The sequence below is a fragment of the Arvicanthis niloticus genome, chromosome 22 (assembly GCF_011762505.2).
Source record: "Arvicanthis niloticus isolate mArvNil1 chromosome 22, mArvNil1.pat.X, whole genome shotgun sequence".
Classification (NCBI taxonomy): domain Eukaryota; kingdom Metazoa; phylum Chordata; class Mammalia; order Rodentia; family Muridae; genus Arvicanthis; species Arvicanthis niloticus.
The window spans coordinates 26,272,141-26,416,319 of NC_133429.1; the positions used below are offsets into that span (position 1 = coordinate 26,272,141).

Genomic DNA, 144,179 nt, shown 5'->3' on the forward strand with positions numbered 1-144,179 from the left:
ATCTATCTATCTATCTATCTATCTATCTATCTATCTATCTTTGACTGTGAGTTGGGGGCATGGAAGGAGTTGCAGGAAGAAAAGAATATAGTGAAAATTGCACAATGTTTATGTTTTGACTGTTTGCATTTTATCACGTGCTTGCCTGGTGCTTGAAGAAGTACTAAGTACATCAATCAGGTTTCCTGGAGCTCATATTAGGGATGGTTGTGAGCCCCCACATGAGTACTGGGAACTGAACCCAGAGAACTCTTCTGCAAAAACTGAGAGTGTTCTTCACTGCTGAACCATGTCTCTGTCCTGAAAATAATTGAAACTTAAAGTAAGGAATCAGAGGAAAGACTGTTTTGTTTTAGAAATGGCCTATGACAAGCACTTTTTCCCTTGCATCCACATAAATGAGGAGGGAGAGAAATGGCTCAATACAGTTGACCTCTGATTTCCACATGTACACCTTGGCATGCACACACTTTACTCACACATACATTCCATGCACACATATTATTATACATGATAATAATAGATTTTTAAAAAAAAATTTTAACAAGTAGAATAAAATAGTCATGAATTTATTTTAAACTAGCATTATTCACATGATAAATACATAAAAACCTTGTTGAATATTTTAAGATGAATATATATTTGAATATTTTTGATGAATTTTTAATATTTTCATTATAGTTATTTATCACTTTATGTATTTAGGTTGATTTAGGGTGGTGTGAGGTGTGTGTGTGTGTATGTGTGTGTGTGTGTGTGTGTGTGTGTGTGTGTGTGTTTAAGAGTCATGCTCCTTGCAGAGGTCAGAGGACAGCTTGTAGAAGCTGGTTTTCTCCTTCTGCAATATGGGTTATGGAGATCAAACTCAGCTTATTAGGTTTTGTGGCAAATGAGAACTACTTATTTTAATGATGTAGAACAAATTTTAATACTGTGCATAATTTGACATGTAAGTTCATAAATGTGCTTTTATATAAACAATGAATACTTTGGCATTTAAATTCACTATTAACTTCCCAGCTCAGTAAGACTTCATTTATATTGGCTTAACATATATTGCCCTAAAGAGCAAAGATTGTTTTCGTGAATGCCACCAGGTTATTTTAAAAGGATTAGAGTCATCATAAGGAAAAGTGCATTAACTTTTCATAACACTACTTATTATTAAATAATGCCTTATAATTCTATTATGATGGAATCACAGAATCATATAGTATAAACCATACATCATATAGTATAAATCATGTAAAGAATTTTCTTAACATCTACCATACATTAGACAACAACACATAGAAAAGTAGAGAACAAACCCAAAAGGCAACAGAATATGTAAATAACATGAGCCCAATGTGAGATAGATATGCATATGACTCACATGAATAGATGTTCTGTAGAATTATGTAAAAAACTGAATGAAAATTGAATTTGGTTTGGAACAGAGAATAAGAAAATCATTTCATTATATGTAAAGGAATGAGCAAAATCCTGGGAAAGGATGATAGCATCACAGAGCTGGTGTTAATGAAGGGCTCACAAGGGGATCGGTTTAGCTCAGAACAGAGAATACTGAACTCATATGCCCAGTATGCAGAAGGAGGAAGCCACAGAGAGCACAAAGAGTTCCAGTTTCTCAAAATTATTATACAATTCTCAAAAATTGTAAAGTGGTAAGATGACCAGGAGAATTAACTTCTAATGGTTTCTAAAACCTTCTCTGTCTTTGGATCCTTAGATGGTCCCTTGCAATGAATCTATAAATTAGAATTACTGATTCATTCAAAAACAGACAGACTGTAGAAGACCTGGATAATTATCCATTTTAAAATGATATAATAAAAGCGATATAACTTATATGTTGGTCATTCTGGCTACTTATAGTAAAGCAAGTGTCATGTACAAGGCAACCAGAAATACAGTGTCAAAAGAAGAGCTGTTAAGAAAGTGTACAAGGTCTTCTAGCCAGGCACTTGGCAGCAGAGACTCCTTGCAGCAGCTCTTGATGGATAGAGTAGAAGTAATCATATGATATACCTTAAGGTGCATATGTGCCCAGGTGAGCGATGCTGGATTTCTGACACAAAGATATAGGGTGAAACTGTTAAGAACTAATTGTAATTTACTATGCAACAGCAGATGCCTAATACCATGTGGAACAAAACACACACACACACACACACACACACACACACACACACACACACACACCAAGTAAGAGATGGGAGCAGTAGTGTTCCTAGAAGGCTGTAGCATCTACAGAATATTGTCTAATTTGAGTTTTCCAATGAACTTTCTAGGACAGCTATTTGAAATGATTGGTATGAAAGAATAAAAGATACCTGGCTTATAAAAAAGTCTCTTCCATGTTTTAGTTAGTAAGTGTATCACGAATAATCATCACAACATAGGAAAAACATGTAGTCACACCGCATACTTGGAAAATACCCTTTATGGGCAAGAATCATTAGGTGTTAAGTTGCTATACACAAATTGGAGAAATTAGTAAGCTAAAAGTGTAGGAAGCCGTGGTCAATGGTGATACGTCCGCCATTCCAAGATGGCGCGGACATCGTGTCTTCTCCACTAGTAAATAACTAACTGCGCAGGTGCAAAAAGGCAAAAGTGCACCAAAAGTCACTGCTCATCTCGGGGCGTATTATGGGTAATGAGTGAACAGCCAATCAGAAGTGAACACGTCACTCTAGGGTGTATTTAAGCTGTGCCTCTTCCTGTCTTTGGCCCTTCCGAGGTCTTTCACGTCTGCTGATACAAGATTAAACCCTCGCTGTGGTAACCACCCGAATTCTGTCTCACGTGTACCTCTTCCACGGGTGGAGGGGACACGGGAGGCGCGCAGAACATAAAAGGGATTTTAGTTTAATTCCTCAGGTACTGAAGGTTTGAACAAATAATTTGATCAATTAGTATACGATCCTGCTTCTAGACAGTGAATAACAATTAAGGGAATAATGTATATATGTGGGGCAAGTAACATAGTTAGAAAGCCTTCCAGTTTCCAGTAGTCTTCATTAGAAACAAGAAAAATGGAATTTTGAGAAGTCTCTGCAGAACTGGAAAATAAAGTGGATGTTGGAATACACAGAAGATCATGCGGGCAGGATATTAGTGAGCAGGACATTTTTTTCTAAGGTGCACAAAGGAAATGAAAAAGCAAGTAAAAATAATGTATTGCTATGTGTATTGACTAATGTTTCAACATTCAGTCTGTTTTTCCTTTATTCATACAAGAAAAATTGAATTTTTTATGGGTGAAAAAAATAACAGGTTTGAAAAAAGACTTTAAATATATATTCTGACTTGAACATTATATATAAGACCTCAAAGCCCCTTCTCCACAGTGACCCACTTCCCCTAACAAGGTCACACCTCCTAATCATGCCACTTCCCATGGGAAAAGCATATTCAAACCACCACATACATATATGGTGGAAAGGGAAGGGAGACGTGATTATATTATAATCTCAAAACTGAAGTGCACTAAAATAAAATCAAAGATCATGAACTCTAAAGATTATTATAGTCACTTAACTAGGAGAGAAAAAAAAGACAGAAGTAAAAGTTACATTGTTTCTCAATTTTTTTTTTCTACCTTTGTGTTGCCTAAATTTAGATATTTTGGATCATGAGGTCCTCTTTAGGCTTAAAGTCATGGGGTTAAGTTGACAGAGCATTAAAGATTAAAAAAAAAAAAAAGTTTAGCACATAATTGCCAGTAGGGTTCATCCTGGTATTCTCAGATTCTTAATATTTTGTTTGCTTGTGTTTAGTGTGTATGTGGTTTCCATATATATGTTTGTGTCTGGAAGGTCAGAAGTGTATGTAGGATCCATCAGAACAAGAGGAATGGGCAGCTATCAATTGCCCACTGTGAGTGTATAGCACCTGATTTCCAGCTCTTGGGACAAGGAATAAGTGCTTTTAAATATTGAGCTGTTTCTCTAACCTCTTCCTCAAAGAAAGAGAATAAGCATCTGTACTTTTAAAAGCAAATTTATTAGAATATACTTAAACCATAATAACACATTTTTGGATATATATTCCTCCAAGTGCCTGCAAGTGTTCTTATGCATGTGGTCACTAAGGTCATGACCTGCATCACCTTGACACCCTCTTTATTGATCTTCTAGGTGCTAAGCAGCTGGGTTTTGTTGTTGTTATTTTCTAGCCACCCTTGCTTCTGTAAGTAACCCCTCATCAAAATCCTGCTAGCAAACGCAATAAAAACTTATTGGTTCACTTAAGTTCAGCTCTGGTACAGTCATTACTTTCAAATGTCATGAGTTCTTTTTCTGAGTTGAGTAGATTTGTATGTCACATCTCCCCAGGAAAAGGCTGTCACACAACAATAAAAATAACAACCACAACCCAGCTGTTTCATCATAAGGAAACACTACCTCAGGTAATAACTCACAAAACCTGAAAACCTAGAGGCCTTTGCCAAACCTGAAGGCAGTTCAATGGATTCTTAGAAACTTCCTCTCCCAGGACTTCTGTGTCCTCAATTTAGAGGAACCTGTCACACAACAGCAGGTGTTTGCATAACAGTAGTAGCCAGCAATTTTGTAACCTCGGTTGCAAATAGCAAGTTGACAACTCTAGGTATAATGAGTATAGAATTCTTTGAAACTATTTTGTCACCTTTCACCTTAAGAAACCAGGAAAGAGAGAAAGAAATGTAATTCTATGTCATTGAAGTATATTTAAAAATTGAAATGATACAAAATAAAACAAACAAAAATTTAAAAAGACAAAAGAAAAATCCATAAAAATAAAATAAGTGGTACATGAAAACTTTCTCAGTGGTTATGAGTACTTGTTGCTCTTCAACGGGCCAGGAGTCCAGATCCCAGCATCAATGTTATTTGGCTCACAACCACCTACAACTATGAGTCTCAGATTCCAATACCATCTCAGAGCCTCCACAAGTACACACACACACACACACACACACACACACACACACACACACTAGAAAGCAATTCAATTAACAAAATTAAAAACTGGTCATATAGTAGATAAAAAAAAGTGATATTATTTAATCAAGCTTCCAAAAAGAAAAGCATAAAAAATTGAATTTAAAATCAAGAGTAGGACTAAAATGACCAAACTTTCAATAAAGAAAAAATTATATGGGCATGTTATTAACAACTATATTCCAAAAGTCAGATGATATCAATGAGAGTCTATAATGAACCAGTTTATCAAAATGTATTCAAGAAGAAACAGTAACTTGAAATTACTTTTTAGTGAGGAAAGGAATTGTTTTTGTAGTTTAAATACTAGCTTCAAGTGGCTTAAGAAATGGATTCTTTCAAACTTTTTCAAAAAGTTCTTGTTAATAATTTACAAAGTCTTCCAAAACTTAGAATTATATAGAGCATAGCATAGCTCACCTCATTCTGTAAGTCCAGAATTATCCTGATGACAGAGTCAGATGAAAACACCATATTATGATCAGCTACACTATTACTGGCAAACCTAATATAGAAATCCATAACAAGGTGTAGCCATTATTATCAATAGATTTTTTCCAGTAGTTTCTCTATTGAAGATTTTAGTTTTAGTTTGAGTTATGCTTATGTGTGGGGGTTTGTACGCTTTAGAGTAACATATTGGGAGCAGGAAGAGAGAGAGCATAGGATCCACTAGAGTGGCCCACGCATGGGTGAATTTTGGTTGTCTTAAAGAACAGAATGGACTCATAAAACCTGCATTCTCTCTCCATTCTCCACCTTTCAGATTTACACCAGGAACATAAGATTGTGTTCATGCTTAAAAATCAACCTATGTAGCACACTGTGCCAGCAACAACATGTATTGTAAAATCAATTGCCAGATATCGCAGATAGAAGGACAGGAGAAACTGAAAACAGGAATAGTCAGGGATGAATCTTAATCATCTCTCTTCTAGTCAGAGTACATATAGTAGTGCCCTGAGATAAAAGATAACAAGAGAATTCACTGTATTCTGACCTTGTCAGACTAGGATAATGGCAGGGTGCCAGCAGCAGATGACCAGCAGGAAGTTCGTGTGAGCCTAAAGCTAGAGAGGACTCATGCCGACCTCACAGTCAGGTACATGTTTTAAAATAAACTAGGTCAATGAGTCATCTGCTATGCTACATTATCCTAGAAAATTACAGATACTAAAGCACTACAAAAAAAATGCCCAAGGATTATGATGAATTTACATTATGATGCAAAGATTTAGAACCATTTTATAACACTGAATGTATTAAAGCACATTATATAAGACCTAGAGAGAAATTTTGGTATGTTTTGGGCGTTTTATTTCAACAAAGAAAGCCCTTTGTTGGAGAGCTGTATTGCTTCTGGTTTCTTGTTTTCAGAACATCAAGAGCTATGGAATGGATATTGCTTTATAGATAGACAATGTCAGTAATAGGGATAGAGAGAAAAGGCAATGATTAGGAAAAAAATCTTTGATGAACTTCTAATGACAGTGCTATAATTATGTGTAATTTCCGGATGCTCTTTGTATGTGACCTACTTATTTAAGAGCATTTGATGACTGTTTATTGTACCTATTTATATTTCACGACCTTGTGACTTTATCATTATTTAGTCTCAAATAGCTTGAAGGATAAATATAAAAATGCATTTCGATTTTCTTTATTTTTGAGAATTTCATACACTTACTCAATAAATGTGATTAAAGTCTAGTCCCCATGTCACTCTCCCACCACCTCCCATACTCACCCACCAGTATTGCTCCCTCCCAACGTTTTCTTGGATAACCTAATAAGTCTATTAATACTTCCTCTTTGTACTGTAAGACTCCGATGAGCCTTAGTTTCCAGGGACCCCCTGAGTGGACAACATGGAGCCAAGGATTGTTGCAAAAGCAAGAGGAACTTCCGTTGTTCCAGCATGCTGGGGTCATCCTGCATCCAAGAGAGGCGACCCCGAGCAGCTTGTTCAGTGGACATTTATACAGTCTCCAGGGGTAGCATAGAGAAACAGCAGCTAGGCACACTATGATTAGCAGAACAGTGTGACTTTTAAACTGATTGGTCTTTAGGGAATGAGGTGGCAGCGATGTCCCTTGTCTGTGGGTGGTCAACGGTCAGTCCTGTGGTATGTGTCCATGAGCTCTGGGCCTCCCCCACCTGCACAGGATTGGTCTTCTCCCCAGTTGTCTAAGGAATGTTGATTAGTCTCTCTTCTGGGGTCTTTCCTAAGCTGACCAGGAATGTTAATTAGCCTCTCTGTTCCTGAGCTGAACCCTTCAGTACAGAGGCCATCCACATTGAGACACTCATATTGGCCCCACCATCAATGAAGTATGATTCCCTCTTCCCCAGAAACTATTCATTGTCAATATCTCCTCAAAATAGGGAGGGGAGAAACTGACAGCTCAGCCATAAATGAAGTGTGTATATAAACTGAAATGTTCAAATTGCTCAAATTATGAGCAAATATAACCTAGCATAAAAAAGTAAGAGTTTTTATTAACAATTTTTAAAATAACCAATAGGATTCATTGTCAAGAACCAGCCTTGGCATGGAAAGGGGCTCTTTGAGAGATGGGGTGTCTGGGAACAGTGAAAGCAAATGACTCTTGAATTTGTGGGTTCAAGCTGGTGGCCTTTTTTTTTTTTTTTTTCTGGAGACCTCTAGACAGCTCATTCTCTAAGATCTGCTAGAGGCAGCTCTCTAAGCAGTTCTCTTTTATTATTCTAAAATCCTCTCTGACTAGCTCATCTGCTGCAGAGTATAAGCCCAGTCTTTTATTTTACATATCAATCCACTCATTTACTTCAGATTTCCTTTTTATTATTTTATGAATTAGCATCCAGGGACCCCAGCCCCTTAATTCTTAGAAAAGAGCAAGCACACTTTTTCTTTCAACATTGCAAATAAATTAAAAGATCTGCTTACCTTTGTTAAGTACAGATGGTAAACTAGGTGGGTGGGACCTAGTATCTATTTTTGAACTCGTGCTTTTTTTAGTTCTTTTCCACAGCTGTAAGGGCTGCCCTGAAGGTCCCAGCATTTACCATTTTGTTGAGACATTAGCCACACTGTCGCCTCTCAAACTCATGCTGTCTCAGATAATCATGGAGTCATTAACATTGACAGGGATGACATACCTTGGTGGAATGTGAAAATATGTACATCATTATACAAAAAAACCTTATACCCATGGCAGCTATCAACAACTGTGGAGCCCCCATGTCCGCTGGCTCTGTCCCAAGGGCAGGAACCATGTTATTCTATCACCACCAAGGCCATGCCATGTTATATATTAATGTGCACTCATATATCCTTATAGTAATCTATCATACATATATTCATATATATATATAACTTATATATAGCTTATATATAAGTTATATATATATAACTATATAACTACATATATATATATATATATATATATATATATATATATATATATATAAACTTCTATATATATAACTTCAGCCCCCCAACCCATTAACAAAGTTTTACTAATGTAATAGCTAAAAGTCAATGAATTGCTTATCTTGTGAGCATGTTACAATCTGAATTTTATCCTTTACAATCCACATTTTAAAAAATCAGAAATAGTTGTGAATACTTGTAATCCCAGTATTGGGGAGACAGACACAACTGCATCTCTGAGGCCAACCTAGCAAGCTACCCAAGTCTGAGCACAATAAGAAGCGTTGTGTCAGATGAACAAATGACAGCGAAGGAGGGTATCACCTCAAAGACAGCCAAAGTTGTTAACTTTGGACTTCCCAAGGCATGCCACCCTGTAGGTCGAATATCGTAATGCACATAGTGCTAAATTGATCTTAATAATCTGTTTTCTACATTTAAAATGAGTTTCCGATGTATTTCTTTAATGAATTTCGAGCCTTTTTACTATGTCTAAGGCACACAACATGATTGATATTCACTAAAAGATACCCATAGGCCTGCAGTCTCTTGTGTTAACAGAACAAATCAAAGGCCACACTTGAGCAGGGAGTACAAATCACTCTCAGGCTGCAACCAGTCTTACTTCCTGAACTTCCAATAAACTGTTGAATTTCTTACTATGATTGGCTTAGACCAATGATGCTGTTGTGGCTGCACATTATAGTATCCCAGAGAACAAAGGATGCCAAAAAGAGGCTATGAAATTGAGTTCTAACACTAAAATTAGTAGGTTTTAAAAGCCTTTCTGAGTCTGCTAATGTACTGTCAGCATCAAGATGAAGTGGTGTAAATTAGCAACAGCACTTGCCTGGGACTGAGATCAATCTCAAAATCCATTGGATGAACACACAACAAAGACAGTAAATATTGAGAGGCAATAGAATTTTCCAATATTGTACTATTTCTTTAAAAATCACTAATTCAAAGTCTGTTCCCAAATAAATATTTTAAAAGATTGCTCTAAGTAAAGAGTTGCTTTTTATTTTTTTATTGGCAACTCTTTTTGCCCTTTGATCTGTTATATTAGTCTCACCTTTATTATTCATTTATCGTATATTCATTGGGTAGCCTTACATACAGGCAGTGTTAATGAGGTATTTGTATATTCTAGGATAGGTGATGTATAGATGAGACAAACTGTCATGAAGTTGTTCTTGAAAGTCATTTACTGAGAAAGAATCTTCTTGTAAGACCAGTTTTGGAGAACATGGTTTTAATAATTTAGGAATGACTTGCATATGTATAATTATGTGTACTTCTTGCAACAATGGTTGCTTCTAATGCCATCAAATGTCTTTAATACATGTTTTCATAGAAAATATTCTCGATCAAATGTGATACAAGGCATTTTAAAATTGTCTCAGCAGAAATTGCACACTCCTTAAAGTAATATGGTCTTCAAATCTTGAATAGTCAAAACAGTCCTGAGCAGAACAAGCAGTGTTTGATGCCTTGTCATAGTCTTCAGATATCTGGAACTCCAGTAACAGGGAATCTCACATTATCCTAGTTTCCGGGCAACAAGCACATGCATACTGTACATAAATAATAAGGTAAACATGAAAATGAATAAACTGAATGCTAAAAAATTTCTTAAAACTTAAACTCCTCACCCCTTAAGAGAAATAACTGCTATTATAACAAGGAAATAATCCAACCTAGTTATAAATATTGTAATTTCATTGTTATTTCTGGTATGACTTGATAAATACAACAATATTTTTCTATAGACAGTTAAATTACATTATTTTCATAAAACAGCTCAAATATCAGCAAATAACAAATATGAGCTATTTTTCCCAACAGATTAATCCACATAAGCGTGGCTCAATAAGTTGACTGTGAGACAAGAGAAATGGAACAAATTGAAGGAGAAAGAGGTTCAACTTCTATTCTAACATGATGCAGTTTTTTTTCTATTTCCTGTCTCATCTGGAAAGTGTGTCATACAGGTAGTTTCCATTTTTTTGTGTGTGTGTGTACAGGAGGAAGATTTTCCACATCTATTACATAACAGATTTATTATCCACTTTCAGAAAGCCATTGTTTGAAATATGCATGTCTTTCATAAAGCGGTTAGGCCATACTTCATCTCCTCACAGAAAAACATGGTTTGCCAGTTGAGTTGTGGTTGAAAGTAAGGGGAATGTAATTATTTGAGAAAGTACTTAGGAGTAAATATGTAATAAAAGTAACTTATCTGTTTATGATGTACATTCTAGGTTACAAGCTTAGGAGATAAACTCAAAAAAAATGAGAGCACAATCTCTGAAGAAATAATTTTAACACAACTTTAATAGATCAGTGTAGTCTTCTGTTAACCTAAAATAAAATTATGTGTTGGTTTTGAGAAGGCGAGGGTGACTCCATGACAAGCTTCAAATTGACAGTTTAGGAGACTAGGCCTAAGTTAAGGCAAGTCCAGGCAAGTCAGTTACTAGGAACAACAAAAACAAAACAAAACAAAAAAAACAAAATAAAAAAACAGGTTTCAGGTTGCTAGTCAGAAACTGCCCTACTATCAAAGGCTGCCCTGCCACCTGGCCTGAGGCAAGGACAATGGGTCTGCAGCTCATTTCAGACTTCCCCAGCAACAGTTTCCACCCTCTTAATGGTTTTGGAATGCTTAGAGATAAAGTAAGATAAAGCTCACCTATCCCTAACATGTTTTAAATTGAAACAGCAAGCATAATTGGTTGTTTCTCTATCTTGGTAATGGGAGACCCCAGCATGCTGGACTTCTGCAGAATAAAACACTCTTTGCATTTACATACTATTTGAGTCCAGGGTATCAGTCTTAGGACAAATGATGGAGACTTACAGTTTAGGGTAGGTGGACCTGGGAAACAGCTACTTTATTGTAATATAGGTAGTAAGCGAGGATATTTAAAAATGATTCTACCAATAGAAATAGAAAGCAACAAAAAATATAAAGTGCCCCAAACTAATTCATTGTGTTTTACATTTATCTATTGTTTATATATACCAATACTATAAGAGATAATGGAAGATCCTCAGCAAGCTATAGAAGAAAAAACCATCAACTCTTCAAAATGTGACATACAAAAAGTAGAAACGTTAAGTACAATTCTGGGCATACTAAACAGCTGGTGGTTCTGTCCTCAGAAAGACTTCACAGACTATGGATATGAGAAAGTTTTAAAACTTCACCAGTGATTTCTTGGGCAGGGGTATTGCGATTGTACCACAGGAATAATAACAGTATTGAAGAATGAAAAATTATAAAAATCATTTTTATAGAATATATACATATATAGATGCCTTTTAAGTTCTTTTAGGGACATGGCAAATTTTCTCTGAAACAAGCCAGGCCAGTTCCAGGAACTGGCTGTAAGGAGTGAAAGTCATTCAGGTGGTAAAAACACAATGACAGGACTGTGGCTTTACAGCTGGAGCTAGTGAGAATAAATAGTTGATAAATGACAAGGTAGGGCAGTGACTTGGTGAAACCACATTTTTGAGAAAATGATTGTACTGGGTAATTTCCATGGCCATTAACCTTTTAGGGTGGGTTTCTTTGGAATGTATCACTATTCTCATGTTATGTATCCTTGGCAACCTCTTACCCCCTCCCCACTCCCCTGGTTTGTGGTTTTGCTCTTTAAAAGACCCCGGTACCCATCACTCAGGGCCAAAAACCCTGCTCTTGGAGCTAAAGAGCTTGTCGTTTTTGACCGCCGGCTCCTCCCCTAATAAACCTCTGCTGATTGCATCCAGGTATGGTTTCTTGTGATTTTTGGGTGGGCGCAATCCGGAGGCTTGAGGAAGGGTCTTCCGAGTATGGGGATCTTCAGTATAACCCAAAATTCATAAAAATACAAAAGTGTGGTTTGCTTCGATTAAAATTTGTGCAGTCTTTGGAAAGTATAGGTTTTTTTTTTTTTTTTTTAACTTTTAATTTCCTTTAAAACGTTTTTTTTAAAAGAAGGAAAAAGAAAGGAAGAAAAAAGGCCAAATACATGAAAATTGAGATCCAAATTATGGGAAACCATAGACTCTATCAAAAAGAGAGAATAAGATATCATCTCTGCATATGATTTTAATGTCCCTTAAAGATTCATATGTGGGCAGTTTGGTTTATGGGAGATAATATAAGAGATGGTGGTAATTTGAAAATGTGGGCCCTAATGGAAGGTAATGCAGGGACTGACCTGATTTTCATTTTAAAATCATGCCCACCTCTAAGATTCTGAATTTTTTTTAACTATATAAATGCTTCTCCTTAATTCTTATCTTAAAAAGGATAATAGAACTCAGCAGAGATTCACAAGCAATTAACTTTGTGTGACAAAGCAAACTAATGATTGTACACTCTGGAGAGAGAGAGTAAAGAAGAGTGATCCAAAGAGGTGGAGGGAATTTTCTTAGTTTATTTTCCTGTTGATGTGATAAAATATCCTGGCAAAACTACTCAGAAAAGAAGGTGTTTATTTAAGCTTACAATTGAAAGATCTAGGGCATAAACACAGAGAAGTTAGGGCATTAGGAGACTCAAGCAGTTGGCCATGCCATTCCATAATCGGGAAAGAGGAAACTGAACAAAGGATGCTTCAGTTAAACTCATACTGGGCTTTTCACACAGTTTAACACCTATGATGGTTTTTTTTTTTGTTTGTTTGTTTGTTTTGTTTTTATGCTCGGCCTAGGGAGTGGCACTATTAGAACTCATGGCCCTGTTGGAGTAAGTGTGTCAAGGTAGGATGTGAACTTTAAGACCCTTATCCTGGAAGCCAATATTTTGTTAGCTGTCTTCAGTTGAAGGTGTAGAACTCTTAGCACCTTCTGTACCATGCCTGCCTAGATGCTGTCATATTTCTGCCGTGATGATAATGTACTGAATCTCTGAACTTTTAAGCAGCCCCAAGTAAACGTTCATTTTAAAGGAGTTGCCTTGGTCATGGTGTCTATTCACAGCAGTAGAACTCTAAGACAACACCCAAACTTAGAAAACTGTCACCCACCTCAGTTAACCCAACCATCATCATCTCTCACAGTTATTCTCAGAGCCTAGATAATTTAATCCCTCCCTGGTGTGCCTCAAGCATAGTCTGCAAGGTGATTCTGTATCATATCAAGTTGACAAACACTAACATCATGGTGGGGTAACATGAGTCTTGATTTATGGATTTTGAAAAACCTTTGATTAATTATTTACTATGATAGATTATTAGAACATTCATGAGAATAATATCTGATTCTTTTTCAGTTTGAAATCATAGAGGGTCAGATTTCCCTCTTAGAGAATTTCATTTTATAGTTTTCTTGAAAGGCTCATCAGAGACTCAAAATCAAAATGTCAATAATGTTTAAAAAGCCAGGGTCTTTTGAGATGAGAATATTTCATCACTATACCAGTTCAACAATTGAGAACGTGTAAATGTTATTTTTAATGTAAATCTATTTAGTAAATTAATACAACCTATATATCTCTATTCTCACTAGTTCCCAATAAAGACACATAAAAACAAGATTTAATTTAATGCTTCACCTCAACAGTTTGACTACCTCACAAACAAGAATCACAATAATATTTGCAAGGAGCCTAAATAAAATTTCAAAGATGTCTCACTACAAAGCTACATTTTAATGCTCATGAAACATAGGTACCAATATATAATGCAGTTTTCCTTGTTTATTTCATATCTAGCAACTTTACTCTTTGTCTTAGGTTCTCGTTCTCTTCCTCCTTTCCTTTCTTTCTTTCCTTCCTTCCTTCCTTCCTTCCTTCCTTCCTTCTGAAGACCCCCAAACTCGGGAGACCCTTACTCAAGTCTTGGGAAATCACAGCCACCCAAAAATCACAAGAAACCATACCATGCAATCAGCAGAGGTTTATTGGGGAGAGTTGGCTAGCCAAGGTCAAAACTGCTCATCCACGAAGGAACAGAATTTTGATAAAAGGCCAGCACGCTGAGGTTTGTTTTTGTTTTTTTTTTTTATAGCAAGGGATGGGGAAAGAAGGAATTTTCACAAGGTTACACATGATTGGTTGCATTTTCATGCAGTTACACATGATTGGTTGTTTTACAAATTTTGAACATCAGCAGGCTGTAACACTGGGAAAACCTCAAAGGCGGGGGTGGGGGGGAACCAAGAACAGTGGAAAGTTAGCTAGTTCTTGGAACCACCCAGATGACTTGCATCTTTCTCTGTGGTCAGGAATGTGTCTTCTTGCTTTGGGCCTTCCTCACCCTGAGGCTTAAGGAATGTTAATGCAGCAAGTGTCCTCTGATTCAGGGATAATGCCCTCCACACGGAATGTGTCCCAGGGCAGTGAAGTCCTGAAATCTTACACTCAGTTCCACGTTCTGGAACCTGCATTCTCTTGCTCAGGTCTAGGGTAAAGAAAAAGCCTATATATATATTTCATAAAATGGTCTTTATATTTTTTTACTCTACATCCCCCATTTCCTCTAATGAAAGTTTTTAATCATAAAAAATTAGACCTCAGTATCATCATAATCTTCATTTTCTTAACCTAAAGCTTGATATTGATGGTGCAACACAAAAAAAAAGCTGAACATCACTTATCCTTTCTCTAACAAAAGTTACTAATCTATTTAAAATGCAAGGACCTATGGTTAAAAGCAAGAGTACAATCACAAGAGGTCCAGCAAGGGAGGATAATAGGGATCTAAGGAGACTTATTGAACCAACTCTCAAACCAACTTTGCTGTGCCTCTCTATCTTTCTGTCTCTGGTCTAACCTTTCTCTGAGTTTACGCTCTAATCACTCCTGAATGGTCTACATAGAAGTAACATTCTTCTCTTAGAGTAGCACACAAACCTCCTTCTTTAAGAAACAGAAAGTCTAGTCCTCTTAGCAGCACCTGTCTCCACACCTGTGGCCACTCCTAGTCTCAATGTAACAGCTAGAGTCAAGGAAAATAGGCTCTCTGCAGAAGCATCTAGGGTGTATCTCAAACTCAGTTCAAGAGTACCTGTAGGGTGGTAGTAAACCCGGGGAACTAGCTGGACAAGTATATAATAATCTTTGGCCTCATCTAAGACAGAAGTAGATATATAAAGGGTTAATCTTGAACTGCAAGCTCACCATTTATCAATCTTAGGCACTAAGTATCTGTTAGCAGGGGTCCTCAGGATCTATTCTATTGGCTAAGGGTCTCTTTTTGAACTCACTTTCAAAGTTGTCCTCTGACTTTTAACATATTTTGTGGCATATATATATATATATATATATATATATATATATATATATATAATCACATATATAATAAAGAGGAATTGCAAAAGGAACAAATCTATAAACTATAGATTCACATTTCGATTTCAATCTTGGAATCACAAGCTGTCATTTAACTTTGGGTGTACACACCCTAAGCCCACCCTCTAAGGCAGCATTAACCCTGTGCCTCTAGGGTGGGATGTCTTAGGAGTCAAGGCCTGCTGTTCTTTGGCTTTGTAGAATAGCAGAAGACCTTGAGCTAAACAGCAGGGGGTTGTTCTGGATGTTCTCCAGTTGGCATCAGGTACAGATGATGGTGAACTTCAAAGAGGTCGGATGGTCAACAGAACCAGGAACAGTCTCTTAGTAGCCTGAAAAATCATTTCTCACACAAAAAGGACATTCTGGATGTGGAACAAGGACAAGAGACACTCTAGCCAGCACCAGTTCCTGAGGGCAATTTAGTTTTAGGGTTCTGTATATTCTCTCTACCTGTCCTGAGCTTTGGAGACAGTATAAACAGTGGAGCCTCTAATATCATGACAATTTCTGACTGACCTTAAAAATAAAAGTAAAACTGCTATCTGATCTAATTACCTAGGACACTTGAAACCTCGGGAAAGTCCCTATTCTAGGCTGTTTTCTCCTATTTTCTTATTTATTCTAAGTCTCATAAGCCTTTGCTTGTTGGCATATCTTACACTGTCTTATTATTTCTCTGGCCCAAAACCTGAGGTCCATTATATGTTTTAAATCTCTTGGCTGCTTGGTTGCACTCATATCTTAAGAGTCCATCTGTGCATTTAGCCTGGTAAGTCTTTTGTTTTCTGGGGAGTATAGTTCTCCCTTCTTGTGTGCACCATTGCCTCTTTTCCTCTAGATAGTAGCTGGCAGGATGGCTAGCAATCTGAGTTCTTTCTGTTACTCTTACTCTGTGTTTAAAGTGAGGCCATCTCTTAGGCCAAAACTGGGATGGGCTCTTGTATCAAGCCACTTGATCTGTCTGGTTATTGCCTCAGGCCACTGAGTCTCCTCCCTTTTGGTGTCCTGGGCAATGAATATTTACAGCTGCCGGCTTCATCGCGGATTTCCTCTCTTGGTATATAGCCCTGGGACATGGGCTGTGGCAAAAGCATACCTGCTGTCCATGCAGATGTTGATTTTCTTGTCGGCCCCAAGTTTCAAGGTTGCTCTCTGCACCAACGATCCCAGGGGTGGGGAGTCAGCCCAAATGACATTTGTGTCCACCACAGTAGCTCTGGCTTGTCTCTGACCAGCATGGAGAAAACTGCTTTCATCGGTAAAGCAGGTTACCTCAGCTCCCTGTTGGAGTCAGTAGGAGAAGCCTTTCCTGTACCCATGAGTTCATGAGTTGTAGCCCATCGGGTAGGAAGTATATCTGGACCCCCATCCTGGGGAGTAAGTCTCAACCCGACAAAGGGTAAGGACAGTCTAGGATGACCATAAATGAATGGGATACTCAGCCCATCTCTTAGTCCACCATTTTCGGGTAGTCCATGAATACATTTTGGCCCATTGGCCTGGAGGAGAACCCTGTCTATCTTAATCGCTGTCTTCACACAGAGGTAATATCTTCACCATTTGGGGTATTTTTCAAGGCCTGGGATTTCCTGATCCTGGCTTCTATTTGTTGGGGCCCTCTTGGACCCCGAAGCTGGCTCCTTCATTTGCAATGTGCACACTGGCCTTTTTCAAGGAGTTTCTTATCTGCCTTTAATTGGAGTCCCTCTTCTCTGCTTTCTGTAAATTCTTTTCCTGTTACCTATCTTTTTCTTCACCTCTCTCTAGTCTCAGCAACTTACACTAGACTTTTTATCTTACACTAAACCTTTTATCTTCTCCACTCCTTTTCTCTAGACTTACACTAAACCTTCTTCTCCACTCCTTTCTTCTAGACTTTCTCAGTAACTTATACTAAATCTTTTAATGACTTATCTTGTAGTCTCTCTAGCCTCCCTGTGCCTTGGTCAAAATTAGTGAGGTCTCATGTTCTTACACAAGATCTATCAATGGGGTCTGGCGTGGGCCTTTGGGTGTCCCTTACCTTCTGTAACCCGCTGTTGACCACGGCCTGATCAATTGATGGGGTCCCCATGTCTGAGGGAACATTCTTTTTCTGGTGTCCTCTCTTGTTCTTCACTCCTGAAGACCAGAACCTACAAGGGTCTTGCGGAAGAAAGGCTTTTATAGGGGGGAAGGGTATTCTTCTACTAGATTTATCTAGGTGACTATATTGGGCACTAGATCTAGATGCCTGAGGGATCCTGTCCTATCTATTGCTTTGATTACTAACTTACTTTTTACTATAAATTTGTATCTGTACCAAAATGGAGGCCTATTCTTTTGGCTCTCTGACTCAGGACAGCCTGTAACTTCTTGTAGTAGGCAAAACAACCACTGCCCTAGGCTGCAATGGCCATTTCTGACCTTTTCTCTCTGCCCCATTGTTAACACAAAAAGAGACTAACAAAAGCCTGTCTCAATCGCCAGTGCCAGCCGAGTCTCCATCACCTAGATGAACCCCCAGACGTCTCTGGGGGTGCAGCAGCTAGTGACCTCACAGCATGTTTGCTAATCACTCATTTATCTCGAGACAGAAATGGTTTACTGCCCCTCACCAGAGAGAAACAGCTGTCAGTCCAAACCAAAAGTGCACTTTTCAGAAACCAAATGGTTCAGACAGATGGGCACAAACAACGTAGAAACCAAACAACTTAGACAAACCAGCACACGAGAAATCAGACGATTTAGACAACCCAGCACATGAGAAACCAGACAATTTCACACAACAACCAGACAGACAGACAGAAAACCATGGTGTTCCTTTACCTCCCAGTGGTTTCTTGGATTAGGGTGGTCCCAAAATCCCAGACGATTCAGGGATGATGCCCTCCACACGAAATGTGTCCCGGAGGCAGTGAAGGCCTGAAATCTTACACTCAGTTCCGCCTTCTGGAACCTGCATTCTCTTGCTCAGGTCTAGGGTAAAGAAAAAGCCTATATATATATTTCATAAAATGGTCTTTATAATTTTTCACTCTACACTTCTTTCCTTCCTTCCTTCCTTCATCCTTTCCTTCCTTCCTTCCCTCCTTCCTTTTTTTCATGTGTATAGGTGATTTCACTGAATGAAGGTCTGTGTACCATGTGCATGAAGAACACCAGAAGTGTGTCAGAACTGGAGCTATGGATGGTTGCGAGCCATGACCTGGGTAATAGAATTAAACTCTGGTCCTTGAGAAGAACAGTAAATACACTGGGAAGATATTTTCACTTCGTTTCTTCTATTGAAGTTTTGCTTGCATTTGACTGGCAAGACATAACACAAATATAATCTAATTATGCCTTTCTCTTTTCATCCCTCTCCTACTGATACATGGTTTCTTCATTTTTTTCCTAAATAAATACAATCAATAGCTATTAACAAATAAAAGATGCAATGATTTAATGTCAGATTCTAGGATCTAACAGTAATATATAATGCTTATCTGTGTATTGAATAATTGCTTATAAACTAACTAAAGAGTGATTTCTCCTGTATTATCAAAACTGTGTCCTTGCCATCTTGCTCACACCATTGCCTGATTTATTAGTCGGGAAGAGGAAAAACTTATTAATTTAAAATATTTTTAGGAAAATCTATTAGATTATTTACAAGACCTCACTTTATTTGCATTCTGATGTGCTTTTCTTCTGGTAGAAGTAAAAGACACACATCTACAGTTAACAGAGACATGAGTTTTACACAATTCTTATTTTTATTCCAAAGTTTGTATCTATGATGAATAATATGGCAGTCAAATAACTATGGCAACACCAAATGAACTGAAAATAGGACCAAAAATAGCTCGGCAGATATTTGTTCTCATCAATGGGGAAAAAGCTATCCACTCTGTTCCCACAAACCTACATAAAATACTCATCTCTACAAAGGGCTACAAGTGCAGCCTTTGGTCTGGATTTGGAGTCTGTTTTAGAATCAGAACATAAGTGTTTTTATAAGTCACAGAAAAATGATGGAACTTAAGTGGGAATTTGTATATATGATTAATGATATTGAAGCGAAGCCCATTAATGAATATTCTTTTTTTTTTTCATTGAATTTGTTGTTAACATCGTGTTTGAGTGTGGAAAAGTAATGATTAAAGTTATAAAAATAATGAAAATAAAGACACAAAATATGATGAAAAAACATCAGAAAGGTACTTTTTTAATGAAATGTCACACCTTAGATTGTGTGTGTAGTATGGCATATTTGTTCATGAAGTTGTTTATTCATTTACTGAATAATTATTTTTAGATATTATTTCTTTTGTTTTTGAGGTTGTGATATAATCACATAATTTCCCCTATTCTCATATATATATATATATATATATATATATATATATATATATATATAATTTTTGAGGTTGTGATATAATCACATAATTTCCCCTATTCTCATATATATATATATATAAAATTAATTTATATATATATATATATATATATATATTTTTTTTTTTTTTGGTTTTTCGAGACAGGGTTTCTCTGTGTAGTCCTGACTGTCCTGGAACTCACTCTTTAGGCCAGGCTGGCTGGCCTCGAACTCAGAAATCTGCCTGTCTCTGCCTCCTAAGTGCTGGGATTAAAGGCGTGCGCCACCACCGCCCGGCTAATTTATAATTCTTTTAATTGTATAAGGTAACTCCTCTCTCCTCCCAGTCCCACCCTCACAAACTCCTTCACCCCAAAGACTCCTGGGAGCTTCCTCCTTTCCATATCTTCAGTTAGTTTCAAAAATAACTTCCAATAATTTCTGTTCTCTTTCCTTCCACCATCTCTCTCCACATCTGATCTATGAGACTGTGAAGAATAGCTTGGTTCCTGGAACCCAGGCCTTGAACCCCGGACCCTAATGGGAGGATGGTAATTGTACAACCTCACACCCAGACTCCAGGCTTCTCACACCTGGCCAAAGACCTCCATTGATTAGTGCCTTTCAGTCATGTAGGGCAACGCCCCTACCAGCTGCTCCACAGGTAGAGGGCTGACTACAGTCCAGAACCTCAAGCTTTCCATATTAATGAGATACCTGAAGGCCAGAGGGCTTTGCCAATTAAGCATTCCTTTCCCAGACCCTCCTCCCTCCCTATGTAGCTCAGGTCCACCCTGAGGTTGAGGGTGTGCAGCCAGATTCATCCACTTTCTGCCATGACAATAAACCTTTTTTTTCTTTTTCTTTTTTTTATTAGATATTTTATTTACACTTCAGATGCCATCCCCTTTCCCCATTCCCCCCCCCTTAGAAAACCCCTATCCCATGCCCCCTTTTCCTTTTTGCATTTATACATTTTTTAAATAATGTTAATCATAAGCGTTATAAGTTTGGAATTGGTCAATCAGAGGTGTAACCCACTGACCGACCTAGATATAACAAACTATCTTTGACTGGTGGAGATACATGAATATCTGCCTCCCTGTTTCCCCCCTCTTTCTCTCTTTCATCACCTAGCTTCTCCTATCCTTCTTCTCCTCCTCTTCTTACTCCTTTTCTTCCTCTCAGTACTCCTCCTACCTTAGCTCCTCCTACACATCACCCTTCCTGTTAAAATGAAACTTTTCTCTCAAAATACAATTAGAGCATAATTATGCCAATTTGTACCAGTGAGGTACAAGATAGTCCTAATACCCAGTCCATCATTTTGTTGACTAACCAGCACCTCTGTCATCTATCCTAACTAAAACATTTACTTCTGAACCTGGCTTTAGGATGAATGTCAGCTGACAACCATCCACTCAAATCTTTTCTCTTATGGTAAATAGCTATAAGTTTTCAACCCCGTCAGAAATCCAGAATGACTGAGTTAACTATAATTGTGGGAAGCACAAAGCATAGCTTCTAAAACTTAGCCAATTTATAGGGACCTCTGAACACCTGAAAAGCCCCTATACTACTGAACGTTGGCGCATCAAATCTTCAGCCTTCTGGCCCAGAATCATCTGACAGACCTTGGTGATGCAGGATTATTAAGGACTGATTACTCTGTCTAGGAAGATATAATCAGTCGAATATTCTGCATGTGTGTCCTTTTCTGGACAGTAATTTGTCTGTAGATGGAGAGAGGCAATTCTTGCCTAGTGGCTGTTACTACACAACTGGAGTAACTCCAAGGATGCTCAATTTCTTCTTAGAATCCACGACAGGAAGCTGTCAGGAGCAGACAGGTCTCTAATCAATATGAACATTAATATATAAATATTTGTAGCATCAGTTCTATGGACTTCTGATGTTTTGAAAACCAACTATCCATGTAAGGTAACCTGGACTGTTTTCTGTTAACTCCTCTCAGCTATTTCTAAGTAAAATATGGAAAGCACCCTAACAATAAACTCAAAAATATGAATTTGCTATAGTCCCTTAACTCATAGGTTAACCGTCCCAAATCAGTTAAAAAAGTTAAAAAAGGGCTGGGTCTAGGCATTGTATTCCCAAATGTGTTATACAGGCACAATGCCCATGAGTGTATCAATATTCATCTCATTTTTATATTAATAAGAGGCTCGTACCAATGAAAACCTTAAATTTGAGATCAAAGTAAATTTTGTACCATTTAAGAATTTATAACTTCATCTTGATAATAATTATACAGATTTCTACCAGTAGGTTATGGCTATGCAGTAAGTCCTAGCTAATCCCCCCTGTTCCAACAAAACCACTACTTGTCCCTAGAAAGACAGACCATTATTAACCACATTAGTCCTCAAGCTCAGGGAATAGGGGCGCTGACTCTTCTTTAACTTCTTCAAGCTGATTAAGGGCGTTGAGATTTTAGAAGAGGGGTGGGCGGGTGGGAGAGTAAGTTGATAAGCCTCTGATGCTGTGTCTTCACTGAATCCAGATGGAATTCCAGGACATCAGAGGTTTGGGCAGGTCTGCTCAGTATGCTTGATGAGTAGATACACCAAGGCTATGTATTCTGCAATATACAATTCTCAGAACAAGTTTTAGTATCAAGAAAAAAAAAAAAATTCCCACCCCCAGGGGGCTGACATTTTTTTTTAAAGATGTTGGTTCTGAAGACTTCCCCCCCCTCTTAAAATTGGTTGTGGTATTTACGTTTCAGATTTTATCCCCTTAGCCTACTTCCTCCCACCACCCAGAAACCTATCCCATCCCCCTCCTCATGCTTCTATGAGGCAGTGACCACACCTACCCCCTCACTATCCCCTCCCCGCCCTCACATCTCCCCCCCCCCAGTGTGTGTTCATTCATTCATTTTTCATTCTTTTTTTTTTTTTATGGGACCAAGAAACTCCTCTCCCACCTATGTCTGACAGGGCCATCCTCCCCTACATATACCTCTGGAGTCTTGGGTCCCTCCCTATGTGTTCCCAGGCTGGTGGTTTAGACCCTGGGGGGCTCTGGTTGTTTGGTATTGTTGCTTTCCACCTGGGGTCAATAACCCTTTCTGCTCCTTCAGTCCTCTCACTAAGTTCTCCATTGGGAAACCCCTGATCATATCAGTGGTTAATTGTGAACATTGTCCTCTGAGTGTTTTAGTCTTTGGCTGACCTCTAAGGAGACAGCTATATCATGTTCCTCACATTATGCACTTCCAGCCATCCACAACAGTGTTGAGATTAGGTGGCTGTACATGGGGTGAATACCCAGGTGGAAAGGTCTCCTGATGGCCCCTCCTTCAGTTTCTGTTCCATGTTTTGTTTCCCTATTTGCTCCCTTGAGCATTTTTATTTCTCGTTCTAAGTAGAACTGAGGCATCCCCTCTTGGTCTTCCTTCTTCATGAGCTTCATGTGGTCTGTGGGTTGAGTCTTCGATAATCCAAGCTTTTGGGCTAACATCCGTGGAGATATGTTTGTGTAACTATCTTCTTTTGGGGTTTTTGGAAGATTACTTTCTTGCTTTTTCTAGGTTGTAGTTTCCCTCCTTGTGTTGGAGTTTTCCACCAGTTATTCTTTGAAGTGCTGGATTTGTGTTGAGATACTGTGTAAATTTGGATTTGTCATGGAATATTTTGGTTTCTCCATCAATAATGATTGACAGTTTTGCTGGGTATAGTAGTCTGGGCTGGCATTTGTGTTCTCTTAGGGTCTGCATGATATCGGTCCAGGATCTTCTGGCTTTTATGGTCTCTGGTGAGAAGTCTGGTGTAATTCTTATAGGTCTGCCTTTATATGTTACTTTGCCTTTTTCCCTTACTGCTTTTAGTATTTTTTCTTTGTTTTGTACATTTGATGTTTTGACTATTATATGGTGGGAAGTATTTCTTTTCTGGTCTAAACTATTTAGAGTTCTATAAGCTTCTTGTATATTTATGGACATCTCTTTCTTTAGGTTAGGGAAGTTTTCCTCTATAATTTTGTTGAGGATATTTACTGGTCCTTTTAGTTGGGAGTCTTCACCTTCATCTATACCTATTATTCTTAGGTTTGGCCTTCTCATTGTGTCTTGGATTTCTTGTATATTTTGGGTTAGTAGCTTTTTGTATTTTGCATTTTCTTTGACAGTTGTGTCAATGTTTTCCATGGTATCTTCTGCACATGAGATTCTCTCTTCCATCTCTTGTATTCTGTTGGTGATACTTGTGTCTATGACTCCTGATCTTTTTTTTAGGTTTTCTATCTCCAGGGTATTGTCCCTTTGTGATTTCTTTATTGTTTCTACTTCCATTTTTAGATCCTGCATGGTTCTGTTTAATTCCTTTTCCCGTTTGGTTGCATTTTCTTGAAATTCCTTAAGGGATTTTTGTGTTTCCTCTTTAAGGGTTTCTATCTGTCTACCAGTGCTCTCCTTAAGTTCTTTGAGAGTGTTATTTATGTCTTTTTTAAAGCCCTCTATCATCATCATGAGAAGTGATTTTAATTCTGATTCCTGCTTTTCTCCTGTGATGGGGTGTTCAGGGCTTGCTCTGATGGGGGAGCTGGGTTCTGATGATGCCATGTAACTTTGGTTTCTGTTGCTTACATTCTTGCTCTTGCCTTTTGCCATCTGGTTAACTCTAGTGCTGCCTGTACTTGCTGTCTCTGACTGAAGTCTGTCTTTCTAGTTATCTAGCTTGTGTCTGATCTCCTAGGGGTCCAGATGTCTCTGTGATCTTTTCCAGCTGCACTGATTACAGTGGTACCTCTAGGATGCCTCAGGATATGGTGCCTCCAAGGTAGTAGTCCAGCTAGGTGTCTGCTGTTCTGGGTGAAGTGTCTCCTCTAGAATATCTCAGGATATGTTGTCTGAAGTTCTGAGTTCATTTGTTCCTCTGTGGATCTGGATTGAGTGGACCTTCCAGTATGTCTCAGGTGGAATCCAGGGTCCACACAACAGCAGACCTGGCAGAGGTCTGATCTAGGCCTCAGATCTGAGAACTAGTTTCTAAGACACTGTCCAAGTTAGAGCGCCTGGGATCCCTGCTTCCTCTGGGTTCTTGGAGGTTGGGGACAGAGTTGCCACCCAAGATCTGCTCAGTGCTCTGGCCCAGACCGGAAGGAACCAGTGTTCCGGGCCAGGAGTAACTTCCTGGGTCCTTTTGGTTCCCAGTTACTCCCTGTTTAGGGCAGGCCCTGCTGTCTGTTTACCTAGGATACTGCCTGAGTTCGAGTGCCTGGGATCCCTGCTTCCTCTGGGTTCTTGGATGTTGGGGGCAGAGCTGCCACCCAAGATCTGCTCAGTGATCTGGCCCAGACCTGAAGGAACCAGTGTTCCGGGCCGGGAGTGACTACTTCCTGGGTCCTTTTGGTTCCCAGTTACTCCCTGTTTAGGGCGGGCCCTGCTGTCTGCTTACCTAAGATACTGCCTGAGTTCCAGCGCCTGGGATCCCTGCTTCCTCTGGGTTCTTGGATGTTGGGGGCAGAGCTGCCACCCAAGATCTGCTCAGTGCTCTGGCCCAGACAGGAAGGGACAATAAACCTTTTAAAACCATGAATTTCCTTGTGTCTTTGGCGCCTGCTGTGGAGAACTGTAGAGGGGGCCTTCAACTGGTGAGTCCCTGCTGCCTAATCTCATGCCTGGAGGACTTTTTCACGTTCCAGCCATGGAGGCTGCCTATGCAAGCAAGCTAGCCAACCCAACCAAGCGAGTACAGTAACCAAAAGTCTTTACCCATGGGGTGCTTTCAGGGCTTCCCTCTCCCTCATTCTTCTCGTCTGTCTGCCTGCCCACAGTCTCTGTTCTTCCACAGCTCTCAGCAGCATCTGGGAGCCCAAAGACTTAGACCACCAGTTTTCCAGTCAGCCACCTTGGCCAGGAGATACCCCTCTAGAGCCCTGCCCCCGTGGGACTTCAGACTGAGACCTCTCCACAACCGGGTGGAGCCCTGGTGACTTTCAGCCCAGCATCTGCCCGGCATCACGTGGAATGAACTCAGTCAAATTCCCGAGCTTCTGTTCTCCAGAGCTGTGTCCAGCTCCCTGGGATGGCAGACATGTGGGAATCACAACTTTGTCCAACAGGACCCACACCTGCCCACATTCCAGCTAACAGCCCCACACTGATCCCTATTTCCATTCCCCTCCTCATGTCCTATCCCACTTAGTACCCTCCCTCCCTCCACCTCTGATGTCTATTTTATTTCTCCTTCTGAGTGAGATACAATAATTCTTTCTTGGGCCTTCCTTGTTGTATAGTGTCTTTGGCTTGGTGGATTTTTGCATGGTTATCTTGTACTTTATGGCTAATATCCACTTATAAGTTAGTACATACCATGTTTGTATTTCTGGGTCTGGGTTACCTCCCTCAGGATGATCTTTTCTAGTTTCATCCATTTGCCTGTAAATTTTGTGATGTCATTGTTTTTAATAGCTGAGTAGGATTTTATTATGTAAATATATTACATTTTATTTATCCATTCTTTAGTTAAGGGACATCTAGGTTTGAAGACCCCCTCTCAGGGGTGACCTTCACTCAAGTCTCGGGTAGTCACAGCCACCCAAAAACTCGAAAGTCACCAAATCTGGATGAAAACAGCAGAGGCTTTATTCTGGAGAGTTAGCTGGCTAATGGTCAATTCGTTTGCCCACGCAGGAGCTGAATTGACAAAGACCGGCTGACTGAGGGGCTTTTTAAAAGGGGAAAACCACAAGCCAGGGGAGTGAGAAGGGAGTGAGGGGTTACTAAGGAAGCATAACATAAAAATAGCGGAAAAATTCCAGAGGGGCCCAACCTAAGTGAGTCAGGGTCATGTGGAAAATACTCTGTATACTTATTCTTCTCAAAAAATGTGGTCTTGCCATGTCATTGTGGCCTTGCCCTGTCACTTGCTCAACTATTTCTCAGTTGCTCTGGTTATGGCCCTGCCCTGTCATCATGGTCACTAGTTCCTCAGCACCACCTAGATGACTTGCATTCTTCTCTTCCCTTTTCGTTAGCCAGTTCCTGAAACCAACCAGTCTACATTTTTAGCTTGCTTCAGAGAAAAATTTTCATGCCTTTTAAAGTGATGCCTAAAGAAAAGCCTACATATATTTTATAAAATTATTTTTATAATTTTTCACTCTACAGGTTGTTTCCAATTTCTGGCTAATTCTAATGAGGTTGCTATGAACATAGCTGAGCAAGTGTCCTTGTGGTATAGTAGGGCATCGTTTGGTTATATGCCCAGGAATGGTATACCTGGGTGCGGGATTGTAGCTCATGCATGGGCCTGGGTCCTATTGGGCTGAGTTGAGTTTCCCACACATCTGTCCCCTGGGCATCTTGAACCACGGCTCAGAGGGCAGAAGCACAGAAATTTGACTGAGTTCACTCCACTCAGTACCAGGCAGACGTTGGGTTGTCAGAAGTCTCAGAACTCTGTTCTGGGAATAGGGAGATATGAGTCTGAGGTCCCGCAGGGGCAGAGTGCTTGGGTAGGTATTCCCAGGCAAGAACATGTGAGGAGATGGGCTGGTCTCACACCCCTGGACTCCCAGGCATCCCTGCGAGCCTCTGAAGAGTAGAAACTGGGGGTGTATGAGCTGGACCTGCCCACAGGCGAGAGGTATGAGGGAGAGAAGTTCTGGCAGCACCCCGCAGGGTAGTGAGACTCTTGGTCATGACAACTTTCCTGGCTGGGTCATGGCTGGCTCAGCTAGCTTGCTTGAGTTGGTGGCCTTTGTGGCTAGAACACAGAGAGGTCCTCCACAGGAGATTAGGAGGTGGGTTAGTATTTGAAGACCATCTCCATGGTCCCCTAAGGTGGGGGAGGCCCCAAGTACACGAGAAGTCCATGCTTTTAAAAGGTTTATTGTCAAGGTGGAAAGTGAATGAAGCTGTACCCTGTGTCCTCAGGGCAGGCCTGAGGTTAAGGGTCTGGGAAAAAATGCTTAATTGGCTACACCCTCTGGATACCTTTAGGTATCCCATTAATATGGAGATCTCTTGAGACTCTGTGGCCTGTAGTCACGCCCTCTACCTGTGCTATCTGTGCTATGTGACCTAAGGTCACAAAACTTTCTTCGGGATGGGCTGTGGATAAGTGAAAGGAACCAGGGCACAGAAGCAAGGCCAAAAAGTCCTACCTTCCCATTAGGGTCACCAGGGTTCAAAGCAGACTCAACTGGGTACCCCACTGCCTCTCACAGCCCACCACCCCACACCTGGCTTTTGAGGGTGAAAACCATGCCCAGTTTTTTGACAAACTTCCAAATTAATCTTCAAGGGTGTTGTACAAATTGGTTCTCCCACCAGCAATTGAGACATGTTCTCTTTGCTCATCCTCCTCCTCAGCATGTGCTGTCATTTGAGTTTTTGACCTTAGCCAGTCTGATATGTATAAGGCTGAATCTCAGAATTGTTTTAATTTGCATTTCTCTAATGACTCTGAACATTGAAGACTTTTTAAGTACTTCTTGTCCATTAGAGATTCCTCTGTTGAGAATTGTCTGTTTAGCTCTGTACCCCATTTTTCAACTAGGTTATTTAAATTGTTGGTATCTAATTTCTTGAGTTCTTTATATATTTTGGATGTTAGTCCTCTGTCAGATGTAGAGTTGATGAAGATCTTTCTCCAATCCTTATGTTTTGTCCTACTGACTGTAAAAAGCTTACAGAAGCTTTTCAGTTTCATAAGGTCTAATATGATATTTAAAAAAAAAAAACGATTCACACAGTGTACTTAAGTATAGTGACTAACAGAAAGACACAAAAATTATTATAATAAATATAATTACCAAGGTCTTACAGTTTTTAAATTTTATGCTATTCAGCATGAAAACAAGAGGAACAGTCAACAGACACTATAACTGTAAACTCTAGAGAAAGAAAAGTAATATAGGCTCTGAAACTCATTGAATATCTGCACACTGTTTTCTCCTTAAGAGCAGCAATGTGTATTTTGATCTTGATCTGGGAATATGTATTTTGTCTTCAAGTAAAAAGTATAGCATGCAATCTATGATATGAACTTATAAAACAAAAATTGATTTAATTACACCAACTTCATTTTGCTTTTCTTATTCTAATTTAAATACCCCAGTGTTTAAGTGGGAGATAATAATCCCAGAGATGCTGAGAGCCAAACCCAGGAAATTACCAGCTGTTCTGGGAAATCTAGTCTCAGGTCCCAGTAACTTAAAGAACAACTGGCATTTCCTTGGAGCCAGTTAAGACAGTGGGTTGGTCTAAGGCAATATGCATATGACAGTGGGATAATCTGGGGCAATAAGGATTCAATAGTGGGATAGCCCCAAGCAATGGCCCTTGCCCAAACTTCCTGGTTTGCTGTGTCTTTATTACCTGCCCCCAGAAATTAAAGTTTCAGAGCTTGATCAGAACCTCAGACTAGCTCTCATTCTTTGTGTCTCTTGTCCCTTCAATTTTTTGCCCCCTTTCTTAGGGTCAAATCCCTGTGGGCTGGGGCACAGAAATGGTAGAACATGTCCAATCAACGGAGAATCAAAAGATACTACTTGCATTACTGAGATGCCCTGTATAATTAGGACTTTACATTCCTTTAAAGTGATATTAAAAATTTAATGTACTTGAAAAAAAATGTTTTCTGGTTAAAGCTAGAAGCACACTAGTAAGAGGAATAATAAATTACAGATAGTCCAGGCACTGAACAAAACTATTAGTGGTAGATTTAATAGGACTTTGTGTAACAGAAGAGCTCAGCTTACAAAGAGCATTACAAGCATCTGCTCTTTAGAAATCTGAGTTCATAGGTTGATTTTGCAGCATTTTTCAAAGTCATTTTTAATTAATATTTTTTCATAAAATATATTTTGATCAAATTATTTTCCCTCCCCCAACCTCACAGATTCTCCCATCTCTGCCCCAACTTTGTGTTCTTGAAATCAACAACAACAAAAAATCAAAACAAATAAGGACAACAACAAAAAATAGTAAAGACAAAAAAAAAAAAACCCCACAAACAAACAAAAAACCCTAAAGCAAACAAAATAGGCACGAAGAAAGAGAAAATGCGTTTTGTGTAGAACAACTACTCTTGCTGCCTTGATGTATAATTAAAGTCCCCAAAGAAACTCTGATTGGAGAAAGTTGGTTTTCATTTTCTCAAGAGTTTCCCAATCACTTGCAAATAATTGCTTGGTTAGTGGTGAAAATTTATGGCTACTTCCTCTTCTAAGTGGTGGGGTTTAGTTTGGTGTGAGCCTTTGACTCTGTCAAGTTGGTAATGAACTTTATAAGAAAATTATTTTAGAAGCAATTATGGGATTATTTGGGCCTTAGAACAATTCAAAAACCAAAAGAAAAAGAAAGGAAGCAATCCATGGTGGTGGTGGCACATGCCTTTTGTCCCAGCACAGGAAGCAAAGGCAGAGTTTTCAGGACAGCCAGCAGAAACACTGTCGTGTGTGTGTGTGTGTGTGTGTGTGTGTGTGTGTGTGTGTGTGTGTGTGAAAAAGAGAGAATGAGAGAGAGAGACAGAGACATACAGACAGACAAGAGACAGAGAGATATATAGAGACAAAGACAGAGACAGACAGGATCTAAAACTATGTTATGTTACTACTATGTGGACAGTAACTGAAGAACGATAAAGAAATGTTTTTTAAAGTTCCATTGATCTCAGAAATAATGGACTCAGAGTACAGACTAACATGAGAGAGGCCCATGGATTCTACCTCATCATGAGAAATGCTTAATGCACATTAGTGCATTTGGGAGCTAGTCTGTTCACCCACACAGACCTAATCGTGTCACGTTGGCTGTACTAATCGCTTTGTACATTGCATGAGAGTGCACATTTTTTGAACCCTCTCTTCTGTCCAGTACCGTTACTTATACCTCACCACAAGAAGAAAAATTACTCATGAAAAAAAACATCAGAAATATAAAACATGGATCTGTATTTCTCTAGCTTCATAGACATCTTTCATGCTTGTAGATATTTTTACTCCTAAGACAGGCGGCAGCCCTGCTTGCCAAACCCAAACGTGTTCAACAAAATTTTCAGCAGCTGGTATGAAAATAAGCCAGTTTTATGCAAATTAGCAATTCTCCTAATCAATTTTAACTACAAAATTAAATTTGAAAAATTGAGTTCATTTTTAATGAGATAAAATACCAGATAGCCTTCTTTATCCATGTTGTATTAAGCCTCTGATTTTAGGAAATATTTCTCTATGGTCAATGTAGTTTCTTGACAGATTACAATTTTTAAACATGATGTACTGCTTATTTTCATGGAAAGATTGATTTTAATTTTCTTTTTGATAATATTGTTATAAAATTAGTTTTTAATAACACACATATATGACATTGCCATATTTCCAGAGTAAATATCAAAAAGCAAAATGTTGATATTAATAACTTATTTTGGATAATAAGATATCACAATATAAAAATACTATTTTTGATGTTGAAATAAATTAGCTCTCTGTTGTCTGTGCTGCTGTTTCTCAAAGTGAAAATTAAGAAAATATTAATGTAAAACATTTTTTCTAAAGAGATGAATGTTTTTCAAAGAAACATAATTTACTATTTTATTATTAATCAATCATTTTTTGTATATATATACACACATCGGTTTTTCAGTTTCATGTCCTGTGTCCTCAAAGATGAAGGCATTCAACCTAAATAATAATTATTTTTTGTATTTTTAGTCTTTGGTGCCAATTGTTGTGGAACTATGATTAATAATGTCTTTGAATTTTTATGTCCTATAATAATCAGGAAACATTTAAATATTGAACTCAGAGGTAAAGCAACATGGTCTAGAATTCAGTATTTTAGGATGGGTGCTGAGGATACTCTGAGAGGATACTGGGAAACATCTACATGTTAAGAAAAACATGGAGGACCATTTGACTCCCACTAACTTAAAAAGTGGTAGGAATTCCCAATATTGTGAGCTGAGATTTTTTAAACAAGATGGATTTTTTGGTATGTAGTTTTCCTAGCTTTCATGTTTTGAGATAGACATCAATGTGGTAGCAATGAATAGCTTTCTGTAGAGCAGTTTATATTGAAATGAAAATCAAAAGGACCATTTTTTTAGTTGAAACTATCAGTTGTGCGTCTTATCACATTCAGTCTTTTCTGTTCAAACATTTCCTTCCCAACTATGAAATTTTGCACTTTTGTAAATATTTAGCACTAGCTATAGAATACACACATATTCATTAAACAAATTAATGAAAATAAAGAAACAGCATTTCCCAGGTTACACCAGTGATAGATTGACTATTAAGAAATTATGATTATAGATTATATTCTTTCCAGCTACAATCCTATTGACTGATTATCTATTTTACACATATGACAGACTTCTTTCTTGTTGTTGATTTTTTTTTTACTAAAAAGTAACAAACTAACAAACTAAAAGTAACAAAGTATTCTTTGTTACTAAAACCAATCAGAACCCTTAACAGACACAGATGACCACAAGATTACTAATAGAGTTTCTCTCACTGTGTTAATTCTCTTCTCCATTTGTACTTGCTCCTTCTAGGAATGTCTTTTTCCATCCTTCATTCATTTTCTTCTCTGCATATTTTTTTCAGGTTAAGCCTGTGTGTGTCAATTGTATCTTTAGGTTCAGTCATCCTTAGTGCAAATCTTTAGCTATAGATCTGGATCGCATACTTGATTCAATATTCTGTGTACATGGAAACTTTTGTAAATGCCTCTTTTTTTCTCCCAGTAATTTGACTTTGAACTAGATACTTGACTGTTAGAAGCTTATCTGACTTCCCTGGACTGCAGAGTTCCCATGGAATAAAATGAAGAACATTTTTCTGTATATATGTGAAGCTTTCGCTAAGCTTCTCTGCCTTCTCCAGAGTATGACCTGTTGCTTTCTGCCATTTGTGACCATTTTTTAAAATAGCTTGTACCTGGAGTATTTAGAATATATGCCCCTCTTTTTTTTTACTCTGTTCTCTAATTCACACTACAAAAGCTATGTTCTAAAGAACAGATGACATTCCATCAGAGGAAGAAAAATAGAAAGCACAATACAAGAGCTTACGCAAAGTCAAAGAAAAAACATCAAAGTATAGGATAAATGCCTTTATATATACAGTCACTCCAATAGAAATCCTATACAATGAATTCAGACACACACACACAACAAATGTGTATATGTGTACATATATGCATATGATGAATTTATGTTTATGTATTCATATACATGAATTCATACATATATACACATATACATATGTATATAATGTTAGCATATGTATATGGATGCCAGGCACTATTATATACTTCTATGTAATTTCTTAATCTTTCCAAGTATCTATACTTTAGGTGACAGATTTTTTTATATTATACCAAGATAATCTGAATCACAAAGTATTGTTTTATTCTAAAGTACAAATAGAGTTGAACTTCAGACACCACCAGGAGGACCCTGAGTCATTGTGGGGGCTAGCAGAACACATTAAAATATCTCTCTATATTTCTGTATCACCAGTTTAATTGTGAGAGATTGTATAACAAAGCCTAGATTGATATTTTATTATATACAACTTTTGTAGAACAACAGTTAGAAATGGAAAAAAAAAATCACAAGAAACAATCTTAAGAGTGTTTTTTGAAACAATAGACTTAGCTCTTGTCCAACGCATTGGATAGGTATCAAGAAATGATTGCTCCTGGATCATCATTTTCTTCTACTTTGATTAATATCTTCCAGGACTTTTCTTAAATCATAATAAAGTAACTATCTAAAGGACTTATGATTCATGTGCTATAGAGACAGAAACTCTTTGTTTGGCAATAGATTAGTCACATGGATTGTTTTCCACTTAAAACCATCTTACCCTCTTTCAAAACGTGTTTAGAAAAAAAAAAAAAAAAGCCGAAGCGTAGCAAAATTATAGGTCTTATGCCAGGCACTATGCTTACTTTCTATAGCCTGAGCCTAATAAAAATGGAGTGACTAACAACTTGTTTTTCTTCATGTCTAATGACTCAGGTTCTGTGAACTTGTGCCTACACATGGAAGATCATGACATCAAGATCATGACATCAAGGTTGCATGGATGCAGGAGGGTGGGAATAAAGAGGGAGGCATAATCTCAGAGAAGAAGGGGAGGGGTGGGAGAGGGAACTATGTGAGGGGGGGAACAAGGAAGGAGGAGCAATCAGGATACAAAATGAATAAATAAATTAATAAAAAAAATCATGGTTTTATGGACAGATAGATTGAGCTTTCCAGGAATAGTGAAGGAATGAATTGTGTATGAGAGAAACTCAGAAGAAAGTCTAGACATGCCCTAATCATGTGTTTAGAATACTTAAGACCTCCTGTTCAGTTAGATTAACATTTGTAAATCCTCAGTCTTTTTCTTTTCTTTTAGGGCAGAATTATGACATAACTATTACCTGAAACATGTTTTGGGCATAGAATTTAGGAAGCTGCAAAAGCTTGCCAATGCTAATTCTGGTTTTTTTTTTTTTAAGTTTCAAGTTTTGTAAGGGTCCATGGTTTGCTGAATGATGACACCCCAGATTCAAATAGTATGAAGGTGCGAAGAGTATTTTATTCTGCAGAAATTCAGCATGCTGAGATCTCCCCATTATCAAAATAGAGAGACCCCAAAGTGAGCTCTCAGGCCCAATTTAAATAAAGCACGATGGAATCCCAGGGTAGATGAACTTTAACTTACTCTGCTCTAGGCATTCTGGAACCATTATTCGGACATGAAGGCTAGAGACTGGAGATTTTTTTTTTTTCTATTAGTTATTATTAGTCTCCTTAACTTCCAATTTGAATTCTGTCACGGAATCAGCCTAGCTTTCTCAGTTTATGTTGGACTTACGATGTGCCATAATATCCCCATGAGACATAGCTTGTTTGGACACCATCAACCTAAAGGGATGGAGAACCGCATGGACTTAACAGAGTAGATCAGTTGAAAACAGTAGTTTCTACCACCATTTATTGAAGACTGTGTCTTTTCTCCAGTGTATTTTTGGGATCATTTAACGTTTTCTGTTTGTATCTCCTTAATTCCCCTTGCTGTCTGTTGTAATACTTGTCACCTTGTCAATTAATATGCTGTTTGGATCGTTTCCTTGTTTCTTTTGGTGAATTGAGTCAAAGGCCTGTCAACTTGTTTATCTTCTCAAGGAACCTGCTCCCAGATTTACTGATTGTTTCTATTGTAGTATTTTTATCTCATTGATTTCTACTCTCCATTTTTTTTTTCACTTCGGTCTACTAGATGTGAGTTTAATTTTGCTTCCCTATGCCCCAAATTCTTGAGTTGCATCACCTATTTATGTTCTTTCCTATTTGTTAATTTGGGTACGCAGAGATGGAAAAGCTGGAAGCCCACATGCAGAAGAATGATGATATGCACACTATTAGGTATTTTTTTCTCTTGGTGATGACAATATAGGCCGGATCAGACCCAGTTTAAAGCACATCAGTGTAAATTTATTTGGGAATGCTCTCTGCTCCCAGGCCAATTCATATGTCCTGAAGAACGAGGAAGTGACACGCCCAGGCTAAGGCATGAAGGTTTTATAGACCTTAGGCAAGGGATGATGATGTGTCAGCCAGGAGCTGGGTCTGTGCCCAGGTATGATTAAAAGCTAAGCCCCTGGGCAGGCACTTTGGCCTGCTGGCCATGTCAGAAAGGTGGTTTCATTGGCTGCCAGAAATGTGGAAAATGGCTTTTGTTTCCATTTCCTTGTTCAGAATTTTGTCAGTGCAAGCAGGCGGGATTGGGAGAAGGATAATAGACAGAGTTCCTCAGCTTGCTCAGGGTCCAGCAGCGGATTCCTACCAAACAACCACAATGCAAAAAAATCAACTCAAAATGGATTAATGCTCTCAGTGTGAAGCCTAAGGAGCTAAAAGCGATAGAAGAAACTACTGTCATAGTATAGTCTGCTATAAAGACATAATGTGCGGGTTCCTGCAAGTGTCATGACTGGCAGGGAGATGATCTGCCAAGGTAAAAATAAAATTTATGACTTAATTTCTGTAGCATGACCAAGTGGTTTTCTTACACATTTAAATACAGGAAAAAACTTGGGAAACAATTTCAGTATAATTATTACAACAAAGCTTTAGGTGTGGTTACATCAAACTCTTTTGCAAAACACATACCTTTCCCTTTCCGCAAAGCACCAGTGACCTTTTACACAAGAATAAGGTCTATTGATTGAGAAATAGTTAAGAATCTGGGTCTAGGGAGGAAGGAGTTGAAATAAAAATAAAGATGTGTTCTATTGACTGAGAAAGAATACTAAGGTTAAGGGCCTAAGGAGTAAGGGTTTTGATAAGAGTTCTATGCCATGTTTAACTTTGAAGACAAAAAAACCCAAACAAACAAACAAACAAACAAACAAACAAAAAACCCGTGGTTTTCTAGTGCTTATCTGAGAGTACAAGGACCACATGCCCTAAAACAGAACTGTTGGAAAGGTCTTTCTAAGTTGGACTCAGTTCTTTCATAGACTAAGACAAAAAGTTGAGAAATAAGACCTCATAAAACCCCCAAACTTCTGTATAGCAAAGGAAACAATCCAGTGAGTAAAGAGGAAGCTCATTGAGTGGAAAAGAATCTTTGCTAGCTACATATCTGATAGAGGATTAATACTCAAATGATACAAAGAACTCAAAAATAAATAGAATGAACAAATGATCAAATTAAAAATGGACTATGGATGTAAACAGAAAGTCCTTAAAGAAGAAAATAGTGAACAATATCTTTAAAAGTGGTCAACATTAGCTCTTGGGAGAACACAAATAAAAATAAATTAAAATTTCATTTTAACACAGTCAAATTGACTATGTTTTAAAAAACAACTGATCAAATACAGGTGAAAATGTAGAGAAAGGGGAACTTTCATTGACTCTTGGTGGAATTTCAAACTGGTGTTATCACTATGAAAATCAGTGTTGAAAATTCTGAAAAAGCTAAAAATGAGAATACTGTATTATTCTGCTCTACCATTTCTTGGCATGTGTTCCTGCCTCAGTTACAGTTTCATTGCTGTGAAGTAACATTATGAACACAGTACCTGTTATAAAACAAAACAATAATGGGGCAGTGTTACAGTTTTAGAGGCTTAGTCCATTCTCATCATGGGAGGGAGCATGGCGGCATGCAAGTAAGACATGGTAGTGGAGAAATAGCTGAGGATTGTACATCTTGAAGCAGCAGAAGAAGTCTGTGTGCCACAGTGAGTATACACTGAGCATAGGAGATCTCAAACCCTGCCCCCACAGTGACACACTTTCTCCAACAAGGCCATTCCTATTCTAAGAAGGCTATCCCTCCTAATCGTGCCACTCCCTGTGGCCAAGCAATCAGACACATGAGTTTATGGGGGCTATACCTACTCAAACCACTAGAGTTCCCAAAACTAGATGTCCTACTTAACACATAATCCCTCAGCCATAGTCATTGCCATATTACACTCTATAGCAGGAAATAGGAACAGTATAAATGCCCTTTAACTGATGGGATGGTAATGAAAATGTGATGCTTGTTCACAAAGAAACTTTATTTAGCTGTAAAGCAAATGAAATTGTGATACTTTTAGGTAAAATTTAAAGCACTCGTATATTGTTTACAAAGAAAATACACTCATCTTGGTTATATTTCCTACAATAAACAAAATGATTCTAAGAAATCACTTGACAGATTCTTTTTTTGTTTGTTTTGGTTTTTTGCTTTGTTTATTATTATTATTATTATTATTATTATTATTATTATTATTATTATTTTTTGAGACAGAGTTTCTCTCTGTGTAGTCCTGGTTGTCCTGGAGCTCACTCTGTAGACCAGGCTGTCCTTGAACTCAGAAATTCACCTGCCTCTTCCTCCCAAGTGCTGGGATTAAACATGTGCACCACCACTGCCCAGCCACTTGACAGATTCTTATGCTTATAATTGTACTATGAAATCCTAACATAAAATTAAAATAGCATTTTCCTTATTATAGAGTAAGTATTTTCCTTTTAAAAAATCTAGAAGTTATAAATAACATGTTCCAAATAAGAACATTTTTTAAAAATCAGGTATTAGGGCAAAATTCTTAAGATTTCAAGAAGGTGTGCTATTAAGTATTTGATGCTTCCAGATTTTAGATCTGACATCATTATTTTTAAAATTCTTGTTTAGTGAAGGAAGTTATCAAAATTTTAATTACTCAGATTTTGGTTAATATTTAATAGTCTTCTAGAAAACTATATCTAATCAACTCCAAAATTCTTCTGTATTGGTTTTTTTTTTCAGGGTTTCTCAAGTTATACTTCTCTTTCATACATTGCATTGTCTCTGACCTTCCAGAGTTCTTCGCAGATCACTGAAAGGACCACTGAGGTATGCAGTTATGTTAGCACTCAGCACATGATACCTACTGGGAGGGAGTAAGATATAAATAGTTACTTATTCCTCTCATGCACCTGCAAGTGTCTAATTTTTATGTCAAAATTTTAACACTCTTATCAGACATTCTCTAGGAGATTTGGTTACATTTGCAACCCTGTCTCTTATCACAACCTTATCTTCCACTAATCAGTAATCTAAGCTCTCATAACTTTATCATCTTGCTCATATAATTGTTTTGATCTGAACTATCTTTCTTTAAAGATTCTATTCAGAAAAACCCTATCTTTTACTGCACAGCCCACCTCAGCTCAGTAAAATAGTTGAGAGCACAGACTTGGAAGTTGAACTGATGTGGAAAAAAAATCATGTCAGTTTGTTATAAACCAAATTTACATTTACTGTATGGCACTGAACTTCTATTAATAGAAATTTACCAAGCATAAATGAAAACATTTGTAGTCAATCAATTCTGAAAGGCCCAAACTAGTAAAAACTATTTGGAATGAAGGCAATCGTTGTTTATATGTGTTCAACTGAAAGACTCTTATTCAATAAAAACAAATGACCTTAAGCAATATAGATTTCCCTTATTAAGAAAACTTAATCAAATGCTAGTACAGGATGATTTACGTACTTGAAGTACTTTTAAAAATTATGTACATTGGGAAAATCAGCAAAGTGGTTGCCTATGTAGGTTGTTGTAGATATTGCCTAGAGAGGCAACATAGCAAACTTTTTGCAGTGCATCTTTTTTTTTTTTTTTTTTTTTTTTTTTTTTTTTTTTTTTTTTTTTTTTTTTTTTTTGCAGTGATTGAGTGCAGTGAGGAGACACCATGACCAAGGCAACTCTTTTAAAAAGAAAGCATTTAGTGTGGGCTTGCTTACATTTTCAGAGGTTTAGTTCATTGTCATGAAGGTAGGGAGAATGGTGGAATGCAGACTCACATGGTGCTGGAGAAGTAGCTTATATAAATATAAATTTCACTTTTATTTCCCCAGATGAAGTGATGAGATGAAAGCCATACCCAAGATGTACAAACATGGGGCTTGGGCTGATGTCTATCTAACTATCCCTAAGCCTCTCAACCTGGATGTTTCCACTGCCTTACAATCCATTTTTCTGCAAGTTCAGACCTTAAAGGCTTCAGTTTTCAGCCCCCATCTGCAAATCTAAGCCTAGAATGTTACAGCTTCTGAGAGTTACTGATGAATAAACTCACACTTTTTAGCTCTTTCTGAACTTTGGGTGGCTGGTTTAATTCGGCTGTGCTGGCTAAAACTGCTCTCCAAGGGGACTGATTCAAATTGGCTTGTCTTAGCTTCTGGCTGAATTGCTCTGCCTGGAAAGACTGCCTCTGAACTCAACTGAGCAGTGCCAAACTGAACTGAATTAAATTGAGCTCTCCTCCACTGCTCTTTATGTATCCTCTCTTTCCTGTCTATATGAGAGCTGGGTGCATCCTATCTCTGACTCATTCTGTCAAATCTTTCTCTGATTCATCACTTTGTCTTACCCTCAATTAGACATTTGAGATTAAAGGTGTATACTAAATGTCTATCTCTATTCCAGCCATAAGAGTCAAAGGTGTGTACTAAGGGCGTGTTGCATTCTAGTCAGATGGGATTAAAGGTATGTGGCATTTCTGCATTCCAGCTAGATTGTATTTTAGGATGTGATTCTTAGTCAGATCAGCCATGTTGCTGGATTAAAATTTCTCTACAAGTCTAAGAAATTTCCACATCTCAATCCACAGGCAACAAAGAATGAGAGACACTGGATCTGACTTGAGCTATACTTCCTCCATTAATGCCATACTTCCTAAGAATGCCACTCCCTAAAGGCCATGTATTTAAATATATGAGGTTATAAGGGAATTCCTATTTATACTACCACAGAATGATGGCATGGTTGTGGTTAGATATTTTCTGTCAAAATTCACAACTTTGTATCATAATTTCCAAGGGTGGGCCTTTAAGTTCCTACCCAACATGGTCACTAACTCAAGATTCCTGTAACCCTATCTTATGTTTCATTGTTTTAGAACTGAAGGAGACACTTTATACATTTAGCAACCTATTTTAAGGATAAATGGATAACCACATGATGGGGTTCAGAGGACAAAGCCCTACAGGTTCCTAAGCAGAGGAACTTCTGTTTCTATGGCTATCTCTTTAGATACATTGGTACTTTCATCTTGGAGGCCCATTACCTTACAGTTTTGACTTTTACAAGAATTTTAACACACAAGTATAGCTGTTTATGAACTGAACTGTCAGATGCTATTTTCAGGTCTAAAAGTAGAAAGTGTCACTTCTAATAACAGCTTAGTGTTCTATTGGTCAGTTCTTATCCCAAGCTATACAGTAACAGATTTAGAATCAAAACTGCTGTCATGACTAAGAAAATTACTAAGGATTGAGAGGTTCTGTGTTAGGACTTGAATTCATATACTTATATATTTCTGGCACTATAATGTGTCATAAACTTCATAGACTAAAATGTGAATGAAAGAATATAAGTGTTGTGTATATACACACAGATAAACCCATATGCACAGACATATACAACCTAAAAAATTCTCAAATTTATCTAATTTATTTTTATAATAATTTTTAGGATGACTTCAACCAGTGTTCTTACTAATCAGAACTTATTTTACTCAAATCAATTACTTCTTTTCTAGCAACAAAATGGTAGTTGTTTGTAAGCAATGTATTCCAATCCTGTCATTATTTTGCATTTTACTCTGTGACAGTATAATTTGTTCTCTCATAATTATTGATTTATAGTTGTGATCTCATATTTTATTTTACTTGTTGAATTGTATTGAATTATTCCTATTACTTCTTTCCAAGGCCAAAATTTCCAATATTTAAGAAATTTAAAATCTTTCAAACTACCCCTGTTTCCTTTGATATAAATCTATCTTTCTTATCAGTTGTAATAGGAGACATGCAGCAAGCCTAGGTATTGATTCCTTTCAGAAATTGATTATTTTGCTTGGAGAATAGTATTGAGAATTCCAGATGTAAAATACAGCTTTTTGATGAGGTTATCTTTCTTTTATTTTTTTAAAGATTTATTTTATTTATATGAGTACACTGTAGCTGTCTTCAGACACATCAGAAGAGGGTATCAGAACCCATTACAAAAGGTTGTGGGTCACCATGTGGTTGCTGGGAATTGAACTCAGGACCTTTGGAAGAGCAGTCAGTGCTCTTAACCTCTGAGCCATCTCTCCAGCCTGAGGTTATTTATTTATTTATTTATTTATTTATTTATTTTAGGTTTCTATATTCATATAAAGTTCACAAATGTCTACTAAATTAAACCAAATATATATTTAAATTATATATTTAAATAATGAGTTTATTTGAAAGCCTTCAAGTTTTACTCTAGCACCAAAAAATTCATCATTGCATTTCCCTTAGGTGACATGCATGATTGCATATTTTAAATACTTCTGCATCAGTCCAAAGGCTGTCTCTTTACATGAGTGATTTCTGAATTATTCAAATCATATAAGATACTCTATATGTATAATTCAGCTAATGCTGCCGGGTAAGATGATGATATAAGCACAGGCAATTACCTTCTTATTTGCATCCTACTGCAATGATCAAATGATATCCTAAAGGGGTTTCTGAATGCATACTGAAAAACTAAGGAATAATTTTTAGAAGAAATGATGGTGATGAATTCTAATTACATATAGAGAAAGAAAACACAGTATTATTTTTCTTCTTTGAATGCATTTTGTTACTTCATGATTTTTTATATCGTCATAAATGTACTTTGAGTTGCAGAACAAGTATTAAGTCTTCAGTAAAATATGAATAAGCATGATTTGAGTGTGAGAATTTGACTATATACATACAAGAATATAAAGACTTATTATGATGTCCAAGCCAGTACTGTTTTCTCAGGCTTAAGTGTCTCATTCTACCAAGTGTCAGGGAGTTCAGGCACACAGAGATTAGAAATACATGTATTTGAAATCAGCTCAACTTTAAGCCACAAGGTAAGGGCAACAAACAACCTTTAGAAAGCTGAAGTAGCATTTGAGAAAAAGTCATGACATTGAGCAATAGCACTAGGAAAGATAGTGACAGCAGTGTCACTATGATTGGTGAGCCACTCTCCTTATACAAAGAATGAAACATAGAAACATCAGCTCAACCTCAGTAAGAGCAAGGGATGTAAAATTCATAAAATGAATAAATACAAGAGGATACAAAAGACTTAAAGCTGACTAGCCAATTCAGAAATATGAAAACAAACAAAACCTAAACCAAAAATGAGAATATATCCTTCCCAAATTACAGCATTTCCCATTTTTAACAGACTTAAGAACAATTGCATGGTTGGCTTTTGTCCTTTACCCTGACTCTTTTCATTGATGAATAGGCATGTCCAATATAGCCTCTGGTCATTTATTCTGTGCTTCAAAGTCAGAAGCCATCTGAAGCCTGTCTGATATGTCACAAAGCTGGCTCAGTGTAAACTGATTGATCTAAGCAGTATTCTAACACAAAACAATGGCAACAACAAAAGCTATACTTGTGCCATTCATTTTGGATCAGGTAAAAAATATAATGTTAATACTTACCAAATATTCAGGAAAATAGCAATTAATATGAAACAATAGAGAATTACTTGGGAAATCTGATTGCTTCAAAAATCTACAAAATAGACATTGTATCTAAAGAACACATGGTTACAAAGAGAAGATTTTTGAAAGTGAATGAGAGTTTTGTTCCTTGTTTTCTTTTTCTTTTTTGGATGCATTTAATATGATATTTCAAAGTAATGGATGAGTATAAGATCTGTGAGTGGGAGGGATGGGGTGCACAGAAGGGAGAGGAAGCTATATTGGATGCAAAGTAAAAAAATAGCCTAACAAATAATGAGAAAAGATTGCCTTTATTTTTAATTACGAATGTATGTATGTGCATATGTGTCAGTTTGTACATGTGAATGCAGTCCCATGGATGTCAGAAGAGGATATTGGATTGTCTGATGCCCAGGAGGTGGAGTTCCAAGTAGTTATGAGCTCTTTAATATTGGTATTGAAAACGGAATCCAGTTTCTTTACAAAAACATGTATTCTTTTAACTGCTGAGATATCTCTGAGGGTCCAAGGCTGTATTCTTTCTAAAGAAGAAATAAAAAAACATAGCACAGAAATTTCAGGATTTGAAGAAATTTATATAGAATTCTCATTTCCAAATGAACAAAAGGAAAATGCCAAAATGTCTTGACTGTTCTGTTTACAAAGTAAGGGCATGACTGTCGCAAATTTTATTTCCCAGACTTTCTTTTCTTATATATTTAATATGGGCATATGCCTCCATATGGCTGTGTTCCACATGGACTCAGTACCATCAGTGGCCAGAACAAAGCGTCAGAATTCAAGTTTCACTCTGTTAGCCACAGTATAGATGCTGGGACCTGAGCCTGGCTCACCCGTAAGAGCAACAAATGCTTATTGCAAGATTCAGCTTGAGCTCTTCTTCTTCCTTTTTGTTAAGTCAAGAGATGTGCACTGTATCAAGTTTTCTCCTTTAGATACTGCCCATAGAGAGGAGGTACATGTCACTAAACAGAGCAGAGCAAAGTATAACATCAGACGTCTAGAGAAAGAATAAGTGTTCATTTGTGTGAGCCACTGAGGTTTTGATGTGGTGAATTGTGCAGGAAGACCAGCTAAATGTTAGGTTTGTTTGTGGTAATCCATAATTAGGCACCAGCATCATGGGGTTATAACCCTCATGAATGTGACTAGTGTTCTTTGTAGAATGAGAGTCAAGGGATTGCTCTGCTTCCTCCTTCTTTAAACCACGTGAGGATATTTCAAGAAGTTTGGCATCTGCATTCCTGGAAGAGTATCTCACCAACCTCCACATTTGGCAGCACCTTGCTGTAGATCTCAGCCTTTTGACTTGGGAGAAAGAAATGTTAATTGTTTCAGGCAACCAATTAATGATAGCTTCTTATAACAGTTTGAACTCACTAAAGTCCATGCTTAGTGAGAAAATTGATTTTAAATGATACTTATTTAGTAGTGTTATGAATATTTGAAATGTGTTTAACATTATGATTCATTTAAAAAATTCCAAAATAACTTCAAGGAAAGAGATGTCTAAATAGACAGATGATTCTTAAAGACTGAAAATATGACTTATCATTGAAAGGCTTCTATGCCCAGACAGTTTTGTAAACTAATCGATTCCAATCTCTCAAAGAAGATATTTTTCCTAAATTATACATGCACACTATTCAGCAATTTACTAGGATATAAAATCACCATAATTTGCTCTGTAAACTAAACACAGCCCAAATGGCATTTATCATAAAAACAAGCAGACAAACAAAGAAACAACAACAACAAAGCAACTAGTTTTTTTTTCCCCCAGAAATAACATAATCTCAGAGTTTACAGTGTGATGAAATGTCCTGGATCAAGCAATATCCTTCAGAATAGCCACAAATAATATATAGTATCTTTCTGGAACTCTAACTGAGCAATTGAAAGACCTATAGGACAAGAACTTCATGTATTTGAAGAAGAAAATTGAAGGGGATATTAGAAGATGGAAAGATCTCCTATGTTGATGGATTGGTAGGATTGACATTGTAAAAATGGCCACCCTCCCAAAAGCAATTGAGAGATTAAACACAATTTCCATCAAAATTCCAACACAATTCTTTAGAGATCTTGAAAGAACAATACTCAACTGCATAAAAAAAAAAAGCCAATCTCAGAATACTTAAGAAAATTTTATACTTCTGGAGGTATCACTATCCCTGATTTCAAGCTGGACTACAAAGCAATAATAACAAAAATAACCCATGGTATTGGCATAAAAAAACCAAATAGTTTGATAAATGGAATGGAATTGAAGAGTCAGCAAATACCTAGGAACACTTGTTTTTTGACAAAGAAGAAAAAAAGACATATAATGGGGCAGGGGAAGCATTTTCAATAACTGTTGCTGGAGAAGTTGGATGTCTGCATGTAGAAGAACACAAACAGATCCATATCTATCACTCTGCATAAAACTCAAGTCCAAGTGGATCAAAGACCTCAATATAAAATCAGGTACACTAAATCTCATAGAAAAGAAAGTAGGAAATAACCTTGAATACATTGGCACACAGGACAATTTCCTGAACAGAACACCAACAGCTCAGGCACTGAGATCAACAATTAATAAATAGGACCTCATGAAACTGAAAAGCTTCTGTAACATAAAGAACACTATCAAAAGGACAAAAAGATATTATGAATTTTGCAGGTAAATGGATGGAACAAGAAAATATCATACTGAGTGAAGTAACCCAGACCTGAAAGGATATGAGTTTACATACTGACTGATAACTGGATATTAGCCCAAAAGTTAGAATACTCATAATTCACCCCACAGACCCTCAGAAGTTTAACAAGAAGTAAGGCCTAAGTAAGGATGCTTAAATTTCACTTAGAAGGGCAACAAACTATTCCTGAGAGGCAGAGGGAAGGAGGGATTTGGGTAGAAGAAGGGAGGAGGAGGGGAAAATAGGCAGGATCTTCAGGTGTGGGTAGGAGTCAGGAGGGTGGCCTAGAGGGCCAGAAAAATGAATGGAAATATGCAGCTGGTGGGGCTTGGGGAGTGGGAAAAACTTTAGAAAATCCTAGTGATCTGAGATGGGGGAGGCTTCCATGACTCGATGTGGTTTGCCTTAGCCAAAATGCCCAACAGTGGGGATATGGAACCTGAAAAAAAAACCCACCTACAGTAGTCAGACAGGACTCCTAGTGGAAGTATTGTGACACCAACCCACCCACAGAACTTTCAACCCCAAACTGCTTCTGTCTAAAATAAATGCAGGGACAAAAATAGATCAGAGATTGAAAGAATAGGCGATCTGGGACTAGCCCAACTTGGGATCCCACCCATGAGTAGGCACCAACCCCTGACACTATTGCTGATGCTATGTTTTGCTTACAGACAGGAGCCTAGCATGCTTGTACTCTGAGAGGCTCTACCAGGAGCTGAATTACACAGATGCAGATACTTACAATCATTGGACTGATGTCAGGACTCCTATGGAAGAGTTAGAGGTACAATTGAAGAAGCTAAAGAGGAAGACAACCCCATAGGAAGAAGAACAGTGTCAAGTAACCTGGAACCCTGGGAACTTCCAGAGACTGAGCCACCAACCAGAGAGATACATGACTGGTCCAAGGCCCCTGACACATATGTAGCAGCGGGCTGCCTTGTGTGGCCTCAGTGGGGGATAATGTATCCTATAGAAACTTTTAGCCCCAAGATGGGGGATACCCTGGGGTGGGGTATCTTCTCAGACGTTAAAGGGATGAGACATGGGGGAAGAACTCTGCAAGTGAGGATCAGGAGTGTGGGCAACATTTGGGATGTAAATAATTAAAATAATTAACAACAATAAAACACAAAAGAGCAGCCTACAGATCAGGAAATGATCGTCACCCATCCTATGTCTGACAGATAGCTAATATTGAAAATATATAAAGAGTTCAAGAAATTAGATATAAACAAACAAACAAGAAAAAAACCAACTAAAAAATTGAGTACAGATCTATACAGAGGAATCACTGATGACCGAGAAGCCCTTGAAGAAATGTTCAACATCCTTAGCCTTTTGGTTGTGAAATTCATATATTACAGAATGTACAGTGCTGACAAGAGTCATTCACTGGGATGCTGAACTGTGTGTTTTAAGTGCGGGGGAAATAAAAAAAAAACAAAATTATATCTACCACAACATCTGCACATATAAGAGTTGTGCAGTTTGGTCTCCATGTTGAACTTCTAACAGCAGGAACAGGGGCTGAATTTGCCTCTGTTGCCTGATCAGACCATGTTTCTTTAACTTGGCAGCCTTGCCTAGCTATAATAGGAGAAAAATAGGAGTCTAGTCCTAATGCAATTTGATATGTCTAGGCAAGTTTATATCCATGAGAGGCTTCCCCTTTGCTGAGGCCAGAAGGAGGATGGGGAATGGGGGAAAACGGCTATGAGAGAAAGAGACTGGGAGGAGAGGAGGAAGGGGAAGATGTAATTAGGATGCAAAACAAATAAAAATTATTAATTAAAAATTTTTTTCCCTAGGTTCGAATGACTGTCATAAACATGAATGCTCTTTGAAAGATATTATAACAAGTGAATAGCCACTGCTTCAGAAAGGATCATTTTAACCACATAAACAGTGACTGAAATATATAAAATCTGGAACAAGGCATATGTTTGAATGTCTTCTTTAAACTAGTTGTGTTGTGTTTCTATTTGTGACTTAGAATAAATTGACTTTGTTAAAACTAATTGAAAATTATTTAAAAAACAAACAGTAAAGGAGAAGCCACCATTCTCAACAGAGTCACTCAGGTTACAGTGGTGTCTTTAATTTCCTTGACTGTTTACTTGCTATGTTGCTTGAATCTGAAAATGCTGGTGAGTATCTTTTATTCTACATAACATTCTTTTCCAGGTGCTATGCTGAAACACTTCAATAAAGTAATTTAAAAGAAGAGTTCCTTTTGGTTCATAGTTCAAGGGTACAGTCGGTCATGACAGGGAACTCAATGAGGCAGAAGTTTGCAGTATCTTTCCTCATCACATCCACAATCAGAGAGCAGAGAGCTGTAAACATGTACTGCTGCTCATACCCCTTTCTGCACCTATACAGTCCAGGATCCTAGTCAGAGACTAAAAGCTAATTGCTTAACTCAATTGACTTAAGTAAGAGAACCCCCAGTCATTACACTTAGATTCTCAAGTGATTCTTGAGTCTGTCATACTGACCACATTAACTATCATCATTTTAAACCTTTATTTTTTTTTTACCATGATTCTATTGAAATTAATTAAATTATTAATAAATTAAGGAATTATTAAACTACTGATATAGATATACATATATAGTCATGTTTTCTATACTAAGTATCTGTCCTTAAATGTTTATGAAGCTTCATTTTTCTGATTAAATCAAGGATAAATAAAAACATTCAAACTAGGATAATCTAAGGTGCACACTTCTGAATCTGTGTGCGATTTAAACTTTTTGTTGTTGTTGTTGGATTTTAGTTTTTGAGACATGGTTTCTTTGAGTATCCTCAGGGTGCCCTGGAACTCTCTCTGTAGACTAGGTTGGCCTTGAACTCAGATATCTGTCTGCCTCTGTCTCCACAGTGCTGGGATCGCAGACATGTGCCACCACTGCTGGGCTGTGATTTGAAATTTTAATGACTTTCCTACAGTGATAAATGAGATGACAATCTCCCCTTGTCTAGAAAAATAAATTAGGAAATAATTGTAAAACTGAGTCTGAGAAGTATTGATAAACTATGAGTTGCAAAGCAGAACTCAATCAAATATTACAACCTCGGGGACATTTTATAGGAATTTTGGTTGCTTATGTCTCTTCCTGTGTCGTGGCTCCTTCTCTACCAGCTCTCCCTTCTATGTCTTATTTATATATATTGGGTAATTTTGACTTTGTTTATATGTGGGATCTTCATGCAGCGTGGTTTATCATGAGTCATTTTATTTACAACTTAAATGTCATCGTGATTTTTGAATGAGTCTCTGAGTACAATTGCTATAATGCATCAATTCTTGATAAATGCAGAACTACCAAGGGATTTTTCTAAGGTGCTTAATATTCTAGATGTCATTTTTAATGTGCTTTCTAATGAAGCAATATTCGAATTAAGAAGAAAGAACTTCATGGTGGTTTATAAGGGTCTGTATAAGAGCACACAGAGATATTGGTGTGACAGTAAGTTCACTGTTTTTTTTTTTTTTTAACATACCTTGAATACCCACTGGCTTACTATTTGCATTTACTAAGCTTAAAGGAAAACAAAGAATAAGCAAATATCAGTTCTAGGTTTGGGAGAATCTTAAGCAAACGATTTTGTTGTAGCACATCAATTAAAAACAACAACAATAAAAATGTGGAATAGAAATACCTATAATCTGAAGTCCCTGTGATTTTTACTGATAGTTTGTATAGATTGATATCCAATAATCAATTGGTCTCTGGTGTATGAGACCTACATGTAGCTCCAAAATCACTGACAAAGAGATTCAGGTGGGAGATTGGGGCATAGAAGATGCTTGGAAGATGTAAGAAGTAATAGATCAGAGTTAAAAATTACTTTCTCACAAAAAGAGAAAGTATCTGCTGATGAATGTGGTCTGTTCTAAACAAAGGAAAATTACTTAGTCATTCTCTTTTATACTAACATTATGTTTTGGAATTGACAGGACTAGCAAGCTACAATCCATAAAAAATCAGTTACCTTCTGACTGCATGTACCCTACAGTGACAAAAGTTCCAATTTTCCTGGAATTATACACAATTTATGATCTAGTAACCCAGGGACCTGTAAGTCTACCCCTTTTATAATACTGTGAGGTGGAGACCATTGATAAGGAAAACTGTCAGAGATGATGATTTTTGTCTTCCTTTTTGCCTTTGGGTCCTGACAAAACTTGATCTGATCTTTGGCTAATTGACATTCCTATTACTTTTCAGAATCTCAAATGTTCTCTCTCCAATGCTCTGGTTTCTAAAATTCAAAGTAACTATAATGCTTATAGAGGTGTTTGCATGCCATTAATCCCTCTTTTGCTCTCTCTCTCTCTCTCTCTCTCTCTCTCTCTCTCTCTCTCTCTCTTTGTGTGTGTGTATGTGTTTGTGTGTGTGTATGTGTTTGTGTGTGTGTATGTGTTTGTGTGTGTATGTGTTTGTGTGTGTGTGTGTGTGTACTTTCTTATCAGCCTTACTACTTTGTATTTTGACTAAGATTTAATTTTCCCTTAGTCTCTTTTCTGTTAATAATGACTTTTGTTAGAAGACTTTCTTCTAGTCTATTTGATTACTGTTGATCTTCTTTGTTAGAAGCATACTAGCTCAGGTGGAAGAACACACAAGGTTAAATACAGCCAACCTTCCCTCTGTGTAGACGTCAAACCAAAACCAACTTTAGTGTAAATGAGCATCACAGTTTGCTTTTTAAACTCAGATTGGGAAAGGATTATGCAGTTATTTGGGACATTAGAAGTGGAGACTGCATAGTCAAAGGTTTAAAGGTTAAAAAAAATCTAATTATCTAATTATTAAAATATAGTTTTGTTTTATTTGTCTTTAAATATATATGTGTGCATATATATATATATATATATATATATATATATATATATATTCATATGTGTTCTTATAGAATGTGCACCTGTCCTCACAGAACCAAGATGTCAGATACCCTGTTCTATCACCCTCAACCTTACTTCCTTGAGATAGGGTTTCTCACTAGACCTGAAGTTAGGCTGGCAGCCGTTAAGTTTTAATAATCCTCCTATTTCAGCTTCCATGAGTGCTGGCTCTTTGTGTGTGTGTGTGTGTGTGTGTGTGTGTGTATGTGTGTGTGTGTGTGTGTGTGTGTATGCTGGGATCCAAACTCAGGTCTTCAGGTTTTATGCATCAAATGCACATATCCACTGAACCATTTCTTTCCAGTACAGTGTGTGTGTGTCACACACATGCACACATGTATATGTATACATATGAATGTATGTGTATATGTATTGAAGCCAGCATATTTTAATGAAAGAAAAAAGTATTAAGATACAAAATACAACTCAAAAACTCCAATAGAATTTAATTCATAAACACCTACAATATGGGAAAAACACCATTGTAAATAATAAGTAATAAAACTGAATTTACAAGCATGTTTATAAATCATTCCAGGGCTAGTGTAGGATTATTAAATAAGAGACACATACATATTTTCATGTGCTCTAGATACAGTTATTATAGATTTGATACTTTCCACTATTTTATATAAAATGTGGTCAGAGGGACCAACCTCCCTTTCCTTGGGTTGAGATAGTTTTTCCATTGCTTCTGTTCTTCTGTGTAGTACCTCCTCCCTGTTAACACCATCTCATCATTTTAAACAGAGTGATAGAGAAAGCACTCAGTAATTTCTAGCATAGCAGATATTAGCAAATTGAGTTTTAAATCTTGAAAGCATTGTGGTTAAATGGACATGTAAATACAATTTAAATTTTTTATTGGTTATTTTATTTATTTACATTTCAAATGTTATCCCTCTTCCCAATTTCCCCTCTACATTCCCCCATCCCCTCCTCCCTCCCCCTGCCTCTATGAGGGTGCTCCCCCACTCACCCCCACTCCTGCCTCAGTGGTCTAGCATTCCCCTATCCTGGGTCATTAAGGGGGCTCCCCTTTCAGTGATTCCAGATAAGGCCATCCTCTGCTTCATATGCAGCTGGAGATGTGGGTACCCCTTTTTACTCTTTGGTTGGTGATTTGTCCCTGGGAGCTTTGGGGAAGGGGTTTCTTGTTGGTTGATATCCTTGTTTTTCCTATGAGGTTGCAAATCCCGTCAGCTCCTACAATCCTTGGCCTAACTTCCCCATTGAGAAACGTGAATACTTTTTACTTGTGACTGTAGTTTTGTGTGTGTGTGTCTGTGTTTAGGAGGACAATCTTTCCACTCTCATTCCACTTCTTGTTTTTCAGGTGACTAACTCTTGTTAAAGAACCTTTTCCTTAGAGAGCCATCCTGAGATGATGGCCAAGAGATGCCTGAGAAATAGCTGGTGGTTAAGAACACTGGCTGCTCTTACAGAGGTTCTGAATTCAATTCCCAGCAACCACATGGTGGCTCTCAACCACCTGTAATGGGATCTGATGCCCTCTTCTGGTGTGTCTGAAGACAGCTAGAGTATACTCATATACATAAAATAAACAAATAATTCTTTAAAAAAACAAAACAAACAAAAACCCCTTTCCTTTCCCCTTATGAAAGAAATCTGTAAACTAACTAAAATCTTACAAAATATTTCAAAGCATGTGCTGAGGACAGATCTTCAGAAGACAGCAGATCTAAGTTTAATTTTTAATTAGCTATGTAACCTTTGAATTCTTTTTTTTCTGGATGTCATCTTTCTCAACTTCCTGAATTAATAAAATTCAGTATCCTAATTAGTTGAAGAAATTAAGGAAAATATGATACAACCCCCAGGTACTTAAGCTTAATATTTCACTTACTTTCTCAAGTTTTCTTTATGTACACCAAGGACAAGTCATTATTAGGAATACCATTGTATATTTTGTGATATGCGGCTTGATATACATGTATTTAGAGTAGAGTTCCATTACCAGTGGAATAGTCTAAGACATGTAAACTTTAAGTGTGTATAGTTTCCAAAGAACATCTGCTCAGAAGCAAGCATATCACTTTCCCTGCACAGGCAAATTTAATCTTGTTTTTAGAGTACAGTGCTTTCTACTTTCTGAAATTCTTTACCTGTAGTATGAATATTTCAGTTTCAACATATAAAGCAATGTATGTTTATGTCTAAATAAACATTCGCCTGCCACTAGTACCTGAGGGGGGTAAAAAACCCACATTATTACCCAAGATCTTCAGTAAAAGCTTCTTGTAGATGTTTTCATTTTATTTTTTAATGAAAAAGCATTAGCAGTGATAGAAAAGGGGCATTACAGGGATTATCTTTGACATTTCATTTTTTTTTTAAAGGTGAATTTGAAGACAGGCTGGTGGAAAAATCTCTCCGTTCTTTTAAAAGGATTAGTAGCAATGTTCTGATCTGAAATTTAGGTCTTGTGATTTCTTTTAAAGACACTTTTCACTTTGTGAAAACATTTCTAGTAGTGGCTTTACGAATAAAATTAATCTTAATTGGATACAAACCATTAAAACTTAAGAACATTTTCCTTGGAACCTATACCTACTAAAGTTCACACCCCTTAGATAATTCCACTGATAACTGAACTCTAAATACATGCAACAAGCTACACATCACAAAATATATAGTGATGTCCATAATAATTGCCTATTTTTAATGCCCATAAAGAAAACTTGAGAAAGTTCTTGGAAGGCCTACAAAGGATCACTTTTTACTGATATATTAATTATCTGAAAATGATGAAATGTACCTCGCTGAAGAATGAAACCCATCCTTTGTAGTATGTTCTAGGTTCATTTTGCATTCCCTTGAAACATTTAAAGTTTCAATGACCATACATTTAATGCCTAGTCCTGCTTAGAGAAGATTTCAGTCAGTTTTAAGGAGGCAAAGCTTAGTGTTCATCCATGTATATTTTAAGAATTCTCCACGTGGCTTAGTTGAAAGCACGCTCTGACTATTGGAAGAGGTGAGTCAGTCTTTAGCTGGTAGAGATCCTTTGAACAAGAATCTGAGACATAGGCACAGACCTAAAGTGAGGATTAACTTCTTAATACCACTTTACACAACCTGGCCAGAATCCTTGAGGCTGTCAGGACTCAGCTGAGAAGCAAAGCCCGGAAGCTCTTCTTTCACAAAATATGTAAATAGATGGCGTGGGGTGAGGGTGTTTGTGTGGCGGGGGTGGGGGGGTGGGGGGGGGTGGGGGGTGGGAGCCCAGAATCCTTTACCTCTGGCTAGACTTCTTATAGATTCCAGCAAAGTAGCAGAACAGGACCGTTGCAGTTGTTATCCTTGCCTTTTAGCTGAGTGGGTTAGGAGACAGATGTTAGAATGGCGGGGGTGGCGGGGAGGGAATGTCCAATTTGTCTTGTTGGCTCTACGTGGGGCTTCCCCAGATCCACCCAACATCCCGCTGCCGGCCTAGCTCTGAGCGCTAAGAGGACGCAGCGGGCAGCCGCAGTGGCCTCTGCGTCATGGGGTGGTGGGGCGAAGAGGCGGCTCCCAGCCTGCAGACCTGGCTCGATCCTTGGTGCCGGGTCCCCGCCTGCAGCCACCCCTTCTCCCCCACAGCCTGTCAGGGGACGCTGCACAAGCGGGCTGGGCACGTGGGAGCCTCCGTCACACCCTCACTCATACACACACACACACATACACACACACATACACACACACGCACGCACACACACATGCACATACACACACTCACATAACACGCACGCACACACACATACACACATACACAGCCCTCCCCCCCCCCCCCCCCCCCCCAGGAACCACACGCCAGCATCCCGTGCAATATCCCTGACAGACACAGGCGCTCGCGAGTTTCTCGGTGCCAGCTTGCAGGACAGCGACTCCCGAAACCAAGCCTACCCTTGGCAAGCTGTTTCTGTTCTCCAGATAAGCTCTTCTGCGGCCTCCCTCACCATCACCTGGATCCGACCCTTTCGCGACCTAGGAACCTGGAAGCTCTAAGAGGTGCTGGCTCAAGAAGCACCAGAGGTAAAGTCTCACTCTGGTGCTGGAGTACCGCCGGGGGTAGGGTGGGGCTCTCTATTAGCCATCCAGGAGTCCGGCGCCAAGAAAGACAGCAAGATGCATGGATGGAGCTCTAGAAAGACTCAGGCTGGATCCTGGAATGGGAGGAGGAAAGGCGATGGGAATCGTGGAAGGGTGACGCTGGTTTCTGAGGATATCCGCTGGCTCTGCGTCCTGCACCTGTGCAAACTGGGGTTCGGGTGGTGGGGGTCCGAGGCAACACTTGTGGGGAGAAGCACGCGGTTTGAAACGTGCCGCCATCCTTCCTAACCTAGGTGGAAACTGCCTAGTGCATGCGTGGAAACCGGCTCTTTTCCAAATCAAGTTGGGGGTTGAAGGGCGGGGTTCAACCGGGGCAAGTCCAAGAGGAAAGTTGATGTCAGGGCAGAGATGCGCTCCCGGGGAAAATTGGGATACAATATTCCTAGGAGTGGGCGGTGAGGCTGCAGAACAGCGAGCCTCTTTCTTGAGGGCTTGGGGATCATTTGCAACATCAACACAGACTACCGAGGCAGTGTGTTCACGTGACCCGGATTTGATTCTCTCCTACTTGAGACATCCTGTGATGGGCTGTCCGAAAACCAACCTTTAGGCGTATACTCGGCACGTGGCTGCTAGAGAAAGCGCAGCTTGGGGCTTCTCGGCGCATCCTGGAATCAGAATGAGTGGCAGAGATGGTGGCGGAAAGAATGGTGGCACAGGGATTTTAAGGAACGACTGGAGAGGGACTAGGCATCCTTATGCTGTCTACATAGTTGGTTCACTCGGCCGGTCTGTGTGCGGCAGCACACTGAAGCGAAAGCGATGCACTTTTAAGTTGCACACCAGCATGTAGCAGCGGAATGAATCGGAATCTCAGAGGGGTATTTAGGGGGCAAGGGAGACCCATCCGATTTCAAAGCCTCCATGCGTGGGAGCTCTTTTCCCGTGAGCTGAGACGTGTCATTGAATGTGCTCATTAGCATAACTAATCTGAGAATCATTTGCAGCACTCTGGCTTCCCTTTTTCTCTTTTCATCCTCCACCCTAGTGGAGAAAGGCTAGAGTAAGAGTGGGCGGGGCCTGGAGGCCAGCGTGGTGACGTAGTAAGTGTTTGGGTGCTTATGCAAATAAGACTGCAGCCATTGCCTCTGGTCCACCTTCCTAGTCTCCTCAGACCTTAAAGGTATACCCTTTTCTAGGTTTGTGTTCTTCCGTGCAAAGCTGAGAAAAATGAGAGAAATGAAGGCTTTCCTTTGGGTACCATGTGGGTTCCTTTTAGTCTTCTCTGCAAAAGGTATTATATGACTGCCTGTGCTCAGTAGCTTTCTGAAAAGCCAGGATCAGAGCAGTCCCAGCAAGCTTCAACACCCGAGTATCTCATTTTAAAAATACAGACATAATTACATCTTTTCCAGCTGGTACTACCCTGGAGTTTTTTAGGCACTTTATAAATACTTGACGGAATGAAGTTTCTTGTTTGTTCATTTAGAGTATGTGTATTTCTCTCCCACTCACTCAGATGATTTTATATTACCCTATCACATTTAAAATTAAACCAACTAACTAATTTTCTCCAAGTGAAACTTGAAGTACATTCCTTTTGTGTTGCTAGCAGGCATGAATGAACAAAATTTGAAAAAAAATAGTGTCTCTGTTGATTATTAACGGATATATTATTTCTCATTACCTAATGGGTTTAAGAATCATCCACTATAATTCTAATATGTACTAACCCAAGTTGGCATTTTAATGGAATTTAAAAGCTATTCATACATATTTCTGGAAGATGAATGTTTTGTCATCTAATTAACAATAAATAGTTTTAAAACTAAATTATTTAGCTCTTTGGAGATACTAAAATAAAGACAGGATGCCTTTCTATAAATTACTGAAACATCTAAAAATAAGTCAAATTAGATACTACAACTTGAGCTTTATTGTTATAACCATACACTTACCCACTCTTAACATGTACATTTTAAAAAAATGTTTCTCTGTCTCAAAAAAATGTGAAATAGGAGGTACATTGATGTTTCTCCAAACACTGAAATTATTATGCAGCCAGTTTAAAAACATCATTTCCTTAGGGTAACAAAGCTGAAAGAGACTTAAGTGGTTCTTAAAACCTCTTGGTTTTTCCTTTCACTTCTTCATTTATCACTCAGTTTTTAGTGATTATGTTAATTTTTTACCACTAAACATTCAGGATTGGATATAATGATATATTAATATGCAGACTTGGCTTTAAGTTATTTCTGAGCAGATGGAACTGTTCAAAAATTCCTTTGGCATAGTCTGATGCATGAAAGTTATGGGCATTTTCACCGCTAGAATTTTTTGATTTCATCTTAATTTATTAATAATATTACTGCTTTGATGGTATTTAGTAATTCCTGCTAAACATTTTATGCTAAAATGTGAGTTGTGATCAGTAGTTATCGTTTTCTCTGAAAATTAGCAATCCTTACAATAGGGTTGCAGGATAATTTTTAATAAACAGTATTACTTAATATAGGAGAGAACTAGCCTTAATAGCCAGGTTTTTAAAAATTTTATATTAATGCAAAAATCTGCCCTCTGAATATGACTGAATGTTATCTCTGGGTATAATGTTCACCCTGGAAGCTTTCTCATGCATCAGACTGGAAATGATCACAAAGCTGACTCAGAGAGCATAAGAAGATACAATAGTACAACAGTGTCTTGTGATTTGTGGAAACTGACAAAGTTTTATAAAGAACTACTTGGAAATGTTTATCAGAATTCTAAAAATTAGTTTTGATTCATCAGTTCCCCTTCCAGGAATTTATTCTATAGGTTCATAAATGCAAGATACGCAAAATGATTTATTGGGATCTTCTAGTGTAAATGAATCAGATACAACATTTGTCTATAGACACAAGGACTATTGTATAGTTATTAAAATAAGTCTACTATGTTAAGAACAAAAGTATTGACTTTTCACATCAAAGAAAAGGAAATGCAGATATAGAATTAAATAGATGCGTGAAAAGAAACAGGTCAGAGAAGAAATAATTGTAAAATGAAAGATGTTAAGAGAGGCTCCCAGGAGAATAGTACTCAAGCAACAGTCCAAGCAATCAACTTAATGAAGTACAAAGGTCAAAGAATATTTAGCCTTATTACTGGTGTTTCTAAATTTGCAAAGAATTTGCTCTTTCAATAATTTTTAATCATATTAAAATTACATCATTTCTCCTTTTTTTCTCTTCCAAACTCTCCCATACAGACCTTTTTGTTCTCTTTCAAATTTATGACTTTATTATTATTTTTAATTGATTGTTGTTATTTACATACATACTTATCAGCATGTACAATATTAGGTACAGGGTTCGTCATTTGGTATTGGATAACCAATTGGAGAGATCTTCCCTGGGTAAGACTCTTTCTTCTGCTCCACTCTCAGCCCAGTCCCAATGGCTACATCTATAAAACAATCCTGTACCTCAGGCTCAAATAACCTTGAGGAAGAAGGGATAGAAAAATATTAAGAGCCAGAGAATCGGAGATTTTGCTTTAAGACTGTTTCTGCTGGTAATGTCAGAAGCTACACCCACAAAGTCACCAACATGACTACCCAAACATGAGATAAACAAGGACACAAAAATAGACATGGTAAAGTAGTCGAGGGAAAAGCTCACAAGACCTATTTTTTTTTTAAAAGAATTTATTTATTTATTTTTGTGTAAGTACACTGTAGCTGTCTTCCGACACCCATATGAGGGCATCAGATCTCATTATGGATGGTTGTGAGCCACCATGTGGTTACTGGGATTTGAACTCATGACCTCTGGAAGAGCAGTCAGTGCTCTTAACCACCGAGCCATCTCACCAGCCCTATTTTTTTTTTTAATAATAAAATTTTGTAGGAAAAAGTTTAGATGTAATTTGTTAACTATCTCCCTCACAGTTTCATTTATAATAGATGTAGTTGAATTGTTGAATTTAGTTAGCTATATAGTGACATAAAAACAAACACACAAACAAACAGAAACATTCATGGATGCAAAATTTTAATTATGAGACACTTACTGAATCATTTGTAGTTGTTAGGGAATGACAGAATGTGTTTATGAGTTAAAACAAACAACAGGAACAACGAAACTTTCTTACCAGTTTTTACTTCTCTTAAAAAATTATACTATAAAATCATTCTCAAAATATTGACCTTGTGGGCTGGAGAAATGGCTCAGCGATTAAGAGAACTGACTGCTCTGCCAGAGGTCCTGAGTTCAATTCCCAGCAACCACATGGTGGTTCACAACCATCAGCATTGGAGTCTGATTCCCTCTTCCAGTACAGCTACAGTATACTCATACAAATAAAAAATAAATATATCTTTAAAAAAATATTGACCTTGCTCTAATCATGTTATAGAACCCTCCCATCACACAAAAAAATCCTGGGCCTCCTTTTCATGACAAAATCCACTTCATTCCATTTTAAGAATGTCTTGTAATAGAACCATGCAGTAAACATCATCTTTCCACACACACACAATTGTGTTCATTCTCACTCCATTTTTTTTTATGTGTACCTGTAGAGTGGTCCACTGCTTAGATGCACCAGAGTTTAAGCATTTACTCACAGGATGACATCTGGGTTATTTCCAATCTGGAGCTATTGTGAGCAATGTTGCTAGAGAGATTCCTGCACAGGTTTTTATGGGACATACCTTTTAATTTATCTGGGTCTGGTGCTTAAGAATGTAACTGCTAAGTTATAGAGTAATTGCCTACTCAGTTTTAAAAGTTTCCTTAAGAGAAGTTTCCCGACTAGTAGTGGCCGTCGTTTCCATTCTCACAAAGGATACGTGAATGATTCACTTTTGATTTTGAAAGAATTTCGCCTTTCTGACTGGTATGCAGTGGCATTTCTTTGTGGCTTTGTTTCCGTGATTGAGGCTAACATTGAGTCTTAGCGCACGTGTTTCCCCTCCACATAACATTCAGTGGAATGATCCAGTAGTTTCTTCGCCCACTTTGTACTTTGTATTTTTAATGAGTGAGTTGAAGGACCTTTTATATACCCGGAGTACTCGAGTTTTTCTCATTCAAACATTTTCTCTGGTGGGGACCAAATTCAGTTCTTTGTTCTTGTAAGGCAAGTGCTTTACCACTTATTTAAAAGGTCAGTACCCTTTCTCTTAATCTTCAGCTTGGTTATTATCTTTTCTTAATTAATTCATAAGTAATATAATTACATCACTTTCCCCTTCCCTGTCCTATTTCCTCTTGTCCAACCTTTCCTATATTCCCTCTTCATCTCCCTTATTGATGGGTTCTTTTTAACTATTATTGTTTTGTATGCATACACATAAAAATATAAATTCAATCCGCTGAGTTCATTTACTGCGGGCTGTGTGCATACCATTTGGGGATTTATCATGTTGTATTAGTTAACCAATGATGGGGCATATCCCTGGGATAGGCTAATTTTCTCTCTCTGGAAGTCATTAGTTACATGTAATTCTTTGATTAAAGGTGAGACAGACCCTCTTGAGATATCCCCCCTATGTACTCACATATAGTTGTTTTGGTGTGGTTTAGCATCTATATTGCTGAGATGTCATGGATGTAGTTTCTCTGTCACTACTAGGAAATGCAATTTAACAGCAGCACGTTTTCTCATATTCTGGCTCACATAACGTGTCTGTTCTCTCTCCTCCAATATCTCCTGAGCTTTAGATACTGGGATTCCGTTGTAGATGTGTCCTTTGGGGTGAGTTCCACACAGTCTATTGATCTCTGTATTTGTTGCTGTTGATGTTTTTATTGTTTATTTTTTTATCATCTTAACAGGTCTTTTCATAGTGGAAAATGATTTACGTTTTGAAACATAGCTTATTAATTTTTTGTTTCAATGTCTTGCTTTTGATGTCACATCTGAGATCTCTTCTCTTAGCTCTAGATCTCAAAGATTTTTTTTCCTCTTGTTTATGCATTTTATATTCAAGGCTATAAAACATTTTGAGTTAGCTTTTATGTATCATTTTTAGGCTTGCTTCATTAAGAGTTGTAGTTTTGACTAAGGATGTTGAGTTGTTTCCAGATTAATTTATTAAAATATTTTTAGTTTTTCCATTGGCATTATCATTTTATTTTATCAAAAATTCTCTGGGCATATTCTATCCATACACATGTTTTTCAGGACAGAGTGTTCTGTTCAACTGATTTATGAATCTGTTTTTGTATTAGCCTTCATTCAAACTTTTCATTTGTAATTATTTATATTTTTTGTGTGTTGTTTTCATTTTTAGTTCTACTTTATGTCTTACTAATTATGGCTTTACATTTCTTTCCACAGTCTTTCTGCTATGTTAATTCCCCTCTTTACCCAATCATTGCTTTCTGTGTATTCTTTATGTTTGGTTTGTTGGATATACATTATTTTTCAGGGTGCTTAGAATTTTTTTTCTGTGTCTTTTTTCAAAGCACGACATGTAGTTTTGCTGGGTATATTAGTCTAGGCTGACTGCCACCATCCTTTAGTATTTGAAAAGGATTACTCCAGGTTTGCCTGGCTTTCAAAGTTTCCATTGAAATATCAGCTGTTCTGATGTGTCTTCCTTTATATATGGCTTGAACTTTGAACCTCTTTTGGAGTTTTCAATACATCTTTTTTTTTTTTTTTCTATGTATACCTGTATACCAAATATTTTAACTGTAACATACCAGGTGCATTTTTCTTTCCTAGTCTTGTCTATTTGGTGAGCTGTGTGCTTCTTATATCCATTCGGGTATGACTTTTCTTAGTTTGTAGATGTCTTCTATGATCTTCAGGAATTGGTCTATGCCATTGGCTAGGAATGCTTTTTCCTCAGCTATGCTGGTAAGAGGATTTTTGTTGTTGTTGTTGTTTATTTGCTTTTTTCATGGTGTCTCACATTTCTTGGCTTCTTGGTCACCTGTTTCCAGAAGAGCCATCCTTTGCCTCTGACCCATACTTTTCTCACCTCTCTTCTGTAACGATCTGTGAGTCTTGGGAGGCTGCATACAGTGGATGTTCTCCCTTTATCCCTACCCCTCTCTCCTTCAAATAGAAGCTTCTCACATAAGGTCTGTGAGACATACCGATTGATCTATTAGCATAAATAATGAGTCACTAGGAGTCAGTCTAATATTATTTCCTGTTAGCAGAGTAATAGAAGTAGGTTCCTCTCTGGTGCCAATGTGCTGACTATCCACAGAGTTTTGGCTTTATAATGGTACTGGATATGGGTTTCTTCTTGAGAAGTAAAATATAAATACAACCAGAAAGTAGTTGTTTGGTGCCATAATATTCATGCCACTATTGCACCCTTGGACATTTCTTGGCAGGGTTGTTGTTACTGTAGTCAACAGGGTTCCTGGATGGGTGTGATTCATGATTACTTTCTTCTTTGATAGTGTGAATAGTGCTACTGCGCCATGGAAGCTAATAGCAGAGATAAAGCTTTAAGGTGTATACCAAGCTAATTTTGCTATGTTCTATGGTTCTAGTATTTGGTCCTTTCTATAGTAGGATTTAATTGGCAAGTTGTGGATGGTAATCGAGAGCAACAATAATAGCTTGTAGTGTTGGGGGGGCTGTCTATGGAAACTTACTTGCTAACAACTTCAAAGATGCAACCAATTTCTGGAACAATGCTTTTTTTTAAAAAAAATTTGATTATTTTATTTATTTACATTTCAAATGTTGTCCCCCTTCCCAGGCATCCCTCCGCAAACCCCTCATCCCATACCCCCTTCCTTCTATCTCTAAGAGGGTGCTCTTCACCCACCCACCCACTCACTCAGCCTCACCCCTCTAGCATCCCCCTTAGCTAGGGCATCAAGCCTCCAGAGGACCAAGTGCCCCCCTCCCACTGATACCAGATACTCTGCTACATATGCAGCTGGAGCCATGGGTCTCTCCACGTGTACTCTGGTTGGTGGTTTAGTCCCTGGGAGATCTGAGGAGTTCTGTTAGTTGATATTGTCCTTCCTGTGGGATTGCAATCCCCTTTAGCTCCTTCAGTTCTTTCCCTAAGTCTTCCATTGTGGCCCCCAGGGCTTAGTCAGATAATTGGCTGAGAGTACCTGTGTCTGTCTTAGTTACATTCTGGCAGAGCCTTTCAGAGGACAGCATACCAGGCTCCAGTATGCAAGCACTTCTTGACAATCAGCAGTAGTGTCTGGGCTTGGTGTCTGCAGATGGTATGGATCCCAAGGTGGGGCAGTCTCTGGATGGCCTTTCCTTCAATCTCTCCTCCATTTTCTTTCTTTCTTTCTTTCTTTTTTGGCCCTGCATTTTCCTTAGACAAGAATAGTTCTGGGTTAAAAATTTTGAGTTGGGTAAGTGGCCTCATCTCTCAACTGGGGTCCATGCCTATTTACTGGAGGTGCTCTCTTCTGGTTCTCTCTCTGCTCTGTTGGGTATTTCATCTAATGACATCTCCATTGGGTCCTGGGATCCTCTTGCATCACTGGTGTCTGGCATTTTCTAGTGTTTTTTTCAGCCCCCTCCCCCAATCCTGAACCAACTGCTATGTATTTCTATTTATTCTCCTGGCCCTCTGGACTTCTCTCCTGTCCCTTCCCATATCTGATCCTGTCCCTTCTTTTTCCCTTCCCCTCCACTCTCCCACCCAGGTCTCTCCCTCTACTTCCCATGATTATTTTATTTCCTCTTCTAAGTGGGAATGAAACATCCACACTTTGGCCTTCCTTCTTGTTAAGCTTTATATGGTCTGTGGATTGTATCATGAGTATTCTGAGCTTTTGGGCTAATATTCACTTGTGAGTGAGTACATACCTTGTATGTCCTTTTGGGTGTGGGTTACCTCACTCAGGATGACATTTTTTAGTTCCATCCATTTGCCTGCAAAACTTGTCACGTCATTGTTTTTAATAGCTGAATTGTATTCCATGGTGCAAATGTACCACATTTTCTGTTTGACAGCTTCTGGTGTCTAGTACTTCACTATAGCTCTGTGTGGAGTAACCCCTCTCTAATTATTTTTATTTATATGTGTGTAGTACATTTCTATATTTTCTTTTTTGAAGGGTCTTTCGTGTTATTTAGCCCTTTCTTGCCCCCTTTTATATCCTTATATCTTGTATCATTTTCCTTTCAGTTTAACACTTCTTACTCTATGACCCTTTATACAAGTGTTCCACACTCTCTCTAGTCTAAGTCTTGCCCAAGGCCTCTTACTGATATGTTGACCTCTATTAACTTTTTATTTTCTATACTCAGCATCATTTTCCTGATATCTATTCAAATTGTTTCTGGCAGGAATAGCACTTACTCTTGTAACACTGACAATTTCATGGTGTGTATTTAGTTGTTTAAGTATTCACTCATTTAGGCACACGTGTATGATTTCTGCTTTGGGGTCTTCTGTGGGTGAATAACTGCTATTAGCACTTTATCTAAATTTTGTAAGTTTTTATTTCTCTAGTATGTACAACTGAATGCAGACAGTGATCACTCTAAAAAGTTTATTATTAGGTTCAGAAATAATTGTGTAGTTTTATTCTCTTCAGATGTATCATTTATATTGTAATCTGTAAGATGTAATAATGGTCATTTCTTTACAATCTCACCAGTATTTAATGTTGGTGTTAATGCCTTTTATTATTGAGTTACTCTGATAGAGTATGTCAGAGCCTATACTTAATAAATATAGATTATGATTTTTGGATTGTCATTCTTAAACTGTATTCCAACATGCCATTTGGTTATCTTTTTTCTTAATGTAACAGATATTGATACAGTGGGGTATACTTTACAAAAGAATTTTTTAGATTGAATTCTATATAGATAAAATATTCTATTATTTGTCAACATCATTATCTCAAGATCTCATAAATTTTTCATCTGATTCCTTTAGCAATTATTTCACAACATTAGAGCAAACAACAAAGTCTGCCATTTTTATCCTAAGCACTATAATAAAGCTTAACATTTTTCCTTTACTCTGGTAGTTTATACTTTATATACTATGTGTTAAAATTAGAAAATATACTAAATTGAATCCAGAAGGGATTTCAAATTCAATACTCGGATTACTATGTAAAGAAAAATTTAGCCAGTAAAATTTTAATATGTTAAAATTTAAATTTTCTAATGAGATTCATGAGTGTTCTAGTGCATTATGAATGTAAAGCTTTTTCAAATGCCAAAGCTTAGCCAGTTCTAGCTGGCCTGTCAGAGCTATCCCTTGTTGCAGTGCAAGAATTATGAGTTTATAAATCAGTGCAGCTTATCAAATTGTATATTAGTTCAGTTCAGCCAAGCCTGTAGGAGCTATCCTTGATATAGCTATAAGATGCACATGTCTCTCTGTCTGCAATGTCTCTGCATATTTTTATTACATGTGTTAATTAAAACATATTTTCAGAGTTTGAGGAAAGCCTGGTCTAAAAAGTGAGCTACAACACATGCAGTGCTATACAGAAAAACCCTGTCTCCAATATCTATAAAAATTAATATATATAAATAAATAATATAAATATATTTATATTTATATAAATGTATAATTATACATTTATATAAATGTATATATGAATATGAGGAGATGAACAGGTCTGGGGTACATGATGTGAAACTCACAAAGAATCAATAGAAAGTTTTTTTTTTTTTTTTTTTTGTTTTTTTTTTTTTAAGAAGAGAAAAGAAAATATTTGTGTGGCCTGAAAAGGAGAAGGAGAAGGAAGAAGAGGAGGAGGAGGAGAGGGGAGAAAGAAAAGCATAGAGAAAACCTAATATCAAATTCATGAAAAGAAATGAAAGAAAAGGGCAATTGCTTTTAAAAAAGGCTACAGGATATCAGCAGTTACTCCATCCCAGTAAAGTTGGTGAAATGGACAAAATCCTTGCAAAAGATGGCTTCCTAAAGCCAAGGTAACAAAGAAGTAATTTAAGTAGCTGTGTATCAGAGAGATGAATTGAATTTCTAAATTAAACATATATTCTGAAAAGAAACTCAGTTGCAGATGGCTTTATTGGTGAATACTGCCAAACACTTAAAAAGAAACAAAACTGATTCTACATATTTTTCTCTCAGAAAATAAGGGAAAATCATGACAAAACTCCCTTTTATAAAGGCATTAAAACTAAAAAAGCAAAATATAAGACAAACATTACAGACTCACATTCTTAAAAATATCTGTAGTAAAACATTCACTTGTATGTGTTTGTCTGATTATGATCAGAATTTGCTATGAGGAGAAGCTTCTTGGATAAATGTCTCTCTGTTTCTGTGTCTCTGTCTCTCTCTGTGTATGTGTGTATACATATCACCGCTTACATGGGTAGGTGAGAGGACAGATAGCAAGAGTTGCTTCTCTTCTTCTACCATGTGGGTCTTTCATAACAAACCCAGCTAATCAGCTAGTGCAGCCTGGTGAAGAGAGCATGCACTAGCTGACCTCTCTCACAGGTTCTTTGTGTTATTTAGTAGACCCTGACAAGCTGATTTCAACACAAATGTGGGAAGACAAAGACCCAAACGAGGTAAAACATTCTGTAAAGAGAAGAAAATAGAAAGTAGTTGTGTTGGAACTATATATTAGATTTAAAGGTTTTAGGTCAAAGTTTAAGTGTTGCCAAGAAATTGTATTCAAACAAATTGTATGTGAGAGAAATTAATTCAGTTCAAAAATGTAATGATGGGGAAATTTAAAAATGAATTTAAACCATGATGCTCTCAACATGTTTTACAAGTGGGTATTCCTATACACAGAATAACAGAAAGATAAAATCATTTGATCTTTGAAAGGGCTGTGTCATTTAGAGTTCTTGTTCACAGGTTGTGGGAAGTGACGCTGGCAAAGAGGCAAATGAGTAACAACACAATGGCAGGCCTCAGAGACACAACAGGGTGCTTGGCAGTGAGGTGGGAAGGGCAAAGAACAAAAGAGCCTCTGAGAGTCAGAAAGCAGCATCCATGACTACAGGAGTACTTGTGTTCTGCCCATGACACCTTTGGTGGAACATAAGGAGACACCCACTTTTGATAATGTTGTGTCTCCTTATTCACACAACAAATAAGGAAGATAACCAAATAGGACAAACACTGAGCATCCTTTTCAAAGACAGTCATGGTAGTGTTTTCTTCAGTTATCACACACTCCTTTTTGTAAGAGTTAGTTGTCATTTCCTTTAAAAAATGGGATTTCTCTATTTTTTATTTTTATTTAAACATTGACTTATTCTGGAGTGCGGTGACATATGGGTTTAATCCAATCCCTTGGGACATAAAGGCAGGTCGATCTCTTTGAGTCTGAGGCCAGCCTGGTCTACATAATAGTTCCAGGATAGCTTGAGCTATATAGTGATACTCTTTCTCAACATCCAGTCCAAACAAACAAGCAAACGAGCAAGCAAGCAAACAAACACAACTCTTTTAAAGATTAGCTAAAGAAGTAAGTGGTTTCATTATGATGTTTTCATACACTCTTGGTATTAGTTTATTATTCTTTCCTGCTCCTGTCTTTGACCTCCCTTTGAGCCTCTAGTATCTGTCTATTCTCAGTGTGTCCCATTCTGTTTCCAAATAACATGTGTCTACCATCCTCCCTAACTCCCTTCCTTAAAACCTCTTCCTCAAGTGGATCCCTTTCTTGGTTCGTGGCTTCACATGCACTCATTTTCATATAAATATGCACATGTAATACTAGAAGCTAAGGTCTGCATGACAATGCACATGTGGCATTTGTCTAAGCCTCATATGGTTCATTTAATATAATTTCATTTTCACATATATCCATTTTTTTATAAATTGCATAAGTTGATTTTTCTTTATGGCTGAGTAAAATTCTACTCTCAATATGCACTATATATTTATTATCAATACATCAGTTGATAGACATCTTAGCTGATTCCATTTTTCAGCTAGGGTGAATAGAGTGGTGATAAATGTGGATGTACAAGTATTTATTTTAGCCAGATACAGTCATTTGGTTGTATGTCAAAGACTGGAATATCTGACCTTATACTTCTATGTTTAATATTATTGAGAAAAGCTTCAGACAGATTTCTATAATGCCTATATCAGCCTACAGTCATATCATGCATAAACAGGATTTCTTTTTGTTGATATACTTCCCACATTTTAAATATTTATTGACCACGTGTATTTTTCCTTTTGAAAACTTCCTGATTAGCTTGTTGGCCTATTTATTTTGGGATTTTTTAAATTTGTTTGCTTCATTTTTTGCTTGTTTTTGTTTTTAACTGTTGGAGTTCTTTACGCATTTTAGATGTTAGAGTCATATCTTCAGTATAATTGGCCAAGATTTTTCTCAGATTCTGTAACTGTTCACTGTGATGACTCTTTTCTTTCTGTGCATACGTTTAAAAATTTTATGTAACTTGAAAAACTTTTATGTAACTTTATTAATTAAATGTTGTTTCTTGTGCTATTAAGTTTGTATTAAGGAAGTTCTTGACTGTAACTTGAAGGCCATTCTGTTTTCTTCTAGAAGCTTCAGTGTTTCCGATTTTAAATAAAGGTCTTTCTTCCTTAAGATTAGTTTTATGGAATGTAAAACATATATATTTAAATTTATTCTTCCTGAAAGTAGATATCCAGTCTTGTTAGCACTATGTGTTGAATAGGCTTTTTTTTTCTGCTTTCATCAAAAATAATGTGGCCATGTCTTTGTGTATATATTTCTGGGTCCTCTATTCTGTTCCATAGGGTTAGATATCTATCTTATTCAAATCAGTGTGAATTTCATTGTGAACCTGTGAAATGACCAATGAGTCATATTTAAATATGGCTCAGAGGCTTACTGGTGCATTTCCTTGGTTTAATCTGTAGGCTAGAGTTGGTAGTCAGAATAGTTGTGTTGACAGAATAGGCAGTGGTAGCCCACATTTTGGAAAGGCTATATCTAGCACAAAAACAGTGACCTGAATGCTAGTTTGTCTCCTGACTGTTGGAAGTAGAGACTCTTGGGCCACTTTATTGAAAGTCACTGTAGTAATATGGTTGGTCATAACTTGTGCAACAACTGTCTATGAAAATCTAGCTCATATTAGTGGACCAACAAATCACACACAGTTAAAACTCTAGCTGCCTTTGAAATCAGTAGGTTTTAAAGTGACCCAGTATGTGGAAATAGAACATAGTGTTTATAAAAATATAAAGAGCTGAAATATGGAGCATTTATTCTGAACATGCAACAACTTAACTATAGGCAAATACATTTAAAAGAGTGAACACAGTCACACTGTGGACATTTATTATACCTTCTTATCATAGTGGTATTTCTATAAGAACATTATCATTCTCAGTTCACAATGAGTTAAATAACTTGGGCATAATCATAACATCCCTAAAATTTAGAGAGAAGATTCAATTTCTGTAGGCCCTTAAAATATTTTTTTAATCATTTTATTTATTTTCATTCTAGTTTTTTCTCTCCCACTTCCTGGCACCCCCTCCCACAGTTCCTCACCCCACTCCTCCTCTCCCTTCCCTCTGGGAAGGTGTCCTCCCCACCAACCAGGCCTTACCTGTCCCTAGGGCCTCAAGTCTCTCCAGGATTAAGCACATCTTTTCCCACTGAGGACAGACCAGACAATCCTAAATATGTGTAGGGGAGATGTGGGGAGGGCTCAGACCAGCCTATGTGCTGCCTGGTTGCTGGCTCAGTGTCTGGGAGCTCCTGGGGTTCAGGTTAGTTGAGACTTCTTTTCCTTTCTTTTCTTTTCTTTTCTTTTCTTTTCTTTTCTTCTCTTCTCTTTTCTTTTCTTTTTTTGAAGAAGTGATTCTTTTAAATTGGATATTATATTTGTATTTCAGATTTTATCCCCTACCCAATTCCCCCCACCACCGAGGAACCCCCTATTATTCCATCCCCCGTCCTCCTGCTTCTATGAGGATATGCCCCCACCTATCCCCCCACTCCCACCACCCCACCCTCGAATCCTCCCCCCACTTGGTGTTCAGCCTTCATGGGACCAAGGGTCTCCTCTCCCACCTATGCTCGACAAAGCCATCCTCCCCTACATATACTGATGGAGCCATGGGTCCCTCCCTATGTGCTCTCAGGCTGGTGGTTTAGACTCTGGGAGTTCTGGTTGGTTGGTACTGATGCTCTCCTCATGGGGTCACAAACACTTTCAGTTCCTTCAGTCTTCTCTCTATCTCCTCCATTGGGAACCCCTTGGTCAGATCAATTTTTAGCTGTGAGCATCTGCCTCTGAATATGCCAGACTCTGGCAGATCTCTAAGGAGACAGCTATATCAGGCTCTTGTCAGCATGCACTTTCTGACATCCACATCAGACAAGAACAGTGCTGGGTGAGAAATTTTGACTGTGGGTTAGTAACTTTGTGTCTCTACTTGATGCCCTGTCCATATACTGAAGGTAAATTCTTCAAGTTCCCTCTCCCCACTGTTGGATATTAGTTACTCCCATTAAGTCCTGAGAGTGTCTCACCTCCTGGGTCAATGGTACTTTCTAGAGAGTCACCTTCTCAAAGGCTGCTTATTTCCATTCATTCTCCTGACCCCCTTAGCTTCTCCCCTGTCCTGTCCACACTCTCCAAAACCTGATCTTGTTCCCCTTTTCCCTTCCCTCGCTCCTCTCTCCCACCCAGATCTCTCCCTTCATCTCCCATCATTATTTTCTTCTCCCCAAAGGCCTATCTTTATAAACTAGATTCAGTGTTTGGTACTAATATGTCTCTTCGCATGGACAAATCAGTCTTTATAAGATTCCTTTATAATAAAAAGACAGCTCATATGAGGCCATGAAGAGATAAAAGTTGAGAATAGAATCTTCTTTCAGATTAAGAGGGCCCTGTCAAGCCGGGCAGTGGTGGTGCATGCCTTTAATCCCAGCACTTGGGAGGCAGAGCCAGGCGGATTTCTGAGTTTGAGGCTAGCCTGGTCTACAGAGTGAGTTCCAGGATAGCCAGTAATACACAGAGAAACCCTGTCTCAAAAAAAAAAAAAAAAAAAAAAAAAAAAAAAAAAAAAAAAAAAGATGGTCCTGTCTAAACAGTCCTGCCTCTTGCATAAAGTAACAGCATTTTTTACAAGGTTATTTCTACCTTATTCTTCTCCTTTTATTTCCCAATTTCAATACCTTATTTTAAATTTTAACCTGAATGTAATTTTTACAAATTATAAACCTTATTTCCTATTAAAGTTCCAGCTTCTGTATGACTTTTATTATAGGGATCCTTGCTTTCTCCCTTGTTTGGCTGGATCTCATGATCCTGTGGACCAGTTTCCTCCTCTGTTGCTACACAGGAGTTCTCCCTTGTCTGACAAAAAGGAATATTTGCCAATAGCATTAATAACATTGAAGACAAAGTAATTCATGTTTGCTTAAATGTGATTTCTTTGTTATTTGGCACCCAACTATCTCATTCATACTTTCATTTTATATTTCTCTTTGTGTTTCTGCATCTTCTTCAAGCTCTATTCCATTGTCTTTTGTGTCTATAAAACACTATTTAATTCATCATAATGACATATCTGTGAAGAGAAGGGAGGAATTCCACATTGGTATATATTTTTAGTAAAGTAAATATTATTGAACAATAAAATATAAATGAAGTTGGCAGGTGACATTTACTTCTGAGACTAACGTTTATGTTTTAGAACAAAAATTGAAACACATTTTTGGGAAAAAGGGTCTTTGCAAAATTTAGGTTTTGTAAGCCATAATAGCAAGTCTTCTGTTAGCAAGTAAATGTTAGATAATACTTATAATTGAAATGATTAGGGACATTGGATGAAACGGATATTACAGTTGTGCTGAAATGGAATAAGATCATACCAAATGTAAGGAACAGTGTATAAACATAGGCAGAAGTTATGACATTCATGACAAGTCACCTAACCTTCATCATTTCATACACCAATCAGTTTTACAGTATTCTTGCTTAAATTTATATGAAACATCTTCTATCCCTTGTACATGAAAAATCAAAAGAAAAGTGTATATAGCATATCTACATGTAAACAGTGCTGACCTCTTTAAGGGTAACAATCTATGAGTGTCTTCCTTCAAAGATGAACAGGCAACATTCATACTTTTGTCATTTGCTGCTTCAAAAATGTAAATGATAAAATAACTTTAGATAGATTAGAAAAGAGCTATCCCATACCAGTCTGGAGCGTTAATGACCAAGACAGGTAATTGGTTTTAGTTCATTGTCTGTAGCAATTAGGCAAAATCATATTGAAATACTCTATTGTAGTTTATTTACTTAAGATACACTTTTCTCTTTATTTGATAGACGATCCTTATAAGTAGGCACTGCATGTTTCTTTATTATAATCTATAGAATAGCCTCACATTTAATAACTACCACAAGAATGTACACAGAGTAAGTAATAAATCAATGGAGGAGATGACTGAAGACAGATTTTCAAGGTGGGTTTGAAATATATATATGTATATATATACATATATATGTTATATTTCTCGTTATTAAATATCACATTTCAACTTTTTGTTTCATAGGTATATACAGAGTATTGGGAGCAGATCCAGGATCTATAAGAATTTCTCACCTTGAATCTAAGATTTATATGTTATTCTTCTCCGATTTACTTGATTTTAAATAACATTTAAAAAATATATTTGCCTCAAGGGTGTCTTTAAGAAGAGTAATTTCCAATGCCTAAGAATAGCAAAGTGGTAAAGAGAGATTTGGATGATGATGTCATTGAATCTGTCAAAGACCTTCTGTCCAATGAAGATTCAGTGGAAGATGTTTCTAAGAAGAGCGAACTAATCGTTGATGTTCAAGAAGAGAAAGATACAGATGCAGAAGATGGATCTGAAGTTGATGATGAAAGGCCAGCTTGGAACAGTAAGCTGCAATACATTCTGGCACAAGTTGGATTTTCTGTAGGTCTGGGGAATGTGTGGCGATTCCCATACCTCTGCCAAAAGAATGGTGGTGGTAAGTTGCATTCGTTTGCTCTAATGATGAATTGCTACACTAGTAAACTGCAATCCGTTATTTCAGCTACCCCCCCCCCATTGTTGCCGCAGTCTCATTAGTTCTGAAATTGTGAATTCCATTACAAAGCTAGGGAGACGCATTTGTGGGAAGTCAGCCCAGCACTGAGTTCAGACGAAGTTTCTATAGGAACAGATTGGCGTCCTACAAATACTCAGGGATTGCTTAAGGTAACACATTCTCAAACTTATTCCCTGGATACTGTAAACATTGCTGAAGTACTGATAGGAATTTTTTTTTTAAAATATGTGTTATGTTCTTTATGCATGCCAGACTTGCTTTCAATAAAAATTTAAAGCCAACAATGCTGATGGGACATGGGTGTTCTCTCCATGACTTATAACCTCTGAATTTTAATTTGTCTCCTTTTTTATCAGAAGCAAAACTAACATGTAATTTAGAATGATTAGGGTCTTTAAATTGGGCCTAGCACTTTTAGAACTCTTGAGGAGTTTAACCAGATAATTACCATAATGCCAGTCATTCTTTGTTCTTAGAGATTTTACACATTAATTCTGTTTCTGTAACCCAACTTCAACAGATACTTTAAAAAAGAGAACACTCTTAATTTTAAACAAAAACTAGTTCTAGCATTACAAACACTTTTATAATGCAAAGGTGGGCACATAATTATCAATACTTTTGAAAGAAAAACTGCTGTCCAAAGAATCCATTGGGGAAAAAATGTCAACACAAAGGAGAAAATCCTAATAACTCTTTAGTACAACCCCCTAAAGAATCCAAAAACCAAAATCAACCAGTCAACCAACTAATATCCTTGAAGAAACTTTAGATGTGTCTTGAGTGAAATGATTTTCTACCACACATGAAATCATAGATTGAATTCCCAGCCCAATGGGGGGAAAAGGAAGAAAGACAAATTGTTTTTAAAATATATGTATATAATATATTTATGAATTTATTATAATATGTATTATAACATATTATAATAATATGTTATAATTCATAATAAATTCATAATAAATTCATAAACATGAATATAATTCATATAATATTGTATATGTATAATATATGTATATGAAGTAAATATGGATAAGTATATATTCTAGTCTATGAAGATGGCTCAGTAGAAAAAGTACATGGTATGCAGGCTTGAGGACCTGAGTTTTGATTCCCAGCACCTACATGAAGGCCATGTTTAGTGACATGCATTTGTAATTCTAATGTTTATGCCAGGGAGTCCTGTGAATCTCTGGGGCTTGCTAGCTATCCAGTCAAACCAAAACAGTAAGTGCCAGTCTCAGTGAGAGATCTCCTCTCGCAGCCCCCCCCCCAAAAGCTGCAATGTTTACTTCTATCAAGGTGGATGTCATGCTAAAAAGAATGAAACCTGACTGTAAGCTGAAATTGCCTTCATTCTTAGCAGAATATCTAGTAAGGTGTAGAAAGTGAAATGCCTCAAAATCAGAATTCACTTCTGTCAGTTTTAGCAAATGAAATGAACATTGAGTAATTAAGAAAACAAACAGACAAAAAAAAACCCAAAAACCTAGGAAGTAAACAAACATTTTTAAAAAACAGTCACACACAGATGCTACTCTTTGACACCATAAATAATTCCCATGTGATATTATCAGTTTGCTAGGGAATTACTGTTTTCTGAGCAATGAGTGGTATGTGGAACACTTCATATAAAATTAAATTCTTAGCTCTCAGGCAGGTAAATAGATTGCTTTCCCAAACCTCTTTCTGTGTTCCGGATGGAAATGCCCAACCATTTTAAACACACTTTAATCACAACAACTATGAAGATAAGAACATGTGTAGTCCTATTCATTTGACATGATGTATGTGGATTATAGTTATAGTCAAATAAAACCATATATGGTTTTAGCCAACCAAGCTATCACAGACCCAATAAAATATCAACATAATCCTTCTAAGACTTGATGATGAAATGTGTACCTTAAAGGAATATGCAGGTTTGGGTTTGTTCATATGTGGGCATGGCCATAAGCATGGAGAGACCAGAGGTCAATTTCAAGTTTGTCAATTTCAGCTTACAGTCAGGTTTCATTCTTTTTAGCGTGACATCCACCTTGATAGAGAGCAATTACAGAGTCAACATATAGTTATTAGTTATTAGCAAGACAAATCCCTGTTTTCTGTCGGTAAAAATAAGAGTCAAGATATTTTCTCTATTATTGATTTCTTGCCTCCAAATGAAAATGGAGAACAATGTTGTATGTCTCATGAGACACAGGCTGGATTGGAAAAGGACAGAGGATGTGGAGCATAGTTTTCTAGAAAGTAGAGGAGTTTCTTTAAAAAGCACAAAACAACCATGAATCATTTGAAGCATTTTCTGAATAAGAGGGAAAAAAAAAAGAAAGAGGTCTAATATATATGTTGATTTATGTAGATGTTACATTTACTGTAAGGACTAAGCTTAATAAGTCAGGATACAGAGGATTCTTATTTTGCAGTCGTTCTGATACTGCTGGCTCTTTCCCATGTTTCAAGCCATGTGCACTTTCTGAATATTGCTCACTTCTTCAGGCTCAATTCCTATGCATGTAAAATGGGATTAGCAATTGTAACACAATATATTTGTGTGTGTACATGTATGTGCATGTGTGTGTCTGTGTGCATGTGTGCATCTGTGTGTATGTGCTCTTCAGTTTACAAGGCATTTGTGCAGGTGCATGTTCCTGTATACCTAGGGAAAGTGGAAGAGCACATTCATTTTATCTTACTCCTCTGTGACAAGGTGTATTTGTCTGTGAACTCAGAGGTAGGCTGCCAACTTAGAAATTTGAATATATGAAGTCCAGTGTGTAGGTCACATTAATTTGTAATGTACAAATATATGTACATAACTTTATCTTACCAATTAAATAAAAGAATGAATGACATCTATTCAATTGATTTGCAAATTAGTTATAATTTACATGTGATTTTGATTAAAAAATCATTATTTCTTTAACTGTGGGTGTTTTACTACAAATATAACAGCACACACACTTTTTTTAATTAATCATTTTATCCATTTACATTTCAAATGATATTTCCCTTCCCAGTTACCCGTCTACGAACCCCATACCTTATCCTTCCTCTTCCCCCTAAGCTTTCTCTCCAAGAGGGTGCTCCCTCACCCACCCACTTACTACTGCCCCTCCACCCTACCATTCCCCTATACTGGAGTATTGAGTTTCCACAGGACCAAGGGCCTCCCCTCCCACTGATGCCTGACAATGCCATCATCTGTGACATATGCAACTGGAGTCATGGGTCCCTCCATGTGTACTCTTTGGTTGGTGGTTTACTCTCTGGGTGATTCAGTTAGTTGATTTTGTTGTTCTTCTTATGGGGTTGCAAACCCCTTCAACTCCTTCAGTCTTTCCCCTAGCTCTTCCATTGGGGTTTCCAGGCTAAGTCCAATGGTTGACTGCGACATACACACTTTAATGACAGATATAAAGTATGTTAGTGCTACTTGCTAAATGCTCTATGGATACTTTCTCCCAGTTTTGAAAACAGAATATGATTTCTTGGGTGAACTTTTTGTGTGTGGTATATATGAAAACAAATCATTTTGCATTTGTTAGAAATTATTGGTTTTTTTTTTAAATTTTTCTGTCTTTCAGACTAGGTATTTGTTCTTCTTTGGTATTACTTTATTGAGAATACAAAAAAAAATTTAATTCTGTCAAATGCCATTGGTCCCAATCCATGCTTTTGGAATGCAGGACTAAAAGAGTTTAGATTAGTATTTAGTAAATAACTCTGTGAACACCATGTGAAGATGGATTTCAGGTAGTGAAGCCTATTGACAAGATAAGTTATTTCAAAGAACTTATCCTTCATTCCCAATAAAGCTTATTAACTTTTCAACAAAGTAAAAACTTGTGTTATTTATAAATGCCTTTTAAAGAGAATTATTCTACCAGAAACCACAATTTAAACATTTTAAACTTTGCTATTATTTTGTATGTGTGTGTTTGTGTGTGATGCATGTGTGTATTGTGAGAATATGCATAGAGTTCAGAGGAGATTTCAGGAATCAGATTTCTCTTTCCTTTGGGGGTTCAAGGACTCAAACTCAGATTATAAAACCATGGAGCATAGGGTTTACCCATTGGGCCACCTAACTGCCCTGAAGGACTTCCTAGAGCAGTTATATACAGGATTCAAAATTTTGAAAGTTTAAAAAAGGTCAGATATGTTTTCCTCAAAGACTTCTATTTATATCATAAAAAAATCCTTCAAATAGTGTCTTTTATGAAATGATTTTGGTCAATGTATACTTTACTATAACAATTGAAAATATGACCCATTCTGTTTGTTCTTGTCTCTTTAGGTGCATATCTTTTGCCATATTTAATACTACTTCTGGTGATAGGAATTCCACTGTTTTTCCTGGAACTTTCTGTGGGCCAAAGGATTCGGAGAGGCAGCATCGGGGTTTGGAATTATATAAGCCCTAAACTGGGTGGGATTGGATTTGCAAGCTGTGTGGTAAGTTTCTTTCTGTGATATTTGCTTTTCCCTGGGCTGGTTTCAAATGATGAAATATTCATCTCTGTAAACTCTGGGTTGTTGTCTGTGTGATCATGTTTTAGAAGCTACTGGGACACAGAGTACTTACTAAAAAAAAAAAAAAAAAAAACTATGACTCTGAATACCTAGATTTCATAACGTATTTTAAAAAGTTCAACTCAGGAATACTGTTTTAAAGAAAAAGATCATGTCTTTTGGAAACAACAACAAAAAAATAAGATGAAGACTTAAAAATTGTTAGTAGAGTGAATTCCACCTCACGGGTTTTAAGGGGAGTGACAAAGGATGCATGATGTAATCACATCCTTCTCTTTTGCAGGTGTGTTATTTTGTGGCTCTCTATTACAATGTCATCATTGGCTGGACATTGTTTTACTTTTCTCAGTCTTTTCAACAACCTCTTCCTTGGGATCAATGCCCCCTGGTGAAAAATGCATCTCATACGTGTAAGACATACGTTATATTGTCTCCTTATATTTAATGTTCTAAAGATCAGTAAAGTCAAAAACTTTTCTTTTCTGCTTTTTAAATTCCATGCTGGGGTGGAATCAAAACCTTTGAAAGGAACAGCATAATAAGCTTTCTTCTCCATTTGAAATCATCACTTCAGAGAGATAAAGTAGACATCATTTAATTTTACTGACTCTTTTCAGATTAATTTAATGCACCCATTAAATGCTTTAGGGCTTTAGGTTAAACGATTTTGCAAGCTTTCTGTTGTAAACCCTGAATACCCTGGGTAAGCCTCATAGTCATTCAAATCTACAAAAGGGAAACAAAACTGAGTTTCTTGTTTTTATGCAGTTAGCACTACTGTTTTGTAGTTTTCATTTTTTAAATCTTAAAAAGAACCATTTTCTACAGAATGCACATCACTCTGAAATTAAAATTTTTCTATGAGTTCTACTGAAGGAAGTAAAATGTAGCACGTGAAACATTTCATTTAATCCAGTATATAGAAAATATTAGCATTTGAACTCGCAAGTGTTTCTTTGTTAGCATAAGCGTTTACATTAGTTTTCATGCAGCAATTCTGACAAGGCTGTTTGAATTTTACACCACTGCACATGTCACTTCACTATAGACTTTCAACGAAATCCCTTTCACCAGCAGCTACTGCATTTGCCTGTGTAGTGACTGATAATGATGGTTCTGGTAGTGGAAACAGGAATTATTTGTTTCAATTATTTCTCTAAGAAGTTCACATATATTTTAGGAATTCTTAATATCAAGGAGGATACCTGTTTGCGGATTTGACAAAGTTTGCAAATTTTTGCTGCTTGCTCATTGCAAACAGGATTGCTGGTGTGAGGTAAATGTTTTTCTAGGAAATGGTAAGAACTGTTGAGATTTGATCTGCTGCTACGTATCTAAATGCTTAATTCTATATCTGAAGGCCTGGGGCTACAAATGACTTCTCACACTTAAGCTTTTGTTGTGTAGACCTTGTTCCTTGTTTTAAAAGTATTGGTTAACAAATATGTCAAGATTAAGCCAGTTAAGTCCACTTTGTATTTTAGAAATTAAGTTGGAGGAAATGCAGGAACTATCAAGACTATACTGTTCTGTTGAGAGAAGAGCAGTGTGTTCAGAAATGAAAGCTTTGGCTGGGGTGCTGTTCAGTGGGAGAGTGCTTGCCTAGAAAGCTCTGGGTTCAATCCATTGTATCCTCCAAACAGAAGTCGGTTATTATGTTCATGTACAGTATACAAGCACCATTTATAGCTGTGGTTTTGAGAACTTGAACCTGGTTTGTTTATAGGAATGTATAAAGAAACTGGAGTTTGGGGTTATGTTTTTTATATTTGTAAAGCAAAAGTTTGATCAAAAATGATCATTGTTTTTAAAAATTTTATTTCACTGTTATTTCAATAAAAACATTTTAAACTGAAAAAAAAAAAGTATTGGTTAAATAAAATTGGCTACAGCTAGTTACTGGAGGGATTTAGAGGTAGGTGGGTTTGTAATGGCCTCCTTGGGGTGGGGAGAGATGAAGGGAGAGAGGAGGAATCTGCCATGAGTGGAGATGGACCATGAGTGCATGGCCAGGAGAAACAATAAGTATCTAGAGTACTTGCTGGGAAGGTAGCAAGGCCAGCAGTTAGAACAGTAGATTAGGGATTACTCCAAGTAATTGCCAAAGCCAAATAAAATAACCATAGTCTGAGTCTTTTTAAGCTTAAATTAGTTGTAGTACAAATAACTGGCTAATGTGCTTGCTGAACACAACCCAGTATTATTACTCATTACTGTACTAAAGTTTGAATGATAGCATTTTGTCTTTTTTCCCCCACAGATATTGAGCCAGAATGTGAAAAAAGTTCTGCCACCACCTACTATTGGTACCGGGAAGCACTGGATATCACCAGTTCCATCTCTGAAAGTGGAGGCTTAAACTGGAAGATGACTGTCTGCCTGCTGGCTGCCTGGGTCATGGTTTGTCTGGCCATGATCAAAGGCATTCAGTCCTCTGGAAAAGTTAGTATGTTAGAATCTCTCTCATTCTGCTAAACACCATTTATCGGTACTGTCAATACCTTTCAGCTATATCAACAAATTCAACTGACAAATTGTTTGAATACTTTATCTAGGCATCTACAGATTGTCCAAAAGTGGTGCTTTAAAAAAATGTGTCTAAAAAAAGTATAAGTAACAATTAAAGTGTTTTATAGTGACATTTGATATTATTAATAGTACTTTTTTATTCCAGCATTTGAAAGTCTGTTTATTTTGCTACTTATTCATTAACTGCTGCTTTAATTCTCTGAGTATATGTCAGCCCAATCATGGAAACTGATGGAGTGAAGAAGTTACCTTTTAGAGTTTGTTCATTTTTATCATTTCCTTTTTTAGGGTATTGTTTTAACAAGTAATTTTTCAGTGAATACTCAATTTATGAATGGTCGTGGGTTTCTTAAAGTCCTTGTTATCTTCAAGTAGTTAGAATGATTAAGACTAGCAACACAGAATAAATAAGGGCATTCCTTCCAGTCCAAATCCAAATTAAAAACATTGTAGTTTAAAAGGACATCAGTGGAAGTGTGAAGTCTATATGGTTTACTGCTTTCATTTTAAAATGATGCACTGTGGACCTGATTGCTGTCCATTCTTTTGTTTCCAAAAGCATCAGAGTCTTATCCTTATCACTGCCTCTGTTTTAAAGCCCATTTCATGTCTCAGCTGCATCATAGTGAGAATTCATTGTTGGTTCTCCTCACTGGCCCCTGATGGTTTGTGTGTGTGTGTGTGTGTGTGTGTGTGTGTGTGTGTGTATACATATACATGTACATGTATATACATGTATATACATATATGTACATGTATATGTACACACACACACACATATATATATATGTGTACTAATATGCTTACTTAGTACATGTTTTTTTTTTTTTTTTTTGTTCTGGGAATGGTAGCGGTTTCTATTTTACATAATCTTAAAAGCTCTAAGATGCAGTTACTACTTCTAGAGCCACTTTACTGATTTTTAGAAAGAGGCTGGAGAAACTGGATGATATACTTAAAGTTCATGAGAAATCAGTATGAAGACTCGAATAGGCATGTACATATGGAAAGGAGAAGAGAAGGAAGAGAGGAGCGAGAGTGAGCAAGACAGACAGAGAGAGAGAGAGAGAGAGAGAGAGAGAGAGAGAGAGAGAGAGAGGAAATGAGAGAGAAATTACTTCTTCAGTATTATTCTCTTTCTTCCTTCCTTCCTTTCTTTCTTTCTTTCTTTTTTCTTTCTTTCTTTCTTCCTTTCTTCCTTCTTTCCTTCCTTCCTTCCTTCCTTTCTTCTTTTTTTGGACAGTTCTTTCTATTTAGCCAAGCTTTCCTTGAACTAAGATTTTCCACCAACAATGTGGTAGTAAAATAGCATCCTGTCTTGCTGTCTCCTGGCTTTAATTGAAGAGGCTGTGGGATGGGACAGTCTATGCTGGTTCTTAGTATAATATTATACCTATCAAATGGTAGCTTGGGAATGGGAATGAAAATGGTCAAATTCACCTTTGCCTTCTGTTAATTTAATTTTAGTAAGAAATGTTGATGCCATTTTAGCCTGTAAATCACAGTTGACATGTTCCTGGCTCTCTTTCTCTCTCTGACTCTCTCTCTCTCTCTCTCTCTCTCTCTCTCTCTCTCTCTCTCTCTCTCTCTCCCTGCTGTGGCTGCTATATTATTTTGTATGGCAGTGGGTGGGCATACCATATAACCCAACTAAGTGTTTTAAAATTTTTTTGTTAAGTGTTAACGACTTAGTAATTTTAGACAGTGCTTTGATTGAGTGTATCTATGTAGTAGTCACTGAAGTGAGATTATAAGTAAAGGAATAAGCTCTTATACCACATCTAGTCACATGCACATAATTTCTATGTAGGAGGAAAAGCTACCTCTGGACAGGCATAGACATCAAAAAGCTGTCATGATCAAGTTTGCTAACATTTTCTGAGTTTGAGTCCTATTGTAACTTAAAGAATACTTTCATTTTTCTAAAAAATATATTAGTCTCTGCTATGCTATATTTATCAGTTACGATTGTATACATGTACAAAATACAAAGCTGATACTGCAATTGTGGAGGAGAATGTATAATTCAACCTAATTGACATCTCTGTCATATCAAATATTTAAGTTTTTATAATGCGACTCTGAAATTTCCTCTCAGTGATATTGGTGGCACATTCCCATTTGGTCTTTGATATCATGTAATACAAATTTATCAGTAGAATGAGGTATAGCTTATTTAGGACATGTGATTTACTGTTTCAGTGACAGGCCCTTAGGGAGAGAGTGACATTGAGGCAGAATTTGAAACAAAGCCATGTTGTATTGTACGGGATGCTCTAATACAATTTAGGGTCTCTTCCACTGAACTGTTTATACTTATCCAGAAATGATTTCACAGTCCAGATGGACCAAACGCTAGTTGTAATGACTGTTTAAATCGACGGACTCCTTTAGTACAGAATAATAAGAGGAGCATTATAAAGGATGAATATAAAGCTCAGTATATACATTAAACAACTGAGCAAAAGCCTGGAGAAAGAGTTATGAAAGTGTTGGATAAAAAAGAGTGCTGGAGGCTGGCTTGTGTTAATTGTCCTAAAGGATTCCCTGCTAAAGGATGAGAATTTGGTATATAGTTTCTTAGATATGCAAATCCACACAGGGAGTTGGGGGAGGGATGCTAACTGAAGCCTAAGTGACAGGAGCAGAAGATTGGTAGTCTCTATGGCCAGGTAAGCAAGGTCCATATGCAACTGCATCACTGACTTTGGACAGCTTTTCTTTTTCTGCCTTTATGATGGAGAAGTGGAGCTATTGGTCTGTGATCACAACCAACAGCCAGTTAAATAAAAATGAGGCAGTATAGTCCCAAAGCAGAGGACCATGACCAAGCATCAGGCTATAGAAGGAATAAGAGTGATGATAAATACTCAAAGAAAATTCTTTATGTTTCATGATGATTGGTGTCAGTGAAATGGCTTGCCTCAACAGTAGACAGCTCAAAATTATTGTGATTGGCTTAAAATTAAACACAAGAGCATATCTCATTTTTCTGGTCTAAGAATATGTACTTCTTAGGCTCTACTGGACAATTCCATTTATCTAGTTATTTTACCAAAGTATTGTAGCATTGGCTATGTTCAGAAGTTCTCTGTGCCCTTGTTACGTTTTATTGAATTCCTGCCTCCAGATTAAAAGACTGAAACAAAATGTTGTCAATTTGCTCCAGCTCCAGAGTGATTCTCCTTGTTAGCATTTCTTTATTATTAATGTATTACTTTGTTAAATATGTTAGATATATTGTTTTTTATTCTGTCATATGACTTACATGTTTTGTTTCTAATTTACAACAAAGTTGATAAATCCTGAAGAAGTAAGTTAACTGTCCAGAACAAAGTTTCTAATAAATGACAGAACTAAAGCCAGGAAACCAAGTCCTCAAAAGTAAGATTTTTTTCCTAAAATGTATTTATAATAAACATTTTAATATAAAGGCAGAATCAATTGAGATTTTTTATATATTTTCTAATTTCAGTAGTATAACAATCAAAATAGACTATATAATATCTTGCTTGATAAACTAATCTTTCATTTAGGGTAATTGCTGTGAAAATATTTTGATTAACAACTCTTAAGAGGCTTAAAATTAGCAAAGGAACATATTTCATTTCTCTGTTCTAAGAATACACTCTTAGACTGTACTAGGCTTATGAACACTATTTATTTATTTATTTTGCACAAGTATTGAATACTTGCCATTTACGAGAAACTATTTTAGAAATACAACAAACAATAAAGCCTGGACTTACAAAGTTTCTATTCTAGTGACAGACAAAAACCACATATTTTCAGAAATAAGTGCAAGTAACAGTGCAAAACACCAATGTATAAATGCATGAGATTTAGGTAGCAATATACAATAAAGCAATTTTAGATAACACTGTACATGTATCTATGGTATATGCAGGCTGACTTAATTGAGTATTAGCAATTCCATAAAAGATTTTGCTATAAAATATAGCTATTTATGTAAATGTACATTTCTGTTTAAGAAAATTGTGGGTACTTTGCATAGTGCTTAATTAAGAAACATTCTTTTAACTCTTAGAATTTCAAATTAAGTATATGAACCTTTATCTGCTTAGAGAATAGTATAGCCAATGGTTTGGCATATTTAATAGTATTTACCTGTTTGAAATCTTGATAGTTTTCACATTTTAATTTGAAATATTTTTGTTTTTCCTTAAGAACACACCAAATTCAGATTTGTGTGTTTAAGAACACAAATGTGTATTAAACTAATAAAAAATGGAAATAATTAGGACCAGATATTTAAGATATAATTTTAAAATATTATACAATAAACACACTGTATTTAAGAGAATGCGTATCCAAAAGAAACCTTAAACTTTCTATAAAAAGTTTCTCTTTTATCTATAGTATTTTTGTGTACAGTATTTATTTATTGTACACTATTTTTAATGATCTACTGTAAGCTGTGCACTAGTGAATATTGATATTAATTGAGTAGTCTCTGTCCTCATAAAACCCATAGTGTAAGGAGCCTAGCAGATAATTGCTGTATTAAGTAAAATAATGGAGAAAAAGAGAACGTGAATGAAGCAGTTATTGAAATAATCCTGGAGTTTGGGAGGTTTCACAAAGTGGGTAATTGAGGTGCATTGCTAAGATTGTCTGAGGAAAGTTACCGGAAGGTTCAGAGACAGGTCACTGAAGGCACAGAATCTAGCATGCATCAAGCCCACAGCTCCCCTGTGACTCTGACATACAGTTTGAGGAGTGGGAGGGAGATAACACAAGAATTGTGACCTGGTTGCTGATGGACATTGAGGAGTCTGCAGAAACTGGTCAAACCATGGGCTGTTATATAATGAGTATGTGTAAAGATCTGAAGATTTTTAACAATTCATCAAACAATAACATCAGACTTCTAGAAACCTCCATACCAAAGAGGCATGGATGTTGGATCTCTGAGACACAGAGGGGAGCTGATGGGAAAATGAGGAAAGATGAGTAGGAAATACGTTGAGAATCAGGGAAGTCTTTAAGTCAGTTAGAAATCAGCAAATTGAGTTTGATTTAAAAAATGTGCAGAGAAGATTTCATGCTTTTGGTAGCCTCAAAGTCATCGAGAGGTATGATCAAATGAGACCCAGGGGCCTCGCGGATTGAAAGAATATTAGTTATCAAGAGAGAAATGGAAGAGTAACTCCCAGCTCTGAATGTACCCAAACAAGGAAAAACTAAGAAATGAAATCATTATTGTCAAAGTAGAGGACAATTTAAGATTAATCAAAGATTATTGGAAATACATCTGTTTTTACTAATAAAAATAGATTTATTTTATTAAAATATTGATCTTAAAATGTTGGCTTTATACACATAAAACAAACTTCCTCTTGATATCTTCATCATATTTAAGTATGACTTTCAGAGGATAAACTACAGAGGAAGTACACACAAGCATCTTGCTTTATATTGCAAGGTCTTTTCAGTTACTCTATTCACACGGTCCCTACTCCAAGACCTCCCCTGCTTTGAGAATTTCCCTTTATTCTCCCAACTTCCCTTCCTTTCCTCTTTACACACATTCATATTGTGCAGCTATTCTGTACCTGCAAGTGTTTTAGGAGTTCGAGATCTGGTAGTGACCCGGAAAGACATGGTCTTCATTTTCACAGAACTTATGTAAACAGCTTGGTGGCCAGAGCATGAGAAAACTCAAATAAGGTAACTTTGGCAGGGCTACGTAATGCCACAAGCAAAACTGTCCCTAATGGTGATATCTCCAAGGTGACATCACCTCTACTTTGGCAGAAGTGACAGCAGATGGTGGATTCAGTTTGGTAAAAGTAGTCTTGGGGTGCTCAGGATGACTTCTGGGTGAAGATGGTTCTGTGACTACTGAAGAGAAGCAGGCAGTAAGTTGGTCCCGCTGAGCCTACCAGGTGGCAAAAGCTTGAGGGCCTGGGCTCTGCAGCAAGAAAATATATCAGGTTAATGCTTTGCAGAGATGAGGGAGCAATTAGCAATTTGTTCAATGCTATTAGAGACACTTAGGTTGCATTTAGCAGAAAACAACACAGCCGGGGTGCTGATCTAGAAACCGTGAACATATTGCACATCGTCTTGGAAATCTATGCATCTTTGACTTCAGCAACTGGGTGTCTAGGGCTATTTTCTGAAATGGAGGGGCCATAGCTTGGAGGGAAATTTCAGAAGTTTGCTTTTCCAGTGGGGATCTTTTAAATATATTAGACCCCCACGTGGATATTTCAAAAAGATACTTAATGCCTGGGTAAAATGTTTCCTTTGGATGATAGATAGCAATTTGCTGAGTTCCTCAGAGGCAAACATTGCAGAAACAATTGGTTAAAGGATTTACAGTGAATGTGATGCATACAAATTACTCAGTACATTGGGAGCTTTATGGATTCACCGTGAAACATAGCTCAAAATGTGTGTGAAACATTAGCCAGTACTTGTTAGGAAATTCATGACATTTCTTTCCTAAATATTGCTTTTAAATATGCATTACAAACAAGCAGCACCATTCATCTTTACACCATATTTCTGCACTAGCAGAAGGAAAAGTAAGTCAGTGTTTCTCTGTGCGGGCACATAATGAAATATTATTTAGCCATTGTGTAGAATTCAGTCCTGCTATTTGAAGCAGCATAGATGATAAACATTTTATATATTTTAAAAAATTCTGCACACACACACACACACACACACACACACACACTGCTTATTATCCATCCATTAAACGGAATGAAGTCCTGTCATTTACAGAAATATATATTAAGCATAACAGGTGAAGTAAACCACAAAGAGAAAGATAAACTCTTAGTGCTCTGTCTGGATGCTAGAGGGCATAAAAGTGTTTATTCTAGAGGTAGGGGAGAGAAAGAAGGATAAAAATCTGTTGGACAATGGCAACCAAAAGTCAAAAGGAAGAACACAATCTAGCATTCTGCCCCACACTGGGGTAGATATTGTTTAGGACATTTTACGGCTCATCCTAAAATAATTACAAGAGGAGAATTTAAAGGTTCACATCAAAATATTGTTTTCAAATTGTTGTTAAACGTTTTCTACGTATATTGAATTGTGCTGCTCCCTATAAACATATATAATATGAATCAGTCTAAACAAAGACTTCCGTCTCTAATATTTTAAAGAAGGCTGAATCCAGAACAGTCTCCTTAAAAAGTGACTTTAGGAGTTGTTTTCAATAGTGTTAAACAAACAAGGGCTATCAAGAGTGTAGTTATAACTATTAAGAATGGTGACTAGTCTGTCTCACCTGTTGCCATATCTCTTTGTTTTCAGATCATGTATTTTAGTTCTCTGTTCCCCTACGTGGTACTTATATGTTTCCTAATAAGATCTCTCCTTTTAAATGGTTCAATTGATGGTATCCGACACATGTTCACCCCTAAGGTATGTATATCTTACTTTCCATTACATTTATTGTAAAAATATCCCCAATAGCTATGCTTAAGGGTCAATTGTTTTAACATCAATATATTTAGATTTCTAAATATTTCTAAATGTAAATACAGTATGTTAACCACTCCAGAAAGGTGGCCTTTCTGTATTTCCAATTGGCTCCACTTTTGATTTTTAAAACCTACTATTCTGGTTCATGAGTAAGATTGTCATTATTTACATGTGAAAATTCATTTTTTAAATGAAATAGCTTATGGTTTTTACATGGATAAATTTGGGACACTTTGATCTACATTTACCCATCACACTCTAGTTGAGGGGTTCATATCCAACTTGAGGATCTAACTGATCATTTTCAACATCAATAACAGTATCTTCCTGCTAGAAGAACTAATAAAAATATTAACCTCCTGAGTGTCTGCAGGTAACCGATAATCTAAAATTCACAGGCTCTGGGTAATGATCTGACTTTTCCCCAGAGTATTGTCTCATAGAGAAGTAGTGTTTTCTGGGGAATGTTTTAACCCCTCTGGAATCTTAATTATAATGGTACACTTGGGAGTCTTTATACACACACGCATATTTCAGGAAAATTTCCGTTAGATTCATAGAGAGTGTGAAATTCATACCGCTTTTCTACGAAGTAGATCTAAGCTTATTACTGTGCATCTTGACCCTGGTTACTCATAAAGAACTTGCAGACTTAATCATGCCCTGTTATTTTTAACTGAACAGAAAACAGATATAGGTTTGGGAGTGTATGTGTTTTTGTGATTCACCAAATGAAGGTATCAGCTCATCATTAACTCGTTAACACTCTGGTAAGGAAGTCATAAGATGAAGGATGAATGTGGAGCTGGGGTGGTCCTGTAAGCAGGGAAGCAGAAAGGATTAGCTTCTGTAGAATTCTTTGTCAGCTGCCTTGTTAGGAAGTAAAAGAAGCTGTGTTCTTTGCATGTCTGGTTCTGAGTTTGTATTCATTTTGTAGGAGCAAAACTGCTGATGTGGGCGTCTGGTTTTCTTGTGTAGTTCAAAAGTGCTCTTTAATGTTTGGTGCCCTTCAGAACTTTCGGTGAACACTGCTTTCAATTCATAGACTTCAGCCACCTTAGAATTAAAATCCACTTCATGCCTTGCATACTTAATAACCAAAACTATTTATACTCGGAACATTGAAGAAAATGTTTTCTGAGATCAATGTAACTCATTCTTCTGGGTAAACTTCTGAAAACTACTCTCTAAGCTCACAACTGGTTGTCACACAGTTCTGCAGTTTGATTTTAGTAGGTATTTTAGAACTGATGTAACCTTTTAAATGAAACTAGCATTTAAAATGTCAGTATAAATTAACGTTTTTAGTTTCGGCTAAGGATCCATGTAAAAATTCTAGTCCCTTCCCTTCCCTTCCCTTCCCTTCCCTTCCCTTCCCTTCCCTTCCCTTCCCTTCCCTTCCCTTCCCTTCCCTTCCCTTCCCTTCCCTTCCCTTCCCTCCCCTCCCCTCCCCTCCCCTCCCCTCCCCTCCCCTCCCCTCCCCTTCTTTCCTTCCTTTTCCTTTTCCTTCCTTCCCTCCTACCCTCCCTTTCTCCCCCTCCCTCCCTTTCTCACTTTCTCCTTCCCTCCCTGTTCTCTCTCTCTCTCTCTCTCTCTCTCTCTCTCTCTCTCTCTCTCTCTCTTTCTTTCCTTTTCAGCTCACTTTCCAGTTACCATTAATGAAATGGTGTTAGTTTACTCTAGGGCAGTGGTTTTCAACCTGTGGGTGGCAACCCCTTTGACAAACTTCGATCTCCAAAAATATTTATATTATGACTCATAGCAGTAGCAAAATTACAGTTGTGAAGTAGCAACAAAAATAATTGTATGGTTGAAAGATACTACAACATGAGGAACTGTATTAAAGGGTTGCAGCATTAGGAAGGCTGAGAACCACTGGTCTCATGTGATACTATAAAAATTATAATAATTACAGTATATGTTTTGTTTCTTTTCCATCATTCTTGATAGTCTCCTACTTAGTTCAGACTGGCATCAATCCTATGGTCTTGGTCTCCTGTTTCAGCCTCCTAGGTTCTAGGGTCGTGGGCATGAGCTACCACAATTGAGTATATGTTATTTTTAATTTACATAGTTTATGGAGGAAAGAAAGTGACCAAGCACACACACTACCCAGAAACAGCGAGTGGAAATTCAATTTGGATGCAGGCTAAATGAAATCTTTGGAAATGTCTCTTTCCTGCCATCTAGTGGTAATTTCATGATAGACAGGTCAATGTATTTGGAATTAAGCCTGGAAATGTTACAGATCAGCAACATAGAGATACTCCATAAACAATGTGTGCATATTAATTAATTGCTAACATTATGAATACAATAATTATATTTGATAATAATCTATAAACTATTAAGAATAATTAAAATTAATGCTAATTAAAATGAACTGAAACACTACGTCTCAATATCTGAGGAAATGTGGGAGTTTTAGAAGTCACATATATTACTATTTATTTCTGCCTCTGACCTGCTGTGTACTGTTGGTCTTGTTTCTCATCTTTACAAAGCCTCAGATAATAGTTTTAACAACTACATGTGCTCCAGTTAATATTAAACCGGGGAAGAACATGAAAAGTGTTTATCTGTGTTTGCCACTTATAGTTTGCATGAACTATTAATATTGGACAATTAGAATTTGGCTGATACTGTGGAGATGATATTGTTTTTACTCCTTCTACTGAAGAAAGCTGAATTCAGAGGACTACTATTTGACCTGGCTTGCTTTTATTAAATTACTTAATCACAACATGATCTGAAACTTGGTAAATTCCATATTTCTAGCATTGCCCCTTGACATTACCCTCAATAAAAACAATTTGACCTTAATGTTAAAAAGAGAAACAAATATCAAGTAAGCATTGTTTTGTGACTGGAAATTAATGCAAATATCTACTGAGGTCCATGTCAGCTGTAGATAATGTTAGTTTTTTTTCTTTAACTATTTTATTACATTCTGGAAAGGTTTGATGATTTTTCAGAGAAGTAAGCATGGCCTTATAGAACTTGTTTATATATTCAGAGCACTAATGATGCAATAGACTTTCTTCAATTTTCAAAGAAATGACTCTCATTAAAATGAATGAACAACACCAATTGAGAGGTACAGCGACAGCCAAATCCTACCAATTATATACTGGTTAGCTCCATTAATAGATTTTCATCAGAAAACTCAAAATTTGAGAGAATGGTGATGTGAATGAACTATTTCCCTTGTCCTGGAAACTGGCTTATTATGCTTTGGAAAAGACAAAGAAAGATATATAATGGGGAATTAGCAAAGACTAGTAATTTTTTCTGTCATACTCTTCTGTGATGATTTTTAAGAAAACACTGACAAGTTCTTTTTTAAGTAGATCTCCATGTAAGAGCTTGATAGATACTATTTCCTGTTACATTCCTAGCTGCTGCTTTCCTAGAAAATATAGTTATAATTACTTATTACACCATTTTGTATAACATACATATCACCAAAATGTTATACAAAATGGTGCAATAAGTAATTATATATATAATATATGCATATAATATATGCAATATATTATATATATTATAATTATATGTATATAATTATATACATATAATATATAATTATATATTATATAATATATAATATACAAAATGGTATAATAAGTAATTATATATATATTTATTTATATGGTCTATTTCATATAAGTGAATTGCTCAGAACTAGGACTTATTACTTATTTCTGTTCTCATCAATTTCAAACAGCTTGAAATGATGTTGGAGCCCAAGGTTTGGAGAGAGGCAGCTACTCAAGTCTTCTTTGCCTTGGGTTTGGGATTTGGTGGAGTCATCGCGTTTTCGAGTTACAACAAGAGAGATAACAACTGCCACTTCGATGCTGTCCTTGTGTCTTTCATCAACTTCTTCACTTCAGTCCTGGCAACACTGGTGGTGTTTGCAGTTCTGGGGTTCAAAGCCAATATCGTAAATGAAAAATGCATTTCACAGTATGGATAATTAATCTCCACTAGCATTTCATGCCATAATTCTCTATAAAATATGGATAAAAGAACCCGGGTGCTCATTCTCCATCTGTTGTACTTTTCAGAAACTCTGAGATGATCTTGAAACTCTTAAAAATGGGAAACATTAGTTGGGATGTCATTCCCCATCACATCAACCTCTCAGCTGTCACGGCGGAAGATTATCGTTTAGTTTACGACATCATTCAAAAAGTGAAGGAGGAGGAGTTTGGTTTTCTTCATCTCAACGCCTGTCAAATTGAAGATGAGCTAAATAAAGTTAGTAGGCCATGTCTTAGCAGTCAAAGAATTATCATTTAGTTAAAGTATGCTTCATCTGAAGATTTCTTCAGGAAAGGGGAGTGCAAAGGTCTGGGGATGCAGTTTCTAAATTCTCAGAGTATATGTTTACTTACAAAGGTTTTCATTATTTTAAAAAACAGTCTCATTGATTGAGTCACACTGCTATGCAGTCTTAGCATAAATAAGTTAATATCTACTCCAGATTGAAGACTAATCTGATACAGATTTCTCTAAAAAAAAAATTAGTGCCGAATTTGAATTTTGATTCCTGAGTTTTTGACGAATGAATGATAATTTTGGTTATTTTGACAGTTCAGTTAAATAAATTCTGGTTATATATTTTTCTTAGATTATAATTTATTTTAATCAATAATAAATTGGGGGAAAGCAATTAATGTTCTTCTGTTGGTTGCTAATGTTTGCTTATATTTCCAAATAGGAAGATAGAAATTGGCCATTAGTCATTTTGAGTAGGACAGTTAACTAGGCCTGGAACACAATGTAAAGATCCCATACTATGGTTAAAGCCATAAGTAATTTTGATGATCTTGAGTTCTAAAAAAAATATAATTTCTAAGTTTTCAAAATTAAAATAATTTGACATCTGTTGAATTAGTGAAATAACGCACTCACCTGGTTTAGAGTTTTACTTTTTAATGAGATGTGTCACTGTGTGTGTGTAGGGTAGGATAGGCATGTGAGGACACTATCTCTGTGAGTGTGTGTAGAGAGGCCATGGGCTCTCAGATTTGTTCATTCATCACTTCCCTTCTCTGTGGCTTGGGACCGAGTCTCTCAATGTGCCTGTAATGTGATACTGTAATTCACAGAGATCTGCTTGTGTTGGCTGTGTGCCACCAAACCCTCTCCCCTGTGCTGCAGTTATAGATACATGGCAGCAGCCCTGACTTTTATACAGGTGCTGAGAATCTATACTGAGAGTCTCATATTTGTGTAACAAACATTTCCCTCACTGACCCATGGCCTCGTTTTTGCACTAAATTTTTTTTCACATGGATGGATATTAATTGTACACAGTGCATAAGAACATGTATTGTTGGGAAGTTTTATTCCTCCAGTACATAATCTTCTTCCTGCTCTGTTTTCCTCTGGCCATGTTGCTTATTTTTTCATGTATATAAAACTTTATATATATATATATATATATGAAAATATGGGTATATGTGTACTATAAAACAAAGTAAGAAAAACTCAGAAATTTGCAAAGAGTGTTAACTACTAAATAACAAGAATCAAAAATGAAATGAATAAATGGGCCGCTTTTTTCTCTAATTGCACACACACACATATAAATGTATATATGTATACACACATTTGTATATATATATACATACATGAATATGTTTGAATATACAACATGTATATGCATATGTATACACACACACACAAAACTTAGGATTCACAAATGAGAGAAACCATCAAGGTCAGTCTTCCTGGAAATGATTAATCTGCTTGATGTTATTATCTCCAGTTACACACACTTCTCTGGAAAAAGCATGACTCTTCTCTTTATGGCTCAAACAATTTCATCAGGTATAGATAGGACATTGTATCTGCCATTCCTTTCTTTGATGGATACCTAGGATGGTTCCACAACTATGCTGTTGTCAATAGTTCTACAATAACTAATGTGCAAGTATGCATGTGATACACCGACTTGGAGCTCTATGAGTGAATACCAAGCATTGTACAGCTGGACTTTACCATATATCTGTTTCATTTTTAGGGAAAATTTCTTAGTGGGTTCCATAAAGATTGGAGTAGTTTCATTCCTAGTGGTGGTGGATTTAATTCCTTTTCTCCACAGTTTCACCAGTCTTTATTCTGATTTCATAATGACTGATATTCTGACTTTAATCAGACGGAACCTCAATATAGTTTTCATCTTTATTTCTTAGATGGTTAATGAAGCTGAGCCCTTTGAATATGCTTATTTATACTTCATCTTTCGAGAAATATGCTTAGTTAATTAGCTCATTTATTTCTTGGGCTGTTTCACTCTTGTTATGTAGTAGCTAACAGTTTTGGCATATTGTAAATATTAATCATTGCTCAGTCCTATAGCTAGCAGACTGTCTCTCATCTGTAACATATCTAGTCACTTGACTGTTTATTTTCTTACATACAAATTTAACTTCCTGATAGTTATGCTTTCAGTTGTTGCCATCATTTGGTGTGCAAATGCAGTCCTATTTAAAAAGTCTTTGTATATACTAATAATTGGTGTGTTTCTCCAAACCTTTTTCTCTAACAGTTTCTGTGATTATAAAAGATAGCACATTAACCTCAATTTTTTTTCTGAATATTAGAATATAGGCATGTTAGATTTAGATAAGATGCATATTAAATAGATATTTTATTGAAAAATGTGTTTTTTATTCTAAAATATTGTTTTGTTGAAAACATATTCTCTCATACAATATATCTTGACCACAGTTTTCCCTCCCTCCACCTCTCCCAACACCCTTTTCTATAGCCACCTCACCTCTCCCCCAGATTCACTCCCTTCAAGTTTCCTCTTAAGAAAATAGCAGGTCTCTAAGAGATTATGATCATACAGTATAAAACAAACTAGATAAGGCAAAAGCTCTCATATTTAGCTTGGAGGAGGCACCCAGCATGAGGAAAAGATGTATTTTCATACAGTGCATTCTATTCACATCTCTTTCCTTGAGCCCCTTCCATCTCCTATTCACTTCCCACCCATCATCCATTCACTTCCCACCCAACCCCATGCTCTTTCATCTCTTTCTAATTAGATACCAAAACCAAAACCAAACAAACAGAAAAGCAAAACACAGGCAAACAGAGGGACCAAAAATGTGTTTTTAGTTAATTTTCTTTGAAATGGATTCTTTTAATGGTTGAAAATTGATATTCTATAATCCAGGAACTCATTTTATTCTTTGCATTTCTTCATATTAAATTCTTATCCTTCTTCACATTATCTGTTCTCTTTATTCTAATTAAGTAAGCTACTTCATAGGCCAGACATATTTGCATACATACATTTATATTTTGTTTGATTTTTATTACAGCAAATCAATATTTATATTCACAAGCCCTACAAAATTAACAATACCACATACTTATTAATGCACTATATTATTCTAGAATGTTTGAAATAATGAACAATGTCATATAATTGTACATTTTGCTCAGCAACGCTGAACCGTATTTCACTCTTTGGTTACTCGATATTATCCGTGTCCAGGGAATGGAACATGATTTGAGAAATAAAGCAGCTGGGCGGTGGTGGCGCACGCCTTTAATCCCAGCACTTGGTAGGCAGAGGCAGGCGGATTTCTGAGGTCGAGGCCAGCCTGGTCCACAGAGTGAGTTCCAGGACAGCCAGGGCTATACAGAGAAACCGTGTCTCAAAAACGAGAGAGAGAGAGAGAGAGAGAGAGAGAGAGAGAGAGAGAGAGAGAGAGAGAGAATATGTTAGCATATTTGTTTTCGTTACATAGTGCTTTCCCCACCTTCACTGATGAGAAGCATCATCTCCGGATCTTGCTCTTGGTTAGTGCTGCTCTCTTCTGTGTTCCGCAGGCTGTGCAGGGCACTGGCTTGGCTTTTATTGCATTTACGGAGGCTATGACACATTTCCCTGCATCTCCCTTCTGGTCAGTGATGTTTTTCCTCATGCTGATAAATCTCGGGCTCGGGAGCATGTTTGGAACCATTGAAGGAATCATCACTCCTATTGTGGACACATTCAAAGTGAGGAAGGAAATACTCACTGGTGAGATTTTACTCTTGACTTCAATGTAGTCCATTTATGTGGGTGAGAGGTTAAAGACTGCAATTGGACTGTGTTATCTCTTGGGTATTATTAATATCTATATGACAATAGATTATAATTTATAATAATACAATGGTAGGTATAATTGTTTTAGTGTATTATTTATTTTAAGACAAAGGGTATACTTAATATAAGTTACATTTACACTTCTATCTTCTCCAAAACATAGTTTGTATTTCTGTCCTATATTGGTTACTTATCAACTGCTGTGATAAAGCACCATGTTTAAAGCAACTTATAGAAGAAAAAAATTTATTTGGGTTTGACACTTTAAGCAGGTTAGAGACACTGAGGGGGCAGACAGTTGGACCAGCAGCTGAGAGAATTCATGTCGGATCCACAAAGAGGAAGTAGAGAGAGGTATACTTTGCTGCTTTTAATTTTACTTGTCTGTGTTAAAAGGGGATTAAGAAGTGTAATATAGTCATTGTTTATTTATATTAAGTGCCAAGAAGCCTAAGATAATGGCTTTAAGTTGTGTGGAAAAGTCACATGGTTACAAATGTATCGGTAAGTTTTTATATTAATAGCAATTGTCCCTAAGTTTATGAATTTATTTCATAGATGTTAAGGAGTAAATAAGTTTTAAATATTTTTTTCTAGTTGTTGCTTAGATAATCAGACTATTCAGGCTTCACCCATCACTTCGTTTTGCATACTCAAGCTGTTTAGGCAAGATAACTATGTAAATATGGGTTGGTGGTGATGCTTTTTCTGATTGAATTATCACTCTGTTACACTTTACTGATAATAATATTTGAGTCAAACATGAAAGTATGTACATTTGGTAATCTCATTATAAGCACCACTATGCTCATTAGTAATTCATAATTGCATAGGAATTTGAAAACTACAGAAGCTTAATAAATGAAGTAAGCACCTATGTCTACATTCTGCCTGGAAGGTCACTTTTCTATTAATAATAAATATAGTGTATGAATATGTATTTAAAATTTTTTTATACAATTTCCATCAGTTATTATTTGCACTTGGTAGGTGGGATTTCATAGAATTAAAGATATGAGTTATGTACTTTTAAATTTAGTAGGGGTTAGCCATGTGTGACACGACTCCCAACATGTAATTTTTCATAGAGTCAGACAAGCTAGCATGTACAAAAATTATAAAAATTGAAAAATGTTATTTGAATATAATCTTTTTATAATCACAGAAAGACTGGGCTTTGAGGAGAAGCTAATTTTTATTTTAACTTCTTTTCTTTAGTTATCTGTTGCCTCCTGGCATTCTGTATTGGCTTGATGTTTGTGCAGCGCTCTGGAAATTACTTCGTTACAATGTTTGATGATTATTCTGCTACGTTGCCTCTGCTAATTGTGGTCATCTTGGAGAATATTGCCGTAAGCTTCGTTTATGGCATAGATAAGTGAGTATACCTGATTGCAAGTAGTTATTTTTCAGCTCTATTTTGAAAAGCTCAATCAATATTTCATCTAAAAGGGACGAGAAATGGAAAGAGATGAATCTTCACCTAGTCATATTTCACAGTCTTTTGTTTATCGGGTAGTTTACTGAGGTGTTCTCCCCCTGTGGATGATGGCTGAGAACTGAATACAGTGTAAGGTTGCCTAGAATTCTAAACATTGGATTAATTCTGATTATCAAAGAGTGACTTCACACTTGATAAGTATTTCATATGTTACAGGAAACTTAAGTTTCTTTGTCTTGTTGTTGATTTCATATACGGGTGAAAATAAGAGAAACAGGAGGTACCTTACTCAATTATAACCCAATTAGCAGCAGATGTGTGCTTCACGGATTTCCCACTTCTGTCTAAAGCTCATGCCTTAGTTACTTTGTTGAATTTTTATGAGAAGTGGAGAGGGACACACACACACACACACACACACACACACACACACAAAGAGAGAGATATGATAGATAGATAGATAGATAGATAGATAGATAGATAGATAGATAGATAGATAGATAGAGACAGAGAGAAAAACAGAGACACAGATTGAGTAAAGGGTTTATAGTATCAGATAGAATTGGGAAAATGGTCTGTTTTATTTTGAGATACATATATAATTTGCTGCACAAAACCTTCAAATGTAATTAACTGAATTCTCTGTATATCTAAATTTCAATTACACACTTTTTATGTGAAAAGAATGTAAACTTAATATGAAATAAAACATCAAGCTCATATCTATGGAAAAGTAATCTTTGAAATATTTATTCAATATAATTCATTTTAAATGTTAAAATGTTTGTCTCTACCTGACATACAGATTAATTGATGAGAATCTTGTGTAAAGTGCACATTGGATAAAGACTAGAGTTCTCTTAGGTGACATCAAATATATTATTACTATTGAATAAGTATTTTGACAAAGTTCAGAATGTCTTACTTATTATTGCCCAAAGCTACAAGTTAGGAAGAATAGGAAATTTCATTTAACAATCATGCTTCATGCATTACAAGTAGCAATGGAAATATTACAAGTAAATAAAACCTCATGCTTTAATGGTAGTTGAAAAACATTCTGGGTCATGGAAATGCATGGAGATTATGGTGAATGGGGAGATGGTTTAGTGAGCAAAGTACTTACAGCTAGCATGAAGACTAAAGTTCAGATTCCTAGAACCAATGTGAAAAATGTAGTTGGATGTGGTGACCTGCCCATAATCCCTTCACAAAGCAAATAGAGGTGGAGATCTTGAGTAAGCTGGCTAGTCAAAACAATAAAGTTCAATGAAAGACACTGCTGAATATATAATGATTGAGAAAGACACACAGTGTCAACACCTGGGATACATACACACTCACACAAGTGTATACAGATATGTAAACATACATGCACACCATGCTTATTTACATACATACCAAAACCTCAAATTAAGATAATAATGAGATATCCTTATACATTTACTAGAATGGAAGACATTCAGAAAACCAACAGCACAAAAGCATTGCTGAGAACGTAGAGTTAAAGGAACACTCATTAATTTCTGATGAAGCTGTGTTGGAGCTATGAAATAGTTCATACACTTCAAAAAACACTCTTCCAGCTTATGATAAAATAAAGATACTCCTATCATATGGTATATCAGGTGCACAGTTTGATACTTAGTAAAAGGAGTTGACAACATATTCCAGATTAAAAAAAAAACCTTGTACATGAATGTTCATAGCTTTACTCACAAAGATCAAAAGCTGCAAGCAGTCAAGATGTCTTTCAACAGATGAACGAATAAATCATCCATCTAGAGAATCAAAAATGATCCAATCCTAGATAAATTCCTACCAAGCTATGAAAATAATGTTGAAAATATAAATGTGCATTTCTAAGAGACAGAATCTGTATTTGGTAATACTTCATCTTGTCAGATGCCAATTTATTGTAGACTATTTACTGAGAATCAAGTGCAGCCCTTGACAACAGTTGGAGGTAGAGACAGATGTATAGATGAACCCAAAGGATGCTTATAACAGATATTACAATAATGGATATATATGTTGTTTTGGTTTTGTCCAAACCCATAGAATGCACAAACCAAATAATTACTTCTCAAACGAGCTATGGGAAGTAGATAAAAAATGTTTGTGCATGAAATAGTATATTCTGTATATGTCATTTAGTACTTTATCAGTACTTTCAAGGTAGATATAGTATTTATTGAAGTACCAAAAATGAAGTTCAGAGAGAGAAAGATGTGTGTTAAGAGATAGTAGAATTGTGATTTGAAATAACATATGTTGATTTCAAATATTACATTTTATCTTAGGCTCAGGTATAGAGTTCTCAAGCAAGAATTTTCCAATTTAATTAGTTTTTCTTTCACATCTTGGAGCAGCTTTGAATGCTGTCTTTTCATCTCCAGTGATTTGTGATTTCTGGAGCTCAGTAACTTCATGTTTTTTTACCTGGATCTCCATGCATATAGTTGAAAGACAGTAGAAAATTAATAGTAGATAATCTAAAACCTAAACTTTTGAGATGCCAAATAGTTTAGAACAGAAAAAGAAAATATTGAAGTATAAGAACATAGCAAATATCAGTAAATATAAATGCAAATGTAAAAGGAATATCCTAAAAATCTGGAAATGATGGCAGCACAGCTCTTTGTTATTTGAGTTTTTCTTTTTTTCCTTTCTTTTTTTTTTATTTCTTCATTGTCTATAACAGTGAAATCAAATATGTACAGCCTCTAGGAAGAAGATACGTTCATGAATCTTCATAAAGGGTTGAGACAAAGTCACTGTGTACCTCAAGACCTATGTGGTGGCCCATATGTGGGGCAGAGCAGCACAGAACATACAGCCATGTTTCAAGCATCTTTTTTTAATATCTATAGTTCATTGCAGCAAAGGATGCTATGTCCTGGACTCCATCCTTCACTGTAAAAACTACAAAGAGCTCAAACAGTAAGATGAGAGAGAGGGAATGAAGTGATCTCAGAAAAATAAACAAAGCAGTCTTCCCTTCCGAAGTAAACTCTACTCTGAGGAGAAAATGAGAAGGAGGCCACTAATTTAGTAGGATAGACATACTCTGGGACAGCACCAGAAGAAAGAAGAGATAAATGAGAGGAGGAGCACAGAACCCATAGGTCTGAGCAATTACAACGCCAAAATGAAAGTGTCCTTATTCATCCCTCTTGAAAATCCATAAAAATGAATTTATTTATGTGTACTCAAGTCTCATGGATAGTAACTCATTTCAAAACAGAGAAAATAAAGGAATGAGACACAGCAAAGAACGAAGAACTAAAAATATTTCACAAGATACTCAAGTGAAGGTTTAGAACTGATGGATACTTCAAAAGGATGAAATCTTGGATTATTTAAATATTCAAAACTAGGATAGAGAAAAAAGTAGATTTAAAAACAAGAGTGTTGGAAGTCAGGATATAATTGTGCATAAAATGCACACATGTCATAAATGAGGCTCAAAATAAAAGGAACATAAAGGAAAGCACACTGGTTGACTATATGACAACAGAAAATAATTTCTATTTTTATATATTTTACAAAAATATAAAAGTTTTATATTTTTACCAAATCTGATATATATGTATATATCTGATATATATGAACATATATCAAATGTATATTTGGTTTTTTGATATATAAGTTGCTCTTTTACAATATATTTATATATAATATATATTAATATATGATATATTGAATATCTAATATATATCTTTCTCTAATATTTATTTATGTATTACATATATGTAATACACATTATATATTAATATATTATATACATATATAAATACAAAAATACAAAAGCTACACTGATTAAACTGATCTGAAATAACTGATTACGTGATTGTTGAAAGGCACAGTGAGTTCTTCATAAGCAAATGTAATAGCTAATATCAGATCTCTAAGGTTTTAGTGCTAAAAAGTATACTGAGGATCATACAAAAGCAAAACTTTATTTTGATACAGCAAAATAATTTCTAATGAAAATATGCTTGTCAACAGATATATTTTCAAATATTATTTGAGAGCTAGATATGTTTATAATAAAGTAAAGAAAAACTAATTTTTTACTTGGCTAAACTGACATTTGAGTCTAGCGACTGTTGACAATTACTGTTGTCAAAAAATGTAAGTAAATTTATTATGATCTCACTGTAGCATTCACCAGAGATCTAGAGTTCGATTCCTAGAAAATCTGTAAGAAATGTCAGTACAAGAACTAGTGGGTGACAGTTAAAACTCACTTTCATTCATCAATCTATGTATTTACCACTTCATTACATTTTCGTGTGTGTGTGTGTGTGTGTGTGTGTGTGTGTGTGTGTGTGTGTAAAAACATTCTACAGTGTACCTATGGGGTCCAGGGCATCATTTTCAAGTACTTGATCTCTCCATCCACTATGTGGTTTCTGGAGACCTAATTTAGGCCATTGGTGGCCAGACCTTTTACCCACTCAGTCATCTTGGTTGCTGCAAGATTCACTTTTTTTCTAAGCAGAAAGGAAGGTGACTACCTTGCAGTGATTGTATGCTGTTACAGTGTTGGTGCTGTATACCTAAAAGGCTGACTTTTTTTCCCTTATAAATGATGGCATAATAGCCAGAGAAAACCTAAAAAGGTAAATATGACCACAATTCTGCTTTTATGGCTAATTTGTGAATAGTAAGAGAAACAGGTGGCTTTGTGAAGAAGAAAATGGAAATGACCTCATACAGTTGCCACTGGGAAACTATAGGACAAATAAGAGACAATCCTTGGAAAATACAAAATCTAGGAGAGGAACTTGAAGAATAACGTTGGGTTGAGAGATATGTCAATGAACTACAAAATGGGAACATTCTTTCAGAAAAGACACTACTATAAAAACAGTGAAAATTCCCAAAATATATACACACACCCATTGGTGGTATTTAATATCACAGAATTATTGCTGTTTTTGTAAAATGATAATGAAGATGATTAACATAGCAACATTTTGCATTCATAAAATAGATAATCATCCATAGTACACTTCAGTAATTGGCCAAAGGTTTATATTATGCACAATAATAGCTTCATTTTATTTTGTAAGTATTCACTATATAAATCATCTTTTCTTATGAATTTGTGCATAGTTGTATTTATGCATATATTGAAGTTAAGCATGTCTGTTCTTGTGCTTGTGAAGCCAGAGGTTATCATTGGGTTCTCCTACTTTATTGCTATCCCTGTTGTTAATTAATTAATATCTATTTATTCTGGAAAGGGTCTCTCAGTAATTGAGTGGCTTGCTATGTCAGCTGGACCAACTGACAAGTAAGCCCATGGGATATGCTAGTCTTCATTTCCTTAGCACTGAGGTTTAGATGCATATTCCTGGGTCTTGGCTTTTCCTGGCGTTGCTGGAATTTGAATTTCACCCATACGCTTGAATGGTAGGCTCTTAGTTCACAGAGCTATCCCTCTATTCCTTGAAGCTTTGATCAGTCCAAAACTTACTAAAATGTATAAATGTAGATTTCTGTCCAGTTATTAAGAAAATGTGATAAGATGGAAGAATAATTATATTTTCTTTTTACCCAGGTTTCTAGAAGACCTAACAGATATGTTAGGATTTGCTCCAAGCAAATATTACTATTATATGTGGAAATACATTTCTCCTTTAATGCTCCTAACATTGCTAATAGCTAGCATTGTGAATATGGGATTAAGTCCTCCTGGATATAATGCATGGATCAAGGAGAAGGTAAAACACAAAACAAGAAAGGATTATTTTAAAATGGAAATAGCCATCACTTTGTATTTTATTTTTATTTTATTTGCTCTGTAAATTTTTATTTATTTATTTATTTATTTCATTGTTTATTTATTTATTGCTTTTGAATGCACTGATTTGGCTTGGGAATGCTAAGATTTATTATATGTACCTCCCACAGCCGTGATGCTTACACACTGTGAAGTTCTTTAACAAATGAGACTCATCATTCTTTCGCTTATTATTAAACCAGATCTCTTCATCTTATCACTGAAGAACAGTGGTTGCACGGCTTTTGACTTCAGGAATCAGAAAACCTCCAGAAATATTTTTCTATAGAAATTCATTACATTTCAGCTACTTCCAACACTTAAAATAAGTATTGGTGATATCGACATAATTTACACATATACTGAATCAAGGATTTATTACATTTGTTGTCTATGAGCAGTCACTACAGAAGGTCTGTTTTAGGGTGGCACTTGTCACGTTGTCTCAAACATGAGATCTGTGTTAGCTGTTATAGACCAGTGTGCTTACTTTAACTATGCAATGCTCAATAATTCTACAAAATAAAAAAAAAAAAAAACACAATGGAAACGCAGACCAGCCTGTTATCCTTATTAAAACCCTTGGGACCAGATGCACTTCAAAGTCTAGGTTTTCAGATTTTTGAAAGACTGTGTGGTACACACAACAGATTTCTATTGTGTAGTGATGAAATACACCAAAACAGTGACTGAGAAGTTTTCTGAATTACTTTCAATTCTTTTGGGTTTTTCTAGGCTAACAGATGCAGCTGCATTCATTTTGAGGAATTGGAGATCTCCTCTCCCTCACCCTGTCTCCTCCCTCTCCCCCTCCCCTCCCATTCCCTCCCCTCCCCCTCCCCCTTTTCCCCCTCTCCGTCTCCCTCTCCTTCTCTGTGTGTGTGTGTCTGTGTATGTGTGTCTGTGTGCGCGCGCGCGCGCGCGCGCGCGTGCGCATGTGTATGTCTTTCTCCCAGATGACTCCCCCTTTAACTTATTCTCCGGTTCTGTCAAGCTTCACATGGCCGGTGGAGAATTCTAACCACAATATGAATGATTGAAATTTATAATCATTGAATTTGTCGAATATTACTTTCATTACTTACTGTCAGTCAGAGAAAGCGATTTAATGTCATCCCAAAATTTAACATATAAACCTAAGACCAATGCAACTCCTTCACATGAGCACCTAGAAAGATAGCTGACATTTATTCTTTCCCCGGCTTTACCAGGCATCGGAAGACTTTCTGAGCTACCCGATGTGGGGGATGGTTGTCTGTTTCTCTCTGATGGTGCTGGCAATACTTCCTGTCCCAGTGGTGTTCATCATTCGTCGCTGCAACCTCATAGACGATAGTTCTGGTAACTTGGCCTCTGTGACCTATAAGAGAGGAAGAGTCCTGAAAGAACCTGTGAATTTGGAAGGAGACGACGCAAGCCTCATTCACGGAAAGATACCAAGTGAAATGTCATCTCCAAATTTTGGTAAAAATATTTATCGAAAACAAAGTGGTTCCCCGACACTGGACACCGCTCCCAATGGACGCTATGGGATTGGGTATTTGATGGCAGACATGCCAGATATGCCAGAGTCTGACTTGTAGCTGAGGGAAAGTAGGGGTTGAGTTTGGTTAATTTTTATCAACTAGCATTCTCATGGTTCTGCCATGAGAAGCATTGGGCTTCACTTACCACAAGGTGATCTCAGGTGTCCATGGCTGTGATCTTTAATCCCAACAGTTTAAGACCGTTTCAAGAACAGCAATCCTCAGTTTACATTTGCAAAGAAATGATTGCAGACAAAGCTTACATCTACTGAGGTCATATTTTGCCAGGATTTTTTTAAAAAGCACTTTGGCATATTTTCAAGTATTTCTATCTCTTAAAAAAACAGGTGTTACCTCAGTTTCTAATAATTTCTGGATTTAATATTATTGGCAATTAAAAAAAAATCCCTGGTATATCTTACCATTCATAATTTTGCCTTCAGAGTAAGTTCCAGTATTACCACTAACAGTTGTGAGAGCCGGTGCCTCTCAGCACAGTTCCATGAGTGTGTTCTGTAGATAGTCTGTACTTAATTTTGGTAGCATTGAAACCTTCTTAGGCACTTAGTTGGAGAAAACTTCAAAGTATTTTCTTATATGATAACTGCATAGAGCAATAGTATCAAAGAGTAAGAAGGCACTGATGCCAGATGAGAGAGAGGTTAGGTCCAGATGTGACTGAGGGTTCATGTGGTGGCTTGTATATTTTGTGTAAAATAAGTGTGTGGAAATGATTGAAGGGAGTAACTCCATACTCTCAAGAATTATGCAGACTGCATTTTTCTTATGCCGTGTGCCTAAAAACCTACTGAATATATATTGTGGTTTTGAGATCACTTATAGAATATTTCTATAATATACTTGCAATGTATAGAGATGCATATCAGGACTCTTAAGTGCTCATTTGAAAACCTGAAGCAAGATAGCATTTGATTTCATATGTTTCTGTTTTGCTTCATTTTATGCAAAGACAAATTCTTTTTTAAGTGATTGTTAAAACTGTATGGCATTACATTTTAACCTACCAATAAACAAAGTTTAAACAACGGTGTTTGTTTCCCTCATTGATTTTGCTTGAATCACCTGAACTGGATTATACTTCTTACAACTCCTCTCAGATTGTCCTGCATTTCAGGCAGGACTTAAGCATTTAATAATAATCATCACATTCCAAGTCAGATTAACAAAGTCACAGGGCTGAGACCACTTTCCAGACAAATAAACAAGAATTTAATAATTGAGTGGTACTTTAACGTAGCCTCATAACATGGAAAAATGCATATAGCTTCTAGCAAACTGTATATGCAGTTGAGTGCCTCAACTGTTTCATGTCTATGGTAGGCTAAAGAACAGGACATGTACATAAAATAATTTTGTACAATGTTAGTAATTATAATCAGATTTCTTCCATCTCTACCTTCCTTCTTTCCCTTACCAGATATTAAACCCAGCATATTGTGCAATCTAGGCACGTGCTCTGCCAATGAGTTATAATGGTTTACCAGCCATTTTAATATCCATCATTTAGATTACCCATTTTCATTCATTCGTTACACATGCCTGTAAGTCTGTGTCTCTCCACTTCCTTCCCTACCCTGATGTTGGTAACCTATTGTTTTGCCCTTGATTTCCAACTACATTGGTTACAAAAAAAAACCAAAACAAAACAACAGTAAAAACACATGTAAGTGAAAGAATGTAATATTTGACTTTCTGTTTCTGAATTCTTTCACATCATTAGATACTTCTGTGCAGTCACAGATTATAGTATCTTGCTTTTTTAAGACTAAGTAATGTTCCACTGCTTTTTGTATCTCTCGGTCCTTTGCTGTACACATATGCTGCTTCTAAACCGTCAGTCTTTCAGACGATGTTGCCGTAGACGGAGCTCTGTGAGGGTATGATTTTATTTCTTTTCTTGAAAAGTTTGTAGTTTGGGATCCTTTCTATAGTAAAAACAGATCTCTATCTTCTACTCAAAAGACACAAGGAACATTAGCCAAGAAGTTAGAGCAAAATGAAACATCCCCATATTTAATATTGCCATGTGATCAGTTCTTGCTTTGATTTCAGTGTCTATTCAACAAAAGTCTGAGCAATGTATAGTAGTTCCTATTTGTGAGCCCAGTACTCAGAAGATGAGGCAAAGGTGTTGCTGCATTTCAAATTCAAACTTATCTACATAGTGAAAGAGATAGGCATAGTGCTAGATAGATGCCCTGCCTCTAAATAAATAATTGATTACAAGAGGCATCACTTCTCAGACACACTGAATCAATGCAACATGATAAAACCTAGAGACAACCATCATATGCTAACTCATTCCTAATTGCCAGTGTGAGCTGTATCTGTCCTTTTCCAGTGACTGTAGTATATAGCAGCAACAGCAGTAGCAACAACAGGCAATAATTTAAAATATCTTTCTCTATAATCTAAAATTTGAAGTTAATTGTTTTTCTATATAACCTCTTTAAGATTTGGCCTAAATTTACATCATAGAGTGGCAAAGGTAAGGGATGTCTCCTTGCAGCTACAAAGTAGACTGAAAGTGGTAGAATCCTTACTGTGGTGCTATAAATAATGTGAATGGTGAGAGGAACTTCCCTTAGGAGTGGGGTTGGGGTCTCAGTGTAGGAGACATTGTCACAATATAACCAGGTTATGGAACATAATTGAATAAAGATGTATTTGTGTTTCTGTACATTTGCGTAATTTACAATAGCATTTGCTTATGATTAGTTTTCTTTGTGTTGGTAAAACAATGAATTTATTGTATTTGCTCCTAGTACATTGGTGGGGGGGTCACTTATTGAAACATGAGTATACTGCAACAACTTCATTACTGCAAATCCCACTCCATCATGGATATCAGCATGGACAGTACATCATGGGGTTCCCTCTCCATCAACTTTTCATTTTCTATGCATTCTAGTATCTCCCAAGATTACTGGCAGAGGGAGGTTGTCAGGGAGATGTAAAGAATACAAATGTAAGAGCCTCTCCTTTTCTACTAGGAAGTGGTGATTTACTTTATAGGTTACATTCAGCTTTAGGATAAGGAAGATAAAATTGTGTTGAGATGTCTTAGTACATTGATGCCTATACTGACAACATGAGCTTAATTCCAAGAAGCCACAGAGTAGATGAAGAGACTTCCACTTCTGTACTATGACTTCTTAACACACACACACACACACACACACACACACACACACACACAAATAAGTAAATATAAAAAGGTATTTTTATCTTAACCTTTAATATATATATATATATATATATATATATAGTTTTTAAATTCCAAGTCCTTTGCATATAGTGTTCTTTGTGGGATTCCTGAGTTTGTGAAAGAAAGACTAGGACATTGTATTGATATCTTTTCCTTGTGCCTGTCTCAAATATAGCTGTTTTCCTTCTTTTTGTTCATGTTTCTGATGTATTAGATTTTATTCTATCTTATCATATTATACTTACTTTATTATCATCCCTTGGAATCCCATTTATTTTCTAATGAGAGACAAAAAGGGCATGAATTTGAATGAAAGGGGAGGGGAAGAATTGAAGAATAGAGAGAAGAAATGTTAGTTATGATATATGATAAAAATTATTTTCAATGCAAGGAAAAAATTAAAAATAACATTTTTTTTTTATAAAACAATGACAAACATAGTAAAAAAAAAAATCACAGGCACACTTCTGTTTATAACACTGTCAAAAAAGATAAGATACCCTGGAATAAACCTAAGCAGTGAGACAAAAGACCTCTACAATGAAAACTTTAAATCTTCACAGAAGTTGAGAGAAGTGCTAGAAAAATAGAAAGAACTTCCATGTTCATGGATTGGTAGAATTAATATTATGAAAATGATAATTCTATCCAAATAATTGTAGATTCAATTCAATCAATATTCCTTTAACTTTCTACACACAAACACAAAGTTTGAATGGTATATATCCAATATTTCCACCACCTTGACTTCTGGATCTCAGCCCAGCTGCCCCTTGTTCAAAGTTTGTGGGTACATTCTCTGTTTATAATGATGGGTTATGTTTTACCCAAGAAAGTACTTTTCAGTTCTACGACAGATAAGTACCCTTTGGTTGCCTTTTACTGTCAGGTATCAGAACAGATTGAGCAGATAAAATAGCCTGCACTGCTCAAATATGAATTTCCTCATTAAAACCAGTATATTTCATATCTTTCAAACAATCAATAAAGACAATTGTACCAGTTACAAAAACATATTCTTTCAGATCTAGTAAATTATACTCCAATGTAAGTTAACCTGAGAAAATGATGTTTCTTGACTTGAAAATGTGGCAATCACATATATTCTGACATTATATCATGTCATGGTGTTATAACATGGTATTATATCATATCATATTAGTATATGTTGACATGAGATCATTATACTTCTATGTAATCTAACCTCAATTTATATTACTCGAGTAATTTGTGATTTGAGATTATTGTGCCTAACTTAAGATAACCTAAAAGACCTATGAGAACATACTAACTTGTTTTAACCTCTTTTGAGATCATGGAATCCTTGCAGACTCTCAATTAAAAGAATAATTAACTAAGTGTACATTGACCTGAAATCTCAGGATTACCATCTACCTTCATCTAAGAAGCAGACATAAAGTTTAACATTCTCAAATAGGGTGGGCAACGTGAAATCTATTTAATCATTTTCTCATTAGCACTGATTTACAACATCCACAAGGTAAACTAGATCCCAGGATGCAGACACTTACAAAATTGTGAAATGAGGAGACAGTAAGAAGGAACCCTAGTAGGGAGGTCACTAATAAATGTATTAAATAAAAGTGTCTAATTTTTAATTCTACATTTGCTCCAGCCACTTTTGGATAGAAAAATTTGAACTCAGCAATTTTATAAGATCAGATTTTATCATATCAATCATTTTTCCTGAACTAATTCAGGAAGAGCCTGAAGACCAACACAGCCAACCAATGCGCTCTTCTCATTGGCAGTTACCAGTCTTCATTTCCTTTACCCAGGTCTAGTCACTAGTAAGCCAATTCTATGACTTATTTTTAGAAGACAGCTAATCCTTTACATAATGCTTACCTTAACATCATAGGATATGATTACTCTATTTTTAAAACCTATTAATTTGTTCACATTACAACCCAATATCAGCCCAGTACCCCCTTGCACAAGTCCTTTACTCACTTCTTTTGAGAAGGGAAAGTCCCCCTTCTGGGTATCACCACCTCAATTACCTCTAGTGAGGTTAGGCGCATCATCTTGCACTGAGGCCAGACAGGGCAGTCCATTTAGGGGATTTGGATCCACAGGCAGCCAAACAACAGGCTAGTGGAGATTGCCTGAGCCTGTTGTTGGGGGACCCTCATGAAGACCAAGCTGCACATGTGCTACATATGTGCATAGTACGAAGGTCCAGCCTGTGCTTGCTTTTTGGTTGGTGATTCAGTCTCTGGAAACCCCCAAGGGTCCAGGTTAGTTGACTCTTTTGGTCTTTCTGTGGAGTCTCCATGGCCTCTTCAGATCCCTCAGTCCTCTTTTTCAGCTCTTTTGTAAGGATCCCCAAGTTCCATTTAATGTTTGGGTGTGAGTCTTTGTATCTCTTTACATTGGCTGCTGGGTTGAACCTCTCAGAAGATAGTTATGTGAGAACAAAATTTTAAGAGACCCATATTAGAGTAATTATAAAAACATAATAATCCATGGTCAGCAAAAGACCACCTATATTGTGATAAAAATAGTTGGAATAATAACACTCAGGCTTGCCAGGAACAGGATGACCAAAAACAAAGGGACATGCCCTAGACAAGTCTAAACATGTCCAAGTGAGTAATGGGCCATCTGGTGTTTTTCCTTTCCCACCCTTCTGGGAAAGTCCAAAACTTCACAGTGACAAGGACATGTCCGGACACGTACTGGCACGTAGTTAAAAATAACCAGACAGCCTGCCAACTCAACATCCTGCCTGTATGACTCAATTGCTGATGTTTGAAGTATCCAATCACATGTAACCATGCTGGAACTCCCCACCTTCCCCAATCCCTGCCCATAAATACCCCCTGCTTTCTGGGTTCTGGGTTGAACTTGCTTTCTCCTGTGTGAGATACAGTTCAATTCGAGGGCCCTCGCCATTAAACTTCCTCTGCTTTTGCATCAAGAAGGTCTTCATGTGTTTTTGGGTGCGCGCTTATCCGGACTTGAGTGGGGGTCCCCTTGCGGGGGTCTTTCATTTGGGGGCTCGTCCTGGATTTGTGTGACCACCCAAAACCCTCGACGACCCCTTGGAGGTAGGTCTGTGTGAGTGGTGTGAGTTTGAGTGCGGTGCCGTTGGTTGTCTTTGTCTGTGTCTTGGTTTCGGTTTCGGAGCAGCTGTCACTACAGACCGTGAGGACTTAGTGACCAGCGGTAGCGGAGGCGTGTATCAGGCTGCAACCCTGGGGGACGCCCTAGAAGAGCTGGGAGAGCCAGCTGGGTCAAGGGACCGGGCGGTTGAGGGATTCGACCGTTGAGTTTCAGAGTACAGGAGACGGAGTGCTCCTACTGGAGGAGAAGACGTGGTGTGCTTCTCCATCTGAGGTCTTGTTTGGTTGGTGTTATGAGACCCGACGTGGCCGGGTGTGTTTGTCTGTGTTTGTTTTGTGTGTTTGTGTTTTCGTCTTTGGGTTGCTAGAATTTGAAATGGGGCAAACTATAACCACACCATTATCTCTGACTCTGGATCATTGGGGCGACGTTAGAGCTAGAGGACATGATTTGTCAGTGACTGTTAGAAAAGGACCCTGGCAGACGTTTTGTACATCAGAGTGGCCCACTTTTGATGTAGGATGGCCCCCAGAGGGGACATTTGATTTACTAACTATCAGAGCCGTTAAGGCCATTGTGTTTCAGGAAGGCCCAGGGTCCCATCCAGACCAGCAACCCTATATCCTTGTGTGGGAAGATTTGACCCGTTACCCGCCTCCCTGGGCAAAGCCCTGGATCACACGTCGACCACCCAACTCCAAGGTTTTGACAATTCGAGAAGAAGCAGAGAAGAAGAATAAATCGAAACCATCAAAAGAAGAAGCCAGTACTCTGCCTAAACCTATACCCAAGATATATCCTGAAATTGAGGAACCCCCTGAGTGGCCCTCTTCTCCCACAGAGTGGCTTGCTCCTGCACCCGCTCCTGCTCCCCCTCCTTATCCTCCCCAACCCCAACCTGCTCCCCAACCCTCTGTGCCTCCAGCTCCTGAAGCAATGGGTGGTGGTCCTTCTACGGGGACTAGGAGTAGGAGGGGGGCCGTTTCATCCTCAGACAGGCCAGACTCCACGGTGGCATTGCTTCTTAGGGCCGTTGGGCCTGCCCCAGCTGACCCAACCCACTTACAGCTATTACAGTATTGGCCTTTCTCCTCCTCTGATCTTTTAAATTGGAAAACTCATCATCCTTCTTTCTCTGAGAATCCCGCAGGGCTAACAAGCTTGATAGAATCATTGATGTATTTGTATCAGCCCACTTGGGATGATTGCCAGCAGCTTTTGCAGACTCTGTTCACCACAGAGGAGAGGGAGAGGATAATTTCAGAAGCCCGGAAGAATGTCCGAAATGATGAAGGCCTCTTGGTTCAGGATGAAGCTACTATTGCTGAGAGATTCCCGCAGATTTGGCCCCAGTGGGACTATCATACGGCTGAAGGTAGGGAACGACTGTCCATTTACCGCTGGACTCTAGTGGCGGGTCTCAGAGGGGCTGCGAGAAAGCCCACCAATTTGGCTAAGGTAAAAGAAGTTATGCAAGGAACCACTGAGCCCCCTTCAGTGTTCCTTGAGAGGCTTATGGAAGCCTATAGGAGGTATACCCCTTTTGACCCTATGTCAGAAGGACAACGCGCGTCTGTAATCATGGCTTTCATTGGACAGTCTGCCCCTGATATTAGAAGGAAGCTTCAGAGTATTGAAGGATTACAGGATTATACTATTAGAGATGTAGTAAAAGAGGCAGAAAAAGTGTATCATAAAAGGGAGACTGAGGAGGAGAAACAAGAAAGAGAAAAGAAGGAAAAGAAAGAGGATGAGGAAAAGAGAGATAGGAAACAGGAGCAGAACTTGACATGAATACTGGCCGCAGTGATAGGTGGAGAAAGAGGAAATAGGGTCAGACAGTTAGGGGATCTGGGTGGCGGACGGCAGGGGCCAAGGAGACCCAGGAAGATGGAATTATCCACACTTGACAGAAACCAATGTGCATTTTGTAAAGAAAGAGGTCACTGGGCTCATGCATGTCCCATCAAGAAGAAGACAAAGGCTCTAACACTGGGAGACAGTAATGAAGATTAGGGGGGACGGGGCTTGGCTCCCCTCCCCGAGCCCAGGGTAACCCTAAGAGTGGAGGGGACCCCTATGAATTTTCTGATAGACACGGGAGCTGAATACTCAGTATTGCAACAACCTTTGGGAAAAAAAAAAAAAAGACATTGGTTATCAGAGCCACAGGGCAAAAGCAGTACCCATGGACTACCTCCCGCACTGTAAATCTGGGAAAGAAGCAAGTAACCCACTCTTTTCTAGTAATACCAGAGTACCCCACACCTCTGTTAGGGAGAGATTTGTTGACCAAACTCAAGGCTCAGATTACCTTTGCCCCCAATGGACCGCAATTGTCATGGGGAGATGGAACTCATTCAACTCTAGTGCTGTCTCTACAGATGGGAGAAGAATATAGATTGTACCAGAACCAACAGGAAGCATCTGTAGACATTCAAAGCTGGCTAGATCGGTTTCCTCAAGCCTGGGCAGAAACTGGTGGAATGGGAATGGCAAAGCAAGTGCCCCCTGTGGTAATTGAGCTCAAGTCTGGTGCCACACCTATAGGGATACGACAATACCCTATGGGTAAGGAAGCGAGAGAGGGTATATGTCCCCACATAAACAGACTGATACAGCAGGGAATCTTGGTTCCTTGTAAGTCCCCCTGGAACACTCCTCTACTCCCAGTAAAGAAACCAGGAACTAACGATTATCACCCAGTGCAAGACTTGAGAGAAGTGAACAAAAGAGTACAAGACATTCATCCGACTGTGCCTAATCCATATAATCTGCTAAGTACACTACTACCTGAGCGAACATGGTATACAGTTCTAGATTTGAAAGATGCTTTCTTTTGTCTAAGATTACACCCCAGTAGTCAGCTCCTGTTTGCATTTGAATGGCAGGACCCTGAGGATGGAAAGACTGGACAACTTACATGGACGAGACTACCACAAGGATTTAAGAACTCTCCTGCCCTCTTTAATGAGGCCCTACACAGTGATCTCGCCTCATTTCGAGCCAAAAACCCCCAGGTGACTCTCTTGCAATATGTTGACGACATCCTGGTAGCGGCAGAAACCCGCAGAGAATGTCAAGAGGGGACTCAGAAGCTTATGGCTGAGTTAGGTGAGTTGGGGTACCGGGCTTCTGCTAGGAAGGCACAGCTATGCCAGACAGAGGTGACCTATCTAGGGTACACTCTGAGAGAAGGACAGAGATGGCTTACTGAAGCAAGGAAGCAAACGATGATGCAGATCCTGACCCCAACCACCCCGGCAGGTGAGAGAGTTCCTGGGGACTGTGGGGTTTTGCAGACTTTGGATCCCAGGGTTTGCTACCTTAGCAGCCCCACTTTATCTGTTGACTAGAGGAAAGGGGGAGTTTGTCTGGATAGAGGAACACCAGTCAACCTTTGAAACCTTAAAGAAAGTGCTATTATAGGCTCCTGCCTTGGCATTGCCAGACTTAAGAAAACCCTTTATCCTGTATGTTGATGAAAGAAAAGGAATTGCCAGAGGGGTCCTCACTCAGACGTTAGGACCCTGGAAACAACCAATAGCTTATCTATCAAAGAAACTGGACCCTGTGGCGAGTGGATGGCCCTCTTGTTTGCGAGCAATAGCAGCAACCGCCATGCTTGTGAAAGACGCTGATAAATTGACTATGAGCCAAAATGTGAGTGTGATAGCCCCTCATGCACTAGAAAGTATTATTAGACAACCACCAGACCGATGGATGTCCAACGCCCAAATGACTCATTACCAAAGTCTGTTGTTGACTGAATGAGTGACTTTTGCCCCACCTGTTATCCTCAACCCGGCCACCCTGCTGCCGGAGACTGGTGAAACCCCAATGAATCAGTGTGAAGAAATATTGGCCGAAGAGACCAGCACTAGGATGGATTTAATAGACCAATCGTGGCCTGGGGTAAGAGCCTGGTATACAGATGGAAGCAGTTTTGTGGTAGAAGGTAAGCAAAGAGCGGGAGCAGCGGTGGTAGATGGGGAATCCATCCTATGGGCTAGTAGCCTACCAGAGGGGACATCAGCCCAAAAGGCTGAGCTTATAGCCCTAATTCAAGCTCTGAAATTGGCAGAAAGAAAGACTATATATATATATATATATATATATATATATATATATATATATATATACAGATAGCCGATATGCTTTTGCTACAGCTCACGTTCATGGAGCCATTTATAAACAAAGGGGACTACTGACATCTGCCGGTAAAGAAATTAAAAACGAGGAAGAAATTCTCAGCTTATTGGAAGCTATTCATTTGCCACGAAAGGTGGCAATCATACATTGTTCAGGACACCAAAAGGAGATGGGCCAGTAGAGAGAGGGAACCGAATGGCTGACCAAGCCACTAAGGCAGTGGCGCAAGGACCTATGATTTTAATCATGATGGTTCCGGATACAGGAGAACTTTCGTGGGAAAAACAGAAAAGGGCTCCCCTGGATGAGGAGGAGGGGTATGCCTACCTGACAAATGTACATGCCCTTACTCATCTGGGGCCTAAAAAGATGGCTGAATTAGCAACTAAGTCCCCATATTACTTTATCCCAGGATCAAGACAAATAGCAGAAAGAATAGTAAAGAATTGTAAAGCATGTGCCCTAACCAATGCAGGGTCAAGTAAGATCCAATCGGGGAAGTGTCTCCATGGTGACAGACCTGGAACTTTCTGGGAAGTGGATTTCACCGAAATTAAGCCTGCTCGCTATGGAAATAAATATCTTTTAGTTTTTATAGACACTTTTTCAGGCTGGGTAGAAGCCTTTGCTACCAAGAAAGAGACAGCTAATGTGGTGGCTAAGAAGATCATTGAGGAAATTTTCCCTCGATTTGGAATTCCTCGGGTAATTGGGTCAGACAATGGGCCTGCCTTCGTCGCCCAGGTAAGCCAGGGACTGGCCAGACAACTGGGGATAAATTGGAAATTTCATTGTGCTTATAGACTCCAGAGCTCAGGTCAGGTAGAAAGAATGAACAGAACATTAAAAGAGACCTTGACTAAATTAGCTTTAGAGTCCGGCATAGGAGATTGGACAGTCCTTCTCCCTCTGGCCTTGTTTAGGGTGAGTAATACTCTAGGAGAATTTGGCCTTACCCCATTTGAGCTGATGTTTGGGGTGCCTACACCTCTCTTTGAGACTTTACAAAATAATGCACGTCCTGATGATTCTTTTATTCCCCCTTCTCGTCTTCTAGCCTGACTAACTGCCCTTGAAATTGTTAGAAAAGAAGCCTGCGAGCAGCTTAAGAATTCTTACTCTGCTGGCGACCTCCAAGTACCACATCAGTTCGAGGTTGGGGACATGGTCCTGGTGAGGAGACACCAAACAGAGAACCTTGAGCCACAGTGGAAAGGCCCATACTTAGTCCTGCTAACGACCCCCACAGCCGTAAAAGTAGACGGTATCACTGCTTGGGTCCATGCCTCCCATGTGAAAAGAGCACCTCCTGATTCTCAACAAGATGGATGGACTTTGGAAAGGACTGATAACCCTCTTAAGCTGCGCCTGCACTGTAGGTACCCCTCAGATGATGGGGGTGGGGGGGAAATCCCCATGCCCCGGTGAGACAGATTTGGGAAATGCTTAATTCAGAGGAGAACACTGTTTGGTCAATTGCCGCCATGCGCCCTCTTTGGACATGGTGGCCAGATTTGTTTCCTGACTTGTGTCAGATAATAATCGGAGCTCCTGGATGGGATGCACAGATGCAAGAAATTAGAGATATGAATCCTGGCTGTACAGGCCAGACTGGGGGATATCATGGATGTTGTAGCCACTTCAGCAGGTCCCAGACATATTATCAGTCTTTTTATGTATGCCCAGGTCCACACAGGCCTAAGAAACAAGGATACTGCAAAGGGAAGGAACATTTTTACTGTAAATCTTGGGGGTGTGAGACTAGTGGGACCGTGAGTTGGAAGCCTTCCTCCACTACTGATTGGATCATGCTTACTAAAAATTATAGTTTAAAAGGAGGAACCATTGATTATGCAGGCCATTTTAGCAACCCCTCATGTAGAGACACCTGGTGTATGCCTTTAAGAATTCAATTCACTGAGGTAGGAAGACAACAGACCAACAAATGGATGAGAGGAGCCCAATGGGGCCTCCGGCTCTATAGAAAGGGAGAAGACCCAGGACTTATTTTTGCTATAAAGCTTAGAATAGAAAATCCTTTAACAGTATCTATAGGGCCCAACAGGGTCCTTGCGGGACAAGGCCCCCCTGTTGAACCCCCAGCTCTAACTCCAGCCTCAACAACACTGGTAGCAGCTGCTGCTACATATCAAAGTTTTAGACCTACATGGGGTCTTAAAACATCTGCCATTCCCCCTGAGCCATCTAGAGGACAGCGGTTAATCAACCTAGTAGTTGGGGCTTTCCAGGCCCTGAATGAAACAAGCCCGGAATCCACAAGATCATGTTGGCTATGTTTAACCACGGCACCCCCCTATTATGAGGGAGTCGCCGTGAATGAGGTTTTTAACAATATCACTCCTCATCATTCCTGTACCTGGGGAACAAACCAGAAGATTACCTTACCCGAGGTGATAGGGAAAAGAGCAGGTCTTTGCCTAGGCAACTCACCTGCCTCTCATAAACATCTATGTAATCAGACTAAGTCTTCTTTTAAAACAGTGACCACTTTTATCTGGTGCCTGGACCAAATAGATGGTGGGCCTGTAATACAGGACTCACCCCTTGTATATCCATCAGTGTGTTTGATTCAACCAGAGACTTTTGCGTACTAGTACAGTTGATCCCCAGAATCTACTATTACACTGCAGAGAATTTTGAGAAACATTTTGAGAATAGGCTTCAGAGATATAAAAAAAGAGCCAATATCCATTACTCTGGCTATCTTTAGGTGCTGGTATTGCGGCTGGGGTAGGGACAGGTGCTACTGCTTTAGTTACTGGGCAACAAGGCCTTAATGCTCTCTCTACAGCCATTGATGAAGATTTAAAGATGCTAGAACAGTCTATCACTAATTTGGAGAAATCACTGACATCATTATCAGAAGTAGTCCTACAAAATAGAAGAGGGTTGGATCTGTTATTTTTAAGGGATGGGGGATTATGTGCAGCTTTAAAAGAGGAACGTTGTTTCTATGCTGATCACACTGAAGTGGTCCGAGATTCTATGCAGAGACTCCAAGAAAGACTAGATAAAAGACAGAGAGAAAGGGAAGCTCAACAAGGGTGGTTTGAGTTTTGGTATGCTCGTTCCCCTTGGCTGACTACATTACTCTCTGCTATAGCTGGTCCTGTTATAGTCATTTTTCTGTTACTGGTTTTCGGACCATGCATAATAAATAAAATGTTAACCTTTGTCAAGACTAGGTTGGAAGCCGTTCACTTGATGGTGTTGAGACATGAATATAAAATTATAGAAGATGGCAGGGAAGATATGAACTCTTAATTCTGAGATTAGAATTACTTAAAACAAAAGGAGTAGGGAATGTGAGAACAAAATTTTAAGAGACCCATATTAGAGTAATTATAAAAACATAATAATCCATGGTCAGCAAAAGACCACCTATATTGTGATAAAAATAGTTGGAATAATAACACTCAGGCTTGCCAGGAACAGGATGACTGAAAACAAAGGGACATGCCCTAGACAAGTCTAAACATGTCCAAGTGAGTAATGGGCATTCTGGTGTTTTTCCTTCTTCACCCTTCTGGGAAAGTCCAAAACTTCACGGTCACAAGGACATGTCCGGACACGTACTGGCACGTAGTTAAAAATAACCAGACAGCCTGCCAACTCAACATCCTGCCTGTATGACTCAATTGCTGATGTTTGAAGTATCCAATCACATGTAACCATGCTGGAATTCCCCACCTTCCCTAATCCCTGCTCATAAATACCCCCTGCTTTCTGGGTTCTGGGTTGAACTTGCTTTCTCCTGAGTGAGATACAGTTCAATCTGAGGGCCCTCGCCATTAAACCTCCTCTGCTTTTGCATCAAGAAGGTCTTCATGTGTTTTTGGGTGCGCGCTTATCCGGACTTGAGTTGGGGTCCCCTTGCGGGGGTCTTTCAGTTACGCTAGGATCTTATTGGCAAGAATAACCGAGTATCATTAATAGTGTCAGAGATTGTTTTGTGCCTGTGAGATGGGTCTCAATCTGGTATAGTTATTTGTTGGCCATTCCCTCAGTCTCTGCTCTATCTTTGTCTCTGCACATCTTGTAGACAGGACATTTTTGATAGAAGATTTTTCTTATCCCTCCACTGAGAGTCCTGCCTGGCTACGGGGAGTAGCCACTTTAAGATCCATATCCCACACTGCTAGGAATCTCAGCTAGAGTCTCCCCATAAACTCTTTGGGGCCTCCCCCTCCCAGGTCTCTGCCACCTCCTAGAGATTACTCCCCCAGCATACACACTCATCTCCCTTCTCTCTACCCTGTTCTCCTTACACATTATCTCTCCCTCTCCTCCTTATCCCCACTTCCACCCAATTCCCTCCTTCTAATAACCTGATATCTATTTTGTTTCCCCTTCTTAGAAAGATTCAAACATCTTCACTTGTAGCCTCCTTGTTATTTGGTTTCTTTGGGTCTGTTGATTTATGGTTATTCTGTATTTTATGGCTAATATCCACTTATAAATAAATATATTCTATGCATGTCCTTTTGGGTCTCAGTTACCTCACTCAGGATAATATTTTCTAGTTCTATCCATTTGCCTCCAGAATTCATGATGTCCTTGATTTTAATGGTGGAGAAGTCCATTGTGTAGATATACCACATTTTCTGTATTTATTGTTCTGTTGAGAGATATCTAGGTTGTTTTCAGTTTCTGGCTATTATGAATAACTTGCTAGAAACATAGTTGAGCAAGTATCCTTGTGAGATGGTGGAACATCTTATGGGTATATGCCCAGGAGTGGCTTTGAGGTAGAACTATTTTCAGTAATCTCAGAAACTGCCAAATTGACTTTCTGAGTGTTTGTACAAGTTTGTACTCCAACCATCAGTGGAGGAGTGTTCTTGTTCCACATCTTGATCAGTATGTGCTATTATAGAGTTTTTTATCTTAGTCATTCTAAATGGTGTACAGTGGAGTCTTTTTGATTTGCATTTTACTGATGTCTAAGGACATTAAACATTTCTTTAGGTGCTTCTTATCCATTCGAGATTCCTCTCTTTAGAATTCTCTATATACTTCTGTACCTCATTTTTAGATTGTGTTATTTGAATTGTTGGTTTCTAACTTCTTGAGTTCTTTATATATTTTGGATATTAGCTCTCTGTTAGATATAGGATTAGTGAAGATCTTTTCCCAATCTGTAGGTCCCAGTGATGTTGTCCTTTAACCTACAGAAGCTTTTCAGTTTCATGAGGTCTCATTTATTAATTTTTGACCTTAGAGCCTTAGCCACTGGTATTATGTTCTAAGATGTCTTCTGTACCTATGAGTTCAAGACTATTCCTCATTTTCTGTTCTGTTAGATTTAGTGTATCCGATTTTAGGTTGAGGTCTTTGATTCATTTGGACTTGAGTTTTGTTCAGGGTAATAAATATGGATCTAGTTAAATTTTTCTACATGCAGATATTGAGTTAGACTAGCAACATTTGTTGAAGATACTCTCCCATTTCCACTGTATGATCTTAGTTTCTTTTTAAAAGTCAAGTGTCTGTAGGTGTGTGGGTTTATTTCTGGGTCTTTGATTTCATTCATCTGTTTCTATACTAGTACCATGCAATGTTTATTACTATTGCTCTTTTGTATAGCTTGAAGTCAGGGGCAATGATACCTTTACAAGTACTTTTGTTGTTCAGGACTCTTTGAGCTATCCTGTGTTTTTCCCTATGAAGTTGAGAATTGACCTGTAGTCCTTTATCCACCAGAAGTGGGGAGTAGAACCTGGACAAACAAGTTCTAAAAGTCTCCAGATGGTCAGAAAAACTGGAAGTGTTAAGCTCTTAGAAGAGAAGCAATGAGGTTTGGGCGGCCTGTGGAGGGTAGGTATCTGAGGTCTTGCTAGGACAGTACTAGTTCCAGCAACAGAGGTGGCAGTGAGCCTGGCCTGTCAGGCAGTGCAAGGTTCAGTGATGAATTCTTCCCCAAATGTTACAGATTAATAAAATAGCTACTCTCAGATTATCCTTGGTGAAATAACTTGTTCATGCTGTTCCATATGTACAGAGACAGGTATTATATAAACACTTAAAGGTAGAGTGGGATTTGGGGATAATGCTTTCTATTTCACCATTAATGTGTATGGATCAATGTGTGATTTAAGTTTTAGTAATTTTTCTTTTATAAATGTGGGTGCCCTTGCATTTGGAGGTATAGATGTTCAGAACTGAGATATCCTCTTATTGGATTTTCCATTGATGAGTATTAATTATCTTTCCTGTCTCTTTTGATTGCTTTTGGTTGAAAGTCTATTATATAAGATTGAGTCTGTTTGCTTGGAAAATCTTTTTCTATCCCTTTATACCAAGAGAATGACTATCTTTGTTGCTAATATGTATTTTTTTGTATACAGAAGAATAATTAATTCTCTTTATGCATCCATTCTGTTAGCCCGTTGTTGTTTTTTTAAACTGGGGAGTTGAGTTCATTGATGTTGAGAGATATTAATGACCAATGATTGTGATTTCCTGTTATTTTGCTATGGAATATCTTGGTTTGTCCATGTATAGTGACTGAACTTTTTGCTGGATATAGTAATCTGGGCTGACCTCTGTGGTCTCTTAAGATCTTCAAGCCCTTGCTCATGCACTTTTAGCTTTTAGAGTTTCAAGTGAGAAATTGGGTTCAATTCTGATGTCTGCTTTTAGATGTTACTTGGCCTTTCCCCCTTGCTGCTTTTAAAATTCTTTCTTTGTTCTGTATCTTTAGTGTTTTGATTATTACGTGGTGGGAGGCTTTTCTATTCTGGTGTAATTTGTTTGGTGTTTTGTAAGCTTCTTGTATTATTCTAGCCATCTCTTTCTTTAGGCTAGGAAAATTTTCTTCTTTCATTTTGTTCAAGATGTTCTCTAGGTCTTAGATCTGAGAATCTTCTTCTTCTTCTATTCCTGTTATTCTTAGGTTTGGTCTCTTCATATTGTCCAAAATTTCCTAGATGTGTTATATCATGAACTTTTTAGATTTTGCATTTTATTTTACTGATGTATTGATTTTTTCTATTGTATCTTCTACAACTCAGATTCTTTCTTTCATCTCTTGAATTTTGTGGGTGATGATACACATAAGTCTGTCGTCCCTGTTCTCTATTTTTAGATTTTTTATCTCCAGTATTGCTTCAGTTTATATTTTCTTTATTGCTTCTATTTCTCATTTCAAGTCTTGGACAGTGTTATTCATTTCCTTGACCCTTTTTTGAATATTTTTTGTATTTCCTTTAGAGATTTATTCATGTTCTCTTTAAAGGCCTCTATTGTTTTTATAAGAGTGAATTTAATATCTTCTTCTTATGCTTCAGGTTCATTAGGATGTCCAGGGTTTATTATAGTAGGATAGCTGGGCCCTGGTGGTTCCATATTGCCCTGGGTCTTGTTGACTGGGTTTTTACACTATTCTTTAGACACCTACTTTTTCCTTGTGTTGCCTGTTTGATCCTGATGGCAGCAGGAATCTGTAAGCTGTCCTAGACTGTCCAACTATGATGCTGGACAGATCTAATTAGGATGGGATTGGTTGAACATGGTTCCAAGCTGGTTTGTTTTGTGGCCCGTGAAGGTTTTGCTGAGAAAGCAGGATGCTCTTTGTGTCCATCAAGGCTCCTCCGGACTGAAGAACAAGCCCAGAGCTAAACAGTGGGACTCAGGGGACCCCATAGACTTCACAACTGTAGCCTGACCCAGGCAGACCAACTCATCTATTCTCTATTTGACACTGGATCATAGCTATAAAGCATAAAGAACTTTTCATTATTCAAAAGTGAAATTTTCTCACTTAATAATTCAGTACTTACAGTCCAATAAATCCTATCTTAAACATGTAGATAAATATATTTTATGATTAAAATGTAAAGACTCTTGGAATAGAATAGTATACCCTTGTTGTAATCAACCTCCTTGCTGTCTTTCTTTGTTATTTTAGAGAAGAAATTAATGCCTATGCTAGACCTGAGCTTTTCATAGTGTTAAGAGATTTTTGTTTGTTTTTTTATATTTCTTTTTCAAGTTAGGCTAATCTCGTTTCCTATTTACATTCTGAGTATACAGATATCTCTAGGATGGTGATTATGAATAGAAATAATCATATTTCAAAGTGTAGACCAAAACCACGTTTTAAGATTGTATGCAGTAATAATAAATAATATATGCATTAATTCTAAGACTTCTTTTGCTTCATTCTTTTACAACTGAGTGAAAGTGCCTAGCTCTTTGCAAATATCATCTTTATGGAATTCAATAATTATATATAATTAAGGCATAGTATTTTATTATGATCATCTAAATTTGGGTAACATTGCTGCATAAAATTCAGGAGAATAGAGAAAATAGTTTTGTCATGCTGCTTCTAAATTCTAATTCTAAACAAATGCTTTTGTCTGACAATAAACCTTAGAGTGTAATTTTTAATTGCATATTGTTATTCTAGACACCAGAAGCAAAGAAGTACTTTATATTTGAATAAACTTTTCTTTTTCTTTAAATGCCTCTGTAACACAATCAAAGAAAGATATGCATTAGGCAGAGGAACAAACTCCAGTTCTTGCTTTCCTTTCCTGTGTGAGCTGTCCATCACTAATTAGCCAGGCAAAGCCACCTTGTCTAACTTTACTTGATGAGTTCTTGAGGCTGACTCAGATTTGATTGGACTAAAAGTCAGATTTGGGAGGCTGGAGTGGGTGGGTGAGTGGGGGAACATCCTCAGAGAAGCAGAGTAAGGGGGGATCGGATGGGGAGTTATGGGGGGTCTGGGAAATGAGATAACATTTGAAATGTAAATAAAGAAAATATCCAATTTAAAAATAACGTTCCAGTCAACTGCAGTTTCTATGCACATATAAAAAAGGACACAGTGACAGTTATACCTTATTGTTACTAGTATTAGATTTGAATTTTCTGTACTTTTGAATTTACTAGTGAAATCATCTGAATGCATTTAATTTTCTTGCTCATCTATTTTAAGAAGTTCTATTTATTTTCAAATATAATTTAACATACTTTACTCATGGTAATAAACACACAACAAAGATCTAAATTACCGTGGAAAACTGGTTCACATATCCATTGGATAATTATATTCTAATAAATGTATTTGTAAGTTACCACAATAGTGGTCAGAACTATTACTGAAGTTTTAATAAATTGTATTAACTTTCATGATTATGTTTAGTATATATTTTAACTTTTAAAGTTTTATTGTTTTGTGTTTTAAGAGTTAATAAAGTTACTGAGCAGTGGTGGCACACACCTTTAATCCCAGCACTTGGGAGGCAGAGACAGGCAGATTTCTGAGTTCCAGGCCAGCCTCGTCTACAGAGTGAGTTCCAGGACAGCCATGGCTATACAGAGAAACCCTGTCTCGAAAAACAAAATAAAAAAAAGAGTTAATAAAGTTAATACTTGAGAAAATATTTTTTCTTCATAAGAATGAAACAAAATTTCTTTTAAAATTACATAATAGTGCAGGTACATAAGATTAAGCATTACTAAACAGTATCAAGCAAACAAAAATAATTGAAACACTTCCCAATTTTCTATGTAAATATAGAACTTCAAAAGCAGTAAATTCTTTCAGGGCTCTCCATGTCCTCGATGGTCAACTAAGTGATAGTGTTGACCGTCTTTAAGGCAGGTCTTGGCTCCCCCTTTAAAGTAACTGACCAAACGAGTGTTTTTTCAAAATAAAGGAAAACTGACAACTTTATAGACTAAAGTTAGTCTAGTTAACGTAAAACATGCACACATTAACAAATTATGTTTAGGTCAGTGTATTACTTGTCATTATTGTTTTAGTATATATATATAGCCCTGGGCAGTCTGGAAGTAACTTTGTAGACTATGTTGTTTCAAACCAATAGAGCTCAGTCTAACTCTACCTAAGTGCTGAGTTAAAGATGAGTACCATCATGCCTAGCTTTGTCCTCAAACTTAAAGGCTTCAACATTAGGTCTCACATGTCCCATAAATTTCCAATCCAAGTTTGAAGAACACAGCCTAATAAAGATTTTATAGTAATGATTTACTGGTTACCCTAGGAGATAAAAGAAAATTCAGCAAACATTTAAAATATATCTCAAAATCATTCATTAACCAAACAATAAAGAAATATAATAAAACTAAAGAAAAAGTAATACTATTTGGATACTATTTATTTCTCTGTATTTTGAACCAGATATGTAAAGTCTCTGTCATTCAAGTATCTTCCAGAAGAGGGCAATAGCACATTTCCTTACCACTAGATGATTTTAAGTATTTATGTCATTTCCAAGTCATTGAAAAGTAATGATTTAGTATTGGAAAGTGGTTATTTTTAAACTTCGATAAAATCCTTTCTTTTCTTGACTTACTGTTTTGTATTTTAAAATTTACTACCATGAATCTTAAAAACTGAGCATTTTATTACTATGAAGAAATGACACTAAAAATAGAAAAGGACCAATATTACTAATTATTTTTTATTTTTTCCCTTTATGAAAATTTATTTTTTAACATAATACATTCTGATTATGGTTTCCATCTCTGTACTCCTAGTTTCTCCCCATCTGCCTCTCATCCAGATATACTCTCTTTCTGTCTATCATTCCAAAGCAAACAAACTTTTTAGGGTTAATGCTATGCTATGCTATACTATAGTGAAAACTAACACATCAGTAGAATGAGACAAAATTCCAAGAAAAGGCACAAAAGTCAGATATAAACTGAGACACGCACTCATTCACAAACTTGCAAATATTGTAAAAAAACACTACATGGGAAGATATATAAAAAGGTCATGTAGGGTAAAAGAAGAGAAAAAATATGAAAATGTAAACTAACATAATAGAAAAAAACCCTTACTGGCTATTATGAAACAAGGAAATTTCAATGATGCGGTTGAATACACTTTATGTTGGTCATCTAGTGTTGGGAATTCAGCCTTTCCTTAATACTATGTTGTTTTTACAAATGAGCCTCCCTTGGAGACAACTACATTTTTATTTGCAAGTGGATATCAACTGAAGATTGCTCCTTGGTTAGTGATGACAGCATGTGTCCACTTTTCCTTTCAAGTCTAGGAACCATCTGGGATAGACATGTTTAGGCCCTGTATGTGCATGGTGCCCCCATCTCTGTGAGTTCATGCAACTCAACCAATGAGTTGAAAGACAGTTACAGACCAGTTTTTCTTATGAACATAAATACCAAAAACTCTCAATAAATACTTGTAAACTAAATCCAAGAATATATAAAAAATATCATCCACTATATACAATTAGGCTTAATCCCAGAGATGCCGAGATGGCTCAAAATATGTACAATTAATTTATGTTTGTCCACTGAACAATCTGGAAGATATCATATTTTCATTTCATTAGTTGCAGAAAAGGCCTTTGACAAATTACAGCACCCCTTCATGAAAAAAGTTCTGGAGAGATTATGCATAAAAGGAATATACCTCAACATAATAAAAACAATTTACAGAAAGTCCATAGCCAATATCAGTTTAAATGGAAAGAAACTTAAAGCCCTAAATCCAGAAACAAGACAATGCTGTCCATTCTCTCAATACCTATTCAATATAGTACTTGAAATATTAGTAGAGTAATAAGGCAACTGAAAGAGATCAAGAAGATACAAATGCAAATTAAGAAATCAAAGTATCTTTATTTGAAGATGGTAGGATAGTTTATCTAAGTAACCTCAAAAAATTCCACTAGAAAATATCTACATCTGATAAATCCATTTAGCAAGTAGCTGCAGAGGAAAGTAACTCTAGAAACCTGGTAGTCCTCCTATATCTAAATAACAAATAGGCTGAGAAAGAAGTCAGGGAAACAAAACTTTTCATAATATCCTCAATTAATATAAAACATCTTGAGGTAACTCTAACCAATCATGTGAAAGACTTGTATGAAGAAAGAAATTGAAGAAGATGTCAGAAAAGGGAAAGAGCTTTCATATTCATGGATCAATGGAATTGCCATAGTGAAAATGGTCACCTTATTAAAAGCAATTTACTGATTCAATGCAATTCCTATCAAAATGCCAACACAATCCTTAACAGATATTGAAAAGATCATCTTTAGCTTTATATGGAAACAAAATATTACTTATTCTTAAAAGGAAAATACAGATACTTAGTAAAATAATGCCTTCTTAAATGGAAGCAAGTTAAAAGGTAATAATAGATTGCTTTTGTAGCTAATTATTGAGGATATTATATAAAATAATATGTTTATTAAAATAAGATAGTTAAAAGTATGACTAACCATTTTTCTTTGCTAAAACGTATTATGTGAGTATGTTGCTGTGTGAATGTAGATTAGCATGAATACATTATCATAGTTCACTTTAAAATCAATAGAAACTATTTTCACAGTATAACAAAATTAAATTATTCACAACATTCTGAACAACATACTCAGAATTAAATAATAGTTTTTATTGTTAAAGTTTGTTTTAGAAAAACAGATGTTCAGGTTTTTAATGGTAATTGAACACTTTGCCATTTTGGCTTTGAGAATATAGATATTGTTTTAGAAAGGGAGCTAAGTACTAACCACATGTCAGGAAAAGTTCATCTTAGTGACTTTATAAGTGAGATATCTTTTTTTTTTTCCTGCAGTGTTAGTCAACACAACAAGCATCAATTTAGACTTTAAGATAAAAACCTGTTTCTAAGGGCTTAACAAGATGACCAAAATATCTGATCCTACTTCCTGTTCTAGCACAAAGTCATTTTCATGCCTGAAGCCTACTTCTTTGTTCTAGCCTAAGATTTAGATTCCTGCCAAAAATTACTGTTTCGTTCTAGCCTAAGATTTATATTCCTGCTTGAAACTACTTCTGTGTTCTAGCCTAATGTCAGATTCCTGCCTGAAGCCCATTTTCTTGTCATTGGCCAATGTCAGATTCCTGCCAAACAGTCCCAAAAGCATTCCACATCTCCCCTTTTTTATTTCATAAACAAGACTGAACCTGTCTTAGGTCATTCTGACATGAGTGCCTTTCTTACCCATCATGAAATCATGTGACTTTGTTTATTGCCTTGTTTGTCCCTTGACTATCTGCATCTATTGTATTGTTAGTTCCTCAACCTAGAACTAACCTTAATACTTTCATGTAATTAAAATGGTATGAAAGCATATGGGGAGGGGACAAGAATGTGTAATCCTCTGTGTGTGTGTGTGGGGTGTGTGGATAAAAACCTGTGTCTCAGCTTCATGAAGATTAGCAAGTAGCAGAGCCATGCCTCAGGGAGTCTAAGATCTAATCAGTATGTTAACAAAAATTCTCAAAAGTTTGAAACAGGTTTCCGTTTATAAACTAGGACATAATACATAGGTTATTAATGTTCCCACATCTACATATAGGACTTGTAAATCTTTCAGTGTAAAGGAGTCATTTCAAATGTTGCTTGCCCTTAAACTAAATATTTAAACATGAAAACAGTAGCTATAAGATGTGTAGTCTAATTCACTAGATATCAGAGTACCAAAGCCTGCTTCTATTTGGCTTGCCTTTGCTCACAAGGATGATTTCCAGTCTTTGATTCTTAGTCTTTACATTTCTTTACCAGTAAAATGTATCTCATGGAGATAACAAAGAGTTCTTTCTGGTTTTATAATCCAGGCAAGTAGCATGCATCTTTTAAAAGGCAAGTTGAGACTATTTACATTTGAAGGTGTTATCCTAATATTGGCTATTCTTATGGCCAACAGTTCTTGGTTGTTTGCCTGTTTGATAGGATTATTTGTTATTTTTCTTCCTTACCTTTTATCTTTAAAAGTTTCTTGGCTTGTTATGCTGGACATGGTTGATTCCTTTTTAGTGTTCTTTTATCATTTTGTCTAATCAAATTTGTTCTTTCTACTGATTTGATGGCTGAGACTTTCTTCTCTCTCTCAATATTGTATTCTTGTAAGATTTTTCTACAATTCACATATAAATATTGAATTATAATATTTGTTCTCTACCAGTGCTCCTTACAAAGTGGCCAATTTCAAGATGTGTAGAGAAAATATAAAAGTAGATCTGGGGTAACGTTTTGGCTGAGTGTAAGAAAGTTCAGAGGTAATAACCCTGTACTACGACTGAATATAACCCTGGGGATTCTATGCCAACATAACACAGAGATACTTTCACACCCACATATATTGTTTTAGCATTCAAAATAGTAAAAAAAAATCCAACTAGCTTAGTTGTCAAGCAGCAAAAGAGTGTATCAATACTCAGTGAGTTATTTACAGAATAATATATATCCATTATATATATTTTTCCATTATGTTAAACCATTATGTTAAACAAAGTAAGCTAGACTCAGAAACAAACACTGTATGATTTCTTTTATAAGTACAATTTATATTTAAGTTAAATGTTTGAAATATGTGTTTAAAATGTATGTTTAATGTACTAAGAGTGACTATGTGAGAGGAAGAAATATCAAGCAAGAAGGGCAGAAAAATAATGATGGAGTACCTATGAAACAGAAACAGGAGTATTTGTAGAAATGAAGGGAAAAGCAAGAGGAAAAAGAGCTTGTAAGCTGTTTATATGTGCAAAGATACTTGGGGTTTTTACTGTCTGAAATAGTTCGTGTTTACTGTGCATACATTATGGGTAAGTTTTTATCACTTGGAAGCTAACATGAAGTATGGGGCGAAATGTAGAAGAAAGCTTTGATACTGAAAGCTTGATGAGGGAATTATGTAGCTCTGTATTGCAAAGTATTTTATTGTAATGGTGTAAGCTATTGATATGATTGTAACTATTACTCTATCACTTTTAAGGTAACAGAATAACAACAATATAGCTCAGAGCAGCTGCTCCTTAGTTGTTATCTTATGGCTTGTAGCATTAAAAATAATTTCACAACAACAGCATGAATGAGTCTGTAAGCCTACTTGCTGCTAAGCCTGCCCACCTGAGTTTGGTCCTCAGCATCCACAGAATAGAAGTAGCGAACATTCGTTAGCACATTGTTCTCTCACCTCCATAGACATACTCATGGGTACACACAAACAAAACAAAAAATATTTTAAAATAAATTTAAGGGGACGGAGAGACATCAAAATGGTTAAGAGCTTTTGCTGATCTTGCAGAAGTCCCAAATTCAATCAGAACATTCTCATGGAAACTTATAACAGTATGTAATTCCAGCCTCAGAGAATTTAATACTCTTTACTATCCTCTGCAAACAGCCAGCACACATGTAATGCATATACATACATGAGGACAAAATTCTCATACACAAAGAATAAAAATGAGTAATCTTTTAGAAGTAATTTTAAAATGAGAAGCCTAACATAAAATAGGTTTTCAGTGCTTTCTAAATTTTGTTAATCTGTTCTATTCTTGAGAATTTTTGAGAGTAGGAAGTCTTTGTATTAATTTCAAACAAATAGCCTCAAGTTTACTGAAGGTAAAAAGTGACCCGGATCAACAGGTTGTTCTTGGGTAACAGATTCCTGAGAGAGGATTCAGGAATAAGGAAAAAAAGAATATAGGAAATCTGAGGTCAGCATGTGTTTCCACAAGCTATGTTTTATGCCAACTAACTTTATTAAGCAGAAAACCATCATATGTATGGTTTGCAGGGGAAAATGAAATTGATTCTTCAGAAAACTATTATACAATGGAACAAAATCAGCAGGAAGCTAATGAATCAATGCTGCCCAAAGGGAGCACAACAAAGGGAGCACAACATATCTCAAGTGTGCCACAGAGACAGAATTAAGCATCCTTGAGAATGATGACCACAGCTCTTCAAGGAGGGTTAATATAGAGTAGTGGACCTAAGCTATAGTTCCCTCAAAAGCCCTGTCCCTAGGTCATTTCTTGCCTTGCCTAACATGTTCCTGGTTTTAGAAAACTAAAATTCTATCCTTATATATCTGAGCTTCAGGCAAAGCCCAGGATCAGCCCGGTACTTCCCAAAATGATTCATATGGTTCTGTAGGATCAGTGACATCATAAACAAAACCAGAAAGAAGGAATTGAAAAGCCTCAAGTCAATAATAATAATAATATCTAGAAATTTTTTTAATCATCAGGATGGTGGTGCTGATAAAATCATACTGTGGGGTTTATATTTTTACTATATATTTATAGAGACTGAAACAAGAATTTCTAACTTCAATTCACCAGAGTGTTTGCTAATTGGGTTGAGAAAACATATGTTCCTATCACGATGCTTGATACAGTTGTCCTGGTAGATAAATTTTATTCAGTTGCTCAATATTTATTGAGCAAACTGAATGTGTGAGAAACACTATTAGGATTTGGGAACACAAAAACTGCTAGTCAACAGTGCTTAACATTCCACACTGCACACTCGGTATGTCAGTTGTTTTCTGTCAATCTCAGACCTTTCAGCTTTGTCATTTCACTTCTTTGATCCTCAGCGTCCATTTGTGAATTCCCTGAGTAATCACATCTGTGCATTTGAGTGTTTGATTTGTTGTCCTGGCTTCTCATTAGCTTTACCAATTGCAACAGAAACGAAGAGAGACACCATTAGGGAATCCCTTAGGTCAGAGACATATTCTTGCATAGAAACAGCTCCAATTTATTCCTGTTAATTAGGACATATCACCCCAGCTAGTTGCTATACTTTTTGTTTCTTGCTTCGATGGCATGAGGAATATGAAGGATCCAGGTATCATTTCAACTCCCAGAGCTCTGAAAACAATGCCACAATGGTGTAAGTTCACAGAGATCACAGAATCCCTGTTGGGCATCTCTTCCCAACTCTGTATTCAGTGATACCACTCATACAAATTATTATTTGTATGAGTGCTGGCCACCAGGAGCCACAGCACATCCTGTAATCCTGGGTATGATATTCACGTGGCTTCACCATTGCTTATAGAATTACATAATGGAACAGGCCAGTGTGTCTTCTCTGATATAGTGCATTGGGGTGAGTATGTATGAGTTGCCTTGTGTGTTAATCTCAATATTTTATTAAGGATTATTATCATGGGGGAAAACATCTACATTTCCATGTCATAATAAGGTGTATTTAAATGGATTTCTTGATTAAGAAGGGGACTAATCTATGTTTTGAGAAAATGCCATCACTGGAATCTTGTTAGTCCTTTTCAGAGGCAAGGTATCAATAATAGTCAAAGGGGTGATTGTTTTTACATGGACGTCCTTATACATATTTTCTCATTTCAAGCCCTCACTCCTTGTGTGCTCTGTGATGCTAGTGTCATTGGTGCCACCACTGCCCAGAGCAACAATAGCTCTTCTGTATGGGAGAAATTGATTTCTAGTTTTCTTTTGTCATCCCACTTTCCACACACCCTGACAATATCTCAGAAGTTCAGTCCACCTATGCAGAAACCTTTCTTTTTTACAGATCTGAGCTCTAATCTGTACAAAGCACTGGAGTTGAACTATATCAGCACTATCTACCAGGTAGCATCTTCATTTTAGAGGGATAGGTTCCAGGTACCTGAGCTGATGCTTTCTCTTTGTAATGTAGTATCAGGACCTTTCCTGAAACTAGGGCTTATGTCTGCTAGTTTTTCTTGCATAGTTTCAGGTAAATGCTCTATATGTCCTTTTCAACCTTAAGAATCTTGACTGCTCCTACTCTGTATTCCCTTTGTGACATGTTTTGAACATGGTAAATCTTCCATACCATTTATATCAATTTTCTACACTGGTTCTTCTATATTAAAGTAGCAAGTATGATTAATTTTTTCTGAACTTTATTAACACACTGTATTCACCATCAAGGTCTGAACAAAATGATGGATTTCATGAAGAATGGCCAATGTAATGAGATTTCATTTAACACAATAAACTGGCATCAGAATTAAAACCAATCTTTTTCAAAAAGATGCACTTGGCAGCTTGGTAAATACAGATATATTTACATACTCCACAATCATTTGTCAAAGAATGTCTACCATACTTAGGAAAGAAAGTAATTATATCTTTGACAAATGAGTGGATTAGTTCATAGCATAATTTTTCTTCTTTTTCTTGTCTTTACTTTAGTTCCTTTGTAAGTCTTTCAACTTTAAAGTGGACTACAACTCACCTAAAATTTGTTGATAATGCTCTAAATTTTAGAGTCTGAAGCTTTATTAATGATTGTCTTTCTTGGTGTATTATACCTTTAAATAGTAATATTCACATGCAAAGCCAAATATAACAGTAATGAAAGAAGGGTGGTTGCTTTATGGGGAGCTAAAGCCAGAGCTTTACATTCTGTTATGTTCTAGGACAAAATCTAGTAACTTTTTAGTCATACAATTTCCAAACATATCCAAAGAAGAAAGAATAACAGTTAAGTGACAATTGTTCCACTTACATAATTATAAAGGGATTTGTTTTTTTTTTTTAGTACATTCAATAAACTATTCAGTAATAATTTGAAGTTGTATTCAGAGATACTAAGATTTTAATTTTGTTTGCCTAAAAGGAACAAAAGTTACCAGGAAAGATATCTGAATCTACATTGACTTTTTGTCTCTGATCCTTAACATGTATCAAACACATTCAGCTTTTATGCCCCAAATATGAAGACCTTACTTCTAGTTAAAATGGGTTTTATCTTCTTCCTTTGATAAAACTTTGATGAAATTTGGGCATCCCAAAGAGGAATGGCTGGTTTTGGTTACAACTAAGTGATTACTGAAATGCTGAGAAAATTTTGGTTGATTTTATTACTTTCCTTTAACTGAAATAATGAGCCTAATAAAAAGCAATCAATATTCTATCAACTTAATTCAAGATGAATTCAATGAGTTGGTGGTCTCCTTTTATTTCCCAAAATGGCATTGTAATCATAACCATCACTGTTTGTTGCTTTCATTTTGGTTATTTTTAATTTTGGATTAAACTGTCTAATCTTATATCCTATGAGGAAAAAAAGGAGAATATTTTTTTCCTTTAATGATAAGTGCTTGAGAGTGTTCCATCTTGCCTTCAACCCTGAAATTTTCAAGAGATTTCATGGCCTGTGGTTAAATTGCATGAGCCAAGCTCTGATTCTCCACATCATGGTGTCTCTGTTCTCAATCTTATGAGAGACACTTCCATTTAGGGAGCTCTTATTTCTCTTCTTCTCGTTTGGTTAATCCAGTCACAGTTGCAAAGCAAGGCCAACTCTGGAAGAATGTCTTTCCATTCACAGTGTTCTTTGTAGATGTAATAATGCACCCAAGTTTAAGACATCTCAGCTCCAATGTCTCACCTAGGTTCAGAGATCTTGACATTTTAGTTTCAATACAAAGCTTCCTGCTGTCCCCCCCCCCCCCGAAGGAGACTTTGTCTTTATTTATTTTATTTTTATTTTTATTTTATTTATTGGATATTTTATTTACATTTCCGATGCCATCCCCTTTCCCCATTTCCCCTCCCTAGAAAACCCCTATCCTATGCCCCCTTTTCCTTTTTGCTTTTATACAATTTTTAAAAATGTTAATCAAAGGCTTTATACCCTTTGTCTTTAAATTATCAGTGTTATAAGTCATCCTTTCTAAGATAAATAAAGAATAAATGTGGAGAAAGTTTAAGCAGACTGTTCTGAATACAACCTTGTTGTTTTCTGAACACAACTTTGACAGGTACTCTCAGCTACAGTGTCTCACCTGGATCCAGAGATCCTGACTTTTCAGTTCCAATACACAGCTTCCTGCTGTTTTTTTTTTTTTTTTTTTTTTTTTTTTTTTTTTTTTCCCACTGCAAGGAGACTTTGTCTTGCATCCTTCTCCTCTAAATCCTCTTCAGTCTCTGTATCATCAATGAGGAATTATTGAAGGTGAGAAAGAAGAATAAGCTTATTTTAAATGCTGTCATTGTGCTTTTGAGATAAATCTTCAAAAGCAGAATGAAAAAAAAAAAGGTTTAAAAGTATGAAAGCAAAAACCACTGTTATCCTGGCAAAGGGTCTCGTCAGTCGACATACACCAACTGCTGTTGTTGCCCTTGAACATGATAATATTCATGCAATTTCCTTAAAATTCCCACTTGGTAAACTTTTCAATTTTCTTCTAATGGAAACAATTCATACATATCATAGGAATTTAAAAAGTATCAAACATGGAAGTGAGTAAAATCAGAAGAGATACCATTACTTGTCATGCAATGTTGGGAAAATGTTGAGTTTCCTCTAAGTAACATCAAAATTTTTGTAACCTCCTCCCATTATTTTGCAAGCCAAATACTTTAAAAAGCCATAAATGGAGCAATATTCTAGAAAATACTGGTAAGAATAAACATGACTTAATGGAGTATGGGAAATAATAACTCAGATATTTTTCATGTTTTTTTTCTTTTTTTAATTTACTCTTTCCCGAAATTATTCTGTTTACCACAAGACATTGGCTTGACAACCCAGTTGTATTCTGTGGTCAATATGGCTGATCTTGGAGAAAATTATAGGATCTAAAGTAAGGTTGGTTTTATGCTTTATATAAAACAGTTTATCTAAGTCCTCAAGGCGTTCCACCCCAAAATACTGTACACTACTCATAGGATTTTACTCAGACATTACAAGTGTTAGATTTCTTTGTTTAGTTTCTAGTTTTAACATGAAAATATACGTTTGAAATTTTTATGTAGACTACACATCCACACAACTAGATTATGAGATATATAAATGTGAAACTTCCCTGGCAAGAGCTTCCATGGAAAAGACACAGGAGGAATGACATTTTGTGAGATGAATTTCAATTAACCACCATGAGTGAATCTGGTTTAGTTATAAGTACAAAAACCAATAAAAGTTGTTCTATTTCAACAAGAGTTTGACAATATTTGAACTTTCCTAAAGAGTATTCTCGGTATTGATTACCACTTTTCTTAGCATTTCCTTCTCCACGCTGCTTATGGAAACAGAAACAGCTCACATATTTCTCTTTCAGCATGTAATTTACAAGTTACTTTCCATCCTGAAATCTTTGTTGTAACTTAACTTTATTTCAGAATGTTTTCATTTTCAAGTGTTAGAATGTTTTCATTTTTCAATTCTATTATAATAGCTGGTTATTAGAGTCTAGCAACTTCAGTTGAAGTTAAGACAGTTTAACTATATAATACTTTCTTTAATTTAAAAATGGAAGCACCTTTGCATTTAGATTCGAATCTAAGTTTACTAATAAGTCATACAACAAATGCAAATTCTCTACATCCTCCATGGCTTCACCCTGCTGTATCTTTATGGAACATAGATGGATCAAAACAAAAGAGTTATTCAAGGAAAGAAATTGTCTAGGTAGGAAACAGATTTATATATGAGTGCAGAGCATGTAAACACTTGGGAGCAACTCTAAGGACTTTGTCCTTCTAAACTCAGGATCATAGTGAGGTAGAAATTCAATGTTGTCTTCAACAGTCCTCTGTATGCTGCACAGAACTATTAATCTGCACATTAAAAGTGGAAGGCATTTTAAAAGATGATTTTCTTTTCAAGTTTGGACGTAGCAGATACATGCTGTTTTAGTGATGTTTTGTCTCTTTAATTTGTTACAGAATTTTGATGTTTTCCTTCAAAGTGTTCTGCTTACTTTTGGTCTCCTGAACTAATAACTCATGTTGTTGCATTTTGATCATTTTTGTTATGATTTTTATTTTATGTGAACTAGTGTCTTTCTGGTTGCATAACTCTTTATAGTTTTAATTTTACTTTTTATTGAAAGCAATATTTTTATACAATATATTCTGGTCACAGTATCTTCTCACTCATCTCCTCCTAGATCCTCCCCAGTTCCTTCACCTATACAACTCCACATCTTTCTCTCCTTCTTTAGAAAACTAAAGCGGAAAATAAAATGGAAATTTAAATAAAAAAGAAAGCACCCAAGAAACTATATATATATATATATATATATATATATATATATATATATACTCTGAGTATATATATATATATATATATATATATATATATATATATATTCTGAGACGTATGACCATTCTATGCATTCTTTCTATATAAATATAAACATTTTCCCATATCAAACATTCAAAAAATGCCCTTGTATTTCCAAGGCAATGGAAGAAAAGATTACAAATATTTTCTGGTCAAACTTTTTAAAAGTCTTATAAATCAATTAATAAATAATTTAGTTATTATATCAAGTTACACAGACTTAGCATGATAGGATTTCTGGCTGCATGAGTGATTTTACAAATTGTTTCTATAATATGAAGCATAGGTTGTAAAGTGGAACTGCTTTACATGAGAATTCTCCTCAAGTGTTTTTCTCAAGAAAATTACCTTCTTTGCCTTGGTTATATGAAGCCCTTGGATATAGCTACACAGACTGGGTGAAAAAGAAAGGGGTGCAGAAGAAACCTACAGAAGTAAATTTCTATGAATATTGACTAGGAGTATGAAGCACCTGAGAAGTGATAAAATACAGCTTCTAATTTCAAAGTTCTCTGATGAGGTTTAGATGGGTTCTATCTTTTTTTTTTTTTTTTTTTTTTTTTTTTTTTTTTTTTTTTTTTTTAATAGTAACATACTCATTTACCACCATCATCAAATATCCCAGTGTAGATCAGTGGTCCTTAACCTCCTTAATGCCACAAATATTTAATACAGTGCCAAAAGTTGTAGTGACCTCAAACCATAAAATTGTTTTTTGTTTCTACTTCATAACTGTAACTTTGGTGCTATTATGAATTATAATGTAAATATCTGTGTTTTCACATGGAATTAGGCAACTTTAATGAAAGGGTCGTTTGACTTCCAAGGATGTCTCGATCCACAGGTTTAAAACCCCTGGTATAGCCGGGCAGTGGTGGCGCACGTCTTTAATCCCAGCACTTGGGAGGCAGAGGCAGGCGGATTTCTGAGTTCGAGGCCAGCCTGGTCTACAGAGTGAGTTCCAGGACAGCCAGGGCTACACAGAGAAACCCTGTCTCGAAAAACAAAAACAAAAACAAAAACAAACAAAAAAAACCCCATAAAACCAACCAAACAAAAACCTTGGTATAGAGAGTTGTATGGTGACACTGTTGTTACCACAACACATTAATTTGTACAAACAGCAGCATACATGTGTGACACTATTACAGCTTTATTTTTTATTCTCTTTCTCTTTAAAATTTTTCATCGGTTATTTTGTTTGTTTACATTTCACATGTTATCCCGCTTTCTGGTTTCCTCTCTGAAAACCCACCATCTCTCTCCTCTCTCCACTGCCTCCACAAGGGTGCTCTTCTACTCACCCACCCAGTACCACCCCACCGCCCTAACATTCCCCTACACTGGGGCATCAAGCCTTCACAGGACCAAGGGTCTCCCCTCCCTTTGAAGCCAGACAAGGCCATCCTCTGCTACATATATAGCTGGAGCCATGTGCATTCTTTGGTTGGTGTCTTAGTCCCTGGAAGCTTTCGGGGGGGGGTCTGGTTGATTGATATTTTTGTTCATCTTATGGGGTTTCAAACCTCTTCAACTCTAGTCCTTCCCTTAACTTCTTCATTGGGGTCCCTTGTTCAGTCTGATGGTTAGCTGCAAGCATCTACATTTGTATTGGTAAGGATCTGGCTGAGTATCTCAGGAGACATCCATATCAGGCTCTTGTCAGCAAACATTTCTTGATATCAGCAACAGTGTGTGGGTTTGGTGGAGCAGAGATGGAAGGAAAGGACATCCAGAGATTGCCCCACCTGGGGATCCATCCCATATGCAACTACTATAGCTTTTTAATAACCATGGCATCACTGAGTGATGGGAAATTTTCAGCTCTCTTATCATCCTTTAGGATTACAACTGTCTATGGCATAAGATGTTAACAAAAATTTTATAAGCCACAGAACAAAATAATATGTTTTTTTCTTTTTTAAATTGCTTTTCGGTTTTATTTTTATTTTATCATTATTAATAAATTATTTTATTTATTTACATCCTAAATGTTGCCTCCTCTGTCTGGTTCCCCTCCCAGAATTCTCTCTGCCTTCACCTCTGAGAGGCAACCCCCGACCTTTGGGCTTCCCCTCTCCCTGGGGCTTCAAGTCTCTACAGGATTAGCCACATCCTCACCCAATGAGGCCAGTCAAAGCAGTCCTCTGCTACATATGTGCCAGGGCTCTCAAATGAGCCCATGTATCCTCTTTGGTTAGTGGCTTAGTCTCTGGGTGCTCCCAGGCATCCAGGCTAATTGTTATTATTGATCTTCCTGTGGGGCTACTGTCCCTGTCTGATTCTTTAATTCTCCCCCTAATTCTTTCATCGGAGTCCCAGTCCTCAGTCTAACGCTTGGTTCTATCTTCATTGGTCTCAGTCAGCTGCTGGTAGAGCCTTTCAGAGGACAGCGCCTGTCAGCGATAACAACATAGCATCAGTAATAGTATCAGGGATTGATGCCTGTCCATGGGATGGATCCCAAGTTGGGCTGGTTACTGGTAGGCCATTCATTCAGTTTCTGATCCATTTTTGTCCCTGCATTAATTTTAGAGAGGAACAGTTTTCCTTGAAAAATTGAAAGGTGGATTGGTTTCAATCTCATCACTGGGGTCCCTGTCTAACTACTAAAGATGCTTTCTTCAGGTTCCATATTTCCCACTGTTGGGCGTTTTGACTAAGGTCACTCACAATGAGTCCTGGTATCCTCCCCCATTCTCTTGGACTTTTTAGGGGTTTCTCCCCCACCTTACCCTACCCCCATGCCAGTCAGCTGCCTATTTCTATTCATTCTCCTGGCATTTCTAACCAGAAGAGGTTAAACTGAGTAGCTAGGAGAGGGAGTTTTGAATTGCATACATTATTTGTCCACCTGAGGGAGCCATTTAACTAAATGAGAGGCCTGTATTTTAACCAGCCTGAATCATGGTCACTAAAGGGGTAATTTGCTGCATAGGCAATGCACAAGCTTTATCAATAAAATTAGACTCCAGACAACCAAATAACCCTATTAAAAATGTGGTAAAGAGCTAAACAAAGAATTCTCAACTAAGGAAACTCGAATGGCCGAGAAGTACCTAAAGAAATGTTCAACATCCTTAATCATCAAGAAAATGCAAATCAAAACAACCCTGAGATTCCATCTCTCACCAGGCAGAAAGGCTAAGATCAAAAACTCAGGTGACAGCAGATGCTGGTGAGGATGTGGAGAAAGAGGAACATTGTTGGTGGGATTGCAAGCTGATACAAGCACTCTGAAAATCAGTCTGGTGGTTCCTCAGAAAATTGGACATAGCACTACCTGAGGACCCAGCTATACTACTCCTGGGCTTACAACCAGAAGATTCTCCAATGTGTAACAAAGACATATGCTCCACTATGTTCATAGAAGCCTTATTTATAATAGCCAGAAGCTGGAAAGAAAGCAGATATTCTTCAACAGAGGAATGTATACAGAACATGTGGTACATTTACACAATGGAGTATTACTCAGCTACTAAAAACAAGAATTCATGAAATTTGTAGGCAAATGTATGAATATAGAAAATATCATCCTGAGTGAGGTAACCCAATCACAAAGGAACACACATGGTATGTACTCACTGATAAGTGGATATTAGCTCAAAAGTTGGCAATACCCAAGATATAATTCACCGACCACATGAAGCTCATGAAGAAGGAATACCAAAGTGTGTATGCTTTGGTCCTCCTTAGAAGGAGTAACAAAATACTCATGGGAGCAAATATGGAGACAAAGTGTGGGGCAGAAAGTGAAAGAAGGGCTGTCCGGAGACTGCTCCACCTGGGTATCCATCCCATGTGCAGTCACCAAAGACAGATGCTGATGTGGATGACAGGAAGTACATGCTGACAGGAGTCTGATACAGCTGTCTCATTAAGGTCTGCCAGAGATCTGATATATACAGAGGCAGATGCTCACAGCTAACCATTGAACTGATCATAGGGTGCAGTGCTGATAACTCATGCATTGGCATGGGCGTGGTTCCTGTTGGGCATTTATGGTTCTCAAGGATGTGTCGCCCCAGTTGGTTAGAACTGAGGCTATGACAACAGAAGTGCAGGATTTTTGATTGAGTTTCCTCCACAAGGCATCTGATGGATGCTGGGCTGTGAGAAATCTCTCAGGGTTATGCCCAGGCTTGGGAGACTTCAGTCTGAAGCTCAATGGGAGACTACAGTCTCCATTATGGGCTTCAAGATGCCGCTGGAGGCCTTGGAAGAAGAAAGACTAAGGATATAAGGGTCTGCTCCCCAGCGAGAAACGTGGCAAAGAGAAAGCCCCTAGCAGCACCTGTGGAAAAGAGACTCTTTGTTATTTGCATTCGCCTGGCTGACTCAGCTAGCTTAGTTGAATTGGTGGCTTCCATAGTGGGAACATAGAAAGGTCCTCAGGTGGGATATTAGGCACAGTGCTGTGACCACGGCTCATTAAAGGAAGTCCATAGTTCTAAAAGGTTTTATTGTCATGGCAGAAGGTGAATGAATCTGGCTGTATCCCCCTTGAAACTCAGGGCAAACCTGAGTTAAATAGTGAGGGAGGTCTAAGAAGGAATACTTAATTGGCTATGCCCTCTGGCCTTTAGGTATCTCATTAATATGGAAATCTCTTGAGGCTGAGGCCTGTAGTCATGCCTTATACCTGTGCTAGATGAGACACACCTCTTTGGGAGGGGCTGCACTGACTGTGTTACTGAAAGGCACTGATCAATGGAGATCTTGGCCTGGGAGGGAGGCTGAACACCTGCCTTGTCCCATTAGGGTCTGGGGTTCGAGGCCTGTACTCGACCAGGAACCAAGCTATCCTTTCACAATCCCACAATGGGGTTCCCAATGGAGATGTTATAGAGAAGACTGAAGGAGCTGAAAGGGTTTGCAGCCCCATAGGGAGAGCAACAATATCAACCAATCAGAGCTTCCACGGTCTAAACCACCAGCCTGGGAGCACATAGGGAGGGACCCATGGCTCCAGCTGTATATGTAGGAGAGGATGGCCTTGTCCGGCTTAGGTGGGAAAAGAGGTTCTTAGTCATGTGAAGGCTGGATGCCCCAGTGTGGGGGAATTTGAGGGTGGGGAGGTGGGATTGGGTAGGTGGGTAGGGGCACATCCTCATAGAAGCAGGAGGAAGGGTGATTGGATAGAGGGTTTCTGGGTGGTTGGAAAATGGGGAAAGGGGATAACATCTGAAATGTAAGTTAAATATCTAATAAAATATTAAATTTAAAAAAAGATAATCTTATCCAGGGGTATATACTATTGATTTCAGAAGACGGCTTTCTCCACTCCAATGGTGCCTAGAAAGGGTATGGTGTGGATGGGGATTTGAGGGAAAGTTGGTAAAAGTCAAGTGACAGAAGAAAAAAGGTACCAGTAGGTTATGTATGATACTGTATCTTTTGCCTTCCCAAGCCATGGAAAAGTGATCTGTAGGTCAAAATCTGCATGAAACACAGGCATAAACTGACACCCAGATGTGAACCCACAGACCTTTAAGAAAGCCCTTTTATGTTTCACACAACCTGACTTCCCACTGCCTCTGTGAAACTGGTCTTTCCTTCTCAATTCTGCTCCAGATGCACTTCACTCTGCTATTTAGTGTAATCCTGATACAAAGTTTGCTTTATGTGTTGCTTCTGTTTGTAATTCTCTGATAATTATTCTGTAGTTGGATACCTTACCTCCTGTTGTGTGTGTTTCTGCTGCATTGAAACTATCTCTCCTGCAGGGAAACTCTCACACCTAGAAGGTAAAGGAAACTTAGAAGACTCAGTGGGTGAACAAAAATAAAAATGTTCAGGAAATCATGGAAAGTTACAAGATCTCCAAGCCCTTCTCCAAGTTAGTAGCAATTCAGGAAGAAGACATTGTCACTGGCTGATCTTCCTGCAAGTGATGAATGGAACTCCAGACATGCAGGCATTTTGTGTTCTGGGCTTTTGATGATACATATGCTCTTGTATGTAATCCCTCTCTATATTCTTTTAAGAACCCTCAATAAACCCTTTACCAAAGCAGATTTAAATGGAATATTTTTTTTGATCTGTCAGATCCTTTATGTGGAAAGAGTAGACATTTCAGTAGAAAAATTCAGATAACAGTTATTTTTAAATCTCTGCTCAAATATTGACTCCTCACCATGCTTCCTTCCTGGCCACCTGAGGTAAATGTGAACTTTTAAACAACTCCTCTGACCTGCTTTATCTATAAGACCCTCATATGACAACTTCCCAGAACAATGCATTTTAATTTTTTCCTTCCTTTCTGTCATCACTAGAAGGTACATGGTGAAGAACCTGATCTATTAGGTCACAACTACTGCCACCGTAACAATAAAAACTATGTCATGAAAAAGGGTTCATAAATGAGTGAATGCATATAAACTCAGCTGTCACTTCCATGGGCTCTTCTCTGACACTCCCAGCAAATGAAAAGACTACTTTTAAATGTCATCTTTCCCATTCTTCAAGCCTATCCTACTATTCTATAGTTTTCTGATTTTCTTTCTTTGTACACATCTTTGAACAAATAGCTATATTTGAAGCCTTATGGATTTTTTTTGAACTAACTAAACCATTATAATATCACCTAAGAGAATAGGTGGTTTTTTTTTTTTTTTTTTTTTATTCTTCTGCATTGACTTGATAAAGAATTTCTCTGGTCTACAGCTCTGTGAATAACAAACCATTAGCTAGTTTTGATGAATGATTTAATAATTTTTTTTAAGGTGAGGACAGATGAATCAGTTGAAGGCTTATTCTCAGCATCAAAGCCATGATTCCTTCCCTGAGCAAATTGTAGAATACGATTGTGTCCAGTTAGTTTATTTGCCACAGCGTGCTCAGGTATGCAGATGTTTCTTTCCCCTCCACCCCAGATTCTTGGCTCCAAAAGAGGCTTTGCCAGCATTCTTCTAATGATGAGTTGGCACTGTGGGCTCTGGCTCAGCTCATGGCAAATTCACATAGCTGGCTGAATGAATGGCACTGTGGGATTCTGTTTTTCTACTTAAACATTCTTGTGGTCTATCACAAGCTTGCAATTTCATATTTGATTATTTTTTTATCTTACAGGGCCTATTATTTACCATTGCATAGCACATTAGGAAACCCATCCTGCAGGGCTACCCACATGGGCATGGTACGTGTGAGGTATTGATGCTCAGATTTGCACAACAAGCTTGAAAGTGGTATCTGTGTATTTTTTCAGTGACATGAGTCAATGTTTACTTTTGATTTATGTACATGGATTGTAGCATAGGCCACCACATTAACAAACATACAACGTGGCTTGGCATTTGTGCTTTATCTAAATTTAGTTACCTGTACATGAATTTATGGAAATTAGAAAACACAGCAAGTTTCAAATTCAAGTTATCATAGTGTTATTTGCAATAATTGGTGTATTGTTTAAAATCAAAACAATCATTTCTGAAGTGACACACTAGGAACTAATTGCAGATATTAGCTCAACAATTTTAATTAAGCAAAATGTGAATAAACAAGTAGAAAAGGAGCATGGATATATTCATCATAATGAATTAAATTTTATTAAACAAACATTGATTAAGGTAATTGTTCTGTGGTTAGGACCTAACCTTCAAATGGTTATAGATCATTATTGCTGGTTTATTGAATTAGACCTACATCATATATAAATATAAATCGGATATTTGGAATTAGAAAATTATAGAACACTAGAAAAGAAA

General features: G+C 37.2%; 1 protein-coding gene and 1 long non-coding RNA gene across 3 annotated transcripts; one reads left to right on the forward strand and one right to left on the reverse strand.

The window, feature by feature from the left end:
• Positions 1–43,322: 43,322 nt before the first annotated feature.
• On the reverse strand, positions 43,323–54,084 carry LOC143436147 (uncharacterized). The gene is made up of 2 exons (XR_013106349.1): positions 53,915–54,084; positions 43,323–43,572 (listed from the first exon to the last, which is right to left on the reverse strand). It is a non-coding gene; the product is annotated as an uncharacterized LOC143436147 (long non-coding RNA).
• Positions 54,085–54,160: 76 nt separating this feature from the next.
• Positions 54,161–105,171, forward strand: Slc6a15 (solute carrier family 6 member 15). Of its 2 annotated transcripts, none has more exons than XM_076920111.1 (12): positions 54,161–54,689; positions 72,188–72,632; positions 77,014–77,171; positions 77,533–77,659; positions 79,510–79,691; positions 87,075–87,185; positions 90,973–91,214; positions 91,316–91,508; positions 95,106–95,298; positions 96,583–96,742; positions 102,378–102,540; positions 103,811–105,171. In XM_076920111.1, the coding sequence occupies exons 2-12, from the start codon at positions 72,344–72,346 to the stop codon at positions 104,180–104,182; spliced, it is 2,190 nt and encodes a 729-aa protein (XP_076776226.1). In that variant the 5' UTR covers positions 54,161–54,689; positions 72,188–72,343; the 3' UTR covers positions 104,183–105,171. The 2 variants fall into 2 exon arrangements, with proteins under 2 accessions (XP_076776226.1, XP_076776227.1); XM_076920112.1 differs by having other exon boundaries at positions 72,318–72,632.
• The last annotated feature ends 39,008 nt before the right edge of the window (positions 105,172–144,179 follow it).

Bases quoted from the DNA above. Each gene is read 5' to 3' on its own strand.
- Slc6a15 (XM_076920111.1), top strand. From the start codon at position 72,344: ATGCCTAAGAATAGCAAAGTGGTAAAGAGAGATTTGGATGATGATGTC. The intron at 77,660-79,509 runs GTAAGACATACG...TTTCCCCCACAG, and splicing joins GAAAAATGCATCTCATACGT to ATATTGAGCCAGAATGTGAA. The intron at 96,743-102,377 runs GTGAGTATACCT...CTTTTTACCCAG, and splicing joins TTCGTTTATGGCATAGATAA to GTTTCTAGAAGACCTAACAG.